This window comes from Ictalurus punctatus, chromosome 20, assembly GCF_001660625.3.
Source record: "Ictalurus punctatus breed USDA103 chromosome 20, Coco_2.0, whole genome shotgun sequence".
Lineage (NCBI taxonomy): Eukaryota > Metazoa > Chordata > Actinopteri > Siluriformes > Ictaluridae > Ictalurus > Ictalurus punctatus.
In genome coordinates, this window is record NC_030435.2 from 18627727 (window position 1) to 18757726 (window position 130000).

Sequence of the window (130000 nt, forward strand, 5' to 3'; positions counted from 1 at the left end):
GGTAGATTTTATTTTTTAAAAATGGGAATACTATCAGGATTACAATTTTTTTTTAAATTTCAAACTAAAAAAAATGTATCTTTTGACATAACACAATAGAGCTCTTGCCAGTCGTGACTCACAAGAGCAACCTCCTTTTGCATGCGCAAATAAATTTTGTGCAAAGTTAATTTGGTAGAAATGAACACAAATTATTCTCTGAAATGCTTTTGTTAGGGTGACCGCACGTCCTCTTTTTCCAGGACATGTCCTCTTTTTCAGACCTTAAAAAAGCGTCAGGACGGGATTTCTACATTTGAGAAAATGTCCGGCATTCGGCTTTAACTTCATTATAATGTGCTTATGGTCTAATATTGCATCATGTGTGCACATATTTGCATTGCTTTAACCTCTCTCTGAAATTCCCGCCTTCTCGCACACCAAGTGTTTGATTATAAAAGGCTTGCAGCAACTATTGGCTAAATTCCTGCCTCTCCACCATTAGCCTCCTCTCAGCGAACGCGTGAAGGTGAAGCGCTGTTGTGTACGGCGTCAAACAGTGGCTTGACAATAGCAGCAAAGGACAGCTGTCCTGAATCGAAATAATGCCAATGGCCATATAAGATCATTTTAAATTTCATGTTATCACGTTGCTTCGTATTACACGGTCATTCAAAAGTGTAAATGATGACCGAAGGTACACTCGTGGCATCTAATTACAAATGGTGTAATTATTTTATTCCATGGACATTCAAAAATGTAACACATGGGATTGAACCCAATTTTATATATATATATAGATTCTAATAGTGTGTCTTTTTCAGTGTATTAAAGTCTGCATTTATAGTAACAATTTTGAACTTTATTAAGCCACCCCTTGAGTGATATGGAACTGTCAAAGCCATAATTCCCAGACCCTGCTGATAGTGCTGTCATTTCTACCTCTCGGGGATATAACTGAAAATGAATACATTTAGATTGAACAGATTAACATGATGTGAATATGAGGTGCGCTATTCTTTTTTTGTATCGTTAGTGGTTTACTCCATTAGCCCAACCTAAACATCACCCTCCTTAGCGCGAAAATAAAACCATATTTCCAACAAAAAGTTTGTACAAACTGGCCCAAATTCACACACACAAAACCTTTTATTTATAGCGCCACCTCTCCATACAATCCACACAATCCACACAGAGTGCACACATCTCTGCAGGGCTCTCCAAAAAATCTAATAATTAAATAAAATATTCACTTGTACATTCAGTGTGAGTGTTTTTGTCATTCTTAAATGAAAATAATACTCGAATTATAATGAAATGCTGCTTGAAGGACTCTCATTTCGACTAGCACTGCATTCTATCGGTCTGTTAGTGTGTCCAGTGAATGTTCCTGATCGTTTCTGAAATATTATTAAATGGCTATTGTCAAATATAAACAACTGTTCCTTGATTTGGCTATTTTATCATTTAGGTATCTTACTCAGTCACATTAGATAGACAAGCTTTCCTGAAAGTTCCACAGGGCATCAGCTTGAGATGAATTATGAACACGAGTGAAGTAGCTGAGGTTGAGGAATTGTAGAAATTCTGTAGAAGACAGAGTTGAATAAATGTATGTTCTGCAATCTGAATGTATGTACTGGGACAAACTGGGACTAGAAAACAGATTTTATTGACCATATCTGTTAATATATTTGTAAATGCTATGCTGGATTTGTGGACACTTTTGAGACTGTTATTACTTTGGATTGCTAATCTCACACATGACAGACTAACAGACTAACAGACTACACACAGCTATAGTGGGTACATTTTGATTATTATTAATTAATGCAATGTAACCCTGACTTAAAAGATATTAATGCCGGTCTAAGCATTAATAATTGTAATTTAAATAATTCCAATTTAAATAATGGACTATAGAGTAATAGACTTATGGTTGTAATATATTATGCTCCATGAAATTTGGATCAGGTTTGTACATAAGCCATTGTTTCCATTTATTTCTGTATCATCATATTTACTAATTTACTAAGTGGAAGGTTTTAAACTGGCCAAGTCAATCACCAGACCTTAACCGATTTGAGCAGCATTTCACCTCCTGAAGAGGAGACTGAAGGGATAAACCCCCAAATCAAAAGGCAACTGAAAGAGTCTGTGGTAGAAGCCTGGAAAAGCATAAAAAAAGAAACCAACAATTTAGTGATGCCAATGAGTTGCAGTTATTGCAAGCAAGGGATATGCAAATAATATGAAGTGTTATTTATTTATTTACTTCAAGACTTATCTGTTCCCATACTTTTGCTCACCTAAACATAGGGTGGTCTAATACAAAAGGTTCTATGTTTTAAATTGTTTCGCAAATCTAGATTTAAATATCAGGAACGATCATGCAAGCTGAAATCCTCATCTCATATCTTTTGATCTCAAACACAAATGTCTTTGGTATGTAGCACAATTCAACAAATGAATTGGCCTTGCTGTTCCAATAGTTTCAAAAGGGACTGTATGTCTGAATAATGCCAAAGCACTTCAAAGTATTTTCACAGCTTATGGTTCAGTTCTTTTACATCAAGAGTCAAAACTTCTGATGTTCAGATTCTTGCATAGGATGCACAAGGCACCACAACCGATTTTTTGTTACTGCATAGTTGAAGGCAGATTATTGTGTGTTATTAGTATTAAAACAAATACATCTTTTTCAGTGTTCAAGACTACACCCCAAAAACCCTTGCATGGATGCTGTCAAAGCTAGAACACCTAAATGCTAGTACCAGAGGTGGGGTTTGATGAACTCTCACGCAACATTATTAACAAATGAATAGAAGTACCACTGTGCCATTTGTTTTGTTTCTCCCGTTTACAGCCTGGGGCACCACACAGACTGAAGTTCCTCCTCTGAACACACATTTTACTGACATCAGAGTTCCTAAACTCAAAAGAAATTATGCATCGCTCCTACATCCACTACAGGCAAACATCTTGGCACACTACATGCAGATCCTGGACGGTATTTGGGGTGCTATCATGCCAGGGGCGACATTGTGTATATAATGAAAAGCATGTGGTTTGTCTTGCGTTGCTGGCCTGCCTCATTATACTGCTTATTGGTTGCCACCTGTTGCTCCTCCCCAAACAGTTGTTTTTCTGGCAACAGACACTATAAATCCATATCATAGCTGTCAAAAACAAACAGTGGAAAAATAAAGGACATAAATAGATCCCTTCAAAAAATAAAGAAACTAATATTAATTTACTGTTCACGTATAACTATATGAGCTACTCTGTTTCGACATTTCTGTATATTTAGATGAACTTAACAATTAGAGCTCATTAAAATGTCACAAATATCACAAATAAAAATAATAAACCTGTTGTAAAAAGTTATGTACCAAATATGATAGTTGCAGGGCGCACACTGGCTTAGTGGTTAGCACGTTGGCCTCACACATCCAGGGTTGGGGGTTTGATTCCCGCCACTGCCCTGTGTGTGCGGACATTGCATGTTCTCCCCGTGCTGCGGAGGTTTTCTCTCCCGGTTTAATCTTCCTGTCCATGGTAGGCTGCATGGTGCACGGTAGGCTGATTGGCATGTCCAAACTGTCCATAGTGTGTGAATGTGTGTGAGATTGTGCCCTGCAATAGATTGGCACCCTGTCCAGGGTGACCCCGCCTTGTGCCCGATGCTCCCTGGGATATAGGCTCCAGGTTCCCCGCGGCCGTGTAGGATAAGCGGTATAGAAAATGGATGGATGATAGTTGCATCATTTAAAGAGCTCTGAGGCAGATGTCTTCGTTCTCAAGTACATGCTTGATGTATGCTTGGTGTCTAATTACACCGTTCTGTAATAAAATAAGGAAACTGGAAAAAAAAAACCTGATCATAATTGTGACTGTCGGAAAATTAAATGTTTTAAAAACATGACTTGCATGACTCATAAACAACAGCTTACATACGAGACTTTGTGCACCTTTTTTCTGCTGAACTAAACATTTCTGCTGAACATTTCTGCTGAACACGTCTACCAAACATGTCTGCTGAACATCACCTTTTTTCTTCTCTCCTTCCCTCCCTTTCCCAAATATTCCATTGAGAAGAAAAAACAAAAAAAACAAACAAACAAAAAAACAACAAATTGAGCAACACACAGCAGTAAACATTCACAGGTTTTTTTTCTTTTTATACTAACAAAGGAAAACAAAATGAAAAGTAACCCCTTCCCCGGCTAATCATGGCTACCCAATAACTATCGCTGGTTATATAGATATTGTAAGACCCAACAACAGGCACAAAAATTTATGTGGGAAGTGTCTGTAACTCCATAAAGTATACGATAAAGGGATGCCATTTATAAAAAAAAAAAACTTGTCCGTACAACCCTTCATCGTATACCTTATTTTCTCGAGTTTTAGAAAAAACATCACGTCCTTTAGCCACTGGGAGATAGATGGGTATTTAGCAGACTTCCAATGCAATAGTAGGGAACGTCTTACTATAAGGCAAGTGAAAGCAATAACATCCTTTTGTATCGAGCTCAATGGAACGGAGTCATCAGGAATCCCAAATACAGCAATCAATGGGCAAGGCTTTAAATCTACCCTAAGAATAGTGGACATGATGGTAAAAAAAAACCCCCAGAGCAAAAACCATGGCGATCAAGGCAGAAGAAAAACATTTGGCCAAGATGGCAGGGAGAGCCATGGCATTTATCACACTTGTCCTCTACCTCAGGATACATCACAGAAAGTCTCGACTTGGACAGATGGACTCCGTTTAAAACTTTGAACTGTATAAGTCCAAGATGAGCACAAAAAGTGGTAGACTGTACCCTCCCTATAGCACATTCCCAACAGTGCTCACTTATCTGTACTACTTTGTGCACCTTAATGTAAATGTAAAAAATAAATGCAATACAAAAAATATATAAAAACAAACAAATAAATAAAAAATAGGAAAAGAAATCATGTGGAGGGTCTTATGGTATTCTCCATTTGTGAATTCTTCTTAATATTATTATTATATAATTGGTAAATATTAATTGGAATTTTTCTTCCCAGATCTTGTGAGGCAATAATTAATATTAATGTGGTTTGACATAGAAACAGCACAGCAGTATTGTGTGGATCCTGAGTGGGGGCGGTCGTGGTAGATGGAGGTGAAAAGCCACAATAACGTGTGTACAAAAAAGTATACAGAGCTGTGAGGACTCACTGTGGTCAATAGGGGGCGATCAGGCTGCCAGCCGACTGCAGGCTGACGGGGTCGAGCGAGTGAACACACTCTTTCAGAGGGACGAGCCTTTAATGTGGCTGCGCCCACCTTCCACTCAGGAGACTCTCTAGAGAGAGAGAGAGAGAGAGAGAGAGAGAGAGAGAGAGAGAGAGAGAGAGAGAGAGAGAGAGAGAGACTACTTTATACGTGACGTGAGTAGATAATTAGGAGATGGAAGGCCCAGATATGTTCTAAAGCAGTACATTTTCTTTGAAGATTCTTGATACATTATTGATTATTTAAACTTGTGTATATGTTCAAATACTCAATATTTAAAAGTGAAGTTTTTTAAACTTTCCACATAATTCACTCATGGAAAAATAAACAAACTCGTGCAACATTTTTTTTTAGAGAAATATATGGATATCTTTCTTATAGGAATAACCAACTGAATCAAATTCAACCATATTTGTTGAGTAGTTTGCAGTAGTTCAATCTAGCGCTAATTACAATAAAAAGAAGGTGCTTAATAAGCCACGGTACTTTCAAAGACTGTTAAAAATATAAAGAGCAATAGCATCTTTTACTCACTCACCCTTTTCCAGCAATATTCAGTGTCATTTAATGAAACACAGAAATATTGGAAACTGCTAACGTTCCAAGAATGCAATGCGCCTATATGTGAATTACGTGATGACAAGTACGATGGTGGTGATGGTAGTACTGGCATGAAACTTGAAGCGTTGGAAGATGATCTTTTTGCGCAGAGAGTACAAACGAGAAGGTGAAAGAGCTGGACAGACTAAAGGACTAAAGCACTGCTGCACTGCTCTCTTTTGGTAGAGACTAAGCAAGGGCTTCACAAAGTGGAAACTGTTTGATTATAGAAATTTAAACCAAACGCGCCAGCTCAGAATCAAAGCATAAAAATAAATCTTTTGCACTTTTGAACTGAAGGGTATTATGATTTGAAATATTGACATGCAAAGCATTCAGGATGGATTTTTCCTTTTCTTTGGAGTGTTGTGCAATAACGTTTTTCACAATCACCAGCCAATGAGCAACATGATCTGACATAAACAGGAAATGCATGATCTTGACATGAAACGAAATGGTTAGCGTCAGTCTACCAATGTATTACGTATTATTTAAGCAAAATCTGTCAATATTATCGTCCAATTTCAATGTAAATAAATGAACAAAATCCAAAAGTAGTATGCTTTACAAACAGCTGGCAAGCAGTGGGGGTAGTCAGAGGCCACCAGATGACAACTGTGCAACCCTTAATGCACATGAGCCCTGAAGCAAATATAAGTTCCACACATTATTTCATTTACTTTCCTTCCTCTTCCTTAAAACAGAAACTGTTTCTCCCCTCAAACCATATTCCTATTCAACAACTTTTTACCTGACATGACAGCTGTTATTATGCAATTATGCTCATTCAGCATACACGTTTGGTAATTTTATATGCAAATACATAATTATAGTGCTACTGAAGCCTATCTGCTGTTCTGTCTGCATGTACAGCTTAAACTACAGATATTGTAGATTTTCCAAACACAGTATCAATCTTTCAATATATAACATCTAGCTGTTAATTTATTTTATCCGACAGCTATGTTGAAATCACAAATCTGACTTGCAGAAGGTGTTGATTAATTTCCAGTAACACGAATAGTTCCAGCCGCAAGCCAGATCACAAGTTTATACAGTATTAATGTGCTAATTCTAATACGTTATCATTTCTATAGTAACAGCTCATTCACAGGGATGCTACATAGAGTATAATGTAAGCCTACTTATAAACAAACAAACAAAAAAATGAGGTTGCTTTTAACAAGGTTGTATGGTTGACATAGTAAGGAGACCTTTTTTTTTTATTTTTTTTTTTTAAACATTTATGGAAGGAGTCTCCAGCATCAGCGCTTCGTAACAGTTAGTAGCTTTTCTGATAACAGCACACCTGGTTGTTTAATTCCCTGCTAATCTTTTTCCTATAAAAGTAAAATCCATCCAAATGAAACTTACTTTAAATTCAAATTAATTTAAATTCAATTAAACTGATTTTGATTCTGGAAGTTGAACATAAGCTGTGCCTTGCATGCATTATACACATTATATACATTATACCTGTTGTCTTCATAGTGAGTACTAATCTTTTTCCTCTGTGACGGCTGGGACCAACGTGATGTGAGCTCTGCCGAGAGACAAGACAACATTTAAAATACACATTACAACCATTATTTGCATACACCACCAATCTGATTAAAGATGATTTCCCAGAAGCGTACTTGATTTAATGAGGTTTCTAAAGTGAAAGCCAGTCATTTGCTAAGTTTTAAGCCTGTAGGTTATGTTTAATTGGTCTGGGAAAACTGGCACATGAACCTGCTTAAGGTAATTAGATTCCTTTATTTCTATATGACTTTTAAATGAGCAATTGGCAAATTGATACAGTATAGTATAGCACATTAAACGTTGCGTCTCAATCAGCTCCCTAGGTTGTGAAACATTATATAGTGTACACGAGTTCGCTTACTACACATTGGGACACTGATGGCTCAATTTCTGGTGACATGACTATGTACTCCTGTTGTAAAACGAGACAAGCAGGACCAATATCTTTCTCACATTTATATGTCATATAAATGTGTTAGATTAACCACACGGGTTTCTGTCATGGTACGTCAAGCAGGATTGTGGACTTTTAACAAATCATTAAACACTTAAAAGTCATTCGACTCAAACAAACCGTATATAGAATGTCAAATAGAGTTAGAAATCACTAACGTAAGTAATCATGTGAAAGCTACAACAAAGATAACAAGCTACTTACATTTGTAGATGGAAGTTGGCTGAGAGTTTGTCGTCCGTCTTTTTTTGCGGGGCATTGTGGGATTTTTTTAAGGAAATGGCACACTTCCTGATCAGTGCCTTGACTACTAAACTAGGGAGCTGATTGAGACGCACCCAAAGTCTTAATTTCTTGAAAGAAATGCTTTTACCAAAGACAGTAGTAGTGGACCGCTTTGATTTTGCTGGAAGCTCATCCAACCAGTATACGGAGCGCCTGCAAATACATGAGATCATTATAGACATACAAATCACCAGACACTTTAATAGAAACACCTGTACACCTGCTCATTCAAACAATTAGCCAATCAGCCAATCAGGTGGCAGCAGTACAATGCATAAATGAATGCAGATACAAATCGAGAGCTTCAGTTAATGTTCACATCAAACATTAGTATGGGGAAAAATGCGATCTCAGCGACTTTGACCGTGGCATGCTTGTTGGCGCTAGACAGGTTGGTTTGAGGATTTTAGAAACGGCTGATCTGGGATTTTAACACACAACAGTCTCTAGAGTTTACACAGAATGGTGACAAAAACAAAAAACAATTAGTGAGTGGTGGTTTCACAGGCAGAAATGCCTTGTAACTGAGAGAGGTATAGAGGGGAATGACCAGACTGTTTGAAGCGCTCAGTAACTCAAATAATCACTCTTTACAACCATGGTGAGCAGAAAAGCATCTCAAAACACACAACCACATCAGGTTCTAGTGCTGTCAGTCAACAAGAGGAATCTGAAGCTACAGTGGACACAGGCTCATCGAAACTGGACAGTTAATGATTGGATAAAGACCAGGTGATTAAAAAAAAACAATTACAGGCAGTCACTGAACTTCACACTACATCACAAACGACTTTAAGTATCATAAATTAACTCATAACATCTGTGCAAGTGATAAACAACCACACAAATCACCCTACATAAACTGGGTTTCTACTGATTACAGTAATCATATGAGTGTGACCAGGGCCAGAGCTACCTATAGGCAGAGTAAGTGATTGCCTAGGGCCTTGGGCTTGGAGGCGGGGCCTCCATAACCGTCAAATCACTATACTCTAGTCGGGCAGCCATTTTGCATTGGATATAGATAAATTGTCACTCACCTGTAGTGACACCAATTAATGAGGGTCCCACCCTCTGAATGTATGAAGAGATAGGGTACGTTGAACAAAATGCAAAAAAGCAACTTTTGTCAGTGACTTATGATGGCGCAGAAACCAACACATCTTCGGGGGCTGCTGAGCGAAAGGATAAACACGCACGCATAGAAAGAATGTGAGTATTCATCAATTATTTTGGAGTGAGTGATTGCAATGTATTCTATAAATAAACTGGGCCTTGTTCTGTCGATCAGTGTCATTTTGGGATAGATCATTTGCCAGTTTATTCTGAGTTCATAAGAGTGCGAGCGTCGCCGACATGTCGAGACTGTCCGACACATTGAGTTCAGGTGTACAATGACATTGCGACGAGAGCTGACTAGCAAAATACTAAAGTAAAAGTAAAGTAGTCTGTATTCAAAGTGAAAAAGCAAACACACTAGAGCATTAAAAAAGGTACCTCAACTGTCTGTATATCTTCTAAATTCTGCTGATGTTTCCATTACTGCTTTAACATAATACTTCATTAGTTTTCAAATCATAAAAAATTCTTGTTATATTTATTAAAAAATAAGCATACAATTTTATGAAGAAATGAACTATTCTTTCTGCTTAGTAGTTTGTCTCTTTCACTGCCATTAGCATTTGATTTGTGTATATAGTGCATCCATCCATCCATTTACTATACCGCTTATCCTACAGGGTCATGGGAAACCTGGAGCCCATTCCAGGGAGCATCGGGCACAAGGCAGGGTACACCCTGGACGGGGTTCCCATCCATCGCAGGGCACAATCACACCAATTCATACACTACAGACACTTTGGACATGCCAATCAGTCTACTATGCATGTTTTTAGACTGGAGGAAGAAACCGGAGGAAACCCCTGGAGAGAACTTGGAAACTCCGACACACAGGGCAGCGGCGGGAATCAAATCTCCAACCCTTTGGAGGTGTGAGGCGAATGTGTATATGGTGCATATTAAAGGTATTGCACAACATGACTACATAACATGACTATATATATATATATATATATATATATATATATATATATATATGTGTGTGTGTGTGTGTGTGTGTGTGTGTGTGTATATATATATATATATATATATATATACCCAGGAAAAAATTATAAAGGCGGTGATGTTCATTTACCAAAGTGGTGTGCAGGAAGTGTTCATCTGTAATTATTTGTTGGTAATGTTGTCTTGCATTTTTTCCCATTTTACTCTATAGAGTGGGCAAAACTGTTCATTATCCCAAATAGTGAGTGTGTTACTGTAAATAAGTTACTGAACAAATTACTGCAAAAAAAAAATATATATATCCTGGCTGCCTTAAAATTTTTAGTCAGTGTGACTTTATGTAAATATATATAAATATATATAAATAATCATAATAAACTGACTTAAAATAAAAGTTTAATCAAGTTTAGTTAACATTAATGGGAAGTAATGGTGGAAAAAACATGTTGTCATAGGAGGGGTGCGTAGGGCCTCCAACATAAATTTTGCCTAGGGCCTCCAAATGTTTAGAACCGGCCCTGAGTGTGACAGAAGGTATACACCAGTGCTGTTAGGCTGCTTTCACAGCTTTTTTCTTTCATCCACCAGCACACTATATATTGTACATGTAATCCTATGGCTTCTAAAAAGCACTGCCATCTGCAATTGTTTTGGGTCACAACTGAGCTTCCAAAATTGAAAAAGTTTTTCAGAAAAATGCATTTTTTAAAACCTTTAAAAAATAATAATAATAATAATAAAAAAAAACTTTACACAACCTTTTAACACTTTTCAAGTGAGACAAACCAACATTAAGGACAGAGACTTCTGTTAGACACTGTTAGTGAGTGAATATATGGATATTTATGACATATTGAAATATTTCATTGCCAATATTCCAATGTTGCAATGTAACTTAAAATAACCACATGGCTAATATACTCATGTCTTACAAGGAGCTCTGCCTCTGAAGTTACGGTGAAGGAAAACAAGCTCCTCCTCATAACCAGGGTTGTAGCAGCAAGTGTATAAGCACACTAAATCTCCTGTATTTATTCAGAATCCTACCTGTCAGGGAATTTAAGTAGGTTGGGATTAGGCCGGGCGAGACGCTCAATTCGTGATGCCATTGAACAGCCAGAGGTGTACTAAAAGACAGATGAAGTTCAAAAAGACATGCTATGTTAATGTGTATCTTTATAGCTGAGACTAATAAATCAAGCAGGAGAGAAAGTACCTTGTGGTTTTATTAAAGATGGATGATCTGATCAGGTGTAGGAGCATACGAGAGGACTGTTACAAACTACATGTACTCTCATTACAGCACTGGAGTTCATGATTCACCATAAAAAGGACTTTTATTTGTAAGTACAATTAAAACATAATGCACTCTAATCATAGTAAAAATGCACTGTAAGCTAATTAAAAGCCTTTATAATGTGCAGATTCTAAAGAATTACATTTCACACATTTTAATGAGTGATTCAAATTTAATGAATAGTTAATGAGTCATTTTCGTGATCCTTACTTTTACTTTCACTCTTACGCAAGTGAAGTATTACTACAGTAGGAGTACTACTCAAATAGGTGTCAGTGTGTTTTGAACTCTTTCCACCACTGGGAGTTTATCAGTTCATCAGTCTATCATCTATATCATCATCTATATCACTGTAACATTTATACATGTCTAATTCTAATGTTGTGGAAGGAACCTTAAACCTTCCTGCCACAATGTTTCTTGGGTAACTCTTGCTTGCATTATCTCAACTTATCTCAACACACAGTCATGTCCGTATCATGTACAGGTGCATCTCAAACAAATTAGAATATCATGGAAAAGTTTGTTTTTTTTTCCTTAATTTAATTCAAAAAGTTGAACTTTCATATATTCTAGATTCATTACACATAAAGTGAAATATTTCAAGATTTTTGTTTTTGTTTTAATCTTGATGATAACAGCTTACAGCTCATTGAAATTAAAAATCCTGTACCTCAAAATATTAGAAAAAAAGAATTTATAATACAGAAATGTCAACCTTCTGAAAAGTGTATATATATATATATATATATATATATATATATATATATATATATATATATATATATAAAACGTTTATATATATATATATATATATAAAACGTTTATATATATATATATATATATATATATATATATATATATATATATATATATATATATATATATATATATATATATATATATATATATATAAACGTTTTCCCTTCATATGTTCATAGCAGATACCTTCAGGATTTTTGAAATGTATTATGTACTGTGCTATTTGGGTTTGTTGCAAGAAAGCTTAGACGATGGAATTTCAAAAATTATCCCCATATATTTAAATATAACACGCAACCATTGTAATATACAACTTACCACAAACCGAAAGGAATATTCTAAGAACGACTAAATTTGAGGTCTTCATACCAGAATCACATCAATTAACTAATCAAACTAATTAAATGTGCTCATTAACTGTTCAATTGTTATTGAGCAATAATGGGATACCAGTTATGACCAGCAGGTGGTAGTAAAACGCAACCTAGAAAAATAATCCTTCACTCAGGTTTCCTTTCATAGTGGCTTTTCACATACACAATGAGATGAAACCCTATACTTTAACTGTTGTTGGGTTTTTTGTTTTTAAATTTAAATTTTTTAAAATTAAATTCATTCATATAATATATCATTAGTAGCAGATAAACTACAGCAGGCCTGGCCCTGGACTAACACAGACATAATGGAGTCAAATAAATCATCTAACTAAACCAAGTGTAACGATAGCTCGAATTAAACCTGTGAAGTTCTGCCGATGTTTACAAATAAACGTAATGTTTAATTCCCTTTCTGTTACCTCTCTTTTCTTTCCAGACTTTAAAGCAGAAGTTTCTGTATGGCCTACCTGGCAGTGGATAGTTTGTCTTTCGCCAAAACTAACGGTCGGTATCCGGGTTGCTATGGTAACAAAGTGACGTGCATTGGTGAAGCTTCCGTTTCAGGTTGATTAACGATCATAAACCGTTACCAACCTGTGATGATTTAAGGAAAAGATTTTTCTTTTGCAGCTCTGGACCTCTTTCAGGGCCCAAACAAACAAACAAACAAACAAATAAATAGCAGCACACATTATAACACAAAGAAACTGCAGGCAAATCCACATCATCATTTTATTTATTGGAGCCATGGGATTTTCATTCCTATAAACCTGTTATAGTGTGGTTATTGCAATTATATTCAAGCTGTCTATGAATAGAAGAAATTGTGTGACTGGCATAATTTGAAACCTAATACAGGTGACTGGTCAAAAGAATAAGAACTAGCTGGAGTTGTTGACAGTAATCTCTAATGTAACCACACTGTTGAATAAGAATAAAAATAAGTGGGCGGGGAGGGGTGTGAGGCACAGTGGATCTGCCCTGTGAGCCAGCATGATCTCCCCTTGCCTTGGGGGCTTCCTCTGGGCACTCAAGCTTCCTCCCCCAGTCCAAAGAAGTAGACTGATTGGCATTTCCAAATTGTCCATGGTTTTAGGCAAGCTCAGCACACACAGGGTGGAGGTAGGAATCGAACCCCCAACCCTGTGCCCTCCTCTATATATATATATATATATATATATATATATATATATATATATATATATATATATATATATATATATATATATATATATAGAGAGAGAGAGAGAGAGAGAGAGAGAGAGAGAGAGAGAGAGAGAGAGAGAGAGAGAGAGAGATGGTTTTTGAGTATTTCAGTAACTGCTGATATCCTGGGGTTTTCATGCACAACAGTCTCTAGAGTCTGTGAGATTGTGCCCTGCGATGGATTGGCACCCTGTCCAGGGTGTACCCTGCCTTGTGCCCGATGCACCCTGGGATAGGCTCCAGGTTCCCCGTGACCCTGAATAGGAGTAAGCGGTAGAAGATGGATGGATGGACAGTCACTAGCATTTATACAGAATGGAGTGAAAACAAAAAATATCCCATGGGCAGAAAGGCCTTGTTGATAAGAGAGATCAGAAGAGAATGGCGAGACTGTTTTTTGCTGACAGGAAGGCGACAGTCATTTAAATAACCACTCTTTACAACCATGGTAAGCAGAAAAGCATCTCAGAACAGTTAAAAACAGGAATTTGAAGCACAGGTGAGAAAAGCCTCACTAGAACTGAACCGCGAAAGACTGGAAAAAACACTAGGCAAACGTTTCATCATTCTGATGTTTGATGTGAACATTAACTGAAGCTCTTGACCTGTATCTGCATGATTTTATGCATTGTGCTGCCACATGATTGTCTGATTGGATGATTGCATGAATGAACAGGAGTATAGGTGTTCCTATTAAAGTGTATAGTGAATGCAGATCTGATTTCTTATGGTTGCTTTCTAATATAAATGCTTTTATTTCTTTCACTGGAAGGACTACATTAACACAACACTCATTATATGATTGTATAAACACTGTCCAATCCTCCTAGAAAACGTCAGCACTGCTAAACTTGACACAGGTGTACTGTGTGGGAAGAACTCAGAAACAAAGCTTTTGGATAATTAATCAAATAATTTGAATATTCAGACTTAAGAGGGCTTTGAATGGTAACACCTTAAAAGTCAATATCACATGTACAGTTGTAAGTTATAATACATAATTAATTTTAATTCAGTTTCCCTATTATTCGTGTAGGACTGGACTGGATTAGATGCGACATGACATGTTTCCATAGTAACCATAGCCACTTCCATGGCTATTTTGGAGTTTTCTGTGACCCGTCACTGATGAAATGTTCCTGCTCTTTTTGCTTCAGTGCTCTCTACATTTCACACCTGCTCTTCCACAGCAGGCAGCCCACACACACGTGTGCGCACACACACACACACACACACACACAGAATTACACAGCCACACCCATGTTTTAGCATACCTTTGATCTACTTTGTCTCAGTTGCCATTTTGAGTCATGAAGGCAGTTTGGCTGACTTCCACAGTCCAGGACATAATCATTGACAATGATGGTTGAACAATACTAGGATGTGACCTGCATAAACAATTTATAGCAATGTTTAGGTAGTCTGGGAGAAAGGAGAGAAAGCAGGCACTCTCTTCAGTGCAGTAAATCCAGGCACTTCTCTCCTTTGCTTATACACACCCTGTTAGCTCAGAACACCAACAATGCAGCATGCGGAATCAGGCACACATGGGAGTCATGACCTATTTTTCCTGAGTGCACTGTTTGGAGCTAAGGAGGAACAGTCTTTGATTCTTCTTAGAAACAAAAAGAGCTACAACATACATTTGTGAATATATTTAAAAATCCAAGCCCTGCATTTCATTCAGTCCAGGATGTGATAATGCAAAAAGATAATGCAGCCTTTATTATTATCATTTTATTTTATTATTTTTTTAAAAAAAAAAGCTTATTTTACTCAAAAGAAGGAAAGTACAGAAAGTCAGTCATCATAATCAAGCACAACTACAGTGTAGTTCTCTAATATTACACTCTGCAACAGAGTAGATCTTGTGATAATGCTAGCGTGTGCCATAGGTCTAATAGCTTTACAGTATACTCCAGTGTTTTTCAACATAATCTTCTTTTATTGCATCTGTAGCCTATGTGCAATTATCATACACCAGACGATAATCTGACACACAACAGAACAGAAAAGTTCAGTCAAAGCGAACTTGTAATGGACGTCTAAGAGCAGTTGTTGGGGGAATCGATAGCTGTTTGTGCAAAACACTTATTTCTGTTATTTCTACTGGGACATTTCACTGTGTGCATCATTCTGCCCTGTGGGCTTATGTCTGTGGCGAATCACAGTCGTGCAGCTCATCGGTATAACCGCACTCTGCCTTGTGAAATAGTGCTTAAATAATGCCAAGTTCACATTTGTTCTTTCATAATTGGGAATAATTTTACAAATTGAACAAATGACCAGGGTAGTTTCTAATACCATGCTTTTTGGTAAAGTGTTAAGTCAACTGGTGGATAAATGTTCATAAGAAGAACTTTGGTATCATAGGACCTTTATCGTTAGAGTGTAGTGGGTGTAGTTTAGAAGTTGCATTAGGAGTTTATCAATTGAGTTCAACGGCTGCCCTTAGACGTCTATTAAATTGAAGTTTTCTGTTCTTCTCTCAATGCAGGGATACGTGTCGGAATTCTTGCCTATAATAATGCCACACATACTACATATGCAGTAGCCAGAGATTAGGTTTAAAAACATTGATCCATCCCTTTAACTACACAGCTGTGACGACTTGTGTGATTTGTGATGGAAAAATTCTCTCAATCAGTGAAACATGTTATGGATATAAATATTGAACTTCCAGGATGTATTTTGTGCCACGTTTTTACTTTTTTCAGTCTGAAGCCCAAACTGACCAACACAAAACATATCACAAACACACACAAAAAAACCCACATCAATCTTCTCTGTGAAAACTAGGCTTCAGATGTAACCTATGTTTAAACACAACCAAAATAAAGCTTCGTTTCACTCAATGGCGAACGGCGTCAGATAAGGAGGAGTGAATAATATTCAAAGTCAATCTCATAATGGTGTATTTGAAATTCAACTAAAATGTAAACCGTACAATCACAACAAAGGAAGTGTTACTGGTGCTCATGTGTTCAGTAGTTTCTAGTGTTAGTGTACAGTGTAAGTGTGACCTTTCCAGCTGTGAATGGAAACCTCTGATGAGGCGCAGCCCTGCAGAAATGGTGGCTTCCTTTCTCCTGCCAAAAAAAAAAAGAAAAAAAAAAAAAGGATAGAAATCGCTGGCATACAGAGGATGGGCGCGACCGAGTGGTTCACAGCTCTGGCGAGGTGAAGATTTCTCTTCCAATTTTCACTTCTCTCTAAACTCGCGCCCGAGTCACTGCCTCCAGCACATGCAGCGACGGTTGCTCGGCTGTGCCAGGGAAAGACATTCCACACGTTCCGCAGCTGTTGCCTGGTTTCCTTTAACAGTATGTCTCAATCACCCATTATCAAAACCCACAGTGGCTGCAAAAACTCCAAAAGATAAATGGAATATTCGCATTCATATATTACTATACAAGCAACTTGATTTGGCTAAGCTTGATATTTATATCTATATCGTCTGTAATATTGACAGGGATGCATCCATACCACTTTTCCAGCGTAAGAGTACATGTTTTTTGTACTCATCAATACCAATATCGATACTGAAATGAGTAGCCGACTTAGTACCTTACCATCAGGGGCATCATGGAAACATTATGTTGGTTGCTGCTCCTAACAATTAGCTCCTAAGGATGAGTATTATGGATGGTGTTTAAACATTATCTTTAATATAGAGACTGATGCTGACTTGAATGCACAGTGAAGCATCAGCATATACATACCCTTGCAGCATTTAAAATGCGGTGAATTGCACCTTAACTCATAAGGGGAGTGAGCGGAAACGAAGCGTCCGTGTCTTATTTCTCGCTGAACTGAAACTTCACTGCTCCACGTTTGCGTGCGCACAACTTTCAGTACCTTGAGCTCAATGCTCACATATACTGCTCAGCCCTCTTCACACTCTATTAAACACACTGTTAACGCATCTTATTGCGTTTATTCAAGTTACTTGCATTGTAGGAAGATGTAGTAAATTCTCTTGAAATTTTCACAGATTACAGTTTTCCATCTGTCTTACATTGGAAAGGTGATTCTGAAAATACCTCCAGACTCCTGGCATTTTGTACATTAGGCTTACGTTACACAGTATAATGTGGCATCGGAGCACTTACGTGTACAAGTATCAGTATTGATGCATCCCTAATTACGGATATCTTAATATTCATCTATCGGGTGCCTAGAGCAGGAGATATGGAAGGAACAGTACAAGGATCTACAGCTCGATGGGGTGTAGGACATGCTGATAACAGTGTGGCAGTTTAGCAAAGGCATTTCCTAAAAGAGCACAGTAGAAACTGAGCATCCATACTTCCGTCGTTTAAGGAAACTCCAGAATAGTGTTGAGGCCTTTCTAAAAACTGCCTAATAGAGTACTAGTTGTAAAGGCAAGCGATGCACTGTACGAAGGTCATTCTGGAACACAGTTTTGTTCAAGTCACATAGTGTAAAGAGTATTAGAAGCAAGAGGAATTGTGTAGTGTCAAATGTATTCAAATAACCTAAAGCATCATTTCAGCCTTCACATTAATGTTCATTTAAATTCCAGCCTGCAGATGAACTACACTCCAAATTATGATTCAGAGCAGATTCAAACCAATTCATGAAAGATCATTGGTAGCCATTATTCAAATCCAAACATAAAACTACACATTTCATCAAATACAAAGCGCTACTGCAAGCTGACCAATATTAGACCCTGAGTGTGTGTGTGTGTGTGTGTGTGAGTGAGTGTGAGTGCACCCTAAGCCAAAAGAAGTCCAGGCCTGTGCTTGTGTTTGTGGGCCAGTGTGCAGCTGTGCATGTTCTCAGAGAGTCTGGACCACCACAGGGAAGAGCAGAGAGAGGTGTTCTGCACCCCGGATGGGTAGCTTGTGGGTGGTGTAGTAGTAGATGACCTCTGGAATTGTGTCGAAGGGGGGACTGTTCTCGCCGAGGATGTACTTCCCATCACGTGACTGAGAGAACTTCATATGCATGAAGCCGTGACAGCTCCTGAAAGGACAGTGAAAAATGCAACACCCACTGGTGAATAATTAAACAGCAAAAACAAACACAGATGGAGGAAAAAGCAAGAGGAGAAAAAAAAAAAAGGAAAAAAAAAACCGAATGAGGAACAGACACATGGCTGACAAGACCTCGCTCCATAGGCGCAATTATAAAAATAATTTATACGGAATTTGCCTGCAGTTCTAAGCAATCAGTTCACGCGTAAAGCACTGACACAAACGTTAAAATTAGCTTTGAAGAAATTAACGAAGGTGCTATGTAAAGAAAGAAAGAGACGATTAATGATTAAGCAAATAGCAGGCAGAGAGAGAGAACGTGAGAGAGGTATTGCGCCTTTGAATGTTGGCTCCCCCAAGGAGCAGCTTTGCAGGATTATCCTTCTCACAGTGTATTGACGACATGGGGAGAGGGAGAGCGGAAGATGGGGGGGAGGAGGAGAAGAAAGCAAGGTCAAACGGAGGAAAAAAAAAAAGGAGGGTGTGTGGAAGATGACAGCGGCGGATGGGAAAAATTCCCAAGACTAATGATTTCATACACAATCTTACTGGGTTATCCAGGGGTCATACCGATGTGTTTCGTTTTCAAGGACTAGATTGGTTTTTGCATGGCAAACAGGCATTGAGAATAATTTTATCGCGGTGTCAGATTAAATAAACTAAAGACGGTGAACATATTGAGAGGGAGTTGTAAATTTATATGGGTCCAAGTATTGTATGTTATATTTGAAAATGTGCAGTATTTCTTTAAAACAACTTTAACCAGTTAACAACAAAAATAGCATTACTGGAGATTTTCCAGTTCTTCAAGTTAAAAAGCTTAAGCTATGGCGCCTTGGGTTTTCTTCTGTTGAAAAAACAAACAAACAAACAAACAAAAATGAATTCCATACCATAAAGCCATAATGATTAAGACTGGGGAGAAAAACACGGTATACTATGATATTCATGAGCAGCTGTGAGTCACCCTGGCAATCCGGGAATAATAATTCAGTTGGGGGATAACACACACATCATACACCAGCTCATATACAGCATCATACATAAACCTTAGAAAGAAAAGGAGTCCGTCATCGTGGTGACTGCAGGAGCCAGAACCAATAAGGACAGAGAAAGAGTGAAGAATGTGAGACTCTAACCTGTTAGCAAGCTTCTTCGGATTTCTGTTGGGCTGTGCCCCAAACTGTGTACTTACCCTACTAAATAGTACTGTACTACTCTACTGGTGTGATTACTATTTAGGCATGATAATTACTGTGCATTCTGCAGTAATTGTGCAGTGTGCTGGCTTCGACATCCTCCACAACCCAGCCTCGATAATATCCATCATGCATAACTCATGTGTTGACCAAACTGCTCAATTTGAACCACAGACCTCTCCAAGCAAAATTTCACAGCTTCTACATAAAACCTTACGATACCACTAAATTAGCTTCAATAGAGTCGACAGAACATCAGAGGAACCTAAGCAGCTTTGAAGACTTTGAATGCTAAGATGCCACGTTAACACAGTACACAACACGGAACAAAGCAAGGCTCTAGATGAAAAGACACCAGATGCCCTTGCTGCTTACTGCTTTGTGAACATCTGGGCAGGATTAACTGGTGATTTGGCAGATACGTGCTGATTAACAAGCAATAACAGCAGGAGTCTAAGACTTTGAGAAAGAGAGAGAGAGAGAGAGAGAGAGAGAGAGAGAGAGAGAGAGAGAGAGATAGAAATAGAAAGAGAGGCGTATTACCCGAGACAGCGTATGACATTACTGTAAGCACGTTAACCCACTGAGTGGTAATAGGAGTATGTAACTGTAGCATATAAGAGGCTGTATATTAGGAGACAAATGCGCACTGAGCTAAAGTTACTGTAGTAGGAGATGATTAGTCACTAAGAGGTGTGGTATCTAAGGTATGTATGGAGGAACAAAAAGCCTGTGTGGTACCTGAGGGAGAGAGAGTAGTCGTTTCTGCTTGTCTGACTGTTCCTCACCAGGTAACTGCATTCTTTGCACAGTGTCAGCAGACTCTCAGCTTCAGAGCGCGTCAGTGCACCGTGGTACCACCTACAACACAGAGACATGCATGATGCAGCCTTTGTTTCTATATCTAACTGTACAGCTCTGTTGCAACAATGAAAAAAAAAACAATGTATTGACTACAAAATAAAAAGCATGCTGTTTTCCTCAACAAATTGTACCAACAGTCTTTTTTTCTTTTTTTACATAAATGCAATACAAAGAGAAAGCATTTTATTTATATTCTGATCAATGCAAAATTTGATAATATTGAAGTGAAAATGCAAAAATGTTAAGTCTCTAGTCTAATCTGTAGTCCTTACTGTTATATTCTTTTTTGTATTTATTTTAGAAACAAATCAAAGGCAACAAATTTGGTGCAACATTTCTATCGTCCCCCAAAATACAAAGAATAAATCACCTTTTAATGGTAATAAATACTGGTTTATTAATTGACAAATTGCTCAAAGAAGAAACATCAATCCAAGCACTTCTTCCATGTTAAACTTAATGCTGTGCACTGTGACTGGTTAAACATTTCATAAACATATTTATAAGCATGGTGGTTCCATAGCTTACTACTGACAAAGGAATAAATGAATAATTACAGGTGCTTGATTGACATGCAGGAATGTATTGTCATGACTACTTAAGACACACATTCAGTCACCTTTCGGGGGAAAAACAACAACAACAACAACAACAACAACAACAACAACAACATCATCATCAACAGAGTTATAATACGTACACTTGTTGTTCCAGAGGTAATATAGGGTCCACCCTCTCCCCCAGGATGGTGTGGAGGTCACTGGGTTTGCGTAGACTGGTGACCTTGCTGGATGGAGGACTGGTTCTGGATGCTCCAGTTCTACGGTGCTGGTCCGTGTGGGGCAGTGTGGAGCGCTCCCAATCGCCACCATCAAACTGTACTAAAAACACACAGACAACAACAACAACCTTCAGCCAAGACAGAAAAACAGACATGTCCAGAACTTCAATGGAACAATTCATAAAATAAACCAAAAAAATGTTATGAAGCAATTTCTACTCTAAAAAAAACATCACCAAATTAAGGCCTGATGAAAGTAAGAATCAAGACTAATGAACCCTATGATTTTTGATGGATGATCACATCATCTTTCTGGCAGCTGTTCTTCCTCAGGGCTAACTGGGATGTTTATCTATCCTGACTGACAGACCATCAATCAAATTCTATCTGTGTTTCACTTTTAAAACCCCACTTGCCCTTCTGTACCTCATATCTATCTCTCTCTCTAGATTTTCTCCCTGTCTTTAGAATAGTGACTAGTGTATTTGAGATACAATTTGAGATGTCCTGTTCTATCTCCTACTCTTCCTCTACTCTTTGCAGACCTCATGTAATACATGCAATACATGTAATGCATCACAGTAGGGGGTTTTTATGATGTAGCTGAAACACATAGGGTAACCTACTAATTCTATTTGGTTTTATAAATCAGTAGTTGACTACACACTCGTGATTACACATGAATCCAGGAACTGGTTTCTGAACTAGCAGACCACGAACAGAGCATCCGTATTGCATCCGTAAGTCCTTGGACAAGTCTCTTCCTGATCCTACTGTGACTCCTGACTCTGGAGGACTGTCAGTCTGATTTAACACTCCTGATCTGTCAGGCACACTGCCTGCTCACTGAGCTGAGGGCAGAAGAGCCTGCACAGTAGCGCTTAATAATTTACGACACTAGTACAGAAACAATACGAGTAACATAAGAAGCACGAGTTAAAACACTGCAAAGAGATCAAACTGTGAAATGACTTAAATAATGTGTTTGAAAGTTTGTGAACCCTTTAGAATGTATGCATCTGCATAAATATGACATAAAATAATCAGATTTTCACACAAATCATGAAAGTAGACAGAGAGAACCCAATTAAACAAATGAGACAAAAATATTATACTTGGTCATTTATTTATTCAGGAAAATGATCCAATATTATATATCTGTGAGTAGCAAAAGTATGTGAACCTCTAGGATAAGTAGCTGCTCATTTGAAGGTGAAATAATAGTCAGGGGTTTTTTTCCTCAATCAATGGGATGACAATGAGGTGTGAGTGAGAGCCCTGTTTTATTTAAAGAACAGGGACCGATCAAAATCTGATCTTCACAACACATGCTTGTGGAAGTGAATCAGGGCACGAACAAAGAAGGTTTCTGAGGATTTGGATAGTTGTTGAAGCTCATGAGGCAGGAAAAGTTTTTTTTTTTAAAAATACATCTCGAAAGAATTTGGACTCCACCAATCCACAGTCAGGCAGATTGTTTACAAATGGAGGAAATTCAACACCACTGCTACCCCCCTCACTGACCAACAGTTACCATAAACATTTAGTTGCAGTTATTGCTGTGCAAGGGGGTCACACCAGATACTGAAAACAAAGGTTCACTTACTTTTGTCACTCACAGATATGTAATAAATAAATAAAACGACCAAGTATAATATTTAGCTTCATTTGTTTTGTTGGGTTCTCTTTGTCTACTTTTAGAACTTCTGTAAAGATCTAATGATGTTTTAGGTCATATTTATGCAAAACTGTAGAAAAGTCTAAAGATATCATAAGCTTTCAGCCACCACTGTACATACAGTATGCCTGTCCATTTACCATCAGATAACCTTTGAAAGAACATTCTTGAGTAGTGTTATGCGACAGGAAAGGGAGCAATGCAATCGCCCAGGATACAGATTGGATTTGCCACACTGTTTGGTGTAGAAGCGCTACAAATGATTCAGGGTTTTGGTTCACAACTATGGCATATGGCAGGGCTCACCAGCTAATGCCTTGGAGATGTTTTCCTTCTTCCACTCCCATGGCTGGTCATACTCATCTGCAGGCCTTTCGTCATCTTGGGGCAATCGATTCTCCCGCTCATCATCTGGGAAACCGGTCCTGTAGTGTCCACGCTCTTCATATGGACTGTCGTAGAGCTGTGGGCTTCCCCGAGAGACAGAGTGGACATGCTCCGAGCTGTGCTGCAGCTCTGCAGAGAAACATAACCAGCTTGTTGGCTTTAAGAACGCCTTTAGGTAGTGGGTTTCTCTTATTTACAGGAGTGAAGAAAAAGTAATAGAAAGTAAAAGTGAATCATGGTATAATTTGATGTGTTATCACTTTATCACTGTTGATTTAAGGCTACTATGCATTTTAAGTAAGGAATAATTGACGACGGGGCGTTGAATTATTAGAGAAGAATGCACACCTCGGGACGTTACACCTTGGTTGTGCATTATTTTCTAATAATCCTCCGCATCGCCTCGAGGCCACGTCACCACCTCGGGTGCGTGTTATTTTTCTAACTATTCGACGGCCCGTGATCGATTATTCCTGGAAAATCAAAATTTTCAGTCATTTTGATTGTTGTTAAATGTGTGCGCTGTAGTGGACAGTAGGCTAACTTTTCCGTTATTTCAGCAGAAAAGTGATATGTAACTGTGATGCAGTCAAGACCTGACTGGAACTACTTTAGCTGTACATTTACTGAAAAATAACTGCACACCTCAGAATGTGCATCAGCCAATCAGAATCGAGAATTCAACAGCCCCGTGCATATTTTATGCACAACCGTCATAAGATTAGGCAATAAAAAAAACTGTTTAGTAATAATAAAGTCTTCTACAGATTTTTATGGAGAAACAGGGCTTTCTGCACTGCTTTCCTAGGTTCCACTCCAACAAACAGTTTCATTGGAAATTACAACTGGAAATTCAATTAGACTCCAATTTCCAAAATTGTCTTTCTTCTCAGAATTAAACTGACAGCTTGACACTAATGCTGCAAAAAGCTCTTAATGCACAATTCAAACCTGTACAGCCAACTGAAACAGCCAGTGTTCTCGTAACTCGTGTCCTCCCACCGCTCTGCCTAGTCTCTCCTGAGTAAATGCTATTTCCGGCAATGCATTTTTCTGCTTTAAACGGCTCCCAATGTACCTCTCCATGCTCTCTGTATGGTATATGACCCTTAGGGCCTGTGGATTAGTGAATCAGCTCACCTGTGATGACTCTCTGGGCCTCGAATGGTTCCATGTAGCTGTTGCTGTTTTCTACGGAGCCGGATTCCCAGCCGAGATGGGCTCGTGGGTCTGGACGAGCGTCGAATGGGTCTGAATAATCAGTGTCCCCCACTGCTGGAGCAGATGGAACAACCTAGGGGGGATGAGAGAGGGAGAGATTTAAGCACTGTCTGTGGACAAAAGATTGGAGGGGGAATAGAAAACTATGGGGGTGGGGGTAGTGCTGCCTGAGGGTAGCTGATCAACACAAAAGGTAAAAAAAAAAAAAAAAAAAAAAAAAAAAAAAAAGGATAAATGGTGTTCTCAGTCTTGGTATTTATACTGCTTAGTACTGGCATTAAAAAGCCACAATGACTACGAGTACTATGAGGGCAAAATCACTGTAAAGCACATCTTACTAACAAAAGAAAAGGTACAAGAGATATTGATTAGTGTCGGTGCTTGATGCTGATGTGGTGCTCCGGTGCTGATTTTTGCCTGATGAAGGCTACTAGCGCTTTACAATCTCTTTGCGTGCCTAAGTCTCGTTTTGACAGCAATCAGGTCCAATTTGGGCAATGTTGCGTGGTGCTCATGAGAGTTCAGGGCCAATTTTGAGCCATTTTCCAAATGCATGCTTGTTTTAGGCTACTGCTGCTCATCGAGCTCTGCTTCTGTTCTAACAATTGCCTTATTTCTAACATCCAAGCATACAGCCTTAGAGTTTAGGTCAGTGCATTCGCCTCAAATCAGAAGTTGGTGCTTGGCATTACATCATCACCTTTGACCTCAGTCTGTTTGGACTAAATCTCATCAAAATCTCATAAACAACCTAAAAGGTTTACATTCTCCAAACTACTGACTGACTGAAAGCAAATTCTACTAGAGGGATTTAAAAACAAAACAAAAAAAAAAACAAAACTTTTTTTGTTGATGGTTTGAGCAGTAGGCAATGAGATGACATAATATCGATATCGCAATAATTTACACCACAATAAACTAAGATATCAATGGTATCCTCAGCATTTTCAGAACAATTACAAACTCACTGGAGGCTACTGATTAGATGTTAAAGATTTCTACTGGAATCTTAGATTCTATGTTAACATTTAGCACATAATTGTATCCTCCCCTTTTCAGTGTTAAATAATGCATTTTGTAGGAATACTGAATTCAACTCCCCCCCCCCCCCCCCCCCCCCCAATCACCTTGAGAAGACCATGGTGGTGGTAGCATCATGTGGTGGGGATGCTTTTCATTAATTAGTCCATACAGGATTGCATGGACTTTAGTTTTGTGATCGGTGTGGGCAAAATTGCTCGATTTTGTGTGAAAACCTGTTCCAGTGTGAGGCCATATTTCCACCACAGGCACTTTTTCAGGAACACTGGAAGGTAATTTAATTTAAATTACTCCTTCAGTGTAGGTTGCTATCTGCAGATCAAGAATTACTAGGGTAGAGCTTGCCATACTGGTCACCACAAGCTTTACCGAATGACACTCATACAGATTTTTTTGTGGAAATTCCCCAAAGTTTATAGCTAACCAAGTGTTTACTAAACCAGACGTGGCACAGCATGACAGCAAAGTCAAATATTTTCATAGGCAAAAGAGTTTCTAGTGCCTTGTTACTCACGGCAAGAGGTGAAAGGGCTTAAAGAGTGAGCTTGCTTTGTGTGTGTTTGGAGCTGGGGGAGAACAAAAAACGTGGACATGAATGGAGACAATCTTGGCTGTATTGTGGAAGTGCAAAGCAGGAATTCTTCCAGGAATCATGTTGTTCTTGTTTAGTTAAAGAACCCTTTAATTGTTCTAAAGGTTCAGGAAGTTTGTGGACCATAAAAACACTTTCCCTTTACACTTACCTGCATAAATGCGCGACACTGAAAGCGCACCAGATGCCTGGTACCTAAACACACATTTTAGGTAACTCCAGGAAGTATACTTTTGCTAGTATTTGGGCACAGTGAATAGAGCTCTCTACACTGTTTTATGATGAAGTTTACATGGAATAACACACAAACATTAATTGTGTCTCAAAGAAAAATCCCATTTCGCAACATCCTCAGGCAGGCAGCCCAGTGAGGAAAATAATAAAAACTAAACAATAATCTTCATCCTTATCGCCAGAAGACCAGACACAACAGAGACTGAGCTACCACGATCAATGCGAGTATACTGCTGTAAGCTTTCACATCGTGTCTGTTACTAAGCACCTGTTCAAATTCCTTACAAATGTAATTTATAAGCTACATTAAGGCCATGCTTCAACCTTAATAGCGCTACTGCACTACCATTAGGCTGATGTATACTTGACCCAGGCTATTTTTCATTGAAGAAACTTTCCATGCACCTCTGCGCTGACTAACAGGCTGCACACGGTCAGTCCGTGCAATGCGTCAAATAGGAAATTGAAGACGTACAGGGACATGAGGCTCCTCGAATGAGACGATGCCCAGTGGGACCTTGCAGCGGTTGAATTCCTGAGATTCCACTTTTATTAGTCTGTGCTTAGGAGAGACGATCTTGACCTCCATGCCATTGGGCAGAACCGTTCCGAAGGAAGGAAATGGGTCACTGTTCCCCGAGCCATTATTTGCTCGGTTGGAGGGTTCATACGGGTCTTCAAAGTCCAGCTCCTTCTGGGCACGGTACGCACGAAGTATCTCGCTCTCTGTGTAATCGGGCTTGGGCGGCTGCGGAGGTCCTTTCCTGCTGCCAAAATTCAAGTAATCTTTCAACCACTTTGCCATGGGTCTGTGCAGGGAGAGGAGGGGGAGGGAGAAAGGGAAAGAGAGAGAGAGAGAGAGAGAAAGAGAGAGAGAGAGAGAGGAGGCTTTTCCTGAGAGTTGTCATTTTTCTTACAAGTTGATCACTGTGTATTTTGCACATACTGTCTAGTTTATGCCACTGTGCATACTGGTGTTGAAATTGCTGGTATTTGTCCAGATACAGTCTTGTAAAATCTCATGTGGCAGAATGAAGGAATAAAACACCACCGGGCGTGCTGTTATAGGAAAATAAATCAAAGATGAGATGGTGTGATGTGAAGCAGACGGCTGTTACCACTCTGAAATGATTATTTTCCAATACCAGCATGCCCTGAAGTGTTTTAATCCTGTTATAGCTGGATGCTAACAGTTTTTTGTTTTGAAAAATTAACTAAAAGAACAGCATATCATAGGTTTTGTCTATTTATATCCCATTTACATGCAATGCCGTGGAACCGCCGCTACACAAGTTAATTCCTCTCGCCTATGTTAGAGCAGCTATAAACATTCGTTCCCTCAACAGCCTCTCTTTATTTCATTCCAAGTTAATTAAACAAAAAATGCAAAAAAAATGCAGCTTGTCATGTTACAGCGTTATCTCACAGGGTTACAAATCACCAACACTTTAGACTCTTTCCAAAACAGATAAATAAACATCACCTGACAGGACAGATATCAATCAACATAGATCCCCCCCCCCTTTTTTTAAAGTGTTGTGTTCACCATACACGAATCCTGCGCATGTTTTTAATATACAGTAGAAACGATAACATATTAGAACGAAGACATTAATATAAACCTTGCAGCCTGAAACTATTTTCAGAGTTGCTGCTATACGGTATAAGAAATAAAACATGATGGAGCAGGGAAATAATCATCGCCAGGGTGGTGTGAAACGGATTATTTTCCAATAACAGCTCAGTCATGTTTTATTCTTTCTATAACAGCAGCTCCGGCAATAGTTTCACTTGCCCCTGAGTGTTTTACTCCCCTTATATCAAAACAATTTGCCAAATGATTACAGTTTTTCACTTATGAAAGAATGACGCGTCATACATTGAACCATTCATGGTTACATTTCATGTTGTTGTGCTGCTGTTATAGAAAATGTAAACCACAAGTCATTTACTTTTTAATGTGCACCTATTATGGTTTTAAAACGTACCCAAGTTTGTTTTAGATGTTTCATGTAATAGATTTACATGCATCCAAGGTTAAAAAACACTTTAATGCACTCATAATTTAAATTGCAGCGTTACCTTTGTCCCCCCCCAGTGTCACAAACGACTCGTGTAATGATCCGTTCTAAAGGATTCATTTTAAACTCCTCCTTTCGGAGAGCATACTCTGCTCTGATTGGTCCGATGTCCCAGTCTGTTGTGATTGGTCTACAGCTGTCAGCGCATAACAAAAAGGAAACACCCACTACCATAGAGTGTATCAGCTCAGTCTGTTCTCCAGCAGCTGATAAAGACCAGAGGTGGGGCTTTTTGTTACAAACCTACATAAGTTAGTACAGGAAGTAAGTCTGGAATCACTAACCACTCGTTCCAGCTGTTCAGAATCGGTTCCTTTTTTTTGGGAGTCAATAACTCTGTTTGTCCTGTGCTTTGATTTCTGAAAGTTTGCAGACGTTTTTACATGCACAAACAGCTCTATAACACACTACATGAAAGGTAATATTTGAGAAAAAAAAAAAACATAATAGGTGCACTTTAATAAAAAACGAAATCCGAAATAAACCAGACACTGTATAGAAAGACTGATCCCCCAAACACACAGTAGTATAAGGTTCATAAACACTGACATTACACACAGTATTTATTATATGGTTTGATGATAGTTCGTATCAGAAATAGTGAATGCACTGTGCATCAAGGGTTGATACCTTTAATGTGCCCGATTCATCGATGCCTCAGAACATCAACCTCCGTCAGTTTGTGCTCGTCTCTAAAAAGAAGGAAAAACTTAGCACACTATATTGACTTAAATCCCTGAGGGACTGCCCCTCCACAGCTCAGCCCAACCCTGTGCATTCTTTCCTTATCGCTGTGTGCTGCAAGTATTGTTTTTCTTTTGCCTTTGGCGTTTACTTTGAATTCCTTGTTTTCTAAACTTGTCTTAAATTTCCTGAACAGTTATATTAAACACCACCACCACACATTCAAGAGCCAGCTTGCAGAAAGTTTCTGGCTGAGTGTTATTAACGCTGCTAGTCTGCTAGGCTAGCCAAAACAACTTACATGTACCTTGACCCGTAATAACAACCCATACCCAGAATGACCAAGCTTTACGTTCCGTTTCTTTTTTAAAATAAAAACTTTTTCATCTCGAGAGATTTAACTGTTAGGAAAAATAATATATCACCAGAGCACTTCATTTTCTGCAACCGTAACTATTTATCTGTCGAACAAGCCTGTTAGCGATAACGTTATAACATTATTCTCACAGGACCCTCCATACTAGCCAGCAACAAGCTAGCACTGGGGTCTGCTTGTCGACAGAGATAGAACGAAGAAAAAATACAAAATACGGGTTTTCTTTTTTTTTTTTTAAATAAGATCAAAGAAAGAATATATATATTTTGCAGCTAATATTTTATTTATTAAACAGTTACCATTAGCAAGCTCGCTTCAAAAATGTAGCGTGAATCCGCTATTGTGGAAAGCTGAGGTTAGACCTCCCCCCAGCCTACAATTAGACTACCGTTAGATTTGTGATAAAGGTAAAGACACGTAGACTTCACTTACTTACCAACGCCTTAGCGATGAATTTAAAATGATAATAAATTTAAAAAACTATAAATAAAACAATTTTGCGCGGATTCTGGTATCCATCTGTCCGGAGAGGATGAGCGTCTGCCTCTGGTTTAATGAGTAACGCGTTATGGCAGGCAGCTGCTTAAATCCAATAGGCAGGGACTTGTAGGAAAGCCCACAGGCTTGCTTTTGTTCTGAATTGTATGCCATCTGATCAAATATTCATCGCGTATTCCCAATTTTAAGAATTTAGAGAGTTGTCCATTCTCTTTGTGAATAAGAACGTAAATGGTATGCGTTAGAGAGGACATTTATAATTCCCTAAAGATACCACACACTTTTACTGGATGGATAATTTATCACAGTGTTATAACATAATCTACAGCTAAAACGATGTGAGGGAGTCTAAGTACTAGTACTAATCTATCATATATTGTGTATTTATTTTAGTTTAATTTATAGTCAGTTGACTTAACCTCCTTCACTCTCTGAAAATAAATAAATAAAATAGTACCAAATTGTACCTTTCCTTTGTCCCGGGGTTACTTCCATCAAGGGGACATCTTTTGTACTGTTAATATGCATTTTCACCTGAAATCATTGATATAGTGGATCTTTAAACTGATTTCATTCATTCATCTATATTTACTTAATCCTGGTCTAGGTCAGAGTCTATTCCAGAAAGGCTGGGTTTGAGGTGAGAATACACCCTGGATTTACACACCATTTACACCTACAGGCAATCTAGCATAGGCAATCCGCCTTGGGCATGTTTTTTTGGGAGGTGAGATTTAACTCAAGCACCCAGAGGAAACCCACACGGTCACAGGGAGAACGTATTAAATAAGATCAAATAAATCATAATGGATTTTAAGATTTATACAGCACAATGGAAGCGTAATCCTGTTGCGCAAGAAAGCAACACACATTAAATAAAGCGTGTTACGCAACAAAGTTGATATACTGATCTGATATTAACTGCTGAGATGTGGGATATTCCACAAAAGGAGGCTCCTGTGTCAAAATGTAGACATGTTGGAGAGAGTGATGTCATCTTTATGGACGGATACCTAGTCTTTTGGCATGAACGTTTATTCACAGGGCAAATGTTTTTATCCAAATTGACTTAAAAGTACAAGCATACAGCTGAGCAGGTCAGGGTTAAGGACCTCGCTCAATGCCACACCGCATCGCTGGGATTTGAACCCAGAACCTTCAGATCCATATCTCAGGAAGGCCAACCACTAAACACTGTTTAACTGTTCAACCCTTTTATATTTACTGCTCAGAAGCTGACACATGGGCTAAACATGTGAGAAAGGCTATCTATACATAATACTAAAATCAATCAAAAAGCATGAAAAATATACAACAGTCAACATGATTTTTTTTCTCAAATATTATCATGTACAATTCAATTTCTAGCAGGTACCACTGGAAATCAGCAGTCTATGAATGTATTTCTTGAGAGTGTCCCTGCAGGTGTTGAATATTTAACATCAGACATGGTTTCCATCACCATGACAGGACTAATCGGAGTTGCTCTCGTCGCTGTCCGAGTACGCCCCCAGCAGGCTGAGAGAAGAACCATTCTGAACTGTAGGTGTTTGGCTGCTGCTTGCGGTTGCAGTTGCTTTGGCAGGATTTGCATCTGAAGGGTGCAGAAAGAAGGAAAGGGGGGAAAAAAGAGGACAGTGGCATAAATTAAGAGTCGTTTTCAAATGCTTCACAACAGTGTGATGTAGGAAGGCATGTATTTAAAGCAGTGGTTTTCAAAGTGTGGAATGGTGACTGTCATGGATTTGTGAAACATACCCTGGGGACTGTAAGGTTTTTCTTTTTTTTTTGCCCTTTTGCTACTGTGGTGGAAATCACAATCCACCATTATCAAAGCTGTTAACTGTAATAGTGAGTTCTTATAGTTACTATCTTGTTTCACTGGTCACATGAATTGAATGGATTTAATCCAAACCATTAAATAATGAAATTATTTTATAATGTCAAATTAGACTTAATGTGTTCTGATAGCAGAAAATTCAGGAATAAAAATGCTCTATTGTTACAATGCAGAGCCAGAATATTATTTTACAATAATTTTAAATAATTAGCCTAATATATGAATAGTTGGATTAAGTTAAAAAAAAAAAAAAAAAAAAAAAAAAAAAAAATCTGTGCTGAGTGGATTTCTGTATGGAGGGACTTAATGATCTCGTATCCAGCAAAAATTCATAAAAATCACCTGCAAACACTTTTCGATCAAGACTTTCACTAAACTACCCTGATGGTCTACTCACCCTTATATGCAGAAAACTAACAAAGTGGATAGAATCTACATAGATATCTAAAGAGTATCGAGTCATTTTGGCTGGTATTTAAAGCGGAATGTGTGTATGACTCCTCTTACACTGTACCATAATTACGATTTAAACAGGAATAGTTCAACGCAGATAACACATTTTAAGAATAAAATCTTTCTTCTCATGCATGTTTTGTTAACTTTTATATGGCCAAAATTTTGTCAACACCTCACCGTCACACCCACACATGGTTCCTCCTGCTGCTGCAAAGTTGGAAACACTCAATTGTATAGAATATCATTGTATACTGTAGCTCCAAGATTTTGCTTCACTGGAACTAATAGGTTCAAAACTGTACCAGCATGACAGGGCCCCTGTGCACAAAGCGAGCTCCATGAAGACATGGTTTGCCAAGGAATTCATCATGGAGGAGCTCGAGTGGCCTGCACAGAGCCCTGACCTCAACCCCACTGAACACCTTTGGGATGAACTGGAACACTGACTACATCCCAGACCTCCTCACCCAACATCAGTGCCTGATCTCACCAATACTCTTGTGGCTGAATTTACACAAATACCCACAGCCACGCTTCAAAATCTAGTGGAAAGCTTTCCCAGAACAGTGGAGGTCATTATAACAGCAAAAGTTAGCACATATGGGTAAGATGGTCAGGTGTCCATATACTTTTGGCCATATAATGTATGCATTAAGACAGCACATGCTGCCTGTAAGAAACAGCAGTTTTTAAAGAGATCAACTGTTTAGGGCGTCCTGCATTATTATTATTAAGAAGAAGAAGAAGAAGAAGAAGAAGCAGCAGCAGAAGAAGAAGAAACCACAATATATTAACTGTAGGTGTAAATACCAGTCATTTGAATCTTCACAGTTCCAGTTGTAGGCTGTTGTGCTGTAACTGTTGCTGCAGGCTTCTTCCTCACTAATAGTGACCCTAGAGCACTTTTTCCTCCCAACCCGCCCACGCTCTTTTCCCAGCTCTTCACTTTCTGCCGCTTTACTCCAGACGAAGTGGCACCCTGTGGAGACAGAGGAAAGGTGCATAATGACATGAGTCAGTAAGAGAGAAATTGAACACTGGCTGGAAAATTCACTTTCCACTCAAATGACAACACAAAAGTACTGAAAGGTTAAGTCAGCAGGAGGCCACTAATCTGGAATATGATGTACAAGGAATAAAATATGAGCAGGCACGCTGTTACATTTTTTCATTGAGCGCTTTTATCCAACGCGACTTACAAATGAGGAAATACAAGCAAAGCGATATATCAAGCGGAGAACAATACAAGTAGTGCTACTATACTTTAGCTGTTTTTTGAAAATAGTGACAGAATCTGCTGTCCAGATTGAGGTTGGAAGTTCATTCCACCACTGAGGGACAGTCAGTTTGAATGTTCTGGAAAGGGACCTCATACCTCGCTGAATAGGCACTACCAGGCGTCTACTGTTGATTGACCGAATGTTGACTGTTATAGGAAAATAATCAACAATAGGGTGGTGTTCATTCCTTTTAGCACTTACTTTACAGCGGATATATAGTGTCATTCCAACAACAGACATTTTCTTGAAATGGAAGATTAAAAAGTAAATTCTTGACTGTTACAAAGCACTGACACTGGAGACTCCTTCCACAAAAATCCTTACAGAAAGCTTTGCTACAACAACATTTTTTTTGTTACATTTTCAAACTGTTTATTATTAGGCTTTGGTTGTGTGGAGGGGCATCCACCATACAAGGTCTTCTGAATCAGTTAGCATCATTTTGGAGGAAGCTGTCTGGATATACAGCAATGTTGGATACCTTTTAATGTTGGATACTTTTAAGATAAAGACTCTCCCAAACAGAATCCAGCATAAGGACAGCTGTTGTCTAAGGTCCCTTATGTTATGTAAAGAAAATCCAATAATTCTTGAGATGGTAAATAAAATACAGATGTTCCTAGGCCAACTTCGTATTATTATTCCGAAGGTTATTTTAACAGCTTATGTTATTGTAGTAGTTAGAACCACATTATTCATTGAATGTATTGTGACATCAAAATAACTCCAAGCGCATTAGGAATTGGAGTTTTAGCCTGGCCTCTGTACCTTTATATACGTTTCGTTGTATGTAGTGAGGATGTCTGTGGGGTTCTCAGCAGCGTGTTTTATCTGCTGCTCTTTTCCGTTTTCGTGCTCCTGATCAGAGTCCGAGTCTGAGTCCCTCAGCCTTTTCACCAACGCTCTCTCCAACATTTCTCTAAAGGGGAGAGAGAGAAAAAGAGATACAGAGATAAATCATTTATGGTTGATATATCGATGGTAGCCATCTCAAGAACAAGTATATCTATAGTGTTTAATCTATATGTATATCTGATCTGCATACTTGGTTTCTCTCTCATCCTCCTCCTGCTCCTTCTCCTTCTGTCTCTTCTCCAACTCCCTGGACTGCTGCAGCATGGACTCAAAATCCACCTGAGCCTGCCTCTGATTCAGCTCCTTCAGCTCCTGCAGGTTCTCCAGAACTTCCATCTCCATCTTCGAGTCCCGTGTGCGGTTCTCCAAAACCTGATGGGAGGCATAAAATCTACTTTATTAATTATTCGAGACACATTTTTGATTAAAAGTATTCTGGATCAGTCATAAGTCCAGGAATCGAGTGGTAGTGTAAGCAGTAATGCCACTCATGTAAATTATAATAGGATCTGGACCACTGAAGGAAACACTGGATTAGAAGGACTACTTGTGCAATATTAACAGAGCTGATTTCGACACACTGCCAGGTGTATTATTCAACGTTACCTTCATAGGATTATTTAACTCTTCCTCTTCTCTCTCTCTCTGGATTTTCTTCTCCTCTTCCTCGATCAGCTTCTCCGCTTGAAAGTTTCGTGTTGCACCATGTTCCATAGCGTAATCAGTGTTTTCTGGGTCAGTCTGTTTGAGAAGAGAATCGAACACAAAGCATAAACGATGAACATTGTGTAATTTCTCAAGTGGCCCATAAGCATTCATCAGGCTAATGACATATTAGCTGCAAGAATAACAGAGACTACAGTAACAACAGGAATACAGTAATACAGATCAGAATTGGCACCGTGAACCGCAAGTTACCTTAAACGTGATTTCTGCCAGACATCTTGTGCATTTAATATAAAACCGGAAGATGGGAAGCCCCAGATACAGCTCGTTCTGTACCGTCTCTTTGCGAGCATTAAACTTCTTCCCTTTGTATATGTACTCTCCACATGTCTTACACCTGAAAGAAACATGTCATGTAAGATTACACCAATCTATCTCTCTACACACAACAACAACATACAAAAACAATAGTGTCAGTGCAGTATATTCATACAGACAGGAACAGGAACATGTACATTTACATATAGCAAGACACCTACCTCATGTTAAACGGGGCCATCAGTCGAACCACATACTGACGATCTTTAGGGAGTTTCAGTTTAGGGATTTTGGATGGATCAAAATCCGGGGGATAGTATTTCTAGAAAAACAGGAAAAAATAGTAGTGTTAATGATTATAGCTGTTACACTGTTCAGAAGTGTAAACAATAAGTTCAGTACAGTTTTCAGTGTTTCTAACCAAGACTACCCAGTTAAAGGAATAACTTACAACATGTAAATCTTTATCATTAACATTTGAACCAACTTCAATGGTGTCCAAGATTTATTTAGGAATAAAATATTGTTTAGTTGAGTTGATTTTTTTTTTTTGGGGGGGGGGGGGGGGGGGGGGGTTCAATGTACTTTCAGTAGCTATGTTTCCATGTTTTTGCATGTTTTTGCATGTGAATTTTGGGATATCGCATAAAAAAAGGTGGAAGCGCCAGATGCAAATAAAAAACTAATTTAAAAAACATGCGCTCAATTGAGATGGATCATTTTTTTATTCAATAAGAAATACGCATAAACTATGATGGAAACACGTGTACTGAATAAATTCCTTGATGCGCATAAAAGAAAGTCATGTGACTTTGCCTCAACAAATCACATGATTGGATATTTGGCTCAGATAAGTAAAATGTAATGTAAAATGTAATGTAAATGTAAGTAAAAATGGCAGTGAGCGAGATGCGCCAGTTTCCCCGGAAGTGACTGGTTTATTTTCTTGAACACATGGGATGAAAACAGAGCTTTATTCGCAAACGTTTTCTGCGATATACCAATGTTTCGCATAAGTTAAATGTGCACCTTGGATGGAAACATAGCTATTAGCATGTTGCTCTGTTTTCACTTGGGTTACTACATTACCCACAATGCTGTCTGGCTGTTTAGCCCTTTCTTCAGTTTAAAAAGTGCAATGCAGTAATGCTTTAATCTTTGCCATATTTCTCTTAACTATAGCTACATTGCATTCTGGGATCTTGTGCTGTCTCCACTACTTCCACGAAGCTCTTTTGTTTTATATGGCGTTTACAGTGAAACCTTTGTAATGTTTGAGATTATGTTTGTTTACTTTTATTTTTCCCCTTGCCATGAAACGTCTACAAACCGTCTGTCTCTGAAGTTTTTTTTTTTTTTTTACTTAGGCTGAAAGGATTGATTTTCCTCGACAGCATCACTAAACACTTCACAAACAATTCAGTATAAACATAAAAAAATATTTAATGTGAGGAGTTTTACTTTGCTAGCTAACTAGCTACACGTATTCTGTAGCTAGCTGGACAACTTAATCTCTATCTAACACGTGATAAAAAAGACAAAATAAAATATTGAAATCCTCCCGCTCTTAGTTTAGCATCCAAAATGGCGATTTGCAACCAAAGAAGGAAAATATAATTTAAGTAACTTACATTTAAGACTTTCCTTTCCGACATGTCTAGGTCTAAGCAGTCCTCAAAAACAACGAACACAAGCTTCCGACTTAGACTCAAAGGTGCTGCTAAGCGTACTATGACCGTGACGTTTACTATGATGCAAGGAGATTTAGAATACAGCCAAATTCGATTCTGTCTCACTCTTACTCGTTTGCAGATGTTAGCGACTAGAATTTGGTAATTACTGCCACCTGTAGGCGGAGCAGGGAATAGCAAGAATGGTTTACGCTTTGTAAGAGTCAGAAGAGGGGGCAATTACACCACTTAATGCATGTTCTTTTACATGTAAGTGATTCTCTATTATACTTACACAGTATGGCCAAAAGTTTGCGGACACCTGACCATCACACCCCAATCTGTCCTTGAAAATCCCATTCCAAAACCATCTGCATTAACATGCACTTTGCTTTGCTGTTATAATAACCTCCATTCTTCTGAGAAGGCTTTCCACTAGATTTTGTAATGAGGCTGTGGGGATTTGTGCTCATTTAGCCACAAGAGCATTAGTGAGGTCAGGCACTGATGTCGGGTGAAAAGGCATGGCATGCAGTCGGAGTTCCAGTCCTAAAGGTGTGCAGTGGGGCTGAGGTCAGGGCTTTGTGCAGGTCAGTCGAGTTCTTCCACTACAAACTTGACAACATGTTTTTACGGATTTTGCTTTGTGCACAGGGGCATTGTCATGCTGGAACAGGTTTGGGCCCCTTAGTTCCAGTGAAGGAAAATCTCAAATCTACAGCATACAAATATATTCTATATAATTGTGTGCTTCCAATTTTGTGCCAACAGTTTGGGGGAAGAACCACATATGGGTGTGACGGCCAGGTGTCCACATACTTTTGGCCACATGGTGTATGATTACGATTCATTTATCAATCGCATAACCTCCCTTTAAACCAAAACGTACAAGCTTAGATAGAACTGAAAGAAAGTCTATTGAAAATGACCCCTTGTTCAAACAAACTAAACAAAAAGAAGAGATCTAAGTGTATCTAGTACATTTTTAACATGTTAATAACAAACGAATGCCAATCGATAAGTAATGTACAACGTTTCGTGACCAATATCTTTATGGACTTTGCAATAATGTTGAGATTTTGAACACAATATCATTTTAGTTGCTGGTCTATTTGAAGTTTTTAGCTAAGGTCAGTCACCTCATGAATAGGTGGATACTTTGATGGTTCCTCTTGTTGAAGGCTGAATATTATCAATACAATGAAATGTCTGGAAGTATTCTGTTCATATTGCATGAATAAAGCAACTGTATTTTATATATATATATATATATACAGAATAGGATATTGAAACGACCACCGACTGGATAATGTGGACCATACCTATATCAGTAATCCAAAAGAGTTGGAGGAAAGTTGAGAAACGCTGTTCTCTATGTACAATTTGTATAAATTCTCTAATATTAATACATTAGTTCAGGGCTTCAGTGTGTCAGCGCGCAGCTCCACATCTGCGCGTCTTTCCCTCCCACCACAGGCGCGCGCGCGCACACACACACACACATACATACACGCACGCACACCTCTGTTTCTGCAAAATAACATCTTCTTGGCTGCCATAAATGTGTGCCTGTGCATTTTAAAGAACGGATAACGACCAAAAAACAAAAGAAAAGGTCATGCGTAAAAATACGCACTTCACTTTGCTGCGTCTATCTGGAGACCTCGATGTTGATTTTTATTTTTTGTCAAAATCAGAGCTGCGAAACGAGTTTTCATCTCAGCTGGAATGAAAACATGTTAAAATAATCATTATCCAGCATAAATGAATGTGGTTTGGGCTCTGAAGTGGCACCCGGATCATGTAAAAGCTGAAAGACCTGGGCATGAGGATAGCTGTGATGATCAGAGTTTACAAGTGAGTTAAACTTTCACTCATTTGCTTTATCCAAATGAAGTTCAGGCATCAGACATCAAGTCTAGGATGTCTATATGTGCTATGTTCTACAAGGGTTGTCTTTGAAAGTACTGAGTGAAAATTCAATATCATTCTCATTGAATTTGAAAATGAAATGTTTATTTAGTTATTTGGTGTGAACACTGTGTGAACATGTGCAAGTTGGTTTTTTTTATGAACATGTGAAGCTTTTCATCTTCTATATTGGCTTTAACCAACATAGAGGAAAACTTCACAGATCTCTATATTAATGGAAAACGTATTTAAAAAGATCAAATATTATGCACACACACACACACACACACACACACACACACACACACACACACAAACAGGGACAAATAGCTTTTATTCAAATAAAACAATAAAATGGAGCATTAACTAGCCTCAACATTTTGGGAATTGGAAAAGAGAGATACAACTGACTTATTTTTTTAAATTTACTTCTTATTTTGTTTAATGGAAAACAACATCACTGTTGTGCGCACACATTTCTGTTGTACAAAAATGATCTACTCTATAATCCTCTTCTTCCCTGTCCCAAATTGTTGCGATAATAGAAATGGTTCTGTACATCATAGACACAATGTCTGCACTTTTTTTTTTTTTCATCTAATGTGTAGTATTTGCTATAAAATATGATCTTGGTGGCAGCTGAGTATGTGAATTCTGCCCAACCTGGCAACCACATTAACTGTTGGAGTTCTTATCAGTTGGAAATTACTCGCTGCTGATGAGGATGGCCCCTTATGGACAGTCTAAAGATACACTTAGAAACCCTGAAAATGGCTTTGGACTGCAATTGATATGAACAGATTTGCTACGACGGCAAAGGACTACAGTTGCCATGATAGCTTTAGGACTGCAAGTGCCACGTTTCCATCAGTGAACAGTTGATAAATTCAATAAAGTAGACTTCATGTTAAACTATAATGAATTACACAATTGCCATTTTTAACCATGTAGTACACAGTTATACAAGGGAATTATTTATAATTACACTATCCGGTGTCACCCAGATGAGGGCGGGTTCCCTTTTGAGTCTGGTTCCTCTCAAGGTTTCTTCCTCACGTTGTCTCAGGGAGTTTTTCCTTGCCACCACTGCCTCTGGCTTGCTCATTAGGGATAAATTTATAAATTTATAAATTTAAAATGTATATCTGGAATTTATATATTTCTGTAAAGCTGCTTAGTGACAATGACTACGTTTACATGGACAGCAATAATCTAATTATTGACATTACTCTGAGTAAAATGTGATTAAGGTGATTACATGAGTCGCTTTTAGAATACTCCTGTCATGTTCCCGTTTTACATGTTATAGAACATAATTAGATTAACAGCCCGCGTCATTACGTCACCGCGCCACGCCGTCCGACATCCCTCCAGAATTTCACGTATCAACATACAGTTCGTCTTCGTTATGGTACCGTATACAGTTTTGGGTGTTTTTATTTATTTATTTATTTTTTTACGAACGCTTTAAGTGCAGTTAATTATTTGTCATGCTGTACATGCAAATAGACAACTGCTTGAAGCGGTGGGTGTGTCCCAAATCGCGTAGTTACCGTCTATATAGTAGCCGAGATACATGTACTTTTCCCCACTACAGGCCTATAGTAGGACTGTATGCGAATTGGGACACAGCCGAACTCTCTTGTTCGCCGTAAAACGTAAAACTGCCGTCTGTGATCGTGTCCTGTCGCAAAATGCGTTGAAAACTCTCACACGACGTTCATAATGTGATTAAGGTGTTTACATGTCACTACTACACGTCCATAATGCGACTAAAACAGGAGTACTCCACCTGTCTTAATTAGATTATTGCTTACTTAGATTATGACCTTAATTAGATTAAGGTAAGTAAAACTTGCTGTTTACATGGTAGTTTCTTAATTAGAGTATGGTCTTAATTGTATTAAGAGTGGATTATTGTTGTCCATGTAAACGCAGCTAGTATCCATTGTTAAAAGGGCTATACAAACAAAACTGAATTGAATTGAACTGTCCTGGGTTGGGTATCCCAAAAACATCTAGCACGAAGATGATCATTAAATGATAGCGTGAGCATCACATTGAACACTCTCGCTCCCAGTGAAGACGATCTTTTGGTTTGCAATGCTTTTGGGAAACTCAGACCTGTCCTCTGCTCCTCCGCTGAGTATTGGGCAGCGTGATTCCTGTCCCACTGGGAATCTATTAGCACTTGTTGCAGTTCCCATCTTTGCAGTAATAACTTAATGACACTATATGGGGCAGTGAGGAGAAAACATCTAGGAAGGCAACTACAACTCCAATTCTGAAAAAGTTGGGACAGTATGTAAAATGCAAAAAAACCCCAAAAACTGAAAACACATCATTAACACATTATTTGATGTTTTACTTTGTGAATTTAATTTATGTTTGAAAATATACACTCATTTCAAATCTGATGACTGTTGCACACTCCAAAAACGTTGGGACAGTCGACTGTTTACCACTGTGTAACATCACCTTTTCTTTTAATAACACTTATTAAGCGTTTGGGCGCTGAATGAAGACACCAATTGGTTAAGTTTAGCAAGCAGAATTTTCCCCTATTCATCCATTATGCATTTCTTCAGCTGCGCAACTGTACGCTGCGTTCATTGCCTTATTTTGCGCTTCATAATGTGCCACACGTTCTCAATCGGAGACAGGTCAGAACTGCAGGGAGGCCATGCTAGCACCCGCACTCTCTGCTTACGCAACCATGCACTTGTAATCTGGGCAGAATGTGGTTCTACATAGTCCTGCGCTGGATGGCAGCATATGTTGCTCCATAACGTGTACATATCTTTCTGCATTAATGATGCCTTCACAGATGTGCAAGTTATCCATGCCATGGGCACTGACGCACCCCCATACCATGACAGATGCTGGCTTTTGGACCTGACACTGATAACAACCAAAGAGGTCCTTTTCCTCTTTGGCCCGGAGAACTATTTTGTCAAAACGTCTGTTTTGTCCAAAAACTATGTGAAATGTCGACTCGTTGGACCACAAAATACAATTCCACTGTGCTACTGTCCATCTCAGATGAGTCCAAGCCCAGAGAAGTCAGTGCTGCTTCTGGACAGTGTTGATATACGGCTTCTGCCTCGCATAGTAAAGCCTTAACTTGCATCTGTGGATACAGTGGCGAATGGTGTTAACTGACAAAGGTTTACCGTAGTACTCCCGAGCCCATGTCAGGATATCCATAACAGACTCATGACGGTTTTTAAGACAGTGACGTCTGAGGGATCGGAGATCATTCACATTCAGAAGTGGTTTTCAGCCTTGCCCTTTACGCACCGATATTTGACCGGATTCCTTGAATCTTTTAATTATATTGTACACTGTAGAAGGTGAAATGCCCAAAATCCTACCGATTTGTCTTTGGGGAATATTGTTCTCAAAGTGCTGGATTATTCATTGACGCATCTGTTGGCAGATTGGCGAGCCTCGACCCATCCTTGCTCTTGAAGGACTAGGCCTTTTTTGGAGGCTGCTTATCTACTACGATTAAATGATTGCCTCACCTGTTTCACATCACCTTCTTATTTCAACTCATCACATCGCTATTAGTCCTAAATTGCCCCGTCCCAACTTTTTTGGAACATCTTGCATGCATAAATTTGAAAATAAACGTTTACCTTCAAAACTATGCAACTGATTAGGTAAAACATCACAACTTTTTTCGGAATTGGGGCTGTAAATCAATGGAACATCAGCTTATATCTGTAAAATGGCAAAAAACAATGACAAAAAGAGGTCATTAGTATCTCAACTGAATTTAACATGTCTGGAGTTCATTTGCTGAACGGCTGATATGTGCTGGGGCTCTTCTCCACCTGCTCCTATGGATTAGCTCCCACCGCCTAGTGTGCATTTTAACAGAATCTATGACCTCTATAGAAAACCTTTTACTGGTCGGATTAACTCCTTTACCACTTTTGGGACTTTCTTTCGTTTAATTTGGTGTCGTGATCAGCAAATTTGTGTCAAGAACAACAAATCACCTCACAGAAGTCAATATGGAATACATATTAAGTTCAGGCATCTGGTTGACATTTCCATAGCAAATAGCTATTCCACAACTAATATGCTTCATGAAGGAAACATAGAGAGAAAAATAGTACAGATGAAGATAAAGTCAAACAGATTAAGGGAAGTGGGGCAAACTTCACACACACAGCAGTCACAAAACCAGAGAGGGATCAGTAACTAATGCACAAAAATCCCCTAACTAAGCAGGCACTGATTTTCTCAAAATAGAAGGATTTGGAGATTTTAAAATGTTTAACAGTCATCAATGCGGCAGCAGGTACACACACTTACACACACACACACAGAGTTGAAACGTAATTTTTATTCTGTATACTGACTGAAATGATAAATTATAGGTTTAGTGGGTTATTTGGGTAAAGGTGTATTATACTTTATATCCCAAAGGTTTATAAACCACAAGGATAATCATATCTAAAATTCAAATATAAAATATTTGGACTCCAGGGGATCATTACAAGCTATAAAGTCAAAAAGCACTTCATCTACAGTTTATTTTGTAGCCTGCGAATTAAAAAATCGACTTTGTTGTGAACTGTAACGCAGAGGTGGCTGCTGTTCTTAATCTCGTATACAAGGTGCTTATTTGTCCTACTTTCTGTGAGAAATTTTAATGTTGGTTGGTTGTTGGTGCTGGCCTCTTGGTGAAGTCTTTCCATTCCTTCCACCGTGTTAATTGCAGAATGAATCTCCCAATGTTAAATACAAAACTTTCATGTCTAATTAAGTAAAATTATGTATATAATATCCATAATGTCAGATTCAACATTGGTGCACCGGCTGCTGACTAAATTGACCAGGCTTATATAATGGTATTAGGAATTAATCACATTAAACAAAAAATTAGTTGAAATCTGATTTGGAATACTAGTAGGAGAATGATGAGTGGGCAGAGGAACAGAAAGGTCAGTGTACTTCTTTTCACGCCCAATGATGTGGCTCTTACTCATATTTTACCTGCTCTACCTATTTGTACGTAACGCACTAATGCACTCTATAAACCATTTTCAATAAAGGGGGGAAAAAGCTTCCAGGAACCCATTATTATGGAACAGCTGTATGGTAGGAATTAGGTTAGCATGTCTGAGACAAAAAGTTTTGGTTTATTCATCTTAAGATTAATTAAGGAAATGAATCACTTCCTATAAGGAACCCATTCAAGTGAAGTGTGGAGTCATTTCGAACTATATAATTAACCCTCTGAGAAGGACAATGTTAACGGCAAAGCAAAGTAGAAAAAAAAGGTTAGTACTGTACACCACCTGGTATTCTGGGAAAATATCTGCAAAGCAACTTATTGTATAGCTACAATAACACTACTAGTAAAGTTGGGACAGGGGCAATTTAGGACTAATAGCGATGTGATGAGTTGAAATAAGAAGGTGATGTGAAACAAGTGAGGCAATTGTCTAATCATAGTATATAAGGAGCCTCCAAAAAAGGCCTAGTCCTTCAAGAGCAAGGATGGGTTGAGGCTCACCAATCTGCCAACAGATACGTGAGCGAATAATCCAACACTTTGAGAACAACATTCCCCAAAAACAGATCGGTAGGATTTTGGGCATTTCACCTTCTACAGTGTACAATATAATTAAAAGATTCAAGGAATCTGTTCAAACCTCGGTGCGTAAAGGGCAAGGCTGAAACCACTTCTGAATGTGCGTGATAACTGATCCCTCAGACGTCACTGTCTTAAAAACCGTCATGAGTCTGTTATGGATATCCTGACATGGGCTCGGGAATACTTCGGTAAACCTTTGTCAGTTAACACCATTCGCCGCTGCATCCACAGATGCAAGTTAAGGCTTTACTATGCGAGGCAGAAGTCATACATCAACACTGTCCAGAAGCAGCACTGACTTCTCTGTGCTCGGTCTCACCTGAGATGGACAGTAGCACAGTGGAATCATGTTTTGTGGTCCGACGAGTCGACATTTCACATAGTTTTTGGACAAAACAGCCGTTTTGACAAAACAGTTCTCCGGGCCAAAGAGGAAAAGGACCATCCAAGCTGTTATCAACATCAAGTCCAAAAGCCAGCATCTGTCATGGTATGGGGGTGCGTCAGTGCCCATGGCATGGATAACTTGCACATCTGTGAAGGCATCATTAATGCAGAAAAATATGTACACGTTATGGAGCAACATATGCTGCCATCCAGCGCAGGACTATGTAGAACCACATTCTGCCCAGATTACAAGTCCATGGTTGTGTAAGCAGAGAGTACGGGTGCTAGCATGGCCTCCCTGCAGTTCTGACCTGTCTCCGATTGAGAACGTGTGGCACATTATGAAGCGCAAAAAAAGGCAATGAACGCCGCGTACAATTGTGCAGCTGAAGAAATGCATAATGGATGAATGGGGGAAAATTCTGCTTGCTAAACTTAACCAATTGGTGTCTTCACTCAGCGCCCAAACGCTTAATAAATGTTATTAAAAGAAAAGGTGATGTTACACAGTGGTAAACAGTAGACTGTCCCAACTTTTTGGAGTGTACAACAGTCATCAGATTTGAAATGAGTGTATATTTTCAAACATAAATTAAATTCACAAAGTAAAACATCAAATAATGTGTTATTGATCTGTTTTCAATATAGTACAGGGTGAATAGAATTTTCAGATGACGCATTTTGTTTGTTTTTTGAATTTTCCATACTGTCCCAACTTTTTTGTATATTACACTGGAATAATAACACTATGTGCCAAAAGCATTTAGCACTAGAACCTTGCCTGGCTATGTTGTTTCCGTAGGCAATGTGAGGTAATGTTTAATGTTTCTGTTGTATTGAATTGAGATTTTTTGGCCAGTTCAGGACTACACACAGTTCATCCATAATTTGCAAACAAATTTGAAGTCACGAAACAGGAAATGAGGGCATTTGACCGCAATGCTTTTACGTATTTACAACAAATTTGGCAAAAGATTTTCTTTTAGCAAATGATCTGATGTTAACAAACAAGCTAGGCATCCATTTTCAACTTGCTACTGAATATAGAAAGTGAGTCAGTATTTCAGCTTTGGCTTGATATATTGCCATGAAATTTAGTACATCATGGAAGCACATGTTTATGGTCTCAGTGGCATCTGGTCTTCCTCTGTCATTAAGAGGTCGGGTCAGAATGTGCTTGGGCCCTTGTTCTTAGGTGAACTGAAATGATTGGTTTATTACAAATCATTTTTAACAGATACTTTTGTAAAGTTTTTTTTTTTGTCTCATTTAATTAAACTGACCATTTTACTGGGTGCTGTGCATTAGGATAGGAGCGTGACTGCAGGTATTATGATGATGTGATGGACTGAGGACCATGGGAGTTGTAGTCTTGCCAAACTCCGCATTTAAAGAGTCTAAATGCAATTTAAACAATCCTCTATCAAGCAATCTTTAAAGCAATAAATCTCTTTCTTCTTTCTGAAACATATTCTCAGATGGGAGTAAAATCCACAGGACAATCAGAATGAAAAGATGGCGACCATACTGCTACCAGTGGGTTCGGATGGCTTGCACCCATTCACTCTCGAGTCCCTTTTGGGCATTGAGCACAGGATTGCAGAAGAGCAGGCCAAGAACTCCAAGGATTCCCCAGAGTCCTGTGCGAAAGCAGAGCATCCCAAAGCCCAAGCAGACCTGGAAGCTGGGAAGGTGCTTCCTCGAATCTTTGGTGATATTCCTGCAGGTCTGGTAGGAGTCCCACTGGAAGACATTGACCCTTTTTACTTCAACAATCAAAAGGTGAGTTAAATTAGCCGTCATTAAAATCTCCCTTACTGTTATTGGGTTCACATTTTTAATGAAACTTTGCTAGCTCATAAATTGTTTTCTTGTCTTTCTTGGTAGACCTTTATTGTGCTAAATAAAGGGAAAGCCATCTTCCGCTTCAATGCCACGTCGGCCCTGTACATATTTAGCCCGTTTCACATCATCAGAAGAATCGCCATAAGGATACTTGTCCATTCATATCCTTTTCCTGGCATTTATGTTGATTTATACTGTATGAATAGGAAATTGTTATTGGGTAATAGAATGCAAAAATGGACTTCAATTTAGGTAATGCATTCCATAAAAACTATGATGTGATCTTTTGAAACTTTAAAACAAAAAAAGTCTTTATGTTTCAACACAGCACTCACTATGCTTGTTTTTACTTCACAAAACACCTAGGCCAACAAAACTGAACTACTGTCTTTGCCCCTACATACTCAGTAAGAAATGTGTGAAGCTAACTGCTGCAATAAGATCACCTTTGTGATTTTATATTTCAATAAATCCCACCAGCGTTATATTGTAATTTCTGACATTATATATGAAAATGAAAATGACTAAATAAATATAAATCCAGGGAAGCGAAAGCTTGTTCTGAATACTGTATTATATTACTCCTATTTGACCTCTTTATTAACGTTCCTCATTTTGGTACAATTGAATCCATAATCCATAATTTTGTGACATAGGACTGATGATGCACAACACTAGATCTACACATTTTTTTTTCATCGCTTAGCAATAATAGAAGAAGGGGAATTGATTAAAATGAGTTAAGCTTCATTGGGTACTTTAGGAAGTTTGAAATCATAGTCTAATATGAAAAAGAGAAGCTTTTCATACTATATAACAAAAAAAGTGAGGACTTTATTGTGAAAAATGTTTTCTGGTTTATTCATCTAAAGCCAATTTATAAGCCTCTTCATTTTTCCCTGAACATGCACATCCTGAACTTTCAAAACCTTTTTTTTTTTTTTTTTCCGGCCCATCCTGTGCTAATACACATTCTCATCTCTCTGCACAGATGGAGGCTTTGCAGCTTTGTATTTCTGTGAGAACAGGACACCAGATAGGTCAAATAGGGCTAGAATTATCTTACTGAATCCTCAAATCCCACTGGCTCAAAGATTTCTCTTGAGTTTACATCAAGACAGGAAATTTATTGTTGCTTTTACCTGTAATTTGATAACGCCGAAGGTCTGAAACAAGGTCAAATACCCCAAATTGAAGAGCTGGAGTCAAATGAAATGATATAACTTCCTGCTGCCATTATAATCGTATGATAAATAACTTAATAAGTGACAGTTTTTTGTTGTTGTTGTTGTTGTTGTTTTTTATTTAATTTCCTTAACTTTTCTATACATTGTTTAGTTTGTTCATTATGTGCACAATTTTGACCAACTGTTTCTTTATGGCCATGTCGGACCCTGCGCAATGGACCAAGTATCTGGAGTGAGTAATTACATTACACGTTTTTTTTTTTTCCTGTTTCATACTTGAGATTGAGACTTAATTCAAACGTAAGATAAATTACAAAAAAAACAAAAACAGACAACATTGCACGGCTGGGAAAGGATGCTGTAAATATCTCAGTATAGACATGATACTAAACAGTCATCTGTGTGTTTTTGCAGTAATAAAAAGTTTTTAGTGTTTAGTAGGATAGATTGCAAACATATTTTGCAGATGTGAGGTTTTCAACAACACAATCCTTAAAATGTCAGACATATCAGTAAAATTAAGACTAAGTAAAGACGATATATTTTGATTAAAATGTTATTTGTAATGTTAAATTGAGTTTTCATCAATGGGATGCTCTGCTTGGATGATCCTGTTTCGGTAAGATGTTTTTTTCACTGCATCGTGTGCTGCAACTGGAATGCTGCCCTCGAATGAAACTTCTGTGTGTTTGTTTGCTGTCATGCCACTAAACACTGTGGTCACCAGCTTTTCTCTTTAACGATAACTCATTAAAGGATTATGATATCAGTTGAAAGAGTGAATCAGTAAATGACTTTCTGATATAATTTACACGCATTAATATATTTATCCAAAATGACTCGATCAAGTGAATGAATCAAGTGAGTAGAAATACGATCCAAACAGCGTTAATGTCAGTCATTTTAGAGGGTGTGGACATTTTAGCAGGTTTTCTACTATTTAAAAAACAGGATCAACTTTTTTTTTGTGCATTTCTTCTGTAAACAAATGGGTGAATGTAGGATATTTTGCCAGACATTTGCTATTAGAGGTTTTTAATAATACACTATAAAAAAAATACACTTGCAGTCAAGGCACTACAAGAAGAAATGTAATATGTCTTCTCTAAAACTGTAGTAATAACAATATCAAAATTTATCAAAACGGTATTTTAAAAAGTGTTTATTTAACAGGTTGTGTTTTTTTTTTTACTCCCGTGTCCACTGCATTGTCTGGAACGTAATGCAGTGGACATGGGTGTAAAAAAAACGTAAATTGTCTCTACCCATTTCCTTTATAAATCATATAAAAATCTCTTACTAGGGTGGAAACATATGAAGTCATATAGTATTCTTAAAACTCTTTTCCTCAAAATATTATTTTCTATACTCAGAACCAAAAATCTCTTTCTAGATGACCTGCATTCCTATTCCTATTCATATTCAAAGTCATATTGAGAAATATATTACAGAGGATTTGCTCAAAATGTGCATATTTAATGGGTTATTATCAATCATTTGCATTTGTGTAATATTTCATGTTGAAAAATGACCATTTTTAACAATCTAATCTTTTTATTTGTTAAACAATAAAGAAATGATTTTCCAACAAACCGGAAGTTCTGGAAATTAGACAAAGCCTCATTTGCATAAATACAGTAAATATTACTTTTTGAAAATGTTCCAATACAAAATAATAATAATAATAATAATAATAATAATAATAATAATAATAATAATAATAATAAGCAATTGATTGTGATATCTATTTTTAAAAAATATAATATTGTAGTGTCTTGCCTGGAAGTGCATGTGCTTGCTGTTCGGCTGGTGGGAATGAAAGAATATAAATCACCCCGAGTACATTTCCATTGTATTACAGGCATGTGCTGTGCTGTCGATTTTCAAAAGATTGATATGGTTGCTCTAGTCAGTGCCTACTGCTATATATGTAGCCTAACATGTATTGACCTTTAATGAATATGTGCATGCAGATGAGGTGGAAGAGAATGTGACTGGGCATGCAGCATGCTGATTTGCTAGCACCCAACATAGCTCCTTACACCTTCCAAGTTACTAAGAGAGAGATATTACAGACATGTTTCATGCATGCTTCAGATAATTTAAAAAGAAGGCTCTGAATCTTTAAAAAGAATGAATTCACTTGATAAATCTACTTTAGAGTGATATATTAGGTGTTTTTAATAAAATGAATATGTGAAAAGAATGGCAGATATAGAATAAAACGTCAAACATACAAATTGTCAAGGAATTCATAAGAATAAATAAATAAACAAAATTTGTCAGCAGAATTTGTATAGAAATATATGAATATGCTAGTTATTTCACTCTGGTCTGCTATATTTAGTTTACTCATCCCATTTTGCCAGCTCATAAAATTTTAGTATGTTTTAGTAATGTCTGCCTTATGTTTTCCTCTGTCTTGCCTTATTTATGCTCAGATATACATTCACTGGCATTTATACGTTTGAGTCGTTCATTAAGATCTTGGCAAGAGGATTCTGTATTGGACCTTTCACGTTCCTCAGAGACCCATGGAACTGGTTGGACTTCAGTGTCATTGTTATGGCGTAAGTATTCCTCATGCTCTATACTCTATAGAAAGTTCCTATTTGCTTCTAAATCTCTAAATAACTGTGTAGCATATCCAGAATGGTTCAGGTTTAACCATTCTGAAGGGTGGTGCCATGAAAGAGAGAAAAGGACTGCATACTTCATATCACACAATGTTATACTACCACTCAAAAATACCTTCTCAAAATGTAATTCTGAAGACCTTCATTATTCATTGCAGTTTTGACCACAATGGCTGTTAACATAATAACAGTCGTTATTGCCATCAGTTGTGCTGAAAAATGTGACCTACACAAAACGGGGGCAGCGGCATGCAAGAATACTTCACAAAAAAGGAAAACGTAAAGGAGTTTAAAAAAAAAAAAACAGCCTGAAATGAGTGAGTGATGGTTAACTGAGAGGTGGATAATGGCAACACTGAGAGACATAATGCAATTTTGTTACAGAAAGAAAAGGAGAGTAAAAAAATATGAGTGTGCGGGAATTTGAGGTGAGAGAGACAGAGACAGAGAGAGACAGAGAGAGGGAGAGAGAGAGAATAGGTAGCCAGTGAGCCATTTTTCAGATGACCTACATATGCAGCATTAAAGCTTGACCAAATTAGAGATGTGGATTAGCTGCTAGAAAATGGTAGGAAAGAAGAGAATGACATTGACATTGAATGACAGAAAAAGAGGAGACAATAGAAAATAGAAAATAGTTGATCTTTTCAATAATTATAGCCACTTTATAACTATGAGAAACCTTCTTTTGAGCTTTTGGAATTTTGACTGCAGCGAATTTTGAACTTGATTTTCAGTCGCTTAAAAATACACCAGATGGAGAAGAGTAGTGCTGATTGGGATAGAGCATAACAATGTTTGGAGCAATAGCACTGAATGGCCAACCATCTATAGAGAAAGTCTAATGAATAGGATTATAGTCAAACTGCCAGATGTATTGAAGGTACCAGGAGGGCTCTAAGAATCAAGAGCTTTGTCAAAAATATATTAAAAAGACTTGAAAGTGTAGAAAATAGAAGTATAAATGGAAGAGAATGAGGGTGATTTATTAGGAAGATTAAAAAAAAAAGAAATAGGGTAATCAGTATGGGAGAAAATGAAGACATTTCTCAGCATTGGTAAGATAAGGTGTAATTAAGGTATAATTGAGGTATTATTAAGGTATATTTAATTCATTCAATCATTCATCTTCAGTAAGCACTTTATTCTGGATATTCAGGACTGCAGAGGGCAGAATTCACCTCAGATGGGACGCCAGTCCATGACAAAGCACCAGGCACACACACATTCACACACACACACAAGCAATTTAGCATAGTCAATCCACCTACATGCATTTTTTTGGGAGGAAATTGGACAACCCAAAGGATACTCATGTGAACATGGTAAACTCCACAATCATACAAGCTCAGGATTGAACTGGGGATCCTGAAGTCATGAGGCAGCAATGCTACCCTCTGCACCACCATGACATTCAATATAATAAGGAACTTTCGTTTTTTAAGAACTTTAGATATGAAATTTATGTTGCCAATTCCTGGTGTGGAGTGCTGGTAGTGGTGGTAGTGGAGTTGGTGCTACATAGTATACATATAGTATCTGTCATCAGCATAGCAGTCAAAGCTAAATCCATTGTCATAAAGAGAAGTGGATCAAGAGCTAACCCATGAGGAACCCCTTAACTGACAGGTGCAGTGAACAATCTGTGTCACTATCACGCTGTGCCACTCATTTCGGTGAAGCATGTTATGTTTTATAATATTAAAAGCTGCACTAATATCAGTTATATGTGTGTTAAGAGCCACATCATCGACACCATTTTCAAATGAAGATACTCAGTCATATACAATGAGGAACATGCTCAGAAAAATTAGTACTAATCTGTACCTTTACCTGTACCTTCCTTGTTGCTGGGGTGGTACCCTCAAAGGTACATTTTTTGTATCTGAAATATCTCTCTCTTTCACATGTGAACGTGGATATGGTGTACCTATAACAAAAAAATGAAGCCGCATAAATGGACTTTAGCTAGTCTTTAGGATAAAGGTAGAAGTTTGAGCCCCAGCCTCAGGGAAGGGTACAGTTACATTTATCAAGCACTTTTCTAGACACTCAAAGCGCTTTACATTTTATTGGGGGGGTCTCCTCAACCACCACTAGTGTATAGCATCCACCTGGATGATGCGAGACAGCAGCCATAGTGCGCCAGAACGCTCATCACACACCAGCTATTAGTGGAGAGGAGAGAGTGATGTAGCCAATTCAGGGATGGGGATTATTAGGGGACCATGATAGTGCAGCTACCACACTTTCCATCACTTTAGCTAAGAAGGAAAGGTAAATATTGAGTCTGGAGTCAGTAAGGTAAGTCTTACTGAGCCCATTTTGCACTTAGATTGGCCATTTCATTATTTTCAAATGCTTATTACAATGATGATGGGGGCTAGCTCTGACCTGTATCTGATTTCCACTCTGTTTAGATATGTGACAGAGTTTGTGGATCTTGGCAATGTCTCAGCATTACGAACATTCAGAGTCCTGCGAGCCCTAAAAACCATATCCGTCATCCCAGGTAAGAGCCCTTGTACGCCACTGATAGAATCACATACAGTCCATACACTATACTTAGCAGACATTGCTCCGAAAGTGGATCTGGATAAGAATGTTTGGGTGCCACAAACTGAATACACACTCACCAACCACTTTATTAGGAACAACTGTACATCTGCTTGTTCATGCAATTATCTAATCAGTCAATCATGTGCAACAGCTCAATGCATAAAATCATAGATACAGGCCAAGAGCTTAAATTAATGTTCACTTCAATCATCTAAATGGGGAAAAATGTGATCTCAGTGATTTTGACTGTGGCATAGTTGTTAGCCAGATGGGCTAGTTTGAGTATTTCAGAAACTGCTGTTCTTCTGGGATTTTCATGTGTATCAGTCTCTAGAGTTTACACAGAATGGTGCTAAAAACAAAAAACCATCCTGTGAGCGGAAGATCTGCAGGCTGAAACGCCGTGTTGATGAGAGAGATCAGAGGAGAATGACCAGACTGGTCTGAGCTGACAGGAAGTCTACAGTTACTCAAATAACCACTCTTTACAACTGTTCGGAGAAGAAAATGATCTCAGAATGCACAAAAACATGTTGAGGAGGAAGAACCCTGGTATCTCCTTATTTTGAGTCATCACAGATATAAACTTAATCAGTTCAGTTCGTAATGAGATGCTGGTTGTCACAATGTCTACGTTGCTCCTGCGCCATAGTTCGAATGGAATCTTTAAATGTAATTTTTTTCTTTTTTTTAAACTTTAATTGTGATGGAGGTATGTCCAGTTCAGGAACGCTTCACCATACGAAGGCTTTTCCTAGCCCACCACACATCAAACATTTGATTATATTGTCTACTATGAACTTTAAATAAATGGTCTGAGTTAGCAGTTACTAAGAAGTCAGAGTTAATCCATGTACACAAGTTTACATACATGTTGTTGCATTGTGCCTGTCCAGGTCTGAAGACCATTGTGGGAGCTCTGATCCAGTCGGTAAGGAAGCTAGCAGACGTGATGATCCTGACTGTCTTCTGCCTTAGTGTCTTTGCTCTGATTGGTCTCCAGCTCTTCATGGGTGTCCTACGGCAGAAATGTGTTCGCAGCACCGCTCACTGTGTAAACTCCACATACCCAGGAAATGGAAGCTTTTTCTGTAACAACAAGACCTGGCACTCCATAAAGGACTTCATTAGCAGTGAAGGTACAGTGAAGCTGTAAATGCTCTGCTATAGCATTTACCCAGACAGACTTATTCGATTGTATTTATGTTATGCTATGTGTATTCAGAGTTAACAAAATGTAGTTTTAATCGATATGTTAGTATATAGCAATTTAGGTTGAAATCTGTGATAGTGAGAAAATCCTCTCATCTCATCATCTTACGTCAATAATGTCCTGATAGACGTCTTACAGGAAAGACTTTTTTCTTGGTATTACATGTGCTGTCCGCTTACTCCTCAGAAAACTTCTACAAAATCGAAGGAGCCAAGGACGCCTTAATATGTGGATATAGCAGTGATTCTGGGTATGTGAGAACTTGTTTTTTTTTTGAGCCAGTATCTGAGCTTTGGTGATACTTGTGTCACTTATTCGGTGTTCCCTGTTCAGTTTAATTTTACCCTGGGTATTTGTCTCAATTAGCATTTTTTGTTCGTTTTCTCTTTCAGTCAGCTGATTCTCGCATTATCATTTACATTAGATTAGGTTGATAGTATAGAAAATCTTTAAATGTTGACTTTGTGTACAGTTCACACACTGTATTTTAAAGCTCCCTTTAAAATATAGTAAGTGACAGTTTTCAGTTAAATACTCTTCATTGGATATGCACAGGTACCAAACATACCCATAAGCCTCCACATGTCGTATGATACACCTGTTTAAAAAGTTCACCTACATACACACACTATATATATATATATACATATATATATATATATACATATATATATATATATACATATATATATATATATATACATATATATATATATATATATACATATATATATATACATATATATATATACATATATATATATATACACACACACACACACACACACACACACACGTTCACCTTAATGACCATCACCAAAAAACAGATTCATCAAACAGATCCTAAATTACGAAACAAAGAGCAGTCAAGTGATCAGAGCAACAGTGGGTGTTTTTTAATCGGATAATGCCATAAATCCCAGTGCCTCTCAAATAGGTCTGTGCTGTCAGAGCTAATTCAATACGCATCTGAGTTAAAACACTGTCTATACTGTTACAAATCTGACTCTGTTTGAACAGAACCAGAAGCAGAAAGCATGTTGAGGTTAACACAGAAAGCTGTCGTTCATGGTCTGGAATATGTATAACGATGTTCTAGCAAAAATAAATAAATAAATAAATAAATAGGATTGGATACAATTAAAGGGTTTCATATCTAGAAGGAAAACATCCATTAGATTTCCTATTTTGATTATAAAGAAAAAAAAGAAACAAACAGATGTCCTGCAAATTATCTTAGCAGCATAAGGGAAAGAAAAGCATGTAGAGGGTGTGCGTAACATATTGCACATAGAAGTAATGTGAACTGTGCGTCATCCTCTTCTCATGTATGATTGTGGGGATGGATTCAAATGTTTCAACCCTAGACAGCATTAACTCACAGTTCATAGCCACTGCTGTGTGGAGGACTTGCCCTCTAAACTCACATCTGGTCCTGCTAAGCTCTTCTGTAGGTTTGTTAATGGCTGCCATCTAGCATAACATTGGGGATTATGGATACTGTTCATTTCTCTCTCTCTCTCTCTCTCTCTCTCTCTCTCTCTCTCTCAAGATTTCAAGATTCAAGTAGCTTTATTGGCATAGTAAAAGGCTTTACACTGACAAAGCATTGGTAACATTAAATTACAGACATACACATTTACACGCGTTCACACACAATGAAATGTTTTATATATAAAATAATAGCTATAGAAGAAGAAGAAAATACACGATTATCTGTCTGAGCATTTTGTGCATGTTTACAGTGTTGATGTTATTGAGTGGATGGTGGTCCTGTTCCACTGTTTTGTTGTGACAGGACTTCACAAACCTAGCAGCCAGGTTTGAGCTTGGTGAAATCTCTCCTAGCAGGTGTGGGAGTTTGTTCTTAATTTGCATCAGCTCGAAGTCTTTTTCATGAGTTGTGAAATGGGGAAAACAATGTTTTCGCTAATTTATGTATAATTAGGGCATGTTGTTAAAAAGTGTAGTTCTGTTTTCACTTCATTTTGTGTGCAGTGGGAGCACAGCCTGTCTTCTTTTGGTAGCCAGGTCTGTCTGTCTGTGTCTGCCTGTCTCTATGGCCAGGTTGTGTTCGCTGAGTCTGTACATGGACATGTCTTAGAATAGGGTTGGTCACTGTGCTCAGGTATTCTGCCGATTTATATTCTCTGTTTAGGGACAGATAACATTCTAATTTACTATGTTGAGCTGTTGCTTCTGTCTCGTGTTTTAGATATTTTTCTTTTTGTGTTTTAATGATTTGATTGGGTCTGTCTGGGGTTTTGCTCTGGGGTTTGGCTGGACATGTTTTGGATTGTAAAGTCAGCTCTAAGACCAGCTTGCTGTGGAGGCTTCTCTCTAGGGTTAGCTAATAGTATCTCAGTGCTCTGTGATGGATGTATCACTATTTTTTTGGTGGGCATGGAATTTAATGGCTCTTTTTTGAATTTTGAAAAGTAATTATTATTCTTTCTCTCTCGATCTCTCTCTGTCTAACACATGCATACACAAACACACATCGTCACCCTTGTTCACTGTGCCTCTTGACCGACTCTGAAGTTGAAGTGTCTTAGTAAGGGGTTGTGCCACCCCGAGCTACCAGAACAAATTCAAGTCTCTGGAAAATTACCTTTAATAATTCTTCCAAATGATAGTCCCTACATTTTAATGGTGGTGGAGGAGATACTATCGAACATGTCACTCCATAATCTCCCATAGGTGTTCAGTTGGTGATTGTAAAGGCAATAACATTTGATTTACATCATTTTCATCTTCATCAAACCATTCAGTGAGCCCTCATGCCCTTTGGAAGGAGGTAGGATCATCCTGGAAGATAGAAGGCTACTCCAATAAATGTTTACTCATAAGATAAAGGTATCAGTCAGACAAAGGAAAGGAAAGAGTGGAATGAAAGGAATTTCCCTCTAAAGGAATGAGTGGACTTGAACTATGACAGCAAAATGCTTCCCAAAGCATAACAGAGACTGTTTCTATGAAACAGACTGTACTCTATGAAAAGGAAATTCTCTTTCTTGTCTTTCATGTTCAGCTATTAAATAAAATCACAAATTTTCATGCATACAGTGGATGATATACAGCACATCCCAAAAATGTGTGTCCATATACACAATGGGATGCAAAGTTTGCATTTTGGAAATAAAATAATGCACTTCAGACATAAAGTCCTGACCTATTATGTAGTTATTTATCTTCAAATATCTAAAAATAAAATATTATTCAGTAACTTGTAAACATTATTCAGTTCATACAGTAAAAAAAAAATTGGAAATGTGTGTAGTTGCAGATGGGTCCTGGGAATTTAAAGAACAAGTCATGACCAATGAATAGTCTTAAATTATTATATATTTTTAAAATATGTTAATAACATTTTTGATATATTGATATGTCTAACCAATTGTCCTTGTAGATAAATCAAGTTTGTTTAATCCAGTTAATTTTAGATTTGAACCAGCTATCAGCATTGGCAAAAAATCTCACAGGAATCAAAAAGTGGTCACTTTAGTGGTCCAATTACAGTGGACATGTAAATTGCATGAAATTGCTCAGTGCAATCAGAGAATCAAAAGCACTTCTCGTCTGGCATTGACGCATACATACACACACTACTGTGGAGAGGCTGCTCCCACGAGGCAGTTTGCCACAGTGTCCTCTGGCCACCGCCTCCAGGTCATTGTTACTATAGAGACTCTGAGTATGTCCGACTGCATAGCAACCCTGGACAGAGCCGAGCTTTACTAATGCATAGATTTTAGACCAAATTCTCTCATTCTCTTCACAGACCTGACTGAAGCAATGCCAGTTTTTTGTATAAAAAAACTAATCAATCCTATCCAAATCCTTGTGTCTCTGTACCAGGGTGTGGCTGTGTGATATATTGGTGATAACTTGAACAGACATCAGTAGAAACTTGTGTGCATCTCTCTCTCTCTCTCTCTCTCTCTCTCTCTCTCTCTCTCTCTCTCTCTAAAAGATTTATCGCTGTCTGTATACTGAGGCCATGCCCTCTCCAGCTGTTTATAGTTCCATTACTAAATGATCCTTCCCTCACACTCTACCCTCCACACTGCCTGTCACTTATACCTAATGCTGCCATGGTAACAGAGAGATGGGATGATGAGGGCATTGGGTTTGGGGAAAAATGTTAATCTGCAACTAGATACTCATCTAACTTCAGGTATCTATCAGAATCCCTTTGAAACCTTAATACCTGCCCTTGCTGATGTCTTGTGAGGCCTACGTAGCTTACGGATTTCTCTGATAATATGATAATATGCAACCATTTTAGTAACCACTTTATCCTGGCCTTTTTAGGCAATACCAACTGCCAGCTACTAGCTATTTCTCCCATATTGCTTGACAGCTACTAGCCTGGGAGGACAAGGTTAGCATGCACTTCCTCCAAGACATGAAAAGCCAACAGTTATCACATACATTCATACCAACAGTTGGCAAGTGTTGTGAGGACTCCTGGCCATGGATGGCTGTGGCCTTGTAAGGATTCAAACGTGTGATGTTCCAATGACAAAATGAATCAGTAGCTGGTGTAATATTTATCCTGTAATACTCAATGGTCTTACATGTGTATAGACAACATTAATAAGCAATTTTTTTCTTTCCTTAGTGATTGATTATCCAGTCGAGTATCATTTCTTTACCTGTTTGGGTGATGGGTATATTGTCTTATTTTGAGAGTGTGTATCTGTGTCTTGCCTCACTTTTGCCATACAGAAAGTGCCCTGATGGGTTTGAGTGTTTGAAGATGGGGAGAAACCCAAACTATGGCTACACGAGTTTTGACAGTTTTGGCTGGGCCTTCCTAGCGCTCTTTAGACTAATGACACAAGACTACTGGGAAAACCTCTACCACCAGGTATTGCTGAGTGGAACAGATATGAAGCCACAATGATTAAAAATTAAAGTCATTCAAGTTTATGTCTGCTCCTCTCACTTCTGGCAGACTCTACGTTCAGCTGGTAAGACCTACATGATCTTTTTCGTGCTGGTGATCTTCCTGGGCTCGTTCTATCTGGTAAACCTGATTCTGGCTGTAGTGGCCATGGCATATGAGGAACAGAACCAGGCCACCATTGCTGAGGCCTGGCAAAAAGAGAGAGAGTTCCAGCTGGCCATGGAGCAGCTTCGCAGAGACCCGATGGTATTACACACAGTTTTTTGTATATAAATGTTTATATAACAATTTAGTGTGCATCTATGGATCTGATAAGGTGCATTTTAGTGAACACTCATAAATTGCTTTGGTCTTTAATTGAATATTTTAGTCACCATATAAATAAGATGACACTGAGTACACCTGGTCTTTGAATCTGATTACGAAACAATCACACCAGTAGTATTTAGAAGCAATGTAAAATAGTAATTTTGAATGCTTCCGGCCAGGCATTAGGAAAGCGAAGCAAGGAAGCCGAACTGCGTCCATTTCAAGAGATGTCTCCATCACCATTTAGTTGCACTGAGTCCAGAGAGCATAGATCCAGATCCTACAGAACCGTGTCAGAGGAAGCAGAAGATGATCCTCCTGATGAGAAGGTAGGATTTCTGCGGATTTCTGCCATTCCTATTAAGGCAGTCCCAACACTCAACTCTTCCCCATTCTCTGTCTTTTCCTTTAGTTTGTGCACTCACTCCTAGCCACACTCTCCTCCCATCCTTTGAGCACACGGAGGAGCAGCAATAGCAGTGTGTTCACTTTCCATCTGCGCAAAAACTCTGAGGCTGATGATCAAGCCAGTGTCCTCTATGAGGGACGGAGTCGGGCAGGATCCACAGTGATGCCATGGCACAAGCGCCGCACAAGCAGCATTAGGAGCCACTGTTCCCAAGCTGTTAAACCCAGCTTTGCCATCAATGGCCGGCTTGAACTTTTGCCGGACCAGAATACAATTGGTGGTATCAGCCCACACACGCCTACCTTGTTTCCTGCACACAGCATGGAAAAGGTCAAAGAGGTCAGATGGACAGCACTATTAAATTGCACTACACACTATTTGGACTGTTCTTTGAAAACATTTAATATGATTTTGGGCTATAAAAATAACCTCATTGTATATAAGTGAGACAAGTCATATTCTGTTGTGAATGCAAAACATGTGTCTTAAGTATACACCATGTCTCTGGTGACTAATAGGAGCTGGCATGTTTAGAAGACCATGCTTATGAAGTCAGCAAATCCATGCAGCAAGGGAAGATAGAAGTTCTGTCTCCCTGCATGAAGCGAGAACTCAGCTCAGTCAGTTTCTTCAGTGATGCATTGGATGGTGGGCTTCAACCTTTTAATGTTTTCTTTTAGTCTTATCATTGTCTGTGTTTATTGTTCTTTGACAACCAGTAGCCATGTTGTGCAAACTGCAGGCAACTGCTTATTTGAGCCAAATTATTCCTTCATATTTTTTGTGATTTCTCATCTATGACGAAGGGCAATTTATGAAGGATGATGTCACTATTAGTTTGAGAGTATAGACCAAAAGGCCTGTGACAATATTATGTTTCTGTAGGAATATCATTTACATGTCCCATTGCGAAATTGTAACTGACAGCAGTCAATATATCTCATTTTTGTAATAGCCTCTCAGATACTTTAAAGGGCCCAAATCAGCTTCAAGATAGTGGTAGACACACAGCCATCTAAAGATGGTATATGGTTTTGTGGTCTTAGTCCAGATCAGTAATTATTAACAACTATGTTCCTTTATTTGTATATCTTAGAATTTGAAGAGACACATCAGAAGTGTCCTCCTTGCTGGTACGTGTTTGCTAAAAAGTATCTGATATGGACGTGCTCTCCAGCATGGCTTGGTCTGAAGGAGTTAGTAAAGGTCATGGTGATGGATCCTTTCCTGGACCTGGCCATCACTATCTGCATTGTGCTCAACACGCTCTTTATGGCTCTGGAGCATTACCCCATGACTGAGGAATTTAATGGCATGCTGAGTGTGGGGAACCTGGTGAGAATAGACTATACATAAAGTTATGAATCATCTTGTTCAGGACGTGGTGTAAACTCAATCTTTAACCTATGAGTAATGTCGATGTTACTTCATGAGCATTTATTTATTTAAAATAGCCAGAGAAAGATGGGATTATTCAGAGAAGCACCTCTGAAAGGTAACACTCAACATGGTACTTCCACCACCATGCTTCACTTTGGGGATGTGTTGTCAAGGTGATTGGATTTCTTCCAAATCTAGAGCATTGTGCTCTTTTTTTTGTTGCTCTTGTCAGACTAGAGAACTTTGGGTTCAAAATGTCTTTTGGCAAATTCCAAATGGGATTTCATATAGCTTGCCACCCAGCTTTGTCCAGTGTCTGGGTTATGGTTATGTTGTGAACAGTTTCTGCCATCCGAGCTATGGATCTCTCTAACTCCTTCAAAGTTACTCTTGGCCTCATTATTGCTTCTTTGACTAATGCCATCAGTAGCCGGACACTGATTTCTTGGTACTTTATATAGAGGGAAAATGTGGCAGGAAAACAAGATGAATAAACACTATTTCATGCACAATTTAATTAAAAGGCCAAAGGTGCAATGTTAATGAACAACTTTTCACTATTTAATTCCATAGTACTGTTCCAAAGTAATGAAACAGATTCACAGATATGGATGCTAATGTGTTGCTGATTATTCTGTACGTAATTGTTTGTCTTCAGGTGTTCACTGGGATTTTCACAGCTGAGATGGCAATGAAGCTCATTGCACTGGACCCATACTACTATTTCCAGCAAGGCTGGAACATCTTTGATGGGATTATTGTTTGCTTGAGTTTGATGGAACTTGGTCTGTCCAATGTTGAGGGATTATCAGTGCTCCGTTCATTCAGACTGGTAAGGTCACATCAGAGCAGCCAATCTATTAGAAATGACACCAGCAAAACCTACTTCAGCATAACCTCATCCATCCATCCATCCATCTATCCATCTATCCTTTTTTTTCAGCTGAGAGTCTTCAAACTGGCCAAGTCATGGCCAACACTCAATACCCTGATAAAAATCATCGGCAACTCTGTGGGTGCCCTGGGCAATTTGACCCTCGTCCTGGCCATCATCGTCTTCATCTTTGCTGTGGTTGGCATGCAGCTGTTTGGGAAGAACTACCAGGACTGCGTGTGTAAGATTAGCACGGACTGCACTCTGCCACGCTGGCACATGAAGGACTTCTTCCACTCGTTTCTGATTGTGTTCCGTGTGCTGTGCGGTGAATGGATCGAGACGATGTGGGACTGCATGGAGGTGGCTGGCCAGCCACTGTGCATCCTCGTCTTCATGCTGGTTATGGTCATTGGAAACCTGGTGGTGAGTTGAAAGGATATTATTAGTATGTTTGCATGGCAACAATCATGATGCTTTACTGATGTTTTATTTCCTAACCAGTTTCTTTAATACAAACTTTATTAGTATCTCTATTTGCATAATAGATTTGTTGCATTGATTTGGAAGTTGTCTGAGTTTGTGCAGCTTAGAAGTTTTAAAGGCCATAAGCAAGGCAGGGAGAAGAATAAATCTTTGGGATTTTCTTATTGCATTGGTCAACAGCCACTAGAATAGGTATCATGCCTTGGAAGGCGGGCAAAGGGAGGATACATATCAAAATCAAAAACTGTAGGTTGTGACAGCTCAGTGGTTAAGATGTTGAAGTACTTCTTGGAAGGTCGTGAGTTCAGATCTGCCAAGCTGCCACTGCTGGACCCTTGTGCAAGGCCCTTAACCCTCAACTGCTCAGTTGTATAAAGAAAATAAATGTAAGTTGCTCTGGATAAGGGTGTCTGTGAAAAATGGCATAAATGTAAAATCTATGGCATGGTGCAGTGATGAGGAATTGAGAGTGGCAAACGTTTGCCAGCAAGAAGAGGTTTAGGAACATTGGCTTCCCACCAGTTTTTAGTGGCAAGCACTAGATACCAGTACCTAGATATTTATGTGCAGAGGTTGGAAGAACTTTGTTATGACTGGGTCATCTCTAAGGACCTGTTTTATTTAATGGTCAATGTATAATGGTCCAAGGACCAACTGATGGTGGCCACAAATGAAGATTTGAGTAGCATTATCTTTGTGGGTATAGGTGCTCAGTGGGTAAATTCAAGATAAAGCATCAGCTGACATTTTTGGAATCAGACCAGTATGATTTAGTTACCTGGAATCTTAGAAAGAAAAGAGCCCATTTTGCTTGGTGTGGTGTGAGACGTTTGGCCTTCAGGTATAGATTTTAATGCATCCTTTACCCAATGGAACCATTCCTCCCAGGCTAATTTATGCAATGTTAGAATTGTTGTAATTGTCAACAAAAGTTTTACTGAAAAGAAAGCAACGAGATACATTTCCTCTTTCTGTCTTCTCTGTCCCTAGGTTCTGAACCTCTTCCTGGCTCTGTTGCTGAGCTCCTTCAGCTCTGATAACCTGTCTGCTCCAGAGGAGGATGGTGAGATGAACAACCTACAAATAGCCATTGCACGCATATATTCTGGCCTCAGCTGGATCCTGGGAGTCATCAAGGATTTCTTCAACGGCAACCTGGCCACACACTGGCACACGAATAAGCAAGCCCAGGCAACCGTGAAGGGTCACGGCACCAACCATGTTGAATGTAATGGGACTGTTGGGAGAATCAGCAGTTATGCAGCGAAACATGTCACTTCAGAAAGGGAGGACAGCTACATGACCAATCCCAGCTTGAACATATGTGTTCCGATAGCACCTGGAGAATCGGACATGGAGTTTCCTGAGGAAGAGGAAGATGGCACAGAGACATCAGAAGATGAAATAAACAATCCAGTAAGTTGATTGTTACTGATTTTTTGTGGGAATTTATTAACATTCGTAGAAATGGATGTAAGCAAACGATAGATCATTATAAATTAGGTCGAACAATTACACTGATGGAGAATGAGTACATATCAAGTCTAGAACCCTAAAGAGTTCTTCAGTTTGTCCCTGTGGGGAAACCCTACAACATAATTGGTTAATGATGGGGGTGTCAAGTGAAATCTCTTTTAGAAGACAAGAGAAGACCCTTGAGGAGACCTGACATACAAATTTTCATAAAATCAACAACCCTATGCTTCTTATCTTACACTATTTTTTATCTGTATCTGTTTGTGTATCTGTACCTGTATTCAGATTTAAACCCAAACTGGGTGTGATTGCTATGATTATTGCTGTATTCGTTTCTGTTTAGATACACATTTTGTTCATTCCAAATAATGTATTTGCATTCAGCTACATCCCTAGCTTCTTACCAGCATAATCATTAAGGCCAGAGTAAACATAATAATGGTCAACATTCACTAACTCCTCAGTGTAGGATTACAGATCTGATATAGTATTGGGTCAACACCGTTTGCAAATAACCCTAGTAAATCAGTAGAAAAATTCTAAGCGTGTTGTCTTGCAGGATTTTTTTTTCTCCTACAAAATTGCATAGCAAAAAGATAGCAGTGGTAGCTTCAGTCTGAAATAAAACCACAGTTCAAATGTTTATCATTATCACAAGTTAATGCCATAGATCAGTAACCTTTAAGGAAGCACCATATTGGCCCAAGGTTTCTTGTCCTTAACTGATATTGGTAACAGAGACAGTTAATGATTTTTAACTATTTAGGGTACTAAATAGGTCTCAGTTGTTGTGGCTGCTATAGAATGGATATGATGGGGTGAGGAATTGAACACCAGCCTTTTGGCTTTATCAGGAAGTGATCAGCCTGTCAGAAGGAAGTACTGTGGATCTGAGGAATCCAGAAGGAGAAGATGAGGACATCCAGCTAGCTGGTGACACCATGGAGCCAGAAGAGTGTCTCCCTGAGTGTGAGTGAAGGACAATGTTTAAAATAATAAAAAGCATTTAAATCCACAACATGTAAACATATATAAAACATGAGCCCTGTTGCGTTTATTATGAACTCTTTCTATTTCAATTAAGTCAAGCTTTTACCTACATAAATATACACTGAAACCACAGACTTCCATTTTCTATATGTTGTGAATATTATTTTAAAATCATACTATATTATGATTTGATCCTGAGCTTGGGCTACTCTCTGTGGGCTACACTCTCCAGTATCCACCCAATGAAATGGGGCAGTGGGCCACATGTATTTTAGACCATATTAGTCTTCTTAAGGTCGATTCCATTATCTGTAGTAGTCACAGAAAAACTGCTTAAAATAAATTCAGGTCTTACACTCATACAAATTTGTAGGAACACAGTTCTTAAGTACCCTATGTACCTTATGATGGATGTTTAGCTGATAATGTGTGTTGCTCTCAGTTTTACCAGCTAACTCTAATTATTTTTGCTTATATTCAGTCTGTATGCGTCGCTGTGAATGGTGCGACATCAACACGAACCAGGGTCTAGGCCTGGTCTGGTGGAGGCTGAGGAAGACCTGCTACCAAATTGTGGAGCACAGCTGGTTTGAAACCTTCATCATCTTTATGATCCTCCTCAGCAGCGGAGCTCTGGTACGAAGCCACACACAAGATCTCTACATACAGTTGAATTTCCAGTGTTGATTGAAGCCCTACTGTTAAATTAACATTAAAATACTAGATGATATAAAATGTCGTGATTTATAAAACACACAACATACTGCTAAAATTGAACAGATCAAGTAATCTAGACTTCACCACAACACAATAAATTACTATTGTTGAGAGTTTATGTAGCGTAACTTAGCTATATATACACTGGCGTAATGTTATTTTAGTTGAACATAGGTGACTTTATGAATTGCTATTTTTGTGGTCAGAAATGATCGTGCATGTGCATGTACATGGGTGGAACAGCACAATCAGGGGTGTGACATTCAAAGTTGGCTGCCATGTGGTATATTTTAACAATTTGGTCCAAAATTGTGCTAAATTTGTTACCCACTTTAACACAGAGAGACATTAGGCTAAAAAACAAATAACCAAAGTTATACAAAAACGAATTGCTGTCATGTGAATGAACACCTTAAAATCCATGAGAAGACTGTCAGCCAGATTTTATTTGATTAACTGCTACAGTATTGACTTTTAGAATCTAAAAGTAAACTCTAATCATATATTATTATGAAATGAGCTGCATGGAGCTTCTTCTACTGTATTACAAGGCAAAACTATAGTATACTCAAGACATTTTGACTGACAGTGTAATTATTTACATTTGCGCAATGCTTTTCTTTCAGGCGTTTGAAGACATATATATTGAACAGAAGAAGGTGGTGAAAGTGGTGCTAGAATACGCGGACAAGGTCTTTACCTACGTCTTTGTGCTGGAGATGCTTCTGAAATGGATTGCATATGGTTTTAAGAAGTACTTCACAAACTACTGGTGCTGGCTAGATTTTCTGATAGTGGATGTGAGTATACAGCCTTCCTTTGATTTCTCAGCTAGTTATTTTTTTCCCCCCTCAACAGTACTTTTATAAGGTTGTTTGTCTTTCTGCAAATATTCAGATATTCAGCTATCAATGAAAGCATGATGGTTAACATGGTTAACTTTGCGCATGGAGGTGAAGATGTGTTGCAAAATCAGACTTCACTTTATGAAGTTTACTACTTGCAACGGTGTTAGGTGTTGACTGGAAAACTTCGTAGGCAAATACAGTGATTTAACTATTGTTGTATTACAGCAAATGTTAAGAAAACTTGTTTATGAATGATTAAATGAGTTAAAATCAAGCGACCAAGCAAACAAATAAACAAATAATGTTTTAACAATATACATTTTTTTTCAAGGTTTCTTGATTGACAATGACATTCTTAAATGTGTGTCGAGGTTTTTTTTTTTTTTTTTTTTTTTTAGAGTTAGCAAATACACAATATTTGGTTAACTAGTATCCATACTAATGGTGAAAGGATATGAAGGACATTTATATATAAAATTATTTAATTATACTTTAAAATAATTGTAATATGGGTTACAAGGTTGTAGAGAAAGAAGAGAAAGTGATGACGTTACATTTGTGAGCAGAACACGAACGGTATACCAATCCTTGAATCACTCATTAACAGACATTATGACTTACAGTTATTTGCTTAAACTTTATAAATGAATTATTGTTAAAGAGCAATCACAATGATTTGGGCTACCTTACAGGCCCAAAGAGTCATGAATCCAAACACTGCTCATTCGAGGTAGTCGTGGTCACAGTGATATACACTACAGTACAAACACACACATCTTTGCATTTTGTTTGCGTGAATAAACTTTTATTGCATATCATATTTACTGCATATCTCCTGGTTTTACCTGCCTGTTTAATCCTATTTAGATCTCTACACACACCTCTAATGATAGGGTAAGTTCATAGTTCAAAGGTCGGAGGTGAGTAGATGTTCTGGATGAGTTGTTTTCTCTGCATCACAGCTGCATTTTGGATTCAACTGATCCATTTTGAGATATAAATGCCACTGTCTTTCTTTGTGATCTAGGAATATGACGAACCTGCATTTTATTTGCATTCAAAGTGAAGTTTCTTTGGATTTCATACCACTGAAGTGGTTAATATGTATAAGACCTTGGCCTTTATATCCAAATAAAATAGCACTCATTAACTGAAAGGGTTATCTACAGAAGATACTAAAAGTGGTGACTTTTCATTCTAAGTTTCGGGGGGATATATATATATATATATATATATATATATATATATTTTTTTTTTTTTTTTTTTTGCTTGTATTGTGTGAGCAGTTGAGGACAATATTATGAATGAAGCTTGTATCATGCTTACAACTGGTCAGTGTAATAATGATTGATTTTTCATTTCTAATGTTGTTGTTTTTTTTTATTGATCTTTTTATAGATCTTCTTTAGATATATTACAAAATCCCTCTAATTAAATACCTCTTTCTTTTATAAAGAACTAGCCATTTTTGGGACGAACAAAATTTATTTCCCAAAAAATATTTCAAAATATAAAAAAAATAATAATAATAAATGAAAATGATTTCACCCTATCTTTATTTATGTACATTTAGATTTAATTTTGGCCCTTATCTCTACTCAATCTCTAAACCCATGTTCTACATTAAATTTGACTTCCATTAAATGACAAAAAAAAAAAATTCTTTATAAAAACCTCACTCTATTTAATATATATGCATAGTGAATATGCATATATAGTTGAGTATGTGGGTATGTACGCTAACTAGTACATATGTACATATTTGTCCTGGTTTTGTCAACATGTCATCTCATTAACTCTTCATTTACCTCATTTCCAACCGTCATCAGCAACGGGTCATTCAACAGTCGAATACCATACTGTCTGCTCTGAATGTAGAATAGAGTGGAAACATATTTCTACAAACAACTAAATTCTAGATTGCAACTTCGAAATTAATTCACTGTTCCAATAAATGAGTTCCTGTAGAATGTCCCAAAACATGTACTGGCTTTACAGTCTCATCTTTAGATCTTTTCATCTTTGGCTGCATTTTTTTTTTGTAGAATGTTAAAATCTGTTCATATTTACTGTCAATCTGAAAATTATAATTGTTTTGATAGTAACACTTTGAAGATGTTTTACATTCCCTCCCCAATGATTAAAATTTGTTTAGCTATGTCTGGTACATAGCTAATAAAGTATATAGTAACATAAGTGCTACTATGCAATGAGATCTTAATGGCTAGTATGTAGTTCTGATACACTTGAAGCACACCCATAGGGCGGAGTTATACAGAAATACAGTATTTAGACCTCAGATGTAATTTGGTAGTCATGTGTGAGTTGTACATGCAAAGTTTGCCAAAAACAGAGTTGTGTATCGAGTGAACTTGATTCTGACCTTGAACTTAAGTCCATTTTTTCTTGTGAGATATTGACTCGAGTGAAGAACAGCCATACATCTAGCACCGTTAATAATAATAATTAACCTTAAATTAAGTGCTAGCATAAGCCGAACTTTTGTATTGTACTTAAAGATACCGACTGACTAACTTTCTAGCTTGTTGTTGATTTTAGAACGGAGCCCTTGGTGCACTACATGTTGCATGCTACAGGCATTTTTACACATTTGTTACCTGTACTTATGTACTTGCTTCAGTCAGTAAATATGCACTTTCTGTAGTCATACAGTAATTGGTAATGCCCTGGTATTTTTTCCATCAATTTCTATGTACATACATATTTATCTTGAAATCTATGCATCATGTATTACTTGTAAGTATTGCGCACATGTTCAACGTACTAAACGTTTTAAAAATTCCAACTTACTGCATGGATGTTTTAATGATATCTCTCTCACATTCTATAACAACGGAATTGGACTGGTATATTCAGAACCTCCACTTTATATGGAACAATGTGCCACAGTTTTTCCATTGCAGAACCAGGCATACAGCTGATTTTACCGTATATATTAGCATTGAAATGTCTACCAATATTCTAGCACATACGGTAACCTCCTTTTAAAATTATACCTAACCGGTTGTTTAAAAAACAAAACCAAATGATCAAGTGGGTTAAATCCTTTGGTAGAGGTTTAAGGAAATTAACTCTAACATAACAGGTCGATAAAGCATAAGATCTTTATTTCAAACTGCAATGAGCATTCGTTCTCTCCCCTCACCCTACAGGTATCGCTAATTAGCTTGGTGGCTAATTCTCTGGGCTACTCAGACTTTGGAGCTATTAAATCCCTGCGGACCCTGAGAGCCCTTAGACCACTAAGGGCCCTGTCCAGATTTGAAGGAATGCGGGTAAAACACTTTCTCTTCTCAATCCTCTTACTGCGATTTCCTGCCACCAGGATAGTAACCTGTGTTATATCCATGCTATAACTTGAGACATGTAACCTTTTTGTTCTGCAAATATATACTCTGGTATTTCCTTTGCAATAGGCCTATCTCTAATGACGTGTTGTAGTACTGTATGGTCTAACCTGGTGGGATTTATGTTTTGTTGAGGTGGTGGTGAATGCACTAATTGGTGCCATCCCCTCCATCATGAACGTGCTGCTGGTATGTCTGATCTTCTGGCTTATCTTCAGCATCATGGGTGTCAATCTCTTTGCTGGGAAATTTGGAAAGTGTGTCAACAGGACAGGCTACATCCATAACGCCTCAATTGTGAACAATAAATCAGATTGCCTGGCCATGAACAACACTCAGTTCTACTGGACCAGGGTGAAGGTTAACTTCGACAATGTAGGGTTGGGATACCTCTCACTTTTACAAGTCGTAAGTCACTAATTTATTCACTTTTTAGTTGCCATTTGAAAATAAATTATATCAGGGCTTGGTGTATCTTATAAGACTACTTGTAAGATAATTTGGCGATGTAACCACCCCTACCTGTGCTGAGTCACATCACGTCCACAGGCATATCTTTTACCTCTGGAAATAATCAGCTCTGTCTTGCACAAAAGCATGTAATTCCGTATCACTGAACATTCAGTAACATTAAATGGTTACTCTTGGGTTAGTCTTTGTTTTTACATAGGATATATTTGGGCTATCTGTATCTCTTTGGTGCTTAAATATCTGTATCTGGATTTGAACTATGCCTCTGGAAACACTTCTAAACACCTGAAACACACTTGTAGTCTCAGCTAGATGTTTTTCTGGCAAGCTTTCTTTATATATATACACACACACACATACATACATACATACATACATAATTTATAATATATATATATATATATATATATATATATATATATATATATATATATATATATATTACACATTGTGAGCACCCTATTCAATCTATATTTGTATTTATTTAGAACTCATTACCTGTTCATTCTGAATAATGTATTCATATTCAGTTACATCCCTAATGATATTGTAAAGGTATATCAGCAGTTGATTTAAAACACTTCTTAGAACTCTTCTTCTTTTGAGAGACTACGCTGATAGGTTCATGTCAATGCTTTTTGTGCTCATCTGGAATTACAGGCAACTTTCAAAGGCTGGATGGAGATCATGTATGCAGCAGTGGATTCACGTGGGGTAACCATTCATTCCACTAAAATCTATTATGCATTCTGGATAAATATCTGCTACTCATCTATTTTCTTTCTCATAACAGGTAGAAGAGCAGCCCATTCAGGAGATTAACCTGTACATGTACCTTTACTTTGTCATCTTCATCATCTTCGGCTCATTCTTCACTCTAAATTTATTTATTGGTGTAATTATCGACAACTTCAATCAGCAGAAGAGAAAGATAGGTGCTGATGCCTTGCTGATTTAGCTGAAATATTTAATATGTGACTTAAATATTTGTAGTTGATACTAAAGATGATATTTTGCCATTACAAGGTGGACATGACATCTTTATGACTGAAGAACAGAAAAAGTATTATAATGCGATGAAAAAGCTGGGATCAAAAAAGCCACAGAAGCCCATACCAAGGCCAACGGTAAAAAAAAAGTGTCTAATCATATTAATTGACATTATTCATAGATTACTAATGTTGTAGTTGCTAACACATTTGTTTGGTCTTTAAATCAAGAATATTCTGCAAGGTTTCTTCTTTGATTTGGTCTCCAAACAAGCATTTGACATCACAATCATGATGCTGATCATCTTGAACATGATCACCATGATGCTAGAGACGGACGAGCAGTCTCCTCGCATGGAGTCCATTCTCAACAACATCAACCTGGCTTTCATCGTCATCTTTTCCACGGAATGCCTCATTAAGATCTTTGCTCTCCGCTGCTACTTCTTCACCATCAGCTGGAACATCTTCGACTTTGTAGTGGTCATCCTTTCTATTGTTGGTGGGTATAGAAAAATCGCTAAGTTGGTTTTACTTCTTGGGCAAAGTGTCAAAATCATCTCCTGGGGGGGCACAGCACTGCATAGTTCTGTTTTCCAAACCCATGCTCATTATTAGTAATTACTATGCTTTGGGATGCCCTGTAGTGAGTTGGATTATACTGTAGAATCCAACTCACTACAAGGTATCCCAAAGTATATTTGAACTAAATAGAAACAAAACTTCATCTATTAGTCCTGGTCTTTACCCCCATTACAATGGATGAAAAAACACAGTCAAGAGAAAACTTGCCAAACTTGGCAAGCATGATGGAGTCTTTGGTGCAGATTTGTTAAATCATGACAAATGCTAATATGTACAGAGCTACATTCTTCTAAAAATATTCCATCCAGCACTTTCTTTGGGTTGTACTTTTGGAGGATCTTTTGAAGGTTCGATCCTTGACAAACTGGTTCTACAACAGACAGTTTCCCTTTAACAAAGCTTTAGAAAGTTAAAGTACATACCCGTCTAAAAACCTTTGAAGAACCCGTTTCTTATAGAGTGTAGGGCTAGAGATTGGTGTCTTCATCCTAACATGATGTTTTCTTGGTCCTGACAACTGCGTGTGATTTTAATTTCTGAAATTTGATACACTGTGAAACATGACAGCCCCATTACGTTATGTCATAAGTTTTAGATATTTAACTCAAGTTTATAAGTTTTCAAAAATGAAGCTTAAAGTAATCCATTGTCTTGACTTAGAAAACTTGTAAAACGTAACTTTTTGAATTGAAACAAAGGTTATCTTCAAGTTGGGTTTACTCATGTTTTTAAGGCAGCAGGTGAACTTTGGTTTCCAAGTTTAAACCCCTGAAATGTTTTACAGTGTACTGGTTCTCATTACAGGAATTGTCCTGGCCGATATCATCGAGAAATACTTTGTGTCTCCAACCTTATTTCGGGTGATCAGGCTTGCCAGAATCGGACGGGTCCTCAGGCTCATACGAGCAGCCAAAGGAATAAGGACGTTACTCTTTGCCTTAATGATGTCACTGCCAGCCCTCTTTAACATTGGCCTTCTGCTGTTCCTTGTCATGTTTATTTATGCCGTTTTTGGGATGGCCAACTTTGCCTATGTGAAGAAGCATGGTGGGATCGATGACATGTTTAACTTTGAAACCTTTGGAAACAGTATTATATGCCTGTTCCAGATCACCACCTCTGCTGGCTGGGACAACTTGCTGGATCCTATTCTAAGCAACTCGCCAGAGGAATGTAACCCACACATCGTCAACACAGGTACTAATACAAAGGGCAATTGTGGAAACCCCTCAATGGGAATTACCTTTTTTGTTAGCTACATCATCATCTCCTTCCTCATTGTTGTTAACATGTACATTGCCATCATCTTGGAGAACTTCAGTGTAGCCACAGAGGAGAGCACCGAGCCTCTTAGTGAGGATGACTTTGAGATGTTCTACGAGGTATGGGAGAAGTTTGATGTGGAAGCAACGCATTTCATTGAGTACTCGAAGCTTTCCAGTTTTGCAGATACACTTTCAGAGCCCCTGCGAATTGCCAAACCCAACAAGCTCAAGCTGATTTCAATGGATCTACCCATGGTGAGTGGAGACAAGATCCACTGCCTGGACATCCTTTTCGCCTTCACCAAACGTGTACTGGGTGAGTCGGGTGAGATGGATGCCCTCAAGCAGCAGATGGAGGAGAAGTTTATGATATCCAATCCATCCAAGACCTCCTATGAACCCATTACCACCACTCTCCGGCGCAAGCAGGAGGAGGTCTCGGCCACCATGATCCAGCGGGCATACAGGAGACACCTTGTCAGGCAGCAGATAAAGAACGTTTCTTATCTGTACCAACAAATAAACCAAGAGGCATCAGTGGACGTGGCGCATGTGCAAGAAAAACAGGGCCTCATTGCACATTTGATTAAGGAGCATTATGACAATGAGGAGGAGCTGGTTGAGGGGTCTCAGCACTCCTCCCCTCCTTCCTATGAGGCTGTCACCATGTCTCCAACTGGATCATTCCAGGTGCTGATGCCTGCCTCCAGGAACCTTGTAGATTGTGATTCTTGTAACACTGAAGAAACCTGTCTGTAAGTACTACTTATTATATCAGGAAGATCAGAGTGTAAAGCGCATGGTATGCTGGGACATGCAAAGGCATATAGACAGACCTACAGTGGGCTCTTCAGCACATGGATACATTTGCTGATTCATATGATGCTCAAACCATGTACAAGCCATACTGTATTACAGAGTTATTGTTACTTCACTACTGACAGCCAGAAAGTCAGTGAGGTGGATATCCTCAAGCAGCAGACAGAGGAGTTCCTGGCTAATCCCTACTATGTTAGAAGTACATTTTGTTGAATGGTAGATCGTTAGGAATAGGTTTGATGATCACTGGACAAAGCACATTCACTATATCAGTGAATTGATGAAGACTAAGGCCAGAAAATATTCATTATATACGCAATGGCTTTTTGGTAGATAGTATTTACCTTGCAGTAAGGTAAATACTATCTACCGCACGTGAATATGTGTTGTCGAATTGACAGTATTGATCAAGGTTTGACATTTTTCCACTATTTTTTAGCAATGATCTCAAATATTTTTCTACCAAGGATTAAACATACAGTATACTATGTATGTCCCAACACTACAGAATGTAAGTAGTTATAATTTTACTTGAAATCTATGGGATAAGGTTGTGAAGATGAAACATGATTACTGATGTTTACTGATGTAAATAGAATTAACGCCATGGAGAATGCGGTGTTGAAAGGCACAGTGGATATAAAAAAAATCCACACATCCCTGTTAAAATGACAAGTTTTTGTGATGTAAAAAAAAAAAATGTAACTAAGATAAATCATGTCAGATCCTTTTCTACTTTTATTCTGAAATTTTTTACCTATTAATTGAAGTCTAAAACAATAAGAAACATTTTGTACAAATATACCATAAACTGATTGCATAAGTGTGCGCACCCCTAAACTAATACTTAGTTGAAGCACCTTTAGATTTTATCACAGCATTCAATCTTTTTGGGTAAAGAGTCAATCAGTCTGGCACATCTTGACTTAGCAATATTTTGGCAACTGTCAAATTAGCTGGCTCTCTCCTGTGCACAGCCCTCTTCAAGTCGCCCCACAGATTTTTGATTGGATTTAGGTCTGGACTCTAACTGGGCCATTCCAAAACCTTGAACTTGTTTTGGTGAAGCTATTCCTTTGTTGATCTGGTTTGCTTTGGGTTGTCATCATGCTGAATGGTGAAATTCTTCTTCATCTTAAGGTTTTGTGCCAAAATTGACTGGTATTTTGAGCTCTTTTGGTGTTCTTTTGGTGATGTGCTGTGTTTATCTTTGGGTATTATGGCCAAAAAGTTCAACTTTGGTCTCATCAGACCAGAACACATTATTCCACATGTTTTTGGGAGATTAGATGAATTTTCTATTTATTTATTTATTTATTTTAAAAGGCTTCTGTCTTGCCACTCTACCCCATAGTCCAGAGATATGAAGAATTCGGGAGATTTTTCTGACATGTAGGGAGTAACCGATACTTGCCAGAAATTCTTTGAATGTTGCTGTAGGCCTCTTGGCAGCCTCCCTGACCAGACCAGTTTTCACTTGATCTTCTCATCGATTTTAGAGGGACGTCTTGTTCTTAGTAGTGTCACTGTCGTGCCATGTATACTCCACTTGTACATTTTTGTCTTTACAGTTTTCCATGGTATATCCACTGCCTTGGAATTTTTCTGTGACCCTCTCCTGATTGATCCCATACCTGCTTTCTAAGCTCTTAGCGGCCCATGGCTTTTCCAGTTGGATGTTACCAAGAATATGTCAGGAAAATCCTATAGGAACAGCTGTACTTTATTTGGAGTTAATCAGTCACTTTAATTGATGGCAGGTGTATACTAATTAGTATTTAACATGAGTTTGAATTTGATTGGTTGATGCTGAACACTGCCTTATTCCTAATTATGAAAGGGATGTGCACACATATGCAAGCTGTGTATTGGAAGATTTTTCTTTGTCTTTTTTTTTTTCCCAAAAAAACCTTTCTGGGTGTTTGTCACTTGATATTTATATGTTACAAGTTCACAATAAAGGTGAAAAAGGTTCTGACATGATTTAACTTAGTTTAACTTTTTTACATCACAAAAACCTGCCAGGGGTGTTATAGAGTTTTTATATCCATTGTACATAAAACAATTTTATTTTGTAGAAACATTGCGCCGATGCCATTATAGCTTGGTTTTGAGTCTGAACATTTTCTGCACAGGATATCCAGGTTGATTTTTAGGGCTATTTTCACTACGAGAGCTGCAATATGTGCCTGCTGATGTTTGTTGTGTCTCTACACACATGACTCAGTTTGGGAAAGCTGTGCTTCAGGAGCCATATTAAGGGATATATTAAGAGTCATATTAAGAGTAAGAATTGCTCTTAAGTCTCACAGACACTTTAATACTTACTGTATATGTGAAATGAATGATTGAATATGCAGTGATTTCTTTGCATTACATCAAAATCAATTCATTCATTTATTTAACTTTTCTAATACAGACAGGTGACAAATGAACGGGAAAACAAGCGACTATTATGTTGTGGAGGCATGTATTTATTTTGCTGGTATAGTTTGTGTCCACTTGTCTACTTAAAAGGAAGACTCACTGCAAATCATTACAATCATTCTTCGGACTGATCACCTTTATTCTGTAATACAACATTTCTGTCCTGATGGAAGAGGCCTTTAGGAAGAATGATGCTTATTTCTCCAGTACTATTCCTGAGACTTGCAGAATGTGCACAGAGGTGCAGCTGCTTTGGCAGCTTGTGTTGGCCAAAACCTTACTAACACACTTTATGTTGGTTTTTCTTTTAATTTGTCACCTGTATGTACCTCAAGGTGATATTCCTTTTTATACAGTGCAATTCATTATCCAAGATTATGACCAGATTTCTCCATATGTTATGTTTAATCAAAACATTCATTAAGCATTATATAAAATGACAATAAAGAAAAAATGCATCTGGTGAAACAAACTGTGCTATCAATTTTGGAAGAGGATCTCAAACTTTGGTCTTTCATAAGCTTTCTCTGGTACAATAAACAAAAAAGACCAAATTGTGGCCTTAGAATTATATTATTATTATTATTATTATTATTATTATTATTACATTCATTCTTAACCCTGATAAAAACCTCATAAAACTAAGGTCACAAATTTAGGCCACTAAATCTATTCAATCATATGAAACTTGTCTATACTACTAGCATGTGCCATCACTAAACTGTACATTGCACTGGTTAAGACAACCAGCATTGTCACAAAACAATGCTGAAATGATTTATTTTATATGTTATAATGAATAAATAATGGAAAACCGACGACTCATGATGACAGATGATAGTTCCGCATTGACCGACTACCAAGTACTATCACTAAAGTACTATCAATCATCTTTTCACACTTATCCAAGCTACCGGTAAATTACAATGTTACAATGTAACAGCTTTAGAGTGGTGCACCTTGAGTTTGGAAATCAACTTGCCTTTTTCGGGCTTTAAAAACGACGGCCAATTTAGCACTTTGCCTGAGAGCTTAACCTTCTCCTGCCATGAAGTGAGTGATAAAATCCCTCTGTGACCAGCTGGACCTTGAGGATTATCCCACTGCAGAGGGGGGGAACAAAATCACTTGTTTTAATTACATATGCAAACATACACATGTTTCTGTCCAGCTCTCCCTTTGTCCATAATACACACAGGACCTCAGTGTTGCTGTACGCTGTATATGCTATTATACAGAGACGTCTATGAAAATCAATGTGATTTCCAGACTACAGACAGATGCATTCCCTTTTAATATCAGCACTGAATATAAATGAATTCTTTCTGAATGTGCTTTGGTAATTGATATGATGTGAAATCATTTGAACATGTGGCCAGGATTAAGCTTTACTAGACAGAAAATATTATAAAGGATTAAAAATGCACTATTACTAATTACAAAAATGCACTTGCACATGCTACAGCTCTGTACTACTGTATGAATGCATTCCAAATATCACATCTGAGATTTGATTTCGCAAAAAAAGGAAAAAAAAAAAAAAAGGAAAGGAGTCTATACTACACAAATAACTTTGAGCTGCATTTTATTATTATTATTTTACATAAACTAGAGATGGAGTATGACTTTGTGAGAAAGGATCAGAAGCTTCCACTGCTCACTGGGGTTAAACTGTACAGTACCACATTATACCAATTTCCTACTGACCTACTGAGTCCTTTGTTTCGGATTGTAGGTTGATTAATTTTCTGTAATAGCAGCTCCGACAAGAATTCCAGCTGTATTTCAAATCAAAGCATTCTGTTAACGCGCTCATTCGAATACATGATAGTTTCTACAGTAACTTATTCACGGGGACTTGTATGGCGGATGCTCCACATAATCCGATATGTCTTTGTAACATGGCAAGCTTAATTTTGTTCAAGAGAGATTAAAATAGAGGCTAGTGAGGGAATGATTGTGCCATTTATTAATAAATCAGAAATGACGATTGTTGGCAAATCGTTGTGGTACACTGTTATAGAAAAATCATCAGCTTTGAGGTGGTAACAGGACACTTCATCTCAGGCCAAACTGCATCACTGTGTTGTTGATTATTTTCCTATAACAGTATGCCTGTAGTGTTTTATTCCTTACCTGTTACATGAATCGATATCGATATGCACAGGAACATAAAGAAAAATATTATCCACGATAAGAAAAGATGAGGGAAGGACAAAGAAGATGAAATAGGATAGAAAGGAAATGTTTGAGGGAAGAGGGAGGATGAGAAAGGCAGCAAAAGAAAGAAGAAAAAGCGTAGGAGGCAGAGGCAGGAGAATCAGAGGGACACAATGAGCTGTACATTCATTTAGTCTTAAGTGCTGAGCACTGTGATGGAGAAAAGCCAGGTTAAGCCATATATTCACTTCAGAGCCATTAGACTCATTTCAGGGGGAAAAAAGAGAGCGCGAATGAGCTGTGTAGACAGTCCTTCCGTTATCTGTGAAAAACCATCAAATGGACACATCTTGCTGTCTTTTTGAGATTTCGACTGATGCTAGCTTTTAAGCATTTCATATGTTTAAGCTGGAATTGTTCAAACTCAATTTACTATATCTTATAACAATAAAATGTACGCAAAACTGTCTATACTGAAGTAGACTTTTCAAAGGAATATAACTGTGTTTAAGCTACAAATGCACAAAGAATAGCACAATCTCAAAAAAACATTCAAATCCATTGTTAATCCAACATAAATACAATTAATATGGCTGTTTCAGATTGTAAACTCAGAGGAACTGACTGAAGGAGGACAAGATTTCTCCCTGCTGAATCCCCCCCCCATTTATGGTGAATGAATACCTATAAAAAAAAAATAGAATTAAATTAAAGCTGTTGGTGAATAAATATGTTTACACTAATGAGTTTGCTTTGTGATAACATTGTAATGCGACGAGTTTCCATCAGCAAACTTGAGAAACAGCAGGCTGTGTGCATCACATATGACCCAACATGAGCATCACGTTGTAGTTAATATAAATTGTGATTGTGGTAGACATAAAAATGCACACAGACATGACAATGAAGTGAATTAATTAATGAACCTCCTAAAAAGAAACAAGGTAAACGGAAATAAAGATGCCACATATAAACTGTATAATCATGTAGTGCTGGAAAACCAAAGAAAGAGACACATGCAGCGTGTCACCCACGCAAATCCACTTCCATCTGCATCGGACCTGTGTGGACAGAGAAAGTGGACAGAGGAAGGAAGAGTTGGTGCTCCGGTGAAGACAGAGGAACAGCTATGGAAAGAGATTTCTCGTCATTTTCTACAATTTTAATAGTAAGTAGAGAAAGTCACAAAACAACTTCATATTTAAATGACTTATTTAATATTTAATGAAACGTGTCGCCCAGCCCTATTTTTAGAGCAAGATTTCTATGGCCATGCTTCTCCCATTTACTGCACACTGGAGGAGTCATCCAAAACACCTCATTTTAGCAGGAAAAACGCTAAATATTTTACACATTACAAGGCCAAAGATACGTAATAAAAATATAACACGCAAAATTGAACATAAAGTTAGATTCAAGTTACAAACTGTGTCAAACATGGTAATAATAAAGCATATTGTTTCAATTAAAAATAGATGTACTGCTTTTTTTTTTTGTGGGGGCGGAGGATAAAATCAGCAGCACACCCCACTATGTCAGTGGCACAGTTGCCTCGCACCTCCAGGGTTGGGGGTTCGATTACCGCATCCGCCCTGTGTGCAGAAAGTTTGCATGTTCTTCCTGTGCTGTAGGGGTTTCCTTCCCCAGTCCAAAAGACATGCATTGCAGGCTGATTGGCATCTCTAAATTGCCCATAGTTTGTGAATGGATGTGTGTGATTGTGCCATGTGATAGGTTGGCACCCCAGCCAGGGTGTCCTCTGCCTGGTGTCCCCTGCTTTGTGCCCCAAGTCCCCTGAATAGGCTCCAGGCTTCCCACGACCCTGTGTAGGATAAGCGGTACAGAAAATGGATGGACGGAGGATGGATTTTTTTTTTTTTGTGCTAGAAAAAAAAAAGACTAATAAAAATTTTATTCTTTTAAAACTTAAATGGCCCACTGTTCCCGGAGGAGGCACCGGTCCCACTGCAACCCTGACCAGGATCACAACAGTACAGAAGAGAAAGGAATGAACGTTCTGGCTATGTTTCAAAAGGTACAAATCCGTGAGCTAATCCCTTACCAAACTGTATTATGGACTGAAATTGATTCCAGTGTGTAGAGCTGCTCATAAATAAGAAATACAATTCGTTAGCTGAACTTAGTGATCTTTAATGAAGTAAAATTCTGGATGTGGCAATAAATTGAAATTACCTGACAAACAGTGAGACAAGAGAATCATACAAGCACAAATAAAGAAGTAAAAAACGATTATATTTACTAAGAACCTTTTAACATTTGGTATCATCATCCAGTCTGTTTGTGAAACACAGGACAACTGATGATCCTAATTTTATGAGCACCATGGACATGCACACACAGGGCTGTGTACATCCTGTATATGCATACGCTTTAACAACTGTTATTCGTTACTCAGCACTGTTCTAAATACATGCTGGTGGTCTAGAAGATCATGTTCTTTCTAGATTGGGGTGTAGGAAATGACCGCACACACACATCTGCTGCCTAAATTCTGTGTTGATAACATAACTTTTTCTTTAAATTTTGCACGTATTGAACTGATAGGTACAGGACTAGCATTAGAGTTACGCACTTTCCAGACTTACAATTTCGGAAAACCATGCCACACAGGTGGGTTTTTTTTTTTTTGGGTCCTCCCTTTATGATTTCCGATTTTTTTGTATCAACCCTCTAGGTTTAGGGTCACGAAAAAGAGTGCATACAGCTTCCAAACTTTAGATCTGGAATAATACCACATGTAGAGATTTGCATGCCAGAGTCTTTGTGTGTTGACAAACATATGATTTATTTTATTTTGCCGTTTAAAAAAAAGAAAAAAAAAAGAAAAAGAAGTTGCATTTATGAATCCTGGATGCATAGGACTAGGGTTAAGATCACAGGGAAAAGAGAAGCAACTGCCAAACTTAAGATTCCAGCAGATAATGACTCACAAACCATTGTGTATTGATAACTTTTATGATTTAAAAGATGCAAAAAAACAATTTATGTAATGTTGAGATGGTGGAGAACTCCAAGGTGTGCAGGCCAAATTCTGTGTGTCAAGATCATTTTCCTGATTTGTAATCATTAAAAAAAATTTTCTGCATGTACTAAACCTAGTTGTAGACATATGGCGAGGGCTGCGCAGCCTTCGATTAACGCTCGTAATTTAGAGCCTCCGACTACGAAAAACCAAAAGACAACACGCCCTCGACTCCAAATACCTACCAAATACCTAAGGAGTAAGAGGAGCAAGTCAAAAGCAGTATTAGATTTACAGAAATCAGAGCACGTACAGCTTCCAAATGAACAAACTGGCAGAGGTGTGCATGCCAAATTTCTTGTGTTAAGACTACATTAATGATTTGTAGCATTCATTTAAAAAAAAAAAAAAACCCACACACAAACAAAGAAAAAAAACCCTTCCCTGTATGAAGACTCTAGTAGCACTGCTGATTTAATCCATTTAAAAGAAATGTGGCACAACCTAACATGTAGACAGCTGTAATACTTCATAGGTTTACTTTTAAATCCCTGATGTCAGTATACATTTACGAGTGTCAGTCATGCTGATTGAATTGGCTCAGGTAGAGGTTAGAGATGCTGCTGCTGCTGTATACAGAGTAGAACAGTAACACAAATACAATTTCAACATCGGTGAAGGGGGAAAATGTTTGGAAACATAACCATTATTCCAGAGTGGTTCAAATGAGGTAGGTCCCACCTTTTACATAAGTTAAAAAAATAAATAAAATAATAATAATAATAAAAAAGACAGCAATAAATGAGAAAATGCCATCTCTGTGCACAAAAACCACCGACCTGTTGTCTTTACATTAGCTATATTGTGAGCACACAAACACATCACAGCACTTGCTATACATCTCAATCATAGAAAAGTAGCCATACATTTCTACCACAAAAACAATACAACACACCTAAATGAGGTCAGAATTGTTATACTACTACTAAACTTCACAAATCCTCAGCAAACACACACACAAAGATGCGATTCATTAAGCCTGGTTTTTGAAGGGGCAATAAAAATGAACACAAGCACCACATCTACTCCACTGAGAGGGTCCTACTGCTATTGCTAAAAGCTGTGCGATTAAAAACTACATACACACGTACAAACACACAGACTCCTTACAGTTACCACCTCACACACACACACACACATCCCTGAGTAGTGTATACAACACAAACAAATCCAACCTTATTAATCCTGAAGCATCAGTGCTATTGCTCATTACATAGGCAGCACCTGTCAATAAAGCACACATCACATGTTAACCTACACACTTTCAGAGTCCCGGTCCTAAATATGTAGGCGTAATACTAAAGTATGAAGAGCATAAAGGCATTTCCATGTCACACAATGCTCATTCTGTAGACGCATGTACACTAGAGCTCAATAATCAAAGACTAGTCATACAAATGTGTGTGTGGTGGCCTGGGAAAGGTCAGATTGTGACATTATATGTGACACTTGTGACAGAGTGTGTGTGTAATATATATACATATAAATTCTGAAATCTAAAGGCTTTCCTGAACTAAAATTTGTCAGCACATATATCTCAAACAGAAGTTAAAAGAAGTAGCATTTGAAAATACCGAGTGATCAAAGGCAGTTAAAGATTCAATACCAATTCTACTGAAAGACAGACACCGTGTCTACCTCTACATTTATAAACATTAAAGGTTATAAATCACAGTAATGACTTTGATTATCAGCGTCATCCACATCGATCTGTATCATCACCTGAGGTAAGAGTCACTCACAGGCCTCATTATAATCTCTTCACATGACTGAACTCTGTTCATGCTAGCATGGATGGGGAATCATTTCTGAATCAGTCAGTCAGTTCTGGCAACGAAAATGGTAGACTGATTGGCGTGTCTAAAGTGTCCGTAGTGTATGAATGGGTGTGTGAACGTGTGTGTCATTGTGTGCCCTGCGATGGATTGGCACCCTGTCCAGGGTGTACCCCGCCTTGTGCCCGATGCTCCCTGGGATAGGCTCCAGGTTCCCCGTGACCCTGAAAAGGAGTAAGCGGTTGAAGATAGATAGATGGATGGATGGATGGATGATGTTTTTATGAAGTCACTCAAACGTTCAAACTCTTTTTCGCTGCCGTCTGTAGTGTGTAAGCACTCCTCAGTTTTGATGATGACAGCCGTTGTCAGAGTACAAATGAGTATTTCACCACGTCACGTAATGATCGTAAGAAAGCCTGATATTCAGTGTGAGAAAATTCCACTCAGTTAGCAGGACTTCAGCAGGATTTTTGCAGGCAGACTAGGCCAAATTACAAAGTAGCCTAAATAAAAATAAAAAAAACTTTCACATTGTTGTAGTAAAATCTATGTTTTCTTAATGTAGAGATGTATATTACTGGCTATTTGCTTATTGTTTTTGTATGTTTTACAGAATTTGTTGCAGTGTCATCCAAAGCGTTTTCCCAGACCACCACACACGTAATCTGCCTGATAAAACTGTCGAAGAACAGATAATCAGAGGCTATGCTATAATATAGCAATACTGAAAATAACCAAAACAGTCCTGCTGCATTTTGATTCCAGTGTTCCAGACAACTGCGCTCTCAAATTCCTAACAAGCATATCATTCTTCATAAAACACATCAAACACTTTCACAAAGAAACTAAAGATTCTAGCAACCACAAAAGCAGTTTTTTTTTTTTTTAAAGACCACTGAGTTGTAGGAGACGTGCTCGATCAAATGGAGGTCGGTTTTGTGTAACAGTCTTTAGCTTCTCGCTCCACTTTGTCGAGTCACTGATCAACAGCGTAAAGACAAGTGAGGAATGTAGACTTCACGAGCCAAGTCCTTGAATGGAGGTATTTACGGAGTGGATACAGATATTAGGGAAAAGTAAACTCCCTTACAATTCACATTCGAATCCTGAAAGTCAGCAAAAACATGAGGTAACGAGTGCACTGTGAAATGGTCATCTGATTGCCGTACGAGGCTTCAGCCGCTGTGTTGTGTTTTTATACTTTCTGAATGCAAGGAGGGAGGGGATGTGAGGTTTAGTAAAATCCAAATAAAATTTATGGAGGTAAATCTGTCTGAAAGATATTAAAGATCCACAAGCAAAATGATCAACAACTAAAGACAAACTTTCTTTTTTAAAAAAAACAAAAAACAAAAAAAAAACAAGACAAAAACATATTGCTCCTGAAATTCATGGGTGAAACGCCAGAATTCCTTTAGTGAGCACATCTAATGTCCGCACGCACACACTTTGAGAACAAAGTCTGATTTCATCCTTATTATGTCAGTTTTTTATACTTAATGTTTTGCTAGCAGATCTTTTTGTTTAACTCCATAGAAAATATCAGAACAGCAGCAAAGTTCACATTACTGGAGAGGTTTGATGTTGGTAGTCTTGCGGTCTCTAGTTCCTACTTCATTGATGGACAGCATTCAAATGCTCGCCTCTTTGAGTGGTAGAGCCGAGTCGCTATCGATCATAACCATGGAGACAAGGCAGTCTGAGGTAGAACTGTTGGTGGTGTTGGTTGCCCTGGTGATGGTGATGATGCGTTCTTCCACACAGCCTGCGGACAGACGGGCCTCTGCGTCGTGGTCCCAGCACTCTTCTACTGTCTCACACATATGAGCCATTCCCTAAAAACACAAAGTATAAAGTCGTATTAACGAGAAATCCAAAGTAGTGATAAAAGTTGTTTTTGAGGTAAAATAAATAAATAAAAATACAATTTAAATAAATAAATAAATAAATAAATAAATAAATAAATAGCCTGTCAAGCTGTATTCCTAAATCGTTTATTATTTAAAAAAAATGCAATAAATAAATAAATAAATATTTATTTCAACCTGCATCCAATCTTAGAAATCTGGATCTGGAGACTCCTGCATTACTGCTGTAAAAGTCATTACAGATTTAACACAGACTCCTTAAGAACTTCGAATGCAACTCAAACTTTCAAAATACAGTCATGTGGAAAAAATAAGTACACTCCATGGAAAGCTTTGCCTCTTTTTGACATATTTGGACAAGCAAACATTTGATCATCTTTGAAACAGTGCCTATTAATAAATTGGATATACTTAAACAAACAAGGGTAAAAAAGCTTTCAATAATTTATTCAGTAGTAATAGAAATAGATGTGATATTCTTCTATACAAAATGCAAGTACACCCTTGGCCTCAGAAGCTAGTGTTGCCCTCTTTAGCAGAAATAACTTCTTTTCCCCACCAGTCTCTGACATCATCTGGCTGGAATTTTTGACCACTCTTCCATACAATATTCTTTCAGCTGCGAGATGTTTGAGGGTTTTCTTGCATGTGCTGCCCGTTTCAAATCCCCCACAACATTTCAATGGAATTCAAATCCAGGCTTTGACTAGACCATCCCATAACCCTCCATTTCTTCTTTTTGAGCCATTCCTTGCTGGATGTGCTAGTGTGCTTAAGATCATTATCCTGTTGAAAGGTCCACTTTAAGTTCAACTTCAAATTTCAGACAGATGGCCTGACGCAGAATTCATAGTTGAATCAATGAATGCAAGATTTCCAGTCCCTGAGACAGCAAAGCAACCCCAAACCATAACATTTCCACCACCATGATTCACAGTTGGTATGAGGTGCTTCTCCTGAAAAGCTGTCTTTCTTCTGTGACAAACATGTCTGCTGGTACTGTGACCAAACAACTCTATCTTTGATTCATCTGTCACATTATTCCAAAAGGCCTGGTATTTGCCTCTATGCTCATTGGCAAGCTGTAGTCTTGCTTTAACGTTCATTTTAGACAGCAAAGGCTTTTTCCTGGCACGCCTTCTATGCAGGTCAAATTTGTGCAATCTCTTTCTGATTGTAACAGTTGCAAGACTTACTAGCAGATCCTATGAAGACATTTTGGGGTTCTTGGAGACTTCTTTTTGCATCAGATGGTCTGCTCTTAAGCTGAATTTGCTGGGACGGCCAGTCCTGGACAAATGGGCAGTCGTTTGAAATCTGTGCCATTTGTAGATTATTTTCCTTACATTGGAATGATGCATTTCAAATAATTTGGATATCTTTTTAAATCCCTTGGCAGACACCTAAGTATCCACAACCTTTTTTCTGAAGGTCTTACAGAACTCTTTAGGGCTTAGCATGACACCACATACCCCAATAACAAAGGGAACACCAGACACTAGATATGAGAAGGGTATAAATAGGACAGCTTCTACCTGCACTCCCTAAGCAGGTTTTAATCACTGGCACCCAATCTTAATCAAAACACCTGATTATAATTTTATGGATTTGAAGGTGTGATAAATATAGTGGTGTAATAGAAGTTTTATTTATATAGCATGTTTCTATAGCTGACGGACACTTTACAATGAGGAACGAACAACAATTGAACTTACAAATTTTTTTTTTTTTTTAAATGCAGAAAGTCAGGCATCTGAAGTGTTAGTGTCAGGAAAAGAGAATGTATTTTAACTGATTTACACAAGGAAATGGAGGGTGTTCCAGAGACTTACTTTTTCCATGTCAATTTAAATTGTGATAATTACTATAAAATGTCAATTTTATGTGTCATTTGAGAGAACGTATCACAGAAACGAAGATCGGAAGTTTGCTCGCCAAATAAGTCAAAAAAAGCCAACAATTTCGATGGGTGTTTTTATTTTTTCACATGACTGTTTTTACGAACTATACGCAAATTTAAAAAAAAAAGAAGAAGAAACAAACCACCCTTTACCGGATGTTTAAGCCAGCAGTCCTTCAGCATGGGCCTCATCTTCTTATGGACCACCACATCCTGCAGATCCTCCAAAGATGGGTGGTGACCAACCTCCTCCTCAAATGGGAGCATATACTCATGTACAGACCCTGAACAAGCCAGTAACAATGTTAAAGCAATACCAAAGCTGTACTAATATGGTTTCTAACCAAGCCAATGGTTCTGCTTGGTTATCTTCTTGTGAGAGGTGATTACACATCATGTTTTCGTTCTCCTGCACAAATACTCAAACCTTTGGCACCGGAAAACTGAAATTTCTGATTTAAATCACATGGTTTTTGGTAGAACAACCAATTAAAAAGGGACCAACAGAAAGTAACAACACTTAGATGTGGGGCGAGTAGCACTGTTTAATTTATCAATGAACATTTAAGAAGACACTTTGTTGAGAATTGAGTATCTGGAGCATTTTCAGTCAATATAAGTGGTTTGCCTGCAAAGTCATTTAAACAAAGGCACAAGGTTAATCCCTGTGATGACCATGCAAGCTGAAATCAAATTGTCCAATTGTCTCTTGCATTTGTCGAAGACAAGAGAACTAAAACCAGAACTCTTTTTGGGATAGGTGTTGTATTTGTAATTGCCAAACCCAATCTCCAAAACCCACTTTTTTCATTTCTTTTGACTCACCATCAGCAGCAGCAGTGCAGCGGGACAACAGCTCCCAGAGCACCAGGCCCAAAGCATACATATCAATCCTCAAAAAGGCATCCCTGTGAAAATTTATGGCACCCTCCAGCACCTCTGGGGCCATGTAGCGCCTAGTACCAACCTGAAGCAGGGCACAGATACACCAGGACAATTTTAAGTTTGGTCTCAAGATAGAGGTGTATCTCAAAGAGACTTTGTGAGGTCCTTTAGTTTCAGTATAAACTTTTACCTGGCCATGAGTATCTCCTGGTGGTTTCCCTGGTTCGAAGCGCACAGCCAGACCAAAGTCTCCAATCACAGCAGACAAATCAGTCCTGAGCATCACATTCTTACTCTTAAAGTCCCTGAGGAGCAAGAGTGAAAAAGGTCACACATTGTAGCTGTCTACTAGACACCGTGCAAGTGCTTATATTCAAAACAAGTTAAATTTCCATTGAGAGTTTTGCCATTTTTGGGTGAAAAATCTACAGTAATCATCCATTCAGGTTAGATGGGTAAATCATACCTGTGTGCGATTGCTGGTTTAGGCCCCTCCGGTCTGTAGGACAGATCCTCATGTAGGTAGGCAAGGCCTCTGGCCATGCTCTCTGCAATGTGGCACAAATCAGGCCAGTTCACCACATTCCCCTTTAGGTAGTCTGCTAAAGATCCCTACAGCACACACAGAGACTCAAAGACATTAGCTGCGCTCTATAGAAACCGAATATACTCTGACCCTATTGAGAATGTCATTACATGAGTATCAATGGCATAAAAGAATAACATAACATGCCTGACACTTAAACATACCTATATTTAAAAAAATATATTCACTAGCTTCATGAAACATACCTCAAACAAATAAAATTTAATTATTAGCATGGAGCCTTGTCATGGACCAATTTATCTCCCCCCTCCCCATAAATTGAGATCTGGACTGCTGGCCATGTCACGGAGTTGAACTGCAGACTAATTTGCATTGCTAGACTTGCTGGTATTTGTTTTCAAAATGTAAATGCCAAGGTAATTCCATTTTTTCCCTCCAACATCCTCCAAGTGTGGTGATTCAATCATTTTTCTGCAGTTGTACAAAAACATAAACCTGACTTCAGCAGATGAGTTCACTTAAGGATGAATTATCGATGTCTACTGCAGATGAATGACAGAAGTTCAAATGAAAGATGAACATGCTGAAAAGGATGACTGAATAAATGAACGAATGTCTGACCCTTTCGTGGAATTCGGTGATGAGCCAGAGCTCCATTTGCAGGTTGGTTCCTCGTTTTTCAGCAGAGATGTAGCGTAGCAGGTTCTCGTGTCTCAGTCCCTCAGTGAGGTAAATTTCTCTCTCATTCTGCCATGACTGCTTATCCTGGACAACACAAACAATAAAAAAGAAAAAGGCCTGTTCTGAACAATCTGGTTGTACACCTTTAGAAAAAAAAAAAAAACAGACAGACTCAAATTACTTTGTGCAAACCCACCCAAACATCCTGCAGTCTGTTACAATTCCCATGCATACACTTGGTATGCTACAATCAAATCCAGAACAGGTTTCAGATGCGTACCTGAACAGGGAATATCTTGACTGCAACATATTCGGTTAGTAGCTGAGCCTTCCAGACACACCCGAAGCGCCCCCTTGCCTTCATCTCCAGCAGCTGTAATGGCTTCAGACCCACCAGAGGAGACGGAGGAGCAGGACCCAAACCCTACCAGAACAAAGAGCAGGTAAGCTTAGTAACACCACACATCAGACAGAAACAGAGCATTTTACTATTTTGCAAACATCAATAACAAAAAAAAAAAAAAATCTGCTTAGGAGTGGTATGGTAACATTTCTTGCACTTGAGTGCTAATGCATGCTCAGTATTATGTGACCATAGACTAGACTATAATAGGCACATTTTTAAAAATAAATAAATAAAAGGAGATAAATAATATAACGTCAAACCTGGTTAATGTCGACGTGGCCGTACGGAGCTTTGCGCTGGTGGTAAGTCCAGCATGCGAGTATCAAAGCCAGAGAAAGCACAAGCAGAGGAAGGAGAGAGTATGCCAACACACTAAGCAGAGACGGTCCCACTGGAGGAGGCTGGATCTTCACTGAAACACGCGACACAAAGCACACTTTAAGCGTCATGAATATAAAACAATAAAATAAAAAGTTACTACAACATGTCAACAAGGATGCAAATTTTTAAGCTTAAAGACAGACTCAGTTGCTACATCATTTTCTCCATATAATGATGAGGAAACATATAATGTATTATAGTGCCTTATAGTGTATATTTTGCAGCTGTATATTTTGTGACCATTTAAATTATTTTTTAATATTTAATTTAATGTAACATTCTGTTTTCTGCTACAACAGTCTCTGTGGTGTCTCACCTCCAGGAGCGGTGATTTCGGGCATGTGTGTGAATCTTTCATTGCAGTAATTTCCCTCGCAGCAGCAGAAAAACACCTGAGGGCTTTCCTCTGTGGCCACACACTCCTGTCTGCTCACACACACACACAGAAAGAGATGAGGATTTACAGGCTTTAAAAAGAGGCAAAATTAACATTAGAGAGAATATTATTCTCCTGTGTAATATTTCACCTGTTGTAGCAGTTGAAGTCATCGAGCCAGCAGCCCTTTTTCACCAGGTGTATGGTTCCTGAAGAGTTGATCCAGGACGCATAGCAGTGCTGCCGCTTGTCCTTTTCTCCCTCACATCTCTCGTAGCCACTCTGATTAGTCTTCTCAGCTCGCCAGTTATCATTATAATATGCACACTCTCGGGTGCCGACCTCGCCTTGTCCGGGACCTAAGAAACAAAACATATATGATAAAATAGATGATTACCACTCAAGCCTAATAAATATAAATCAGTGCTTACACATGGACAAATAATATTACTTACTTTGACAAAACAAGGCTTTAATAATAGAGGATAATGTTAAATACTACAAAACATCAAGACCACTTTCAATAAAGCCTTAATGGTTGTTTAAGTTATCAAAACCTTGCTTGTAGTAAAGAATACATGCTTAATATACACCAAAGTTTAGCCACACACACACACTTCTCTGACTTCAGGTTTTAGTTATAAAAGCGGCATATAATATAAATAGAGCTCTTTCAAAGCCTCATCCCTTTCCCATATCCTTTAGCCAGAAACATACACAGAACTGGGTCAGACTGTGTTTACATTAAATGACTGTGCTAGGTCTATGGGGAAAACTGAAGTTGGGGAAAAAAAATAGTAGACTGAAAGGATTATTTAATGCATTAGAAGGCACTGCCGTTCACACTGCAAATGCAAAGTGTCCTAGATCTGAATGGTCAGCTCTAAAGATATATTTGACCCACATGACATGTGTATTAACTGTTGTCTACTCGTGATCCGATCACATGAGGCAGATGTTCATACCAAGTGTGAACAGTGTAACATTTTGTAGTAATTTTCAAAATTTAAAAATCAGTCACATGGAAAAAGCAAGTACACCCCTCCATTCATTACACCTTCAAATCCATATAATTAGAATCAGCTGTTCAAGATTGGGTTCTGTAAGGCCTTCAGAAAAAAAGGTTGTGGATGCTTAGGACTCTGGCAAGGGACTTAAAAAGATCTCTAAATTATTTGAAATACATCATTCCACTGTAAGGAAAATAATCTACAAATGGCCGTCCCAGCAAATTCAGCCCAAGAGCAGACCATATGATGCAAAAAGTTGTCTCCAAGAACACCAAAATTTCATCACAGGATCTGCTAGTAAGTCTTGCAACTGTTAGTGTCAAAGTGCATGCGTCTACAATCAGAAAGAGATTGCACAAATTTGACCTGCATGGGACGCGTGCCAGGAAAAAACCTTTGCAGCTTGCCAATGAGCATAGAGGCAAAGACCAGGCCTTTTGGAATAATGTGCTCTGGACAGACGAATCAAAGATAGAGTTGTTTGGTCACAGTACCAGCAGACATGTTTGATTCTGATCAAAAACAGCTGTTCAGGAGAAGCACGGTGGTGGAAATGTTATGGTTTGGGGTTGCTTCCCTGCCTCAGCGACTGGACAGTTTGTATTCATTGATTCAACTATGAATTCTGGGTCATATCAAAGACGATAATGTGAGGCCATCTGTCTGAAAGTTGATGAACCAAAACTGGACCTTTCAACGGGATAACGATCTTAAGCACACTAGCACATCCAGCAAGGAATGGCTCAAAAAGAAGAAATGGAGGGTTATGGAATGGCCCAGTCAAAGCCTGGATTTGAATCCAATTGAAATGTTGTGGGGGATTTGAAACGGGCAGGACACGCATGAAAACTCTCAAACATCTCGCAACTGAAAGAACATGGAAGGGTAGCCAAAAATTCCAGCAAGCCTGAAAAAGCTAATTTTCCTTGTGAAGTTTATCAACTTTATGAACAGGCAGCATTTCAAAGATGATTAAATGTTTGCTGGTATAAATGTCAAACAAACCAACAATTTCCCTGGGCTGTACTTATTTTTTCACACGACTCTATATAAATCCTCCAGTGGCTCTTTAAGTGTTATGTATAGCTAAGAGGTTGCCCATCCCCCAAGTGGTAACCAATCTTCCACTAACAACTTACTCCCCCTCCACGACACACACACACACACACACACACACACACTTACTTCATGAGAGAGATAGGAAGAAAGCTTAGTAAATCTACTATGCCTTGCAATACTACACATAAAAGTAACAGGATCATTCTAAATGCTCTCTTACTAATATAAGTCATGTGATAAAGGTAAATTGAAACATAAACCTCTCCAATTCTCTCTCTCTCTCTCACACACACACACAAACACAAAGGAGAGAGTAGGAGCTTTATATGCAAGTTTCAGCTCCCCTGTGGAGTTCACTGATCCAGATCACATGGTCACATCCCGGCCTCCCAGCTGACACAAAGACAGCAGTCAGGGTGTCAAATGAGCTTTGTGTTGAAGGGATCTCCCGTAGCCTCTGGCAATGTCAAACCAGGTTTCATAATCAATTCCAAAGTACTTGTAGATTACATTTACAGGTAGCCACCGTGTGACAACAGCATAAAACAACGAATCATTTAAGCCCATGCTTCTCAAAGTAAAGTGGGGGCTGTGAAGCGTCGCAAAGTCTTCTGATTTAAAAATAAAAATAAATAAAAAAAGAAAAGACAGGTGGAACTCACAACACGATCATTTTTTCGGATTTCTTGAAGTTATTATCCAGTTTGACTCATCAGTGGAGTTGAATTAGCAATGCGAGTGCTTTATTAGAGCAAAAGTTTGACTGTCTTGTTGTGTAATTTCTATCATAGTATACTCCATTTTTTCAGGAGAGCACATTTTCAGGTGAAAACTTTTATAGCTTCTCCTAGGCAAAAAAAAGTAATGAAATTTTGGACAACTGTACAATTTTACTGATATTCGCATGACATTTTCCAAAAGAGGTTTTTTTTTTTTTAACCCGAGACAGATGTTCATACCAAGTGTGAACAGTGCCTATGATCATTTGTAATAAATATATTTTAATATAGTTTTAACCAGTCAAATTGAATGGCTTAAATCCATGTGTCCATAGCACAATAAATAAATAAATAAATAAAAATGTTCAGGAATAAAAATCTCTTCAGCTCCAACAAACAATTCATTAGTTGGATTAAAATACATAACTGGATCTGTTATCGTTATTATTTTTAACAGTTAAAAGGGTCCCTCGCTGCAAAGAGTTTGAGAGCCCTGATCAGATGAACAGATGACGCTCATTTACAAACAAATCCCAGGATATGTAAAACTTCATCATATTCCCATGTGATTGAGAATGATCAACACATTTTTCCAAATTCACTTTTATAGAACAAAAACCAAAGAAATATACACTCATAAGACACACACAAGCTAATCAGTAGACTCCAAATAATTATTGAACAAAATAATAAAAACATGACAAATATGTGTAATTAATGCAATTAAACTACCATTTATTTTAAACAGTGCATACTTAAATCTAGCAATAATTCTATATAACGTACTATTTAATCGATGCCATTCTCCATATGCGCTCTAAGTGAAACAACGCCATCTGGTGGAGGAAAATGTTTTCAGTTAAAAAGCAGCTGTTCGTGACATATCTAAAAACTAATTCTTTGTACCTCTATACAGACACACACTCCCCCTCTCTCTTTTCCATCCCTGATTGTTCATATTTTAAGAAATTACAAAGAAAATACAACTGAAAAATGAAAATGCTATCCTAATCTGTCCTAATAATGGCTGAACAGTTCATTACCTGAACACAGAGCAGTAAGCAATAGGACTAAACGCCTGTAGAAACAAAAACAGTCTCATACAGGGGCTAATAATAATAATAATAATAATAGTAATAATAATAACGCTCCAGTACTTCAGTTTGATGGGTTTTTATAGTGTCATAAGAGGACTGGATTTGATCATGACTCGTGTTAAAATATCATTTATATTTGGCAGCATTAATGTTACACTGTTTATAAATCACAACAACGCCGAGGGAGTTCTTACCTGCTAACAAACTTCCCCGAATAAGTGCCAGTGTCACCCAGCGAGCAAACATATTCCTGCAGTGAGACGGACGGAGACCCGAGAAAGACTCTGTCTTTTAGGACTTTTTCCTCTGGAAAGCATTTACAACAATAATGATAATACTAATAATAATTAACCGCGACACATGAATGCGAACAAGCCGTCCATGGCCTCTGACCACTGCAACAACACCGAGTTAGTGAAGAAAACACTCGCTCCGTGTGAAGAACCGGCAAAAGAAATAAACTGCAATTTCCCCAAAATACACAATGTCATATCGACTGTACCCCAAAACAACAGCGTATCTTGTGCTACAAACTGAGTGGAAACATGTCCATTGTTTCTCTGCCGAGTTCCCCAAACACACAGTGGTGCTGTAGAGTCGCCATGGGAAAAGCTCGAGCGCCTCCAAAATGGCTTCCGAACAGCGACCGACGCCATCACAAAGACCCGGATGTTCCTGCGGGTTATAACACAGGCGCTGTGCTTTTAATATAAACACACTACACCTTTATAATCAACTGCATTTTAACAGTAACCATATAAATAATACGAGGTTAATAAAAAAAAAAAGACAAGTATTAAAGGAATATTTAAAAAAAACAACCTCAAATTACTACAAAACACAACTATCAGGCTAGACCAGGCTCGAACTGTAACTTTTATTTTATTTTTTGCATTACCAGAGATGTGAAAATATCAGATCTTTGCACTAAATGAGTCTTTTATGTATCTATGAACAAAACCAGGCTCCTAAATGTCCCTGCTGGGGGGAAAAAACAATAGAAAACATCACCATCACATCATTTCTAATGGTTTCCACTACAAATACCATCACAAACCATCAGCTAACCATTAAAACCATTATTGGCATTAGTGGTATCCACTAGGCATAAAATGTCACCAACAGAAGGAAACAAATTACCAGTAGAGACCTACAGGGACCATTACAGTTTCCATTATAACCATTAAACCATTACAAATTGTATGTGGTGCGCACGGTGGCTTAGTAGTTAGCACATTTGCCTCACACCTCCAGGGCCGGGGTTTGAGTCCCATCAAGTCCCCGTGCTGCGGGGGTTTTCTCCGGGTGCTCTGGTTTCCTCCCCCAGTCCAAAGACATGCATGGTAGGCTGATTGGCATGTCCAAAGTGTCCGTAGTGTGTGTGATTGTGTGCCCTGCGATGGATTGACACCCTGTCCAGGGTGTACCCTGCCTTGTGCCTGATGTTCCCTGGGATAGGCTCCAGGTTCCCTGTGACCCTGAAAGGAGTAAGCGGTAGAAGATGGATGAATGGACAAATTGTATGTAGGGTTACTATTGTTCCCCCAACAGGGGTTTTGTTAATTACACTATAAGTGTGTAAATCTTATCATCCAAAGTCAAATCTAACTAACTGTGGCATTCTTTTCAACATTTTAGTGTTAGTGGCCTTGTGAAGGCTTGATTCCAGGACTGATGTGTCCCTCTGATATTAATTTTACACATATGTATATGAAATAAAGGTAAAAGTTGTTTTAAACACAGGTAAAGAGTCCTTCACAACCATCTATGTGCATATTTCAGATAAATAGCTTAAAATATCTCTACACTTAGGAAACAGCATTTTCCCTGTCCTGTCCCAGCCCACTATAACTACACTTACATTGAAATATAATCATAAAATTGTGATATTTTTACATTATTGAGTGAATCCATTTAACATCTCATGCTTATATATATATGGAGCTGGTTAGAATAGAGCTGTAATAGCTGGACAAATAAATGTCTTACTTAAGACAACTTGTTTAAACACAGGAAATTGTAATTACATTACATGCGCCCCGCTGCATCTCTGGGTGGTTAATTTATCATTTTCTTTCCTTCCTTTCCTTTTGTATAACTCCTCTTACCTACCTGACCATAGAATTAAACAATGTTGGGATATTTTCTATATTTGAAAATGTCAGCTCAACAGCTTTTGTGAAATTCAGTCGTATGATTTGGTCAGCTGGGGACAACTGACAGTAAACTCTTATTCAGCTGACTCAGTTGAATGAATGTAATATATTAAAACATTATTTTAATTAATCTATTAAGGAAACCTGTTGTTTCAGCTATATATATATATATATATAACACCCCCAAACTCAAGCATTAGACTCCTTCCCTTCCCATCTCCTTTTTGAGTAGCCATGATATTAGCAACACAAAAGCAGGGGGATCCTCTCAGCCCTGATTGACCCTGCAGGTCATGGGTTTGTCCTTGCTGGCCAAACTTCAGAGGAGAGCTGTATTCTTTGCCCCAGGACCCCTGCATGCTCAGCTGGCACTAACAAACCTTGCATATTCCCTCTTTTATCCTTATTAATACAAAGACTATCCCTTTTTTTTTGGCTCTTTTGATTAGTCACTAAAATTAACTCAATTTATTAGGACAGAAGCCAAAAAGGCAAAACAAATACACTATTATACTATTAACAAAAAATTCAGGATCATTAAAAAAGAATGAATTATTTTGTGGCTTTTCTGCATTAACTAGATAGCTCGAGATAACTTGCATATATAGCTGAATATAATGCTAGGAATTCATTTATTTCATTTTGTATCTTAATAACCCCTTACAAAAAAGAAAAACATTAACAAACATGAGTTGTTGTTTTTTTAAGTGAGTGTATACGTATTAAGTGATAATGACTTACTTAAAAGAAAAGGTGAGTGTTATTGAGAAATCTGTGCCACTGTGCAATAAAATTACATAATTATGAATAATTTAATTCAACTAAATTCTGGGGGGTTTTGACAAAAAAAAATCATACACAAAACTGTTACAGTTAGGCCAATCTCATCCACTATGCACTTAAAAAAATCTTTTGTTCATCATTGTATGTTACCTAAAAAAACATTATCAACTAATGGTTATATCTAGTACCCCTAACGCTGTGTCCTTTGGCTGTCTTTTTGGGGGAACCTTTAAAGTTTCTTTGCAGAATCCCACAACTGAGTGTTTCCCAATCAGAGAGGATATACAGTAGAGGAGAACACATAGTGTGCTTCTATAGATCAAATTGCAAATGTTTTAATACACTGTTGCACTCATGTTTAAAACCAAATAGATAACATATCAAGTGGACATCAAATGGACAGCAGGTAGCTTCACTTGAAGAAAATGGGTTCTTCAATGGTTCTTTGATAATGGCAATTGTTATATATAAAACTATGACAATTTAAAGAAGTATTTGTGTGATTTGCAGTTAAGAAAATGGTTATATTATATTATATTATATTATTATGATCTGGTATTATATTCTCACTTCTATCTACACTGTACAAAAAGTAATTAATCAGAGTTCTTAAAAAGACAGTTAAGTCATTTAGGCAAACTTTACTTAGTACAATTTTTAAGTCAAAGTTTAAGAGAAAAGTTTATGAAATAGTAATTTCCTTGACTTTAGAGATGGCTGTGTAGATGGAAGTATGTGAAAATGTTGCAAATGTTGAAAAACTAAGTGAGATCAGTTTTAAATGAATATGCAAGTATTTGTAAATTGGGCTGTAGAAATATGTGGTTTTTACTGATGGTGCGGCATCATTTATTTACTTATTTTCAAAAATTTAAAACAGCCAGCAATAAATGTATTTTGTGGCAAAGCAATGAAAATCCTGATCACCGTTTGGTTCACATAAAGTGCTGCTGTCCTGACCATGTGATGATTTTTGAAAAAGTGAACTCAGTACTGAAAATTCTTATTCTTATTATATATTTAAATCTTGTTCTTATTATGCATTTTACAAAATGAATCTTGAAATGGTGCATTGCGTAGTGATGCATAAAATATTGCCAGTGATTCAGTGTTTGTTCAAGAGTGAGGTCAAGAATTACGATACAGCATAAAAAATGTGAACACTGTAAATATTACTGTTAAAGGATAGAGAATTTGATAAGCTGAACTGTACTGTAATCCATCACAAGCTAACAAGATAACATTATTTGACATTATTGGGGCTTATCAGTGGTCAGTGTTGCATAAGCCTGGGCTCTTGCAAAACACATCTGGAAAGATTGAGGAGCATAAACTGTGGCTGTATAAATGAAAAAAAGAAATGAAGAATAGATGAAAGTACATTTTCTACTTTTTGGTAAGTAAGGGGGTTCAGTGGTTGTTGTTTTTTTTTTTAAGTAGGATGATTACAAAACAGAAGATAAAGTTGTTTTTGAGCTGCACATACATTCCAAGAAAATTTGTTTGAGAGGTAATTACTTGATTCATAATCAAACTCCTCCTCTCAGGACAAACTCCTCCTCTCAGGACAAACTCCTCCTCTCAGGACAAACTCCTCCCCTCAGGACAAGCACAAAGGGATATACACATGCATTAGACAAATTATCAAATAATTCCTTAGTTAAGAAAGTCATTGCTTCAACTTTATTGCAGTTATGTTAATGCACATTACATCTATCTATCTATCTATCTATGTATCTATCTATCTATCTATCTATCTATCTATCTATCTATCTATCTATCTATGTATCTATCTATCTATCTATCTATCTATCTATCTATCTATGTATCTATCTATCTATCTATCTATCTATCTATCTATCTATGTGCAAAAGTCTATTTTAGCACAAAACTTTGTTATAGGTCTTTACTTCTACATTATCAAGTCAGTACAAAAACATATTAGATTTCCAAACATTAGTTTTCCAGCACAAATGGAAATTTTACAGAAAAGTGTTTGCATGTCAATAAAGAAAGAAACATATTACAGAACACTTTTCAGTCAAAAAAACATAATGTTGGTTGCTGGGGTTTGCTGCAAAAAATAAGAAGCAAGTGCGACAGTCAAAGTCTCTGAGGTTGTTTCTGCAAGATGCTCAATAAAACTTACAGCTCATTTCCACATAAAAGTGCACCGCTTTTTTTTTTTTTTCTTTTAAAGCAAAGGGCTGTCACATCAAATATTGATGTTTATATATATATATATATATATATATATATATATATATATATATATATATATATATATATATATTGCAGTACTGTTCAAAAGTCTTCAAATATAGTGAGCAGTAAACACTATAAACAGTAATAAATTAAACAAAGTCAATGTACAGTATGTATATATATATATATATATAGATAGATATATATATATATATATGGACATGAACACCATTGGCATGTATATGAAAATGAAAAATGAGCCCCTAAACCCAAGCATGGCAGTGGACTGTTGAGGTGTTGGCGCTGTTTTGTGGCTCAAGGTCCAGTAAGGATTTTTACAGGCTTCACTAAATATTAATAGTGGGAGTGCTGATAGTGTTGAGAGAATGTCAGTGTATGACAGAAAAAAAATTATCCTACTTACAAAATACAGCACGCTTAGTTACAGTTTAAAAATGTGTTATTCATTTTTGCTTATTTTCATGAAAAATACCAATAATTCTTGACGGTATAATTATCTTACAGGGCACTGCAAGAGCACACTGAAGACTTTCCGACTTTCAGACACATAAAAGCAGATTCTGTCCTGAATTATAATGTATTATTTACATCCAATTTATTACACCACAGCACTGTTGAACTCTTGATTCTGATTGTCCAGAAAGTGTTGATTAGTTTCTATAACAGCATCTCTGACTAGTATCTAGTTCTTGCTGCAAGGCAAATCACAGGTTTATATTTTATATTAATAAACTAATTCAATATTAATGCACTAATTCAGTACGTTATTGAATCATTAATTCAATATCCATAACATTAAATGTAACTATGAACTGATGTCATTTATTAATATTGATAGGCAAATGAAATAAAATAAAGGCAAATTGATGAATTGCTCTTCAGATTGTGCTGTTATTGAACAATAATCAAATTAAAAGGGGTGCTAACAGTAAACCTGCCATTAATTATTTTCCTATAGTAGCACACTCCATTGTGTTTTATTTCTTACTTAACAAATGTCAGGTTTGTTTAAATGCAAAGAAATGTGTCATTCTATGAGTAAAATCTTTTTAAAAATAGCTAGACACTTCTAGCTACTGCTATAATAATAAGCAAATGTTCTGTGTTTCCTTATTGCTTTTACTAGCACACACCTTTCCTGAATACTGACACTTCCTGGATTATAAATCCGTACTTCCTCCTAAAGACAGGTAGAAAGGAAAATAAAATGTCTTAACACTCATGCTAGACAAAAGACTTAACCTACCATGCTTAGAATAAAAGGCTTAGTGGTTTTCATCTCATGGACAAGTTCCCTTACAGGTCTGCACTGGGTAAGAAAATGTGACAAGTATGTTTCAGTATCGTTCAGAGACATAGAGTGAATCAGGTTCAGTAGGTTTGGATCACGCCAAATGGCCACAGTGAAAACAGTGCCGGCAGATCCACACTGACCTAACAGTATGTAAACAAAGTGGATGTACAAGAGCAAATAATATTTTATGGCTGAGCTGATAGGCAGCTGGCCACCATTCTTCATTTCACTACCGTCTCATCAACACCAGAAATCTCATGTTATTTTTAGTTGATTGCAAAGTTACTGATGAAGTTCTGTAAATATGCTTTAAAATATATATAAAAAATATATTAAATACAATTTACAAAAAGAAAAAACATTTTAATGATATCGGCTGCTCATCTGTATCGCCTAATTCCATAAAAGTTGGGACGCTGTGTAAATTGTAAATAAATGTAAATAAAAACAGAATGCAATGATTTACAAATCTCATAAACCCATATGTTATTCACAGTAGAACATGGAAAACATATTGAATGTTTAAACTGAGGAAATGTACCATTTTAAGAAAAAAATTAAGTCATTTTGAATTTGATGGCTGCAACACGTCTCAAAAAAGTTGTGTCAGGGCAACAAAAGGCACAGCTGTAGGTTAACATGATTGTATCTTAGAGAAGCAGAGTCTTTCAGAAGTAAAGACGGGCAGAGGTTCACCAATCTGCGAAAAACTGCGTCTACAATTTGTGGAATAGTTTCAGAATAATGTTCCTCAATGTAAAATTGCGAAGACTATGAATATCTCATCATCTACAGTACATAATATCATCAAAAGATTCTGAGAATCTGGAGAAATCTCCGTGCGCACGGGATAAGGGTGAAAATCAATATTGCATGCCTGTGAGCTTTGGGCCCTCGTTTGGCACTGCATTAAAAATAGGCATGATTCTGTAATGGAAATCACTGCTGTTAAAACGGACAACACAACTAAAGCTTTATTTGATAGTAAAACACTGTATACAACCGCCATAATAAAATTATAACATTTAAACCTAGTAGGCAAGGTAAAAAAAAAAGAAACACATGAAAAACTGCAAATTCTTAAAGCCCTGAGGGTCTACATTCATATCAGTCATTAACTGTGGAGTGTAACATCACTAATATATTCAATTCTGAACACGGGCACTCCCCCAAAAAAGTGGAAAATGTCATTTTTTTTAGCCTCTGTTAAATTCATTTTTTCTAATGAACACTTTGCATTAGGCAAAACTAATATAAAAATGTAGTGTACCTAAGACTTTGGGTGCAGTGCCAAATTATGCATGGAAAACAATGCAATCACAGACAGCTCACATATCCTAATTTTATAATCTTGCCTTTATTATACATTGTATTATTGTAAAGAATTAAATAAATATACAGGTAACAAATTAAAGGAAATGTTATACAATGGAAGCAATAATTTATAAATCATATGCTATGACTTTTCCAAATTCTACTCGATTGGAAAGGGTGAGTGTAATTAAATTCTTAATTTGCAGTAGGATCATTACTGTGGGTTTGATGGGACAAAGCCAGTAACCACCATGCAGATGGAAAACTGATTAAAAATTTACGTTACCTAATTGCAGACACAGAGAGAAGTACAAACATGCACATGTACTCACGGAGACATAAAGTTGGGAGACGTGACTAATGTGTGGATATTAAGGACGATGGCTCACTGAGTGATTAGAGAAATGACCGGGTGCGGCTCTGAGTGTGTGAGGAGTGATTGTTTACACAGCAGAGGAGTAAAAAAAGCAGGAAGAAAGAAGAGATATGGTCAGATATAAAAGGGGAAGAGTTCTGAGTCTCTAGCAGATCTGAGACGGAAAGGTAAGACATGTACGACTTTTACCTCAGAGCTTTGTAGCTTTGTTATTGAAACCTGCAATTTCAGTCGATTCTATATGGCGAAATGTAAATCAAATGTAGATGGAAGATATTTTGATCAAGTTGTACAGTGTAACCAAAGATTAGTATTATTATTACTATTATTTTTAAATGCTTCTGATAAAATGTTATTTCATGTTGTTTATGCAGTTTTGATATGATGGTTTACATCTGCTTGTTTTTGTGTTAAATCTGCTTCAGCTCCTGTGTACACTTATTGGACTTTGGAGTTTGCATTTCAGCAAAACAATGAGAAGCCTGCTTTTTGCCCTTGTTGTGGTACTACTGGTAGCAAGTGGTGAGTGTGCTACTGATTTCTTATTTCTTACTTAATGTACATGAACTTATCCTTAATAAAGGAGGAAGACTATTGTTAAGCAACCAGCCTAACTTAAACCCCTTTGACGTCCTATCTCAGTTTTCTTCACTGCTTGAACCGTAAGTGTCTAATATTAATGAGAGCTTTGTGTAACATAGAAACTACATGACGGTTAAGGAAATGGTTATGCGGATGTCTAATTGATGCATCGGCTCCTTTGATTGATGTAATCTATCCTGGATCCAGTGCAGGTAATCTATAGTTAGTCATAGGCAGTCATGTGCGTAATATGTGCTACACCTCCACGTGTTTCAGGGACGGCTCTGGATTGCTACCATTGCCAGCCTAAGAAGTCAGGTGAGGCATGTGAGATCACAAAGCTGACCTGTCCTGCTGAAAAAGACGCCTGCGTCGCAGCCAAGTTCACCAGATCCCCATGTGAGCATCAACTATTTTATACATTTTGTTTATGTTATCTGTGCAGATAAGGTAGTGGTGTATGTCACACACAACTGTACATACACATGGATGTAGATGAGTAGCATGGCTGTATGCTTCTAAAAGTGCAAGGATAATAAAATTGTCACGTTTACAGTAAGTAGCTGTTTAATAGTTATCTCTTCTATTAAAAGAGTAGCTCTAGATGAAGCCAAGCTCTATTCATATAGACACGTGTCTCACAATTTCTCTTCCTTACAAGCTGAAATGAGACACTTTTCAGACGAATATCCCCATTAGCAATAGAGAGAATTGAAAGTACTGTTTAAGTAAGTGGTTTTACTTGCCTGTGTTCTTCACTGCAGATGGACACTACCAGAAGTGCACGGCTATGGCTGACTGTGAGCTTCTGAAGCTGAATGCCTACATACGGGTCAAATGCTGCCAGAATGACCTCTGTAATACCCTGTGATCCAACTGTTCTTTCACCTTTCACACTATAAATATCCATTCACATCTATGTTTTAGAAGCTTGTGGATAATGGTTACTGGTCTAACAGGAAAGATTTCAAATAAAAAGAAAATAAAAATATGGATGAAATTAACATACTGTATGTTTTTTTTATTATTATTATTAATTTAAAAATAAAAATAAAAGAAAAAGCTTCCTGAAAGTTTTTATTTGCTTCTGAAAATGCTGTAAAAAACAAAACAAAACAAAAGGTACAACATAATGATCATTTTCCAGCAAATTCAACTCAAATTTACAAATAATAATCAAAATAAAATAGTATAAAATGAAACTGCCCAACAGTGTAGAATAATCTTGGAAATACATTTAAAAATGTTATAAAATTCATTCATCACTCACCACATACTTCACAAACCAGTATGCAAGTACCTGTTCTCAAAGTCAGCATCACAAATAATAATACTTCCATTTCATGATTAACCATAATTTTTTGGGTTCCTCCCCCAATTTGGCCATTGGCCAATTCCCAGTCTCACCAGTTTTCCCTGATTATACAACAGCTACCAACCGGGAAGGGTGAAGGCTAATGTGTGCTAGCCTTGCTGCATTACAGGGCAGAGTAACACACTTCAATGAAAGCACTATCTACCCTCTTCAGCATACATGAACACACAGATGCCCATGATTGGCTACTGTTACTGTGTTAGACAGGGGAGAGAGAGTATAATTTGCAAAGAGCATGGCCAATTTTGCTCTCTAGACTCCCAGGTATGGATGGATTTGACATTGTTGGGATGTCGGATGCTTTTCTGTTATGCCACTTGGGAGACCACCCATCCGTCTATCCATTTTCATTACCGCTTATCCTACACAGGGTCACAGATGAGCCTGGAGTCTATCCCAGGGAACTCAGGCCATAAGGTGGGGGACACCCTGGACAGGGCGCCACCAACCCCAGAGGTGTGAGGCAAGCCTGCTAATCACTAAGCCACTGTGATCCCAATCTTGGGAGCACGAACCATCATTTTCAGTTTGTTTGTTACTGCAGTTCAAAATATATCCAATAGGCAGCATGTAATGATAGTGTATACCTGTGTACTATATAGTACACTCTATATAGTATAAATTATAGTTTGCCATCATCTCTGATCAGGTCATACTAAAACCTATATATGCATATTCATATTTCCCAAAGCTAGGTAATCATCAGCATTACAGACTTGAAGCTCTAATGAGCATCATTTAAAAAATCTCCTTTATCATGTATTGGTGGTGAACAAGTGATGCCACTTAGTTCAATATTTTTGCTTAAATAAACCCAAAATATTAAACAATATATCTTATAATTGAGACTCTCCTACAGGCTATGCAGATGAAACATGCAATATACTATATGCCTTAGATAATGGTTTCTGCTACAGACAAAAGGCAGTGATATGCAAAGATTTTTTGGATTTAAGAAACTGTCTTTGATCCCAACATGTAGTCTGACACAGAATGGTATTTTATAAAGCTCCACAAGATGGCACTGTATATAAACACACTGCATGCAAGTCACTAATTGTATTTTAAGGCCCTTCCCCTGCACTCATATGAATAAAGAGCATGCCTTGTGAATAATTCAGAATGAAGCAGGCTATTCTTACTTTAATCTGGTGCATTTGATAAAGAGGTCAAATCTGAATCATACCTTTTCTCTATTGGCTTACCACTGATATATAGCTATGAAAACACACAGATGTGTGATGCCTGTATGAGAGGATAAGATGTAAGATGGCTGTTTTTCAGCTGTATTTATTTTGCAAATACTGCATCATGTGTCACTTTGTGAATTAGTTGAAAGGTCTTGGTACACATTCACTTAAGTACAAGAAAGCATCCGGCTGATTCTCACCACTCGAGGGTCTTAGAACCAGAGTTACTTATTTAACTCGAGTTAGTCACTATTGTCTGTTGCATGGTGTCTAAAATTGTCATGCTTTACTTCATATGAATAGCTACAAAGATTAAGGTCAGGGTGGGCGCGTCAGTAATTGGAACTTAAAGGATTAAAGGAGTTGCACTCGATTGAATCGATTAAAACCCATTGTACAAACAAATACAACAATTTCAGTATACCCTGAAAAAGAACGAAACCACTGGTGTACTAACAACTAGACTTGGGACAGTCTGGCCAAGGTAAACAACTGCAGGTGATGACCGAAACACTGTGGAGAGCTGTGAAGAAAAAAACCCCAATGCATGGCTGCTTCTGGAACAGACTCACTAATTTTTATCGATGATGTAATTCAGTGGTTCTCAAACTTTTTCAGCGTGAGGCCTGCCTTGTGTAGCGTACATCCCTTTGTGGCCCCATAGAGTCGTAAAATTTTAGGCCCTTCTTTATTAACTTACTCAGATAAGATACTACGTCCTCTATCTAAAAACATGTCCATTTTAAATAGTCTTAGGTTTTATCAAAGTGTGGCTATCAGTACTGTACACTAGTATATCATCAGATGTCTCTGTTTGGTGTGTGTCTTACTGTGTTGTGTATAATTGATTACATTTATTAATATTTTTCATTTTTATGTACATCATAGTGTAAAGGTTCACAATCCTGACTTACATACAGGTTAAATGAATTTTAATGTTCTGCGGCCCCCCCCTGGCACCATCTGGCGGCCCCCAGTTTGAGAACCACTCATGTAACTCATGATGGTAGCAGCAGAATGAATTCAGAAGTCTACAGAAACAATCTATGGTTCAATTTGCAGAGAAATGCATCCAGTCTAATTGGGAGGAACTTCATCCTACAGCAAGACAATGACCCAAAACACACCGCCAACTCGACAAAGGAGAAGTGGAAGGTTTTAAACTGGCCGAGTCAATCCCTAGACCTTAACCCAGTTCAGCAGCATTTTGAGCACACTAAACTTTCCAATAGATGATGATGATGATTATTATTATTATTATTATTATTAGAGTCCAAGCATAAGTACACTCTATTCCACTGAAATCTTCATATACTAAATCTGACGTCTTTGTACTTTAAATTTAACCAACAAACGTTTACAATAATCGCAAAGCTACAATCATTTCATTTGATAGATGGTTTTAGAAGGTGGTGTGTGTAAACACGCTCTTGTGATTCAGACAGAATGTTCTGGAGGTATGGCAGGAAAGCAGAGTGTGTCTCCTTACCAGTGAGTCTCACCAGCGTGTCCTGCTGTTATCCCTCTGCAACTCAGACCGCACCTACGCCATCTACAGCTCTGAGAGAACAGAAGCAGAGCTGCCATGATTTGTCTCAGTTTAATACAGTACTTAATTTTTCATTCTACCTTCAACGCATTTTCTGGATCTGAGTATGTTACGTTCATTCGTTTTACATTTCGGAGTGAAAAAAAAGAAAAAAATACAGTGGGGTCCAAAGTCTGAGACCACAAAAAAAAATTGGGATTCAATTTTTTTTATTTAAACTGGAAATAAACGAAGTTTTAGAATTTTGGAAATGTAAGCAAATGTGTTATATTGACGATGTTTACTGCTTTGTACAAAAGGTCAGATTTTCCGTGAGTCTTATCCTTTCATTGAAGCATGCGTTCAGACGACACTCCGATGGATTCGATCTAAAATGGATCATCGGGTCTTACACAAACTTGTGTAGCTCATGCCAGCTCGAGTGCACACTGTCATTAAAGCAAAAAAGGGACATTTGAAATAGGAAGAAAGGCTAGAATTCGTGCAAATATTTCTAAGATTTTACTTTTCACAAGTTGTTGCTGCTGATATCATTTGCAATGTAAACCTTTGTGTTAAAATGAAAAATAATGTCAAATGGAAGCATTTTCATTAGAACTCTCAGACTTCTGGACCGCACTGTATACGCAAAGGAGATTTTCAAAATATTTTTTCCACAGCTCTTGTATTTCTCTGTTGCTTGTTTTCCATCACTTCAGATTCATTATGGGGCTAAAATGAAACGAACAGTGTTGAATGACTGTGAAGCTCGTAGCAAGAAGGGTAAAAACTGGCTTTAGTTTCTGATGTACTGCTAATGTAAATCACTTCTTAAAAATAGCAAGAGGGTGACAGTAAAGGAGGATTTTCCAGGTGCTGGAATTTAAGAATATTTGAATGACCCAAAATTTATTTCTGCACATGATCCCATTTGTCTCTAATCTTTTCAGAAAAGAGAACAAAGTTAAAATAGTGTACTTATAGCCTACTTCTAGGTTGTTCATGCTGAGATCTACTGCAGTGGCATTATTTCATGTTTGGATTCATCAATATTTAATTTTGGTATATATAGTGTGGGTAAACAAGTGGGAACAATTAAAAACAGGTCAATATTTAATGATAAAAATGTACGTTTATGAAAAGAATCAAATTAAGTTGAATAAAAGCTGTTTCCTTGTCTTCTCATTTTAATTTAGAAGCGAAAAACAAACGAATTCAACATACAGTGGTGCTGGGACGTAGAATTTTCTATGTATCTGCATAAATATGACCTAAAACATCATCAGATTTGCACACAAGTCCTAAACGTAGACACAGAGAACCCAATTAAACAAATGAGATAAAAAATATTATACTTGGTCATTTATTTATTGAGGAAAATGATTCAAAATTACATATCTGTGAGTGGCATAAGTATGTGAACATCTAGGATTATCTGTTGATTTGAAGGTGAAATTAAAGTCAGGTTTTTTCAATCAATGGGATGACAATCAGGTCTGAGTGAGCGCCCTGTTTTGTTTAAAGAACAGGGATCTATCAAAGTCTGATCTTCACAACACATGTTTGTGGAAGTGTACATTAGAGGACCTCAGAAAAAGAGTTTTTGAAGGTCATCAGGTAGGAAAAGGTTAAAAAAAAACCATCTCTAAAGAGTTTGGACTCCACAAATCCACAGTCAGACAGATTGTATACAAATGGAGGAAAGACAAGGCCATAGTTACCCTCCCCAGGAGTGAAGACCAACAACGATCACTCCAAGAGCAAGACACGTAATAGTCCGCAAGGTCACAAAGGAACCCAAGGTAACTTCTAAGCAACTAAAGGCCTCTCTCACATTGGCTAATGTTAATGTTCATCAGGAGAACACTGAACAACAATGGTGTGCATAGCAGGGTTGCAAGGGGAAAGTCACTGCTCTCCAAAAAGAAAATCGCTGCACGCGCACTGCAGTTTCCTAAAGATCATGTGGACAAGAAAGAAGGCTATTGGAAAAAAGGTTTTGTGGACAAATGAGACCAAAACAGAACTTTCTGGTTTAAATTGAGAAACATTATGTTTGGTGAAAGGAAAACACTGCATTCCAACATAAGAACCTTATCCCATCTGTGAAACATGCTGGTGGTAGTATCACGGTTTGGGCCCGTTCTGCTGCATGACGACTTGTCATCATTGATGGAACAATGAAATGTGAATTATACCAGCAAATTCTAAAGGAAAATGTCAGGACATCTGTTAATGAAATGAATCTCAAGAGAAAGTGGGTCATGCAGCTATACAAGGACCCTAAGCACACAAGTCGTTCTAGCAAAGAATGGTTAAAGAAGAATACAGTTCATGTTTTGGAACGGCCAAGTCAAAGTTCTGACCTTAATCCAATAGAAATGTGGACATCTGAATCTGAATCAATCTGAAGCAAGCAGTTCATGTGAGGAAATCCACCAACATCCCAGAGCTGAAGCTGTTCTGTACTGAGGAACGGACTAAAATTCCTCCAAGCCGATGTGCAGGACTGATCAACAGTTACCGGAAACGTTTAGTTGCAGTTATTGCTTCACAAGGGGGTCACACCACATACTGAAAGGTTCAACGGTTCACATACTTTTACCACTCACAGATATGTAATATTGGAGCATTTTCCTCAATGAATAAATGACCAAGTGTAATATTTTTCATGTCATTTGTTTAATTGGGTTCTCTCTGTCTACTTTTAGGACTTGTTGGAAAATCCGATGATGTTTTAGGTCATATTTATGCAGAAATATATAGAAAATTCTAAAGGGTTCACAAACTTTCAAGCACCACTGTACATGGACTTTACTCTCTTACCAGCTCCAGATGAGGCACTATACAGTCTCTCTGCTAAGAAGTTTTAACCAGTGCACTGATTCCTGTTCTGCTCAGCAAAAACACAAGTTGAGAGGGGAATCCGAGAGAAAGAACAGATTTGTAGAATTTGTGAGATAAATAATAACATCAAGTCTTTTTTTTTTTTTTGCTATGATACATACAGTATATATTTAAACATGTACAATATTTCTTCAAACAAGATGAACCAAAGCTGACAATACATTCTGGGCGATTCAACCAATGAACCCAGTACACGATTGTCACTGAAATACACAGCGTGAATAAATAATACACTACACTGATCGTATTTACAATATAAACAAACAATATCAAAAAACAAAGTGCCAAAAAAAGCTTTGGATCCTTTGAACATGGCACATAATATGCAATGATGCTATGGTTGGCATGTGTAACTCTGCTCATTACCATATTACAACTGATTTACACAATAAAATAACATTTAGATTCTTGATTCTTGCCCCGATGGTGTCCACTCACGCGTTTCGGCACACGTCAATAAGAAATGGAAAGCATTACAACAACATACACAGAAGGTCCTGCGCAAAAGCTGGAAAATGATACCGAAGGGCACAGAGGCCAAAGTAAGAGAGAAGAATGTGAGCTGGCTTCATTTACAACACACACTTCAGTTAGAAGACGGTTGGACAATATACTGTACTCTTCCAGTAGTTGAAAAAGCCTGGTCAGGTAAACAAACATTTGTTGAAATATACAAGCTGACCACATACACACACACACACACACACACACACACACACACACATGCACATGTGTGCACTGCACTGCTAGTGCTGTACACACACTGAGCATCCACTTTTTCCAAAAAAAAAAAAAAAATCCAAAAGGATGTCCGTGTCGTCTGATAGTTAGCACAGCTAGCCTGAGTTCAGATACTCCAAAGCCACTTCATAGCAGAACTTGTACTGATCCTGCAAAAAACAACACAGAACAAAACAAACACGCACAGAAACATTCAGTTATTCAGATTACGATTATTTGAAATTGGACAAATGCTGACTTACTGTATGCATTTTCATACAGTATTTTTACTTTTTCTATATAATTATGTAAAGTAGAACCTGTTTATTACATTAAAGAACAGTCTAATAATGTTCTATATTAGCTGTAAAAAATTGTTAGAAGGCAGACATCATGGGGTGTGGTTAGGTGATAGCCAATCAAATCACCTCTCGAATGTGACATTGTGGTGCTCTTGTACAATCAGATGTAACTCGTACATACTGTGCACTATATAGCCAAAGGTTTGTGGACACCTGACCATCACACCCATAAGTGTGGCCATGTAGTGTATTTTAGTGAAAAAAATGATTTATTACAGTAAAGTTTGATTTTCAGTTAGTTTTGTAACACATTATGTTTTCTATTCTTTGTACATTTATAATGTGATGTGTTAACAGCATCTCCTTATGCTTATTTGAAACAGATAAAGTAATTCAATGAGCTGAATTTAGTTAGTAACTCAGTGAAAAGTTCTCTTTATATTGCTGTTATGTTGCTGTAGGGTGTGACTCATAGTGAATCTTTACCAGGCTCTACTGAGATTAGTTAGTATGCTGTGCTATGTTTGGTGTCAGTATGCTGTGCTATGTTTGGTGGGATGAGAATTTTAAGCCATTAGGCTGTAATTTGGTGGGATTGGTGGGATGAGTAAAGTAAAATAGCAGGCTATGATGTGATTGTTGGGATTAATGGGTCAGCACTATAATTAGTGAGTCAGCGGGCATTGCTGTGATTATTGGGATTAATGGGTCAGCAGGCATTGCTGTGATTATTGGGATTAATGGGTCAGCAGGCATTGCTGTGATTATTGGGATTAATGGTCAGCAGGCATTGCTGTGATTATTGGGATTAATGGTCAGCAGGCATTGCTGTGATTATTGGGATTAATGGTCAGCAGGCATTGCTGTGATTATTGGGATTAATGGTCAGCAGGCATTGCTGTGATTATTGGGATTAATGGTCAGCAGGCATTGCTGTGATTATTGGGATTAATGGTCAGCAGGCATTGCTGTGATTATTGGGATTAATGGGTCAGCAGGCATTGCTGTGATTATTGGGATTAATGGTCAGCAGGCATTGCTGTGATTATTGGGATTAATGGGTCAGCAGGCATTGCTGTGATTATTGGGATTAATGGTCAGCAGGCATTGCTGTGATTATTGGGATTAATGGTCAGCAGGCATTGCTGTGATTATTGGGATTAATGGTCAGCAGGCATTGCTGTGATTATTGGGATTAATGGTCAGCAGGCATTGCTGTGATTATTTGGATTAATGGGTCAGCAGGCATTGCTGTGATTAGTAGGATTAATGGTCAGCAGGCATTGCTGTGATTATTGGGATTAATGGGTCAGCAGGCATTGCTGTGATTATTGGGATTAATGGGTCAGCAGACATTGCTGTGATTATTGGGATTAATGGGTCAGCAGACATTGCTGTGATTATTGGGATTAATGGGTCAGCAGGCACTGCTGTGATTATTGGGATTAATGGGTCAGCAGGCATTGCTATGATTATTGGGATTAATGGGTCAGCAGGCACTGCTGTAATTATTGGGATTAATGGGTCAGCAGGCATTGCTATGATTATTGGGATTAATGGGTCAGCAGGCACTGCTGTAATTATTGGGATTAATGGGTCAGCAGGCATTGCTGTGATTATTGGGATTAATGGGTCTGTGTTGTGTTTAGTATATTTAGTGACTCAGCATGTTGTTCTGTAACTTGTGGGAATTATGGTTCAGCAGGTTGTTGAGTAGAGCAGGACAATCAGTCAGTTGTATTTAGTAAGTCAAGTTTAAGAATACTACTTATAATGTTGCTACATTACTGGAGAGCGACACTGTTCACAAAACTGGGCTGTAAGAAATAGGACATGACTTTAAAGGCTTTGCTTAAAGTGAAGAAATTACTGTTTAGCTATTAGCACAATTCTGAATGAAAGTGGGTTTAAAAACACCAGTGCATCAGCAGATTTCAAATGCCACACCTGCAACTGTCCCAACCGTATTAAGTTATTCTGTGAGCTTGTGCCACTGAAGTGTGTGTGTGTGTGTGTGTGTGTGTGTGTGTGAATACTTTACCAATAAGTCCACCATGTTGGGTTTGTTGTTCCGCAGAGTTTTGACTGCATGGAACACGTCAACCGAGCGCTGGTGTCGCAACATCTCACTCACGATACTGATGGCGCAGAATGTTCCGCTCCGTCCGCCTCCATTTCTGACACACACACATCAATGAACGCACACACACAACATTGAACACACACAGGCCACAAGTCAGTAATCAAATAAGAATAAAAAGAACATCCAGGCAGTTGATTTGTTTATTCAGTTAGGCATGTCATCTTTGTGAGGTATTTAAACTTAGGTATTAACCGCAGTACAAAAAAATGTTTTTCAAATAAAATATGCATTTTGTTTATCTAAGAATAAACCACATGTCCACATTAATATCAAAGCTGTTACGGAGTTACATGCTCACACACGCTACACTTTCTACATTTATAATTATAATTATAATAATTATCCAGGCCTAGGGACTCAGCACTGTAATTAACACACTAACTCATCACCTAATTATCAAGGCTTTCTTTAATTTTCTAGCGTAAAGGAAATGCAAAAGTACTGGTGCAACTCCATGTAGTGAGTGAATATTGACACTAGAGGGCGATGTTTATCTTTGTACTGAACAGAGAAACATGGCCTGAAAAGACATCTCTGGCTTTCAACCATCTGATGGATTAATTAATTGTTAATTAATGCTCTAATGATTATTGATCTGTTTTCATGCAGTTGGAGACGAGAGAACAGAAAGACTGATTTGATATGCTCAGAATAGTCTCGACATGATGAGGCTAATATGTAAGGTTAGAGAAACAAAGAAGAATGGTGGAAGAGAATGAATTATGTACTACTGTGCGTCCATAGGCATGTTGGTAGTAGTGCGTGTCAAGTGTGACTGTGAGTGTTTCTGTGTGTGTGTGTGTGTGTAACTCACAGGCAGTGCACCACAGTGCGTCCCTCTCCTCCATCGTATTCTTCTTGCCACTTGTCCACCTGGTGAATGAGTTTGAGGAAGGAGCGTTTGGACATGGGTGTGTCTCGGTACATGGGCCAGCCTAAGAACTGGAACTGCTGCACCATACGATAGCCATCTTGAGGCTGCAACGCACACACACATACACACACACACAATCTGTAAGTCAGTAGGAAGTTTGTATGCACTAAGTCCTGTGTTGTGTTAACTAAGGCTGTGCTGTGATTAGTGGGATGAGGAAGTCAGCAGGCTGTGCTGTGATTAGTGGGATTAGTACGTCAGAAGGTTATGCTGGGATTAGTGGGACTAGTAAATCAGATGGTTGTGCTGTGATTAGTGGGATTAGTAAATCAGATGGTTGTGCTGTGATTAGTGGGATTAGTAAATTAGATGGCTGTGCTGTGATTAGTGGGATTAGTAAATCAGACGGTTGTGCTGTGATTAGTGGGATTAGTAAATCAGATGGTTGTGCTGTGATTAGTGGGAGGAGGAAGTCAGCAGGTTATGCTGTGATTAGTGGTAGCAAATAAGTCAGCAGGCTGCACAATGATGAATAAAGTAAGCGAGCTGTCAGTGCGGTTATTGGTGGGATGAGTAAAGTGAATCAGCAAGCTATGCTGTGATTGGTGGGATGAGTAAAGTTAAGTCAGCTGGCAGTTCTGTGATTAGAGTTGTGAATTAATCAAGTCAGCAGGGGTGGTAAAGGGATATATCAGTCAATCAAGCAGTAATTGGTAGGATAAGTAAAGTATATCAGCAGGTTGTGATTGGTGTGGTCATGGACATCCTGTAAGATGCTTAACTTTCAGCAAGTAAGGTGACGTGGAGAAATAAGCCTCTCTCTATGTGTGTGTGTGTGTGTGTGTGTAAAACTCACCCGGGCAGCGTTGTAAATGCGGAATATTCTGCTGATGATATCCTCTTCAAGATCAGCTGACACAAATTCTACCTGCAGAGGACCATGCCTATGTACCCCATTCTCTGGCCAGTACTGAGGACACAGCTACACACACACACACACACACACACACACACACACACAGACACACACACACACACACACACACACACACACACACACACACACACACACACACACACACAGACACACACAGATTACCATTACACTAGTAGGAATTCTAGCATTAAATTTTGTGAAACATTGCTCTTTTAAACTGTCATTTTTCTCTTTCTCTCAGATGAATGTTACAAACGCTCAGACTGAAATGAAGAACACTATACAATTCAAACAGTAAAACAGAATCAGCAAATGTGCACAAAAAAACAATTCCAACACGTTTTAAAAAATTTATCTGCCGGAGCTTTGAATGCCACAGCGATAGCATGAATAAAGCCATGCAGTCTCACAAAGAATCAGATCTTTGCCTTTTCATTATTTATTCATATATTCAAATCATTTCCCATTTGATCATTTCCATTAGAGATGATCCACACTGGCTACATATTTCATTCTCTGACAACAGGCGCATGATTGCATTGCTTTTTGTAAAGGAATAAGTGATGAGAAGAGGATATGGAGCCTGTGTGAGTGTCTCTTGGCAGAGTGAGGCTGGCTCTTTAGTGTTTGATGTGTAGGTTAGGGAAGGAGGTGGGCTGCAGGGAGAGAGCACTGTTTGCTTTGCTAAGAGCATCAGACACTGTGAATTTACCCAGGCTGGTGCACTGAAGCCAAGTGAAGCACTGATTCAGCACCCACCTGCATGTGTATGCCAAGCTAAAAGCAAGAAATCTGCACGTCACCTGATTTCTATAGTGGATGCGTGAGTGGGATCTCAGCAGGCACTGAGATCCTCCTGCTCCAGCATTATGCCCATCTCTTTTCATGTCAGAGCTCCAATACCACCCATGTTCACTCTCCTCTCAAAGGGCCATATTCAGAGATCAAAGTTACAAAGGCACAGTGATAGTTTAATACAGAAATGTGAACATTGGTATTCAGACCTCAAACTATTGAAACTACATAACTTATACATAAGTGCTGGTCAGAAGTTATCAGAGTTACGCATACACTTCGGGATTTTGGCTGCGTTAAGTTACATCTCTGAATACGGCCCAAAGTAACAACTGACAACACCAGATAACATACACAGATCAGCCATAACATTAAAACCACTGACAGGTGACGTGAACATTGATTATCTCGTTACAACGGCACCTGTCAAGTGGTGGGATATATTAAGCAGCAAGTCAACATTCAGTTCTCAAAGTTGATGTGTTGGAAGCAGGATAAATGGACAAGCGTAAAGATCTGAGCCTTTGACAAGGGCCAAATTGTGAAGGCTAGACGACTGGGTCAGAGCATCTCCAAAACTTGTAGGGTGTTCCTGGTATGCAGTACCTACCAAAAGTGGTCCAAGGAAGGTCAACCGGTGATCCAGCCATAGGTTCCCAAGGCTCATTTATGCGTGTGGGGAGTGAAGGCTAGGAAAAGAGCTACTGTAGCATGAATTGCTGAAAAAGTTAATGCTGGCTATGATAGAAAGGTGTCAGAACACACATAGCATCGCAGTTTGCTCCACATCGGGCTACACAGCTGCAGACCGGTCAGATTTCCCATGACAATGGAAGAAGGTGGCCTGGTCTGATGAATCAATTTCTTGTACATCATTTGGACAGCTGGGTGCGTGTACGTCGTCGGACCAAGTTCAAGTACATCCCTTCACTGCAACGGTATTCCCTAATGTCAGTGGCCTCATTCAGTAGGATAATGCGCCCTGCCACACTGCAAAAATTGTTCAGGAATGGTTTGAGGAACATGACTAAGAATTCAAGGTGTTGACTTGGCCTCCAAATTCCTCAGACCTTAGTCCGATCGAGCATCTGTGGGATGTGCTGTACAAACAAGTGCGAGGCCCCACCTGCTGCTACTGTCTTGGTGCCAGATACCACAGCACACCTTCAGAGATCTTATGGAGTCCATGTTTCAACGGATCAGAGTCGTTTTGGTGGCACAAGTGGGATCTACATAATGTTAGGCAGGTGGTGTAAGTCTGCTCAAATCCAGAAAAGACACTATTGACAAAGTAGGATAGTACCTTGGATAGAATACCTGGCAATGGAAGTTCAAAAGTTCCAGCAGTGTTTACATGGGGAAAGTTAATGCAGCTGCTTATGTCGACTTTGTGGGTGCCACATTCAGATTATACAATCATCTGCAGTACCTGTGTGTAACTCACACCTCCAAGGTTGTGTGATTTTTCTTGAGTAGAAACATTTGAGATGGGGATTTAGACCACTGCCTTGAAACAAAAACACTTGCCTTTAAACCCCCCACAAAAAAAAAAAAACAGCGATAGAAAATGCAGACTGAAGAGGAAATAGCATTTTATTCAACATGGCTTCCATCTTTATGAATCTGCAGCTCATAAAATAGCACTTGATCCAGCAAATCATATTATTTTGCATTTGATTTTTTTACAACTTAATAACATGAGATTCTGAAAAGAGGTCATGAAATCTTTATGTGCGGGATAAAAGCTGTTTTATCAAAATATACTAAATCTATCCAAATGTTCTTTTTGTTACAGCTGTCAATTTTTTTTCCCCCAAACTGGACACTGTCCCAGTTCTAATTTTGACTTTATGCTTGGATGAATAGTTGGAGCATCTGAGCTGGTGTATGTGTTTACAAGTGAGGGAGGAAAATGAGAGACATGGAGAGAGTGAAATATTGACTTATTAATTTAGAGTGTGTGTGGTATATGTGTATGCCCCTGGTACCTAGACTTCATAGTCTCAGTGGCTACAGTTAGAATTTTGAATGAAAGACTCCTTAGTGTGAGAAGAGGGGCAAAGTGGGAGAGAGTGGTGCAGGAGATGAGTTTTGGTGGGATGCAGGAAGAGATGGTGGGATTCTGTGCCTCCCTCTTAGCTTTGATTCTGGGGTTTTATGACAGAGCCTCAGGCTGCTACCCTCATAGAGTCTGCTACTCTCTCTCTCACACACACACACAGGATTGCACATTCATGCAGAGTCACGAACACGGACACACCGAACTCTTTCACACTCTTGCACAAATACACACTGGAGTCTATGTCTACACAGCGCATATAGAGGTACCTCAACTAGTCATTCATTTTTAATTATTCTGTCTGGATACTCGCTTGATGTCTCACATGAATAATTACATTTCTTTCATCACACGCCGTATTTCCACAGATATAATCTTTATCAAGTCATAGATTAATGTCAATAATGTAAATTAATGTAATTACCAAACCAACAACCAGAGATAATGTGTTTAAAGGAACCCTTGAGGCATTGCACATACAGTATGTTATGGCTTAGGTGGGTCTGCTCATTATGCGTAAGTTGTGCTAGAGAGATTTTGAATTCTTGAATCTGATTGGTCGGAAAGAACAGCAGGTAGCTCTGGCTGCTTGACATTAAGATTGATATTAATGCACTCAGTCTAAGATGTTAGCGTTTCCATAGCAACAACTAACACAGGGACTTGTATGGTTGGTACTCCACATAAACTTTATTTTAAGATTTAACAACTGTGTCTAATTGTTGATATATTAATGTTTTCTGTGTTTATTTAGCATTTTTGGAAGGAGTCTCCTGTGACAGCACTTTATAACAGTCAGAGATGGTGCCAAAGGTGTAACTTTAGGTTTTCCCTCAGAGGGAAGTATTAAAGATGGAGAGCTTTGAGGTTTCTTGGTAACATGACAAGCTGCAAAAAAAAGAAAAGAAAAAAAAAAAGAAAAAAGTGGCTGGTGCTTTTATAACATGGATCTAACTCGTTTTGTGGATCTAACTTGTTTCGCAGACAATCCTCGACATGAAACGTGAATATACTGTAAATGCATAAAAAGTATGACGTCTTTTTATTTTGATGTATTTTTTAATAACTAAGAAATTGTTCAAATTGACAAACTGCTGTGGTGCAAGAGGAAAAATAACACTTTGGGTATCGGAAAATAATCAACTCTGGGGTGTTAACAGTAACTGCTCTTCATGTCGGGCCCCATCATCACACCATCCTGGTGTTGATTACTTTCCTACAGCAGCACGTTTTATTCCCATAATTAACACGTGGGCACGTAAAAAGCAAATAAATGTGCCAGTCATCGTCCATCCATCCATCAATTCATCCATCCAATTGTCCTCACCTGTGCAGGATCCACATCATTGAGCATAACAATGGATGTGCAGTGATAGTCCAGCACCAGCCTCCAGAAATCTTTCACTGTGTTTGGCAAAGGATGCTGGGTAACAATAAATGCAGAAGGCTGCTTATAACTCTGTTGAAAGAGCGAGGGAGGGAAAGGGAAGGAGAAAAAGAGGTCGGGATGAAACATGGGAAGCAAAATATATATACAGTAGATACGTTAAAGGATGGACTGCATAATGTCATCCCAATATGTCCATATTACTATTAATTCATTTGATGTGACAGAACATTTGGCCAACCACTTGGCTAGCTCTGAATCAGTAGTATATGTGGTAGTGTTACAGACCACAAGCTACGTATCTCATTGCCACAAATTATTCTGTTGTGACCAGGAGATCCCAAAGTCATGGCCATGAACTGTGTAACTTGAGTCCATGACTCAATATGTTGTGGCAACAACATACCTAATACATTCGCTCCAGTTAATTATTTAATTGATGAAAAAGTCTATTCACTTTGAGAAGGTGACACGGGTTAATGCTATATCCATGTCAGTGCCTCCAGTACGTCCTTTATGTGTCATTCCAAGATTGAACTAAAGTGTAAGATTATTAATCATCTCCATGACAAGGTCACAGCGTCTAATTCGACTGATTTCTCTCTGTCTCGCTGAGACTATTTTGTGGCCATCAAATTGATCTTGAAAAACCACAAGAAGCATAATTCGTGACCTCAATATATTAATTTGTGGCCACATCTTATTAAAAAATAACCAGCATGTCAGCTCACTGTACAAGTACTTTCACTGAGATGAATATCTGTGCTCCTGCTGCTGGTTTCAGTAGTTCTGAGAGAAAGAAAGAGAATGTGAGAAGAGTAGATGTGAGAGGTTTGGGCTTTCTCACATCCATGAGTGCAGCGTTGATGTAGTTGCTGCTTTCTCCGTCAATGGTGATGAGGAAGGGCAGGCAGCGGTCAGGAGGCAGCACATCCATGCAACGGTTCTTCTCATGGTTCCGTGGCAGTAGTGCAATGCTGCAGTCCTCTACGCGCAGTGTGGGGGTCACCATGTTCAGTGTCTGTATAACACACACACACACACACGTTCACACAAATCATAGTGTAACTAACTATACTTGTATAATATACTATACTTGTATAATAATAAAGTTACACTGGAGTAGTCGTGGCCTTCAAGCAAGACTGCTCTGAAATGTTTGAGCTCTAGCACTTTTATTTATTTATTTATTTTGTAGTTTACAGTAATTCTTATTTCAAAATCGGACAAAAGCAAAAAATAAATAAATACAAATAAAAATAAAAAAATGAAGCCAAATATTATGAACAATAGTTAATCTCCATTAATCCTAATACTCTGAACTACAAGTTTCAGTTAAAGATGGTGGTTCTGTTCTCAGCAAACGGTCACATCAATTTCAATACATGAGAAGGATCTGCTTGAATTTTGTTCACTGTCATATTACTGAAGTAATAACAAGCGTCTAACCCTAACCCTTAATCTTTCATACACGTTGAGTCATCAGATTGTTGCAAATCTGTTTTTGCGACCATGCTGGTGCAAAGATATAAGATTTTATCAGGTTTTTTTTTTTTGGATGCTCATTCCCAAACTTCACTGAATCCGCTTCCCTCTTACCCTAAACTCCTCTTTGATTGGACTGGTGTTGGTTTGGGGATCCAATCGGTTCATGTCATAGTACACAGAACGGAGTTGATTGGCAGGAATGGTGGTGTCTCCGCAAAGACACGCCTCCAGAATGGCATCATGGATAAAGACATATTGCTCCTGAAAGAACAGAATGTACAATTAAAATGTTTCAGTAACCAGCCCTCTAATTACTTTAGTTAAAGGATCAGTATGTGCATTATACTGTAGAGCAAAATGCTACTATTGATGGGCGATGAAACCGTAATTAACATTAATTATCATTATGGATGGTACATCCAAGAAAATGAAGAAATTCATCTATTTAAGCGTAAGAATATGTGGGTTTTTGTTGTGAAATGTATCTAATACACTGGAGTCATTGTAAAACACAAACAGTCAAATAAGAAAAAAAAATAAAAAGTGCTGTGGCCTGGAAATCCACAATTAATGGATCAAAATATTGTGTGGAAAATTTTCACCTCCCTCATCTTTATTGTTAGTTACCCTGGGACTCTTTGTAATGTTTTATTTGGGTACTTACAACACATTATTTTGCATTTTTTGAAAAGAATGAGGCTTATGTCAAAATCCATTCAGTGACATTTGAGTGATTTATCTTTTAATGAAAGGGAGAAGAGAGTAAAATGATCACTGTGGATATTATTTTTTAATCCTTATCTCACAAGCAATTAGTTCGTTTTTACTAACACATTCATAACCCTTTGGAAAAGTGGCACAAGTTGTACATAACGCGTTATAACAGTGTTATAAATTTGCGAATTAACCACTTTACTTTCGAGGGCATTAAAAATCCTTAATCACAAGAGCTCTACAAAAACAAAAGTTGTAAATGTAATGCTGCTACTTGTACCGAAGCAATTTTCTTAGCGAGGAAATGAAATCGAGATATATACACCGACATGCATTTCGCCAATCTACAAAAATAGTTCGGATTTATTCGCAACATGTCAGCGGAGACAAGATACGTGAGGTCACATCCCATTTCCCCATTCACCAACAGACGATTCAGTGCTTTGATGGAAATCACTGTTGAAGTGACATTTGGAGACAATCTGGCCTTGTCACTTTTGACTAAATCATGACACAGGGTCAGCGCGTCTGTAATTAATGTGCCTGCCAGAGTAGCTAATGATCTTTGACCTTTTAGTTGCCGTGGCCAATCAGAGCACAGCTGGGATCTCAATCAACCTCAAAACAACCAAATGTAAAAAAAAACAAAAAAAACAAAAACAAAAAAAAATACGTGTGTTCACTTCTTAATGAGAATCATCGGATTTGCAACACAAATCACTTTCCGTTGTGGCAAATTACCAAAGACAGTTTGAACATGAGCATAAAAAGGTAAGAAGTGTCCGCAGGGTGAGGGGGCAATGTCAACATGTACAAACACCTGTGAGGGAAAATGCACACACACACACACACACACACACACACACACACACACACACACACACACACACACACACACACACACACACACACACACACACACACACACACACACACAGTTTGAAGGTCACTGAACTTGTGGAGGATGAATCAGAGATGCTTTGCCTGCGTAGTTACTCAAACCCCAATCCAGATGTCATCTATGAAACATTTGCCCATTAAATCCAATGATGCTTGTGATCTAAACGGAATTACAGGGAAATGGTGCATTCAGCTAGTCTACAGCTCAGTCCAGATGGTCTGTGTTCAGAAAAGCAAAGAGTTCTTCAGCACAAAATTGTTGAGAGCAGTAGATTCGCAGTAATATTCGCCCATAGCTATTCCCGTGTCTTTATGGCACTTATAACCACCTGATTTGTGTCACAATCTAAGTCTTGATTGGCTCTTAAACAGGCAGGAAGTACTGAGAGTGTCTTGATGATTGTCTAAAAAAAGAGACATAGCGGCTTTAAACAGGAACAGGAACAGGCCATGAACGGATAACCACGCGGTTTACAGACTATTTGACAGACTACAGACTACGTTCTAATTCACATAAGTGCTCTCTTGCTTGACTGCCCTACATTTCTCTCGCCCTCTCTCTCTCCTTAATCTTATTATCTCCTCCTGTCCCCGCTGTCACTCCATATTTCTGTCTTATACTTTTTCTGTCATCTGCGTTTACCCGGAAAGGCTTACAAAATCAAGACACCGTTATTTAACAGGAGGTTATTTAACGAGTACCTCAGTCTGGACCATGTTGACCCGGCGAGATCGCAGCTCTCGGACACAGTTATAGATGTCGACCACGCCCTCCCGCTCAGCCATGTCCAACATTATGTCAATCACGATGAAACAGCCTGTCCGGCCCGCCCCCGCGCTGCAGAAAGAACAATCACAAAAATGTAATGTCGCTTGTGGAAAGAGTTATGAAAACCAAACATAAGGTGAAGTTTAAAAACTTTAAAAACGGATAAAATAAAGGCTTTGAGAGGATCCCACCTCTCCTGAAGTACCTGTCTAATGTGCCAGACATAAGATGTAAAGTGCAGTTTCAATTATCACTATCTACTGTGCACATATTACCAGAAAGAAATGTACTGTTTGTGCAGGTTATGTTTTAGAGAATGTAACTGGTGTTAGGTTATGAAAATATAGGTTTAATGTCAACTATAAGGCTAAAGAATTACATACAATATAGTAGTGATATATATGTATGTGTATATATATATATATATATATATATATATATATATATATATATATATATATATATATATATATATATATATAAATATAAATATATATTAGATTATTAGCCAGCTAATAAATGTGTGCAAAGGTACTTAGATGCCGACTGCCTTTTTAACATTATTAAAATTATTTTAATTATTTGAAGGTTCCTTTTATGCCTTGTGCATTTTTACATTAAGTTCTAAACCCCAGAATATAATCAGACTGTATTTTTGTCTGTTGAGTAAGAAAACAGACTTTCTTCCAAACTTTTGTTTGGAAGAAAGAAAGGTTTTATGTGGCCTCATAAACTGACAAAGAGTGATCCAATTCTCAGGCAGTGTAGGTCTTAATATTTCTTCTTTTTTTTTTTTTTACACAGACGCCTCAAACTGTCTGTTTGGTTCGGCTCCATCAGTTTCACTGTCTCTTGTGCCATGTAAAACTGTTTAAGCCAGTCATCCTGGTGAAGGTTCAGAAACATGTTACAATTCATGAACGCTTGCTTTTTTCAGTTTTTCCATCCATCCATCCATCTTCTACCGCTTACTCCTTTTCAGGGTCATGGGGGAACCTGGAGCCTATCCCAGGGAGCATCGGGCACAAGGCAGGGTACACCCTGGACAGGGTGCCAATCACACACAATCACACACACACCCATTCATACACTACGGACACTTTAGACATGCCAATCAGCCTACCGTGCATGTCTTTGGACTGGGGGAGGAAACCGGAGTACCCGGAGGAAACCCCCGCAGCACAGGGAGAACATGCAAATTCCGCACACACAGGGCCACGGTGGGAATCGAACCCCCGACCCTGGAGGTGTGAGGCGAACGTGCTAACCACTAAGCCTTTCAGAAATATATACATTCATATTTGAATATCATGTTTAATATGATGTGTCAGTGCTATGATATAGAAATGAACTTTAAACAAGGGTACTTTCTCAGTCTCTGTTATTAGTTTAAAGCAGTATCATCTTTATTCACATGTAATATAATAATTATTAATAACTTAATTGTATTACAACGTTACAAAACAAAAATACACTGCCTACAGTAATCACAATCAATCTTGGTAATATTAGATAGGGAGTTAGGCAGGTTGGGATTTGTAGTCTGGCGTGTAAACATGTAAATGTACAATACTTCTGAATGATTTTCAGATTCATACCAAACCTACAAGTACAGAGTAAAAAGATGAAGATTTTATTTCAGTTGAAATGCATATTGATGAATATTCCAACAATACCTCTCATTTTCAATCATGTGACCATTAAACAATGTGATTTAGATAACAAAATAGAGGTAAAGTAATAGAAGAGCTTTATGGGTAGACACTGCTGGATTTGAACCTGCTGTTGATCCCATCTTACTAAATATGGATTATCATCAATCAGCTCCAACTCAGTGGGGTGTCAAAAACACCCATATAACAGAAGTGCTGAACTGGCACTTCTGGGAGAGACAGAGCTCTACTTATTTGTAGTAATTAGCTAATGCTGCATGTCTGTAAAGGTTTTCATTCATTTTCGAAATCTAGAAGTGCAACGCCGCTGGGCTTTTACTGAATACCGAACTTAGAATCACTACAATCAATAACTGTGATGATGTTCACTATTAGGAGTTGAGTAGTACTGATGAAGAGTGTGTTGTGCTAAAACCCCTGTGAATGATTACGGAGCGATGTGCTACCTGCAGTGAACCACAATAGGGCCAGCGTTGGCAGCTGACTTGGCCTTGACTCTGCGGATGAAGCCCAGCAGGCCTGTAGCGTGATATGGCACACCGTGATCTGGCCAGCCTGTGAAGTGAAACTGCTGGATCTCACGAATCTCGTGTGCCCCCCTCTATGAAAAAACAAAACAAAAACAAAAAAACCCGAGAGTGACAGCAGAAACCTTGTTTAACAACGTGAATTCTCTAACATGCATAGCCTGCATGTCCTTGACAATGTTAACTCTATACACTTTTTCCATTATTTTTCTTCTTGTGGAAAAAAAGCATTATGCAGAAAAGCCAGGTTATCTTTGCATCAATCTATTCGGAGACTAGGAGGAAGATTAGAAATTAATGAACGGAGAAAATACTTTGTGGTGTGCAGTCACCCTTCTCTAAAGGCATGCGAGATGGAACATATGTGATCTGATGAAAGATGAGCATGTCTACTTGCATTTGCTACAAATTCATAAAGCCGGTACACGTCACACTGTGGCTTAGGTGTATTCTTCTTCAGCTGCCTCTCAGTAAAGTTTTTGTCTTAAGGCCTGTTTTTTTTCCTTTCTCACTCACCTTCTCCACAGCGAATGTTCTGATGACATACTCAGACAAGAGCTGCGTCTCGATCAGCGTCACCTTCATATCTCTGTATATCTCCGTGTCATCCGGCCAGTACTTACAGCATTTCACCTAATGAGATAAAAATGGGATTAAAACACACATGCAATTAAAATCATTATCAAAATCACTCTTTTATATCATCGCTTTAAATACTCATGTTGCTCAGTGAATACAAGAATTTTATTATGTACTTAGACGGAACATCTACTGTACATTTTAACTATATTTGAACATGTCCTGAAATCTAACTTGTAGCGTATTACTTTCAGACTAACCTTGTTAAAACAGCCACGGCATTAAACAGTGTACTCTGATAAATAATCAGGCCTGGTCTGTCAGTAATAAAGGAATAATAAAGCCGAAGAAGCTTCATTACAAAGCTATAACTCATTGGTGGTAATAATCATATGCATTAGGGATGTAAACGAAATACGGGTTCTAAACAAAATGGAGGCGCACGGTTATAATTTAAAAGAATTCCTTCCATACTTTTGCAACATCCTTAGTAACTGCCTGGTCACAATGGTTTACATTAGACTACGAACCTGAATTAAATTTGTTAGATAATATTGCAGGCAGGAAAAAATAAAAAGAATAACTGCGAGAGCAGGATAAACAAAAAACAAACAAACAAACAAACAAACAAACAACCCAACTAAAAACAAACGGTTTAGGTTAAAATCCAATATACGGATATCTGGAACATGAAACAGATACAGATACAGATAGATCTGAATGTCAGACGGTAAACATACAGTAATTCAACACGAGTGTGTTACAATGGTCCAAAAATCACACTAACATGTTGTAAGTGGATGCTTAGGCTTAGGTCACTTCTGTACTGCAGAACCTTTTTTTTTTTTTTTTTTTTTTTGCTGTAACTCCAGCTAAAGTTCCATACAGATTTCTCAGGTATCGACAAAAACACAATTCACACTGTAATCCTGTTTCATTTGCACGTTAAGCTCCACTAAATGTAATATGACATCCAATACCCTGAGCTCAGGCACAGTGCCTCTTTATGTTCCAATATTGTACTGATAAACATCACACTCTCATACATGACACGGTTAAAGCAGCAATTTGAAAGTGAACGATATTGTTATTACATTAGCAGCACAAAACATCTTAATATCTCATTTGATACAGCAGTAGCTGAAAACAGCTTAATGTCTCTGAAAGGATTTTTTATTTTTTGGGGGGTATCTGAAACACACAGAGCCATGGCAAGATTCAATCTGTCTCTGGTGGCTCTCCGGCGTCATTAAGGCTGGAAATGAGACTGGAGGATGGAGGGACAGTTGAGGAGGAGGAGAGCAAAAGTTGAAGTCCCTTGGTGACACTTGAGATGAGAAATCCACAACCCAAACTGCTCTGTCTCAATCTCCGTCAAGATTACATTAGGCCAGAGCCATTATATTATTCCATCAATTAAGAGCTGTGTGTCTGTGTGTGTGGGTGAGAGAGAGAGAGAGAGAGAGAGAGAGAGAGAGAGTGTGTGGGTGAGAGAAAGAGAGAGAGAGAGAGAGAGAGGTGGGCGTATTATGGACCATGTAGACATGCATGCATGATCATAAATGTTCAAATAAATTGACTGACTAATGCGGTGATGTGTATTTCATAGACTGCGTGTAGAGAATTACAAATTATATGAGATCTCCCTTCTCTCCATCTATTCCTGCTTCCTTTCTTCCTCTCTTGCCATTTCCCCTTCTTTCTCTCCCCCTGTCCCCCTCCCCTGCAGAGCTCATCTGATGGCCTCTGTGAGTGTTTGGTGCAGGATAGAGGCAGATGGGTGGTGGAGGAGCACAGCGGTGGGTTTATAGCTCTCTGTGGAGAACCGCCAGCCCCAACATCCGCCACCAGCAGCAGGACACATTAGATTAGTATCACACACTACCAGCCTGCAGCAGGGCACATCTGCATGGGCAGTACATGCCACCCGCTTGCCCATGGCGACCAGTAATGGTTAAACACTTAAACTTACAGTTCTGCTATCTGTCCTTTTGACAGGACAATCAGTGGTCACCAACCGTGTTCCTGAAGATCTACCTTCCTAAAGACTTGCGCTCTGATCATAATCGTGCTCACTTGACCATCTAATCACTGGCTTACGAAGTTTTTGATCAACTAAAACAGGTGTGTTCGAATTTGTTTGGCGATGAAACCTGCAGGAATATATATCTCAAGGAAAAGGGTTGGTGACCACTGATCTACACTTTATGGTCAAAAGTATGTGGACACCCGATCATCCCATTCCAGCGTCGGTCCCCCTTTGCTGCTCTAATCTTGCTGCTATAATGCTTTCCACTAGACTTTGGAATGTGACTGTGGGGATTCAGGCAAGAATGCCTGGCGTGTAGTCAGTGTTTCCTCGCAAAGGTGTTCAGTGGGGTTGAGGTCAGGTCTCTGTACAGGCCACTCAGTTTCTTACACACCAACCTTCGTAATTATCATTATAGACCTCACTTTGTGCACAGGGCTAAGGTCATGCTGGAACAGGTTTATTTCAACTAAAGGGAACTCTTAATATTACAGCATACAAGGACATTCTTTCAACTTTACGGCAAAAGTTTGGGAAGAACCACAGGTGGATGCGATGGAAAGGTGTCCACATACATTTGCTCATACAGTGTATCTACATTTAGTTTCTCCTCCAAAAGCATTTTGGGGGGAAAATTATGACAAGGAAACCATCAACCTCGTTTATGTTCATTACATATTGCATACACGTACATATTGCATACATATTGCATACATTACAGACTGATCTTCTCAATCACTGCTGATGGCGTGTTACAGATGTGTCACTGAAGCCCGAATGGAGGTCTAAGGAGAGTTTTACTCTGTGTAATCACCTGACACAACTGTCACTGATAACGCTGCATGAATCTACTGTTTGGGCTAGAAAGAAATCAGCCCCGGCCTTACGTCTTCACACCATTTTGTGCATTTTACTTACAAATTTGGTGGTGCTGTTGTGCTTAGTTCCACAAAAGTCCAAAATAATCCACCTTAAGACATTTAACAGCAGATATGATATGATAATATGATTTGGACACCAAAAATGAAACATTATACTCATATCTTTTTTAGTACTTAGCCCGACTAGTGCGTTTATATCAGATTCTTATGGAAAACTGGTTCAGTGTTTGGACTGTCCTGTTTTATGTAACTGTTCTGAGCTGACTGCTTTGTGTGGACAGTGCTGTTTCCAGGCAATGTCAACCTCCCATCGTCCACATGGCTAATTAGAAGCACAGAGATTTGGTTTCCAGTGGCTTGGAGA

The 130000-nt window shown here is 38.2% G+C and overlaps 7 protein-coding genes across 17 annotated transcripts in view; 2 read left to right on the top strand and 5 right to left on the bottom strand.

The window, feature by feature from the left end:
- The window catches only part of theg (theg spermatid protein), a 15909-nt gene extending 2783 nt beyond the window's left edge, over positions 1-13126 (bottom strand). Inside the window, exons 1-5 of one of the 2 annotated variants that reach the window (XM_017495090.3) lie at positions 13079-13126; positions 11223-11302; positions 8200-8264; positions 7325-7391; positions 5192-5318 (exon numbers count right to left, since the gene is read on the bottom strand). In XM_017495090.3, the coding sequence (XP_017350579.1) occupies positions 5192-5318; positions 7325-7391; positions 8200-8264; positions 11223-11284 (321 nt within the window). In that variant the 5' untranslated portion in view covers positions 11285-11302; positions 13079-13126. The other variant, XM_017495091.1, reaches the window with a different exon arrangement.
- A 2413-nt stretch (positions 13127-15539) lies between these two features.
- Positions 15540-30534, bottom strand: shda (Src homology 2 domain containing transforming protein D, a). Of its 3 annotated transcripts, none has more exons than XM_017496191.3 (8): positions 30395-30534; positions 29529-29588; positions 27293-27626; positions 24870-25023; positions 23649-23858; positions 21584-21764; positions 20761-20880; positions 15540-18809 (listed from the first exon to the last, which is right to left on the bottom strand). In XM_017496191.3, the coding sequence occupies exons 3-8, from the start codon at positions 27620-27622 to the stop codon at positions 18623-18625; spliced, it is 1182 nt and encodes a 393-aa protein (XP_017351680.1). In that variant the 5' UTR covers positions 27623-27626; positions 29529-29588; positions 30395-30534; the 3' UTR covers positions 15540-18622. The 3 variants fall into 3 exon arrangements, with proteins under 3 accessions (XP_017351680.1, XP_017351678.1, XP_053529600.1); XM_017496189.3 differs by lacking the exon at positions 30395-30534 and adding an exon at positions 30008-30116 and having other exon boundaries at positions 29529-29590; XM_053673625.1 differs by lacking the exon at positions 30395-30534 and adding an exon at positions 29890-29966 and having other exon boundaries at positions 29529-29590.
- A 939-nt stretch (positions 30535-31473) lies between these two features.
- On the bottom strand, positions 31474-37659 carry yju2 (YJU2 splicing factor homolog). Its single transcript, XM_017496192.3, has 8 exons — positions 37503-37659; positions 36093-36193; positions 35806-35950; positions 35494-35628; positions 35078-35259; positions 34801-34951; positions 33563-33731; positions 31474-32050 (listed from the first exon to the last, which is right to left on the bottom strand). Exons 1-8 carry the CDS (start codon positions 37524-37526, stop codon positions 31929-31931), a joined length of 1029 nt encoding a protein of 342 aa, XP_017351681.1. The 5' UTR covers positions 37527-37659; the 3' UTR covers positions 31474-31928.
- A 3402-nt stretch (positions 37660-41061) lies between these two features.
- Positions 41062-77982, top strand: scn12aa (sodium channel, voltage gated, type XII, alpha a). 2 transcript variants are annotated; one of them, XM_053673722.1, is made up of 27 exons: positions 41062-41296; positions 46932-47235; positions 47341-47459; positions 48628-48717; positions 50927-51055; positions 53542-53633; positions 54577-54819; positions 55080-55143; positions 59625-59766; positions 59854-60051; positions 60294-60443; positions 60527-60862; positions 61042-61171; positions 61620-61858; positions 62562-62735; positions 62847-63203; positions 64254-64679; positions 65594-65708; positions 66211-66365; positions 67073-67246; positions 70468-70590; positions 70798-71070; positions 71794-71847; positions 71927-72068; positions 72160-72260; positions 72354-72624; positions 73512-77982. In XM_053673722.1, exons 2-27 carry the CDS (start codon positions 46969-46971, stop codon positions 74729-74731), a joined length of 5784 nt encoding a protein of 1927 aa, XP_053529697.1. In that variant the 5' UTR covers positions 41062-41296; positions 46932-46968; the 3' UTR covers positions 74732-77982. The 2 variants fall into 2 exon arrangements, with proteins under 2 accessions (XP_053529697.1, XP_017350512.2); XM_017495023.3 differs by lacking the exons at positions 41062-41296; positions 46932-47235; positions 47341-47459 and having other exon boundaries at positions 48622-48717; positions 73512-77981.
- A 3531-nt stretch (positions 77983-81513) lies between these two features.
- Positions 81514-103326, bottom strand: LOC108280686 (activin receptor type-2B). 4 transcript variants are annotated; one of them, XM_017495992.3, is made up of 13 exons: positions 103234-103326; positions 96377-96606; positions 95323-95803; positions 91395-91602; positions 91184-91293; positions 90747-90898; positions 90361-90504; positions 90021-90164; positions 89319-89464; positions 89043-89157; positions 88793-88934; positions 88121-88251; positions 81514-86034 (listed from the first exon to the last, which is right to left on the bottom strand). In XM_017495992.3, the coding sequence occupies exons 3-13, from the start codon at positions 95372-95374 to the stop codon at positions 85831-85833; spliced, it is 1548 nt and encodes a 515-aa protein (XP_017351481.1). In that variant the 5' UTR covers positions 95375-95803; positions 96377-96606; positions 103234-103326; the 3' UTR covers positions 81514-85830. The 4 variants fall into 4 exon arrangements, with proteins under 4 accessions (XP_017351481.1, XP_053529608.1, XP_053529609.1 ...); XM_053673633.1 differs by lacking the exon at positions 103234-103326 and adding an exon at positions 101540-103156; XM_053673634.1 differs by lacking the exon at positions 103234-103326 and adding an exon at positions 99586-99758.
- Positions 103327-103702: 376 nt separating this feature from the next.
- On the top strand, positions 103703-104863 carry ly97.3 (lymphocyte antigen 97, tandem duplicate 3). The gene is made up of 3 exons (XM_017495993.3): positions 103703-103799; positions 104136-104258; positions 104624-104863. The coding sequence occupies exons 1-3, from the start codon at positions 103751-103753 to the stop codon at positions 104728-104730; spliced, it is 279 nt and encodes a 92-aa protein (XP_017351482.1). The 5' UTR covers positions 103703-103750; the 3' UTR covers positions 104731-104863.
- Positions 104864-110666: 5803 nt separating this feature from the next.
- Positions 110667-130000, bottom strand: part of LOC108280688 (receptor-type tyrosine-protein phosphatase mu) — a 253376-nt gene continuing 234042 nt past the window's right edge. For all 4 annotated transcript variants that reach the window (XM_053673623.1, XM_053673622.1, XM_053673621.1 and 1 more), the window contains 10 exons: positions 126664-126780; positions 126067-126221; positions 123881-124016; positions 121676-121825; positions 120924-121097; positions 120017-120148; positions 115755-115880; positions 114839-115002; positions 113923-114058; positions 110667-111749 (listed from right to left, as the gene is read on the bottom strand). In XM_053673623.1, the coding sequence (XP_053529598.1) occupies positions 111696-111749; positions 113923-114058; positions 114839-115002; positions 115755-115880; positions 120017-120148; positions 120924-121097; positions 121676-121825; positions 123881-124016; positions 126067-126221; positions 126664-126780 (1344 nt within the window). In that variant the 3' untranslated portion in view covers positions 110667-111695. The remainder of the gene's footprint in view (positions 111750-113922; positions 114059-114838; positions 115003-115754; positions 115881-120016; positions 120149-120923; positions 121098-121675; positions 121826-123880; positions 124017-126066; positions 126222-126663; positions 126781-130000) is intronic.

Coding starts and splice junctions, on each gene's coding strand:
- shda (XM_017496191.3), bottom strand. CDS start 27,622: ATGGCAAAGTGGTTGAAAGATTACTTGAATTTTGGCAGCAGGAAAGGA. Junction 25,024..27,292: donor TCGAGGAGCCTCATGTCCCT/GTACGTCTTCAA, acceptor CATCCCCCCTAG/GTTGTTCCATCTGCTCCAGC. Junction 20,881..21,583: donor TTACCTCTGGAACAACAAGT/GTACGTATTATA, acceptor TCTGTGTTGTAG/GTGGTACCACGGTGCACTGA.
- yju2 (XM_017496192.3), bottom strand. CDS start 37,526: ATGTCGGAAAGGAAAGTCTTAAAT. Junction 36,194..37,502: donor CGGAAAGGAAAGTCTTAAAT/GTAAGTTACTTA, acceptor CTGTTTTTCTAG/AAATACTATCCCCCGGATTT. Junction 35,629..35,805: donor TGGCAGAAATCACGTTTAAG/GTAACTTGCGGT, acceptor CTTCTCAAACAG/ACTGACCCAGAAAACACTGA.
- scn12aa (XM_053673722.1), top strand. CDS start 46,969: ATGGCGACCATACTGCTACCAGTGGGTTCGGATGGCTTGCACCCATTC. Junction 61,859..62,561: donor TGCTGAGTGTGGGGAACCTG/GTGAGAATAGAC, acceptor GTTTGTCTTCAG/GTGTTCACTGGGATTTTCAC. Junction 71,848..71,926: donor CAGCAGTGGATTCACGTGGG/GTAACCATTCAT, acceptor TTCTCATAACAG/GTAGAAGAGCAGCCCATTCA.
- LOC108280686 (XM_017495992.3), bottom strand. CDS start 95,374: ATGTTTGCTCGCTGGGTGACACTGGCACTTATTCGGGGAAGTTTGTTA. Junction 89,465..90,020: donor TCACCGAATTCCACGAAAGG/GTCAGACATTCG, acceptor TGTGTGCTGTAG/GGATCTTTAGCAGACTACCT. Junction 88,252..88,792: donor CTGCACTGCTGCTGCTGATG/GTGAGTCAAAAG, acceptor TGGCTTGTTCAG/GGTCTGTACATGAGTATATG.
- ly97.3 (XM_017495993.3), top strand. CDS start 103,751: ATGAGAAGCCTGCTTTTTGCCCTTGTTGTGGTACTACTGGTAGCAAGT. Junction 103,800..104,135: donor GGTACTACTGGTAGCAAGTG/GTGAGTGTGCTA, acceptor CACGTGTTTCAG/GGACGGCTCTGGATTGCTAC. Junction 104,259..104,623: donor CAAGTTCACCAGATCCCCAT/GTGAGCATCAAC, acceptor TCTTCACTGCAG/ATGGACACTACCAGAAGTGC.